The 144,179-nt window shown below is 45.5% G+C and overlaps 1 protein-coding gene across 1 annotated transcript; it reads right to left on the reverse strand.

Moving 5' to 3' along the window:
• Positions 141,017-142,890, reverse strand: LOC110429702 (the record flags this gene model as incomplete). The annotated part of the gene is made up of 3 exons (XM_021446064.1): positions 142,488-142,890; positions 141,978-142,104; positions 141,017-141,842 (listed from the first exon to the last, which is right to left on the reverse strand). Coding segments are annotated over exons 1-3 (1,356 nt in total), but the record flags the coding sequence as incomplete, so codon positions are not given.

A 144,179-nucleotide genomic window follows, 5' to 3' on the forward strand; every position in this document is an offset into this window, starting at 1 on the left:
TTAACTTCCGATGGTTATGCCACTTTGATGACCGATGAATTGGACGATCTAGCAGGGCATCGGTTAAAAGCTTTAATGAGTATAGAAGAGAATAAGAAAAGAGTTGCTAGATGGTATGATAAAAAGGTGAAGGCTAAAGAGTTTGCCGATGGGGATTTGGTATGGAAATTAATTTTACCAGTTGGGACCAAAAGCTCGAAGTTTGGAAAGTGGTCTCCTAATTGGGAGGGTCCTTATCGGATAAGTCGATCGGCTCCTGGTAATGCCTACATTCTAGAAACCCTCGAAGGAATTGAATTTCCCAGAGCATTAAACGGCAAATATTTAAAGAAGTACTACCCCAGTATATGGGTCGATGCATAGAAGTTTAGGTGCCGATAACACTCCTATCGGCTGGATCCAAATGCTTGGGGACAAGACTTGGTGTTTCAAAAGTTTAGGCGCCGATAACAGTCCTATCGGCTAGACTAAAAGCTGAGGAAGCAGGAAAGCGCAGATACAATGCCAATGGAAACTCTATGTGTTAAGCAGCGTCTGGATTGCCGATATAGCGCGTAGCCGAATTTGGTTGGCTGCTTCTATCTCCTTGATGTCATCATCGGCAGAACCTTCTATCGGCTTCAGCTTCTTCTTCAGTTGGAGTGCTTTGCGACCATGAGCATTTCGCTCGCGCTCAAGAAGCCTGATGGTCTCTGGCAATTGGCTCTCTTCCTATTGGGCTTGGGACAGAGCGTTCTCTACTTCCTTAAGCTCCGCCAACAGAGATTCTCTTCTTGCCGATAGATCGGATATCTTCTGCTTCAGCGCATCTCTTGAAGATTTCAGGATACCGATGTTCTTGTGCTTCTCATCGGTCAGGAGTTTCTCTTTCCTCATTTCATCGGAGAGTTGAGTCTGAGCGGCTCTATCGGCAAGACGCCGAGAAGCTCTCTGGTACTGCAGCTGGCGACTCTCCAGATGAGCGGCTTGGAACAGGATTTCTTCGACGTCGACCGGGATTTGGCCTCTGAGAGTTCTGAACAGGGTCTTGGTAGGGTCGGAGTCATCGACCAAGTGCGCTGTATCTTGGTGAAGGAGAACTGACAATTCTTCCAGCCTGGCCCTGATCTCTGTCGATGTAATGCCAACTGTCTGAGAAGAACTTGCTTCTTCGCCTTCTTCTTCAGAGAGATCGATGGCGAAGGAAAACAGGCTATCAGGAGAATCTTGTTCCTGGGACGGAAAGCAAGGTTAGCTCATATTCGGAGAATCGGCAAATAATGCTGGCGGTAAACAGTGACTTACTTGCTTCAAGGCGATCTCTTGCCTTGGACTGGGAGGTGCTGACGGAGCTGCGGACTGACCGGCCAAAGATGCCGATGGAACTACAGATTGATCGGCTAAGGTTGCCGATGGGACGATATCGATTGAAAGAAGACAAGAAAGGTTATGAGACTAAATGAAAATGAGTTCATCGGCAACGGTATTGTTAAAGTATGTTACCTGGAGGGGGAACAACGGTTGTCTGAATCGGGAGAGCCGCCGATGATATAATTGGACCCACCGGACCAGTTGTTTGTTCACCCACAACAACTGATGTACCTTCTGTTTGAGGCTCTTCCTGCTGGGATTCTTCCATCTGTGGTGCATCCTGCATTGGTTGGGGAGATGGCGCTTGCTGTGTCTGGACTTCTGGAGAAGAAGGAGAAGACTCCACTGGGATTGGAGATACCGGAGGAGGAGAGGGAGTTGCCACTTTTTGGCGTTTCGTTTCGGCCCCGGTACTCTTGACACCCTTCCTCTTTGGCTGGCTGGACTGGGTGGCATCGGCACCTTGACGTGTGACCTTTGCCGATGCACTGGTTTGCTGCAATAACGAACAAGGGTTTATAAGTATAAATAAAGCCGATATAAAGATAGTCAGCGTAAAAGATAAAGATTTGACAAATTGCCTTGAAAGCCCGCGCCAGAGTGGGAGCAGCTACTGTTGGTGATGTCTGGGTTCTCCTGGTCGTAACTTTCCTGAGGCGCACACCCCGATGCACGATGGAAGCCAGAGTGGGAGCATTGTGGCCGATTGAGGAAATCGGGCCTGATGGAAACAAGTCGATCGTCTTGCCACTCCTGCTAACCGATGGAGGAATATTGTCAACCTGCAAAAGGAATACAAGGGTAAGCTGCCGATGGAAGTAATAGTGAGAAAATGAAACGTTGGTTTGAGTTACTTACAGTGTCATCGGGAACTTCGTATTCGGGGTCAATCATGCCGCGGTATGAAAGTGCCGATCTGCAGAATAGATGCTCTTTCCATTCTGCCCACCATAACTTGTATGCCTGAGTGATAAAAGCAGCCGGAACCCATCCTGATAGATCTACATCTACATCGGCGTTTGGTGGTAGTTGGGCTACTCGAGTCCACTCAAGAAGGTTGTTGATGGTTTCTCTGGGTTTTATCACATCGGCATAGGGAAGTGCAATCGGCAACTGGCCGAAAGCTAATTGGCGAGCTAATGCCGATGGATTGTAAAATTCGTAAGTCTGGGGAGAAGTTTTTGTGCTACCGAAGAAATTCACTGGAATGGCTCTGGGAGTCACAATTGCCATCATCGCCTCATTATCCCTGTCGAGAGCTTCATCAAATGGATTGAGGGTCAGAGGGAGCATGCTATCTGGGTCATCATAAGCCAACCATGGTCGTTTATCTCTGGCCAAACCCTCATACAGAGTCTCGAAGAATCGGCCGATCTGATCCGGATTACTCCCTGAACTAGGTAGGACTATGACGGCTTCGCCAAAGTTCAAGGGGGCACGCGTTGCCGATTCCTCTTCACCCAACACATGATTTTCGGCTATGTCTCTTGGGAAGTGCTGTGAGAACAAGTTGAAATCAAGGCGCTTATGCAGGTGCAGATTGAGCCACATATTAGTAAACCACCAGGGGCCTCCCAAGTTGCCGATGGATTGGCCAAGCAGGAGTTTCTGGGCTACCTGATGGAGAAGGTGGTAAACAGCGCCAAGCAGGTATCGGCCGAGAGGAAATTGGCCACCGTTAGCTAGTCTCTCTGCTGCCGATAGATAGACGGAAGTCGGTCCTACCGATCGACCACAGAATACAAACTTGTCCAGCCACATGTTCAGAAAGGTGGTTTGCTCCTTTATGGTGACAGGCCCTCTCCCGCGGTACTTCTGAATGTACCCTGACCAACCGCCGATAGCGCGAGTCTCCACTTTGGCACTGGGGGCAGTATCAAAAAAGTGGGTGCTATCGGCAGAAGATATATCTAGCCCAGTGAGCATGGCTACATCGGCAAGGGTAGGAGAAGCAGGGCCGTGGCCAAAAACAAAAGCATTGAGGGTGTCTGACCAAAAGTAGGACGCAGCTATCAGCAGTGACTCATTCCTGTGCATATCGGCAATGGATAGCCTAATGCATTGGGCTAGCTTCCTTTCACCCCACTGGACTTCATAAGAATTGTTGACCCTCAAGAACCAGTCTTTCCACCCTACGGTAGGGCTAGGCCAAGAGCGAAAAGTGTCTTTCCACAGATCTAAAGAAAAGTTTTCAGCTCTAAAGGGGATCCTATTGGTTTCTGCGTTAATAAGGTTGGTTGGATCTGAATCCCCTAGAGGGCCGAGACATTGAAGGTCTGGTTGATCAGTGGGGATGACAATTTTATTGGACAACTCCTAGTGATTTTGGGGGAATAAAAATACAAAGAAAAAGGAAAAGGAGAATATTCAGTAAGATGAATCGCGAATGAACAGGAATAAAAAAAATACAGAAGATGAGATGGAGATCTGACCTCAGGGACGACGAAGCCAATGGCCATCTTGTCGTGAAGAGGACGTTGGAGGGCATCGGAGTTGATGAAGAGAAGTGCTTGTCGGAGGTCTAGAAGGTTGTAAATGGCGCCGCTGCTGGAAAAGTAAAGTTGGGTAGTAGAATGGTGTGATGGGGAAGGAGTACCCAAGAAGGAACTATTTATAGGACAAGGTGGGTAAGGGCAAATCCGACTTATCTCTTTGCCGCATCCGAGAAACCCGAGGGTACTCAGGTCGATATGGTAACTGTTCGCACGGTAATCCAGGGATTCTGCAGGTGATTTGATGGGAAGCGGTCATTATCTAAAGATATTTTACTGTGCGAGATCTCCTGGTCGGTCCATCGGCGATATTCTATAACGGTCATCTTGCCGATGGGCGGATAGGGGGGGGAAGTAATCGTTTTTTGCGAATATCCTTGTCAGAGCATCGGCAGATCTTTGTAACGGTATTGTTGCCGATGTACGACTGAGAAAGATGCCCGTTTAGGAAGTTGGAGATTTCGAGGAATCTGCGGAGGATTAGGATCGGAGTTGTCCAGATTGAGGTTGTCGGTTACCAGATTAGGAGCATTAATTGCGGGAGAAGGCATCATTACTGCAGAGAATTTCGGAGCATTAATAGTTTTATACTCCGAAACTGGGGGGCATGTGTTGACACCGTTTTTGGGCACGTGTCTAGGATGGCAGGATAAGGTGGCAGTACGATGCGGGTTGCCGATGAGGATGGTTGCCGATGAGGGAGAAGTTGAATGTGACAGGCAGTAATATGGTGCCGATGGCTAGATAAGAAAATCTGCCGATGACTATGGCAAAGGATCTGCCGATGATGCAAAGGAGGAGTCTGGAAGCTGCCGGTTGTTATGTGGAGGAGTTTTGGTTTGTCACGAGGGATAGTTTTGTTATTTCCTTAATTATTTGCATCGTTTTGTATACGGATTCCGTATAATTTGGAATTCGAATTCTAATCGTGTCTGGTTGTAGCTCTTTGAGCAGCGTATAAATATAAACCCTAGGGCCTTGTAATAAAAAAAATCAAGAAATCAATCAAATACACGTTTTTACTCATATTCCAGCATCTACTTTTCGACGACTTCGTCATATTTTTTTTCTTTTTATTACGAGTTCTTAGGAATTCGTCGACTTAAGCTCGGCGTGTTCTCAAGTTCCGCGTGAGTACCTCTTAGCCGTGACATCCGGGCCCATCGCTGTTGTCAGGACTAAAGTATTCGAGTTATCACCTTTGCCGATAGTGTAACACCCTAGGTGTTAAGCATGCACTTAGTCTCACCAAAGCCCTGCATAAGCATTCCATCAAGCATAAGCATCATGAGCATGACACTCTTGAGCAAATTATGATTTTATGTGCTTCATTTCATGTGTTTTAAATATGTTAAAAATATGATACTTGCTCCTAAAATTGTGAAAAATTCAAATTAGGTTGATTTATGTGTGAGAAGCATTTAGAATATTTTTGTGCAATTTTTGGAGCTATGGAATTTGAGAAATGGAATTTATACAAAAATATCCAAAAAGAATTTAATTAAAACCTAGAACTGAGTTTTAACTTGTAATTCAAATTCTGTTTGGAATTTGGTTTTGCTTGTTAAAGCAAAGTGGTAGAGTTTTTGTTTTGGAACAACTTTGCTTTTGGGTGAAAATGGTGAAAATGATTTGAAAATAGTCAAAATGCTTTTGGAAGAGGATTTGAGAAAAGAAATTTTAAAAAAAAAATGGAAAAGGGAAAAGGGGGCGCTAGCAGGCCGCGGCCTCGCTTCTGGCCCACTGGCCGAAGCCGGCTCGGCCCGCCCGCGCTCTCCCCTCCCCCTTCCCCGCGCTCGCGCCCGCGTCCGCACGCGGACGGCCTCGCCGCGACGCCGTGGCGCGCCGGCAGGACTCGGCCGCCGCGTGGCGGGCATGCGGCAGCGAGGACGCGCCCCGGTCGGCCACCAAAGCGCCCCGGTCGCGCTCGCCTCCGCCCCCGCTCCCATTTGCGCCCCTCAGCTCTCTCTCTCTCTCGCTCTCTCGCCCTCGCCCCGCACGCGCGGAGCGCCGCCGTCGCCATTGGAGCCCGAGCTCCGCCTCGGCTGTTCCTCCTCCGTGTGTGCGCCATTCTTCAATTAGTTCTTCCCCGAGCTTCGCTTTCGCTCCGCCGTTGCGAAACGCTCATCGGAGCGCTCGGTAAGGCACGGTGAGCCCTGCTCGCCCTCGCTTTCTTCTCCGGCGAGAGCTCCGCCGCCGCACGCGTGATCCGCGCGTCTCCATGCCTTCCGGTGCTGCGTAGTTGGCGCATCGTGTTCGCCTTGGCACCGCGATGCTCGCAAGCCCCTCCAGCCACGCTCTACCGAGCCGGCGTCCCGTACCGACGACGAGCAGCGCCGCCGCTCCGCCATGGCTGGTGGCGAGCCTGCTCCGGTCCGTTTTAGGCCGCGCAAATGAGTGCCCTAGGTCCGCCGTGATCCGTAGAACGTGTAGAGCCGCTTGATTCGCCGAAAGGGGTCGCCGACGGTGAGCTCCGGCTCGCCGGAGCTCCTCCCGCCTCTGCGCTCTGACCAGCGGGCCCTGCTGGCAGGCGGGTCCGCTCGTCAGCGGCCGCGGGTGCACTGCACCGGGTGCACCTAGCGGGTCGCGGGGTGGAATCGTTTTGTTTTCAGAAAAAAATAATTTCCAGGAAATGATTTAAATGTTCAAAAATCCATATCTTGATGAATATAGCTCCAAAAATGGTGAAATAAATTTTGGTGTGTTCCTTATTTCCAGATCTATATCCTAGTATGATTGCATGTCATGTTTGAGTAACTTTTCTGTGTAAGAATAATTAATCCATGTTTTTGTTAAACTTGGAAAATGCATAGTAAATGAAATATGGCTCAGAAAAATGTGAAACTTGTTTTGCTGGCTCTGCATGTGTGTTTACTCACTGAGAAAATATTGTTACATATTATTTGGTGTATAAATGAATTTATGGTAATTTAAATGCTTGCATGGCAGTACTTTATGATTTTTAATAATTAATTGAGTCATGCAATAAATCTGGAAAATTTTGTGGATGTTTCTTATGATATTAGACAAATTGTAAAAATATGAAATCTGTTGTTTGACACTCATATCACAGTAGGGTGATTATACTTGCCTTATCCATTAATCTTGTGATTTTTGTGGCTCAAAATAAGTAACCAAAAATTATGAAAAATTTACAGTAGACTTTATGATTAGCTAGTAGTCTCCTGTAATTTTTCTAGAATTTATTGATGAACAGAATTGCATGTGATTATTAATGGGCTTAGAAATGAATAAAGAAAACTTTGAATGGTTGTGTATATGGGTTGAATGGACTAAGTTGGGTTTGGTGTATCTTTGAAGCATCATGTAGGTTGCTGATGTCATTTGAAAAATAATTATAGAAGAGAATGTAATAGATGTTTGATTCAATTGTTTATTCTTGGATGATGCTGACTACCTTGTAATAAGCATGACCAAGTGCATTACCTATGCATCATGACATGACTCCTTTGGTACTCTCTCATATAAGCATCCACTCGGGCATCCCGCACTCCACTCATGAGCATATATGCATCATACAGGCTCGCAGGAGAACGAGGTGGGAACCGAGGAACCCGAGGAGCTTCAGGAGCAGGAACCTCCGGAAGCACAAGAGCCCGGAGAGGAACTGCAAGAGTGCCCGGATCACCGACCCAGCACGTTTGAGAAAGGCAAGCCCCGGAGCATTCTAAGTCTCCCTATTCTCGCTAACTTATATAAAGTGCTATACTTATTCTACTATATTGCATATTACGTGATAGGAGTTGCCTGATACCGTTGCTGCATATGTACTCCTTGTTATCCCTACTCGTTATCTACCTTGTCCTATGTAGATAGGCGCGGAGTCTATGCTTAGCTTGCTTAGTCCGGTAGAAGTCGGGTGATGTCCTGTCACCTGCGAGATATAGGTGGATACCTGCTTGATTAAGCAGTGGTGGCTGGGGAAAGAAATAACCAAGTGTGGAAAGTAATTGGAGACCGGGCAGGGTCTTATGGTGGGTTGCCCATAGTGCCCCTGCCTGTGTCGATTAAGGACCGATCGTTGACGGCCCTCTTGTCATGTTGAACGCATGCCCCACACTTAGCTGGAAGGATAAGTCGTTCCGACCGCGAAGCCTGAACACTATCCGGGCCGGGAATCGAGCCGCCATGCGCTGTATTGGTGGTGGTTGAGGAGAACGACGAGGGCGCGGCGCGCAACCTTGGTATACCTTGGATACCTCGGTCGCCGGAACGGTCCTCGGGTACTGGCGGTGCCTGCCGAACCCACGAATTGGTCCTGGATAGTGTAATACGGTGATCTGTAGCTCACTTGATCAGTGAGTGTGGTTTGTGTGGGGAATACCTCGCCAGCTGGTTAGAAATCGATTCGAATCGCCATCGCTCCTGGATAGTGAGCACTTGACATGAGCCCTGTCCTCGTAGTAAGGACTATGGAACACTTGGGTTATAATGAAACGAATTTATGACTGCTGTGATGAGGTACTATCATAGTCTCATACTTGCTTGTAATAGCACAGGAGCAAACCTAGATAATAGATAATGATACTTTCAACTTGAGCAGATTTAAAGAAGAAAAGATTTATGTAGGTTCGGGTAATAAAACCTTGCGGTCTTTGCAAAATGGTTGTCAGCTACCCCACTAAATAGCCTTCATGATCCTTGATGAGTCTTTATTTTAAGTTTATGACGGGTAAGTCTAGCTGAGTACCTTCTTGTACTCAGGGTTCTATTCCCATGTTGTTTTGCAGATGGTCAAATGTATTATGGTTATTGCATCCTCTGTCTGTACCCAGCTATGGGGGATGACTAGACCAAGGGCAATGGTCACTCCGTCTCTTCTTTTGCTTTTGTGGGAATGACCGAACTATGGCACTGTATCAGACTTATCGTGTGTGTTGTAATTTCAAACTATGAAACTTCCGCTACTTGAAGAACTTGGTTTGTAATAACTTTAAGCACTCCGATGAATTTTATGAATGTTGTAATCTGGATGTGCTTGTGGATGGCGACCGCTAAACTTATTACGATCTTGGCTGTATATGCGATGTGTGGTTTGAAATCCTTCGAGATTTCACGGACTACCGGGATTATATGGGCTTAAGCGTGATAGTTCGACTATGCAAATGGTCACTATTAGGCTTAATCTCTTATAATTTGGTCGGTTCTGTTACAGATAGTAAGGTCAAATCGGCTGGCACGCCTTAACGTTTGAATCGGGTATTAGCCCTTTGTGTTTGCAGATCAGTTTTGCATCAACAAAGGCGGCTTAGGCCACAATACTGTTCAAAGTTAGCTACTAATGTATTACATTGGGTCTAAGTACCTAGATTAGGCTCACAGGCCTTGGTCATCATTTCCACCATCTCTACCCTCGTCTTCTGCATCTGCGCCAGCCTTTGGCGGAAGCACCTCTGGCTCGAACAGCTTCACCAGCATCTCGCCGGGACCCTCCGCTTCGTCGATCAAGGCGTGGAGCCTCTCCTCGTTCTCCACATCAGTCTTAGAGATGTCGGTAGCGAAGCCGTGGGACACTATCTCCATATCATAGGAGAAGCCGAAGCATACGACCACCATAGCCTGCTTCACCCTAGTATGGAGTGTGTCCCGCACTCGGTACCTCACAGGAGCGCCCAAGTAGTACAACTGGTCAACCAGATCGTCGCCTCGAGCTGCCTTCCCTGCCTCATTTGCAGGCTCGAGCTCCCAAGAGGTCAAGAGGTCGTTGATTGCTGTCCTCAGCCAACCGGTCAACGCAACTTCCCCCTTGAGTTGTTCCTTAAGAGGCTGGGAATCAGCCTGGGCTACCAGCAGATCGTCTTTAAGCCCTGCAGAGATCGAGATAAGGAATCAAACGATAGAAAACAAGCACCGCAAAAAACAAAGTGAACGTAAGGGCATAGAAAACTCACCCTGGATCTTCACCTCGAGAGTCGTGTTCTCATCGACCAAGTCGGTGCTAGCTCTCTCGATCTTCTTATAGGAGTGGGCCAGCTTTGTTTTCTCGACCCATAAATCCACGATCAACTTACCCGATTGTAGAATGGCGTCTTCTTTCTCTCGTAGTGCTTTCTGCAAACGATCGACGTCGTCAGAAAGATCGCAAGAGTGGGCTCGTTCTGTCTCGAGGTCCTCATGGGCCTTCTTCTTGTCCTCTTCCGCGGTGCCTCGAGTGATCAAGCTCTTCAAGAGCTCCTCATTTAGCCTGGCATAATTGCCTCGGGCGACAGTAAGGTCCGACTCTACGAGCCTCTTCTCCTTGTCTAGCTCAATGGCCTCGCCCTTGTACCGCGCTGCTTCTTCTCAAGCCTTAGGGGCCGCTTCCTTAGCCGAGGCAGCCCGCTCCCTTGACTGAGTGGCCTCCTCTTGGGTTTTCTCCGTGGCCTCCTTGGCAATGCGGGCATCCTCCTCCATCTAATAGACCTTTCCATTCAGGCCACACAAGGACTTCTAGGCCTCGGTCAGAGCAGCCTCCTTCTTCTGCTTCTCCTCCTCAGCCATGGTGAGCTCTTTCAACGCCTTGAGAAGCTTCTCCTGCGACTCGAGGAGTTTGTCCTGCAGAATGGGAACATGCTCCTAGCCGCCTTTAGTTGCATGAATGAAGCCGGACATCATCCGGGAGGTCTCTTTCAAATCCTGCAAAAAAGCATGAGACAGTAAATACACCAGCAGAGCAAAAGACTCAAAACAACATGGAATAGAAATATCCTTACAAATAAAGCCTAGCCCAGGCCATTGTTGACAATGTCTGACATCAGCCCTAGGACAAGCTTCATCCAGAGGTAGAGCTCCTCAAGGTGTTCCCACTTCTCAGCCTCCATGCTGCCATCAATCATGATGTTCGGCTCCTCCGGTGACGTGGAACACCGAAGGCGAACCTTCCCGAGGCCCCAGTGGTCGAGCTCTTCCTTCGTGCATTCCTTTATCCCTCATATGAGCTCTTTCACTAGGGCTTCGAGGACCTAACATCGAGGACCACTCAAAGCTGACAAGACATTGTACGACATCATTCTATTGAGCAGCTAGTTCTACTAGATTGATTACATTGAGCAATGCACATAGCTTTACGGTGGTCAGACGTACATGTGAAGGTAGAATTCCTCTTAATGCAACTGGAAGCAATTACGTCATAAGCACATGGCAGTCATGCGACTTTAAGTTTAGAAATTTCTTCTCAGGCACATTAATTATACCTTTTATATTAGAGGAGAATCCAGATGGGACCTTGATGCTACTTAAGCATTCAAACATGATTTCTTTCTTGTCATTGCTAAAAGTGTAGCTAGCAGGTCTTAACTATTGGCGTCCATCATCTGTCTTCTCTGGATGCAGGTTGTCTCATTCTTCCATGCGCTGCAAGTCTTGTCATGCTTCAAGTGAATCCTTAGGCTTCCCATACACACCCATAAATCCTAGAAGGTTCACACAAAGATTCTTTGTCAGGTGCATGAAGTTGATCGCATTTCGATCCTCTAGGACTTGCCAATAGGGTAGCTCCCAAAATATTGACTTCTTCCACATGGGTGCATGACCCAATGCATCATTTGGAACTGGTTGGGTGCCCTGTCCCTTACCAAAAACTACTTTCACATCCTTAACCATCTCAAATACATCTTCTCCAGTTCTGTTGTGAGGCTTGCATCGGTGGTCTGCCTTACCTTTAAAATGCTTGCCTTTCTTTCTAACTTGGTGATTCATAGAAAGAAATCGACGATACCCAAGGTACACGACATTTCTGCATTTTTTCAAATATATACTATCAAGGTCATCAAAATAGTGTGTGCATGCATTATATCCTTTGTTTGTCTGCCCTAAAATATTACTTAGAGCAGGTCAATCATTGATTGTCACAAACAACAGTGCTCACAGGTCGAAGTGTTCCTGTTTGTACTCATTCCACACACGAACACCTGCTTCGCTCTATAAAAGTAGGAGTTCTTCAATTAATGGTGTTGATGCAAAAGTGGATCTAAAAACACAAAGGGCTAATATATGATCTGATATCCTAGACGTGTTAGTCGATTTGACCTGTTAATCAACAAGGATGATAACTCAAGTACTTTGGTCCCGACAATAGCGATGCACCCAGAAGTCACAGCCAAGAGGTACTCACGCGGATGTTGAGGATCATCAAGATTTGCACTAGAACAATGCAACTTGCCAAACTGATGAGAAATCATAAAAAGAAAATATGTGAATTGACAAAGTCGTCGAAAAGTAAGTAGATGCAAAAAAGTAGAAGTAAACTTGGATTTGATATTGATTGATTGTCTCATTACATTTCCCTCTGGTCTATATTTATTCCCTATCCTAAAGAGTTACAACCAAACAAGACTAGGATCTGACTTTAAGATAAAACATGATTCTTATATAAGGTATTGTCGGTGTTTTCCCCACGGGGGTCACACCGATGAGTAAAACTTGTATGCATGTTCCATTTCCCAGATGGTGATGCAAGAAAGACACAAAGATTTATCCTGGTTCGGGCAAAAGAAGGCCCTACGTCCAGCGGGGGGGGAGATGTCGCTATAATCTTGCACCTAAGTGCTTGTACAGGGGTGAATACAAGTTGGTATCATGGATGGACGGAGATGAAGTATGATCGCTCTTCTACGTATGTCTTGTCCCGTGTCCCCTATCCTTTCCTGGGCTTCCCCTTTTATAGTTCCAAAGGGAGACCTAGGTTACATGCGTAGGGGATAGAGTAGGGGTCGATAGGGGCGTGGCACGCTGACTTACTCGAGGCTTCCAAACCGGCGTGGCCTCGAACCGTCTCGTCTCGGTACCTTGATGATGATTGCGCGTGCCTCTAAATCCTGCTCCCGTGCGCCGTCCTGGATTGGTTCAACTGTGGGCACACCTGTACGTCATGGCTACAGTCGCGTCTGAGTGGTTGGAGTGCTGTCTTTCGCCGCCTGACCCTTCTTAGGGGAGGGACGTACTTCCTCGAGGGTCTGACGCCGCATGAAGCCCCGATGGTTGGAGCGCTGACTTTGGGCGTCTCGAGGGGGTCGTGACGAGATGTCCTGTCCACCTCGCTACGCTCTATCATGCTCAGGCTCATCCGGTGGACAAGGCTGCAAAAAGGGGCGATTGGATGGGTGCTTGTTCCCTATCACGCTTTCCAAGACTGTCAGGTTAGGTGGGAACACGGTAGGTGCATTAAATGCCCTGGTTCCCATACCCGCATCAGGTGGCGGGCAGCGTCCTTGTGCTCGAGGCCTGTCGATTCGTACAAGCCAGTTTCCGTACTCGACGGTCGCCGTTCGGTCGAGCCCAGTCGATTCGCACGACGCTCTTCCCATGTTCGAGGCTATGGTCGACATCGTACTTTGGCAGTCACTCGTGAGAACGGGAGGCGTCGAGTCAGAGGTCTCGATTTATGTATGGCCATTTTGTTATGTACGTTGGTTTGGGTACCCCTTATCGACACCCTCGACAATAGCCCCCGAGTCTCTGCTCGAGCGCTTGCGCTCGAGTAGAGGCTCTTTTCGCTGGCCGATTTTACGTGGTGTCGCGCGAGCGACCCCAGCGGGGGTAGCCCCCGAGCCCTTGGAGGAGTCTTTGACTCCTTTTCTGGTGGAGATGCTCTCGACTCCCTTCCCTTTCGACGGTGGTCTATTGTGGAAGGGGGGCTCTGGGCCCTTTTTTGGCAGGTTCCGCATAGGGGTCGTGACATACTCCCGGTGGAGCGAGCGTCACCTACCCCAGGTTGAGCTCCTATCGGGTGGTCCAAGTGAGAACCTATGCCCCGTTCGAGGGGGTCAGCTGCAGCCTGGAGGCGTTCTCATAAAGCGAGGTCGACGTGATCGGGGATACTAGTCTCGTTCGATAGAGTCCAGCGGCTCGCTGCCTCCCTCCGTGGGGATTCCTCTCGACCTTCCCGTCCTCGCCTTGGACATCCCCACCGAGTCCTCAAGGCAGGCCTCGTTTTCGTACACTCGATGGGCATCCCTAACTCTGGTACTCGAGATCGACTGTCGAACCAGTTCAGTGGGCCAGTCCGCGACCTCTTGAGATTTTCGTCATGTCAGGTGCGTACCTTTTCTTGCAAGGGAAGGAAAGGGTCATGGCGGTTCACCTTTTCGCCCGTTGGGCGTGCCATTTTAGGCGGGAGCCTTTGCGGCACTGTACCGTCGTGGAATCCGTAGCACCTTGTTAGTGAGGGAAACAAAGACCGTTAGGCGGCGCATTTACTAGGGAAGTTACCGCATCTGCCGGATCCATCTATTGGTGGTTTGCCGTCTATAAATATCCTTGGGTCTCCCTGCTGTTGCTCCTTCCGCCTTCCGCTCTTGTTCTTGCCTCTGCCTCCTTGCCATCTCACGCGCGCGCACCCTCGAGCAGTAGCAGAGTTGTTCTCCTTCCTCCTCAGGATGTTGGTGAGACTCATCGCCGCCGACGACTGGCGCCCGTTGTCGATGATGAAGCGCTAGCTGTTGCAGCTCGAGTGGGAGGGGCTCCTGTGCCCCCGCATTTCCTCGTCGCGGCCGGAGTGGATTGCGTTGGTGGCGGATCACTGGGAACCAAGACCGCCCAAGGGCTACGTGGTCTCCTTCGCCAAGTTCCACCGCCACGGCCTGGGCTCCCCTTCGAGCCATTTTATGTGGGCGCTCTACCACTATTACGGTGTGGAGATCCAGCATTTTTCGTCGAACGCCATCACCGCCATGGCGGTTTTCGCAGCGGTGTGTGAGGGCTACCTCGGGGTGATACCGCACTAGAATCTATGGCTCCACCTGTACCGGGGCGAGCTCTTCAACGCCCCCAGTGGAACCGCAGGGGTGAGGAAGCCGATGCGTGCCGGCTGCCTCAATCTGGTGTTGAAGACTGGCAAGGCGGAGGAACCTCAGGAGTGCATCCTGGTGGGACTGACGTCGAATCATGCTGGTTGGGACTCCTAGTGGTTCTATGTGCGGAACGGTGACGACCTCCTCCCCTCCTATATCGGATGCTGGATCTTGGAGCATCTGGACCACTGGAAGTACGGCGTCGTCCGGGCCCACCAGTCACGGCTCTGCCCCATCATCGACGCCCTGAAGAAACTGCGCGAGGAAGGCCTGACAGCTGCACTCGTCCTCTCAGCCGTCCATCATCGACGGGTTCTCTCGTTGATGTCTCGGCCGCTGAGGATGGACGAGATGGGTCCCGGCGTTTCGTCCCGGGATCTCGAGGCGTGCCAGATGTCCACCAAGGCTCCTGCGGATGACAAGGTTGTAGCCAGAGTTAGGGCGGCCGTCGCAGGCGACGTTCCGCCCGAGCATGTCAACGGCTTCCCTGTGAGGCCTGACCAGGGGTCGATTGACCTGGTGAGTCCTTTTCCCTGCTTATTTGATTTTTCCATCTCTTTCTGGGACTTATCTCTGTTTTTCACAGGGCTCGATTGACGCTCGGTCCTCGAGACCTTCGGTAAAAGAGGACGACGCCGATCGTGATAAGAGGTGTGAGTCCGTGGAGAAGCAGAAGTCCACAAAGGACTTAGAGAAGAAAAAGGAAAAGAAGAAGAACCTCGAGCGACAAGCGCTCGAGAAACGCCACGCGAAGTCGAGGCAGATGGGAGAATCTGAGGAGGAATCTCCTGATGAGGATGATGGCAATGACGGGGGCGACGATAGCAACGACTCTGAGGGGATGGTGGCGCGCCTCGACAAAATCCACGAGGGCCCGCCACAGGCCGACGTCGACGTCCCGCGGACGGGAGGCCCTAAGGGGGCATCGGGCGGACCCCGTGAAGTTCAACGGAGGGAGTCTTCGCCGAGCCGCTCTCGCGCCTGTTGACGGTCCTTAAGTATCAAATTTAATTATCAAACAAACAAAGAAAAGGATCCAAATGAAATCAACATCTAGGCTTAGGGTTTTATCTGACAGAATTCCACGAGTTTTGGTGTTTGTCTATTTCTGCAGGGTGTTATCAGGAAATAAGGAAGAAAGACCTACATGTCGGGATTACATAGAGATATCAACCCACCGCGCAATTTTCTACCATCTAGAAGACTCCAGAAGCCACAAGACCGAAGCGGAGGCGAAACGGGGCCAGGCCCAGGGCGCCCGCCCTGAGGACCTGGGCGCCCGCCCACCTCTGGACTCCGTTCCGGACTCTCTTCGCACACGACGTTCCACCGACCTATTGGATCCAGAATAACATAGTACCACCTCGCCTATCGACCCAAAAACGCATAGAAGGGGAGGACTATATAAGGAGACCCCATCTGGCCCCTGGAGGAGACAAGAAATTATCATAGAGATTGAGGGGTGCCCTCGAAGGAAAACCTCTTCTCTAAATAATATTTCTTTTTAGGCTTAGCAACCAATGTAAAGTAGAAATAGATCTTCTAGTTTCTACTAGATTGAGAGAGATAGAGTGGAGGTGTAGATCAGAGGAAGGCCGGCCTGTCGGTGTCTACTCCGAGTTGTACCTACGGGATCAAGTCTCCTAACCCGAGGCTTGCTTCTAAGATTCTTCAGTAATTCGACTTCTAATACTAGTAAGTTCTTGTTTTATTGTTCTTTGGTTTATGAGTTTACTTTAATCCTCTTCCGGTTGAGTATTAGAGTAATCACTTGTTAGCGTAAACGTGGTGTTTAGGCTAGGGTACTCATAGATATCCCCTGACTAGCTGGACCGTGGTAGTAGCGAGGAACGTGACATTTCGGAGTTACCTTTGCAGATCACATCTCGTTAGCAGGACGGGTAGGTTTATAGGTGCGGGTCGAACATCCTTTGTGTTGTCTAGATTCCGTGAGCCTCCCCAATAGAACAGTAGATCATCCTCACCAAGGTTAGAACGAGACTATGGTTGCAGTCTTCTCTATACATCACTCACATCGAGAGACATTCTTTGTAGCCTAAAGGGATAGTAGCAATAGATTTGGTTAGTCAGATGCACCCTTTCTCCCAGTGGTAAAAATATAAATACGATAACTCTGGATAACCTCCCGGGTGAAATGCTCACCGATATCCGTGCGCTTGCGGATCATTTTCTAATTGCGTTACCAAATATCAACAAGCATTTCTGGCGCCGTTGCCGGGGAGAAAGACGGTTTGCTGAGATAACTTTGAGTCTTGCTATTATCTTGTATTATACTTTTATACTTTTATTCTTTTATCTATTTATTTTTATCTTTATGGATAACTCAAATTCCATACCTATTATTGAATTCTTTGCACCTTCGGAGACCAGCCATAGACCATGGGAGTCAACACGTCCTGCCCCTATTTATGATCTGTGTCCGGAGTTGATTGCAATAGGTCAAAACCAACCCTTTTCTATAGCCGAGGTCCTATCTTTTAATCAAAAAGATAATGCACTTTTAGCTACACCTAGGGAATCTATTAATCTTTCTATAAATTCTGGTTTAGACCTAGCCCTACAAGACCATGTTTTTCCTAAATATTTTCACATTGGTCTTAATCATATAACCTTTGGTAGAGTCCTTCTTTCTTTATCTATTAGTAAAGGAAGGTATGTCTTCATTTGTGGACATCCTTCTTGTACTAGTCTTCATAGAAAAATCTTAGAGATAGAGAAGGAATCATCTCCCATACAAGGAGAGGAAGTTTCAATAGCCGATTTCCAAACATTCCAATCCCATGATTCGGCTATCCAACCCATCCTTGAGCTTAATAATTTCTACTATGCTCTTTCTCTTAAACCTCCCGATAATCCTATGAATTTCTCTAGACATCCCATGCATAAGGAGGATCGAGAAGAGCAACATCAATGGCTAGAGGGCATTAAAAATCCATGTGCTATCACCATTGAATGGATAGATAAAACGAACTTGAGAGACAATCCTAGAGGAATTTTTAGCATTCATGAAGAATCATCCTTGGAGTTTGAGAATGAGAGAAACAACAGTGAGCATGGAAGTTATTTCATAAATACCTTACCCAGTCCTTGCTCATATAAAACATCTCTCCAATCAATTAGTCTCTCCATCCTTATCACATTTGAGATCTCCAACCCTCTCTTCTTTTCTATTTATAAAAACTTTAAAAGAGCGGTTGTCGATGCATATGTCTATAATAAATATCGCAGATCTCGTTGAGTTAATTGATGGTTTCCCAAGGATAAGCTTAGCGTCCTTAAACAAGCACTTATCAGATCGTAACATGAACTTCTAATTATTTGCAACATTGCCTTGTGTATTGAGCATATTGAGATAATTATAGAAATATTCCTTTGGGTATTCTTGCCACTAACCTTTCCAGGATTGGAGCAAGAAGATCGGATGAATGATAAGCACAAGGTATGTCCAACCAACCATCACACAACATTGAATTAAATTCATCCAAACTTGAATTTTGCAAAATTCAAGCTTGGGGGAGTACTTTACATAAAAACATCCTTTGCCATGTTGCTACGTTGGTTGTCCCTACCTTTGAGAGATGCTCAATTTGTTAAGTACTAATTACACTACTTCACCTCCACTTGAGTAGATCGGTATAAATGCTCTCATGCTACCTTTATTTGCTTTAGTATATGTCTAGGTTTGGAGTAGTTTCATTTATCTCTTAAAACAAGCATGGTTCTTAGTTTAGGAATGATGATCTTACTTCCAAAGGATTTTTAAATTAAGCATGGTGCTTAGGTTAAAATGCCCTCCTAAATCAAATTAGACATGGTGTCTAGGTTGATTTTTGAGCCGATAGTATGCTATAGTAGATTTGGGATATTTTGTTGGACTAACCCCTGCAGGAAAACTTTCAATATCAACCTGGGAAGTCCTGAGATACAAACTCATTGGAGATAAAGGAGACACATGAAGTTTAACAATTTGCACAAGAAGGACATAGCTCATTTATCATAAAGAGATGATCCATGGAGGGTGCCACAAACACGATGCACAACCGCTAAGAAAGGAAAGCTTCCACAAGGTGATACTGTACCGTCACTCTTCAAGTAAGGTAACATTTTAAGGTACTTGACTATCACTTTTATAAGCTTCTCCTTGGTTCTAGCATTCACATAAAATAAAGAGACAAACATGTATGATTTATAGCTCCAAATTAATCAACCCAATTAATTCAACATGTTTAGTCCTTTAATCTTTGTTCTTAGTACTACCTTCGTGATCCCAAACTCCTAATCATATAAGCTAAAGTATTGCACATTCAATCTTTGGAAGATATAAACAAAACAAAAATATAGATAGATTATCTTTCCCTTAGGTTGAGCCATATGATCTAACAAATGTTTTAAATGCTACACTTATGATCCATCAACTTTGTCTTGCTCACTATGCTTAAGGTTAGAGAAGAACAAATACACTTTTGGTTCTGTTGGTGTTTTCCACCAACAGGGCCCATGCACTTGATCTCTGCCTTGTCTCTATGAGCAGGACACATTTTGAGAAACGTGAAGGCGTTTTACAACTCCCAGATTCCATCAAGTGAAGAACCGGGATCTACGAGCACAAACACAATGGAGATCAGACACTTAGTTTCCCAAAGGAAATATTGAAGAACCTCTGTGTCCGAGTTGGTACCTTGTACACTCCAGCAAACTTCGTGGTGATAGAGACTGGTACTGTGGAGAGGGGACCCATCATCTTAGGGAGGCCATTCCTAAACACCAGAAGTGTCATCTACGCTAATGCTGCCAAGATCAGTTTCTACATCAAGGGGGAGAAGGAGACTTTCCTTCAAGAACAAGACTACACAAATTTCAGAGCAATCTTGACATGAACCAAGGAAGAGGACCAACAGGAGGAACAGGAACAAGAAAATGTGGACCGAGTCAACTAAGATGGTCACTGTAGCTCAAGGAGGTCAAGATCGTCAACTCAAGTCACCTTTCTTGATCAAGAAGGACGACCCAGGTGTTCCAAGAATCGAATGCACAAACAATGGATAATCTTTTCAGAAGACACTCTACGACACCGGATCTAACGACAACATAATGGCCGCAGTCACTTATCAGCTCCTGCATGGAACCATGCTCCTACAACCAAGGTACATTCAGTTTCAAACAATTTTCAGGTCAGGACAAGAAGAAGACAACGCAACCGCAACCAGAGGAGGCAAATCATCAAGGACGGACGGGTAGACTACGAAGGAGAAGTGATAGGACTGAAGACATACAACTTGAACAGAACTATCCTGAGGAGACCGTATCACCGAGTCAGGTGTGGAAAGAGAAGATAGTTATACACGAAGAGGAGGCGCCGCCGGAACCACCGACTACGCCACCCAGCAAATCCCAGGACGACTGAAAACGGAGAGTCCCGTTCGGAGGACTTAAAAATACCGAACGCCTTGCCAAGAGGTAAACTTGATAGTTATCCTTTTCCTTTCAATTATTCAATTATAGTTTGCTTAGTTAATCAGGTTCATGCTATCTTGAAAAGAAAATAAAAATGCTAAAAATAGTAAGCCCCATGTGAGTATGCTCATGGCATAAGACCCATAGGTACATTGACTGTGGTGGCATCAAAATAAAATAAATATTTTTCTGCTTTATAAAAACAAAAAAAATATAAAAACAGGGAGTAATATTTATTAAGGAGTCTCAACATGATAAAGGCTAGATATTTATGCTAAACACTTAATTAGTTCCACAAGCTTTGTTGTCTATTTGAGCTCCACAGAATTTAAGAGTCAAGAAGACTAGCAGACGGAGGACATTCTAATCGCTGTCAAAATACTGCTGACTTTCAAACACACCTCTGCCACCTGCTAGCTACATCAAGAGAAATTACGTCAAAATTCAGCTTGGGGGAGAGCACCCCCATTTATCTCGATAAGTATTTCTATCTATCTTTATACTTATACTATATTAGAATATAAATATACATAACTATGAAAAAACAAATAAAGATTTTATGCTTATATATATTTTGCTTAGTGTGTTTAATAAATAAATAAAGTGGCTATGCTAATCTGTATCTAATAAAACTTAAGCATGGATATCTTGAATAGTTGCTCTGCCTAATTTGCAAATTTGAAGTTCTCTCTCAAGTTTAGATATAACTGTTATAATTTAAGGCTTGCTCTAGACCTAAACTTGTGGGATGAAAACTTGATCTGAAGTCTAAGTTGTTAACGGATACGATATGGGAAGGTTGAGCTACTGTTTATCTGTTCCTAGAGATGCTAGAATTCTGGAGAATTTTATCTTTGAAAATCTTTAAAATATTGCATGATGAGTTCCTGTATGATGAGAGTTTAAATTCCTACCACAGCCATATATACATGCTTATTAGACCTTGAGCCACACATTTATTATTTACTGCTTATGAGCATTCAGTGTGGTCAAGCTGTGTAGACCCTTAGGAGCTTGTCATGTGGTTAAATCAAGATTTCACTTGCACGTCCACTCATATATGCTACTTCTATTCCGGAAGTACCATCCACATATATCCATCCATTTCTATCTCCAGAACCATTCAAAAATATTCTACTCCTAATCCGGGAGAGAATAACCAAAAATATTTCTGTCTTTCCCTTGTGAAATAAATGCTCAAGTTATCTTGTTACTACCACTTGCTATATTATCTCAAGAGATGAGTGCTCTTAAAAAAAAAGAGAGAGAAGAAAAAAAAAGAAGAAAAAATATACGAGGAAATAAAAAGGGGCAAGTGCCCGGAACCTCGAAGAAAAGAAAAAGTGAGACGAGAGGTAAAAATGGACAAGTGTTCGACAGTAGAATTAGGGGTACAAGATACCCACCTGAGAGAAAAGAAAAATAAGAGCATCTCATTCTCCTCATAAAGTTTCAAAAGCAAGGAAGGTATGTATCCCCTCAAAGAGCAAAGTAGAATTAGACTTCCACCATTGTTATCACTATCATCACCATACATCATTCATTCGCCACACATGCACATCTTGATTTGGCTTATTGATTTGTTTCTTTGGATCCATGGTTTGACTATGCAATAAATGTCTTGTAAGTATGTATATCTCCCACCTATGAGCTCCAGATATTAAAGCCTTATTAGAGTAGGGTGAGAGAGAAGACAATGTCACTATGCTTCATACCACAAATACTACATATCTTGAGAGAAGGCATATACCATCACTGCCTTGGTAAGGATCCAAAAATACCACAAAAGAGAGATCTGAGAGAATCATACAAGGAATCTCTGAGTTTTATTTGAAAATCTACAAAAACTCTAGAGCTATAGCTGATCAAGAATAAGAGACATGGCACTTGGCTAGACTGTTCTATCTTTTAACCACTCAAGACAGAAGTGACAGTTATAAGTCCCATGGTGAAGGTAAAGTAAGTAAGTTTTAAGTCTTGACAGTTTACTCTAACTCAGAGATGAGATCTTATTTAAAAAAAACATGTGTACATCAATTTTTTAAAAAAATATTGCAACAATTTATGATCCATAGCTGAGTCTATCCTTGCTCAGGGACGAGCAAGAGGTAAGCTTGGGGGAGTTTGTTGACGGTCCTTAAGTATCAAATTTAATTATCAAATAAACAAAGAAAAGGATCCAAATGAAATCAACATCTAGGCTTAGGGTTTTATCTGACAGAATTCCACGAGTTTTGGTGTTTGTCTATTTCTGCTGGGGGTTATCAGGAAATAAGGAAGAAAGGCCCACATGTCGGGATTACATAGAGATATCAACCCACCGCGCAATTTTCTACCATCTAGAAGACTCCAGAAGCCACGAGACCGAAGCGGAGGCGAAACGGGGCCAGGCCCAGGGCGCCCGCCCTGAGGACCTGGGCGCCCGCCCACCTCTGGACTCCGTTCCGGACTCTCTTCGCATACGACGTTCCACCGACCTATTGGATCCAGAATAACATAGTACCACCTCACCTATCGACCCAAAAACACATAGAAGGGGAGGACTATATAAGGAGACCCCCTCTGGCCCCTGGAGGAGACAAGAAATTATCATAGAGATTGAGGGGTGCCCTCGAAGGAAAACCTCTTCTCTAAATAATATTTCTTTTTAGGCTTAGCAACCAATGTAAAGTAGAAATAGATCTTCTAGTTTCTACTAGATTGACAGAGATAGAGTGGAGGTGTAGATCAGAGGAAGGCCGGCCTGTCGGTGTCTACTCCGAGTTGTACCTACGGGATCAAGTCTCCTAACCCGAGGCTTGCTTCTAAGATTCTTCAGTAATTCGACTTCTAATACTAGTAAGTTCTTGTTTTATTGTTCTTTGGTTTATGAGTTTACTTTAATCCTCTTCCGGTTGAGTATTAGAGTAATCACTTGTTAGCGTAAACGTGGTGTTTAGGCTAGGGTACTCATAGATATCCCCTGACTAGCTGGACCGTGGTAGTAGCGAGGAACGTGACATTTCCGAGTTACCTTTGCAGATCACATCTCGTTAGCAGGACGGGTAGGTTTATAGGTGCGGGTCGAACATCCTTTGTGTTGTCTAGATTCCGTGAGCCTCCCCAATAGAACAGTAGATCATCCTCACCAAGGTTAGAACGAGACTACGGTTGCAGTCTTCTCTATACATCACTCACATCGAGAGACATTCTTTGTAGCCTAAAGGGATAGTAGCAATAGATTTGGTTAGTCAGATGCACCCTTTCTCCCAGTGGTAAAAATATAAATACGATAACTCTGGATAACCTCCCGGGTGAAATGCTCACCGATATCCGTGCGCTTGCGGATCATTTTCTAATTGCGTTACCAAATATCAACAGCGCCAACACTCCCCCTTTGCCTGCGCAGGGTCGGGCCGTCTCCCGCCCGCAACCTCCTCCCGCGTCTAGGGCGGGCCATCGAGTTAAGACCATGGCGATGGGGCCACTGACTCGCGGTCGTGCCGCCGTGACGGCCTCGAGCCAGGGGGAGATAGGTCGCGAGAGTTCAAGCTCTGGCGCCCGCTACACGGGAGACGTCGAGCCTAAGCCTGCGCCCGTCCGCGAGAGGCCCGAGGTCTCGACGCGGGGCAGCTCGAAGTTAGCTGGTCGGGGTGCTGGCAGGCGGGTCACTCTTCCTGTGGGGTAAGATCTTAACGTCGTGATTCTTGTCTTCCGATGTCTTTGCTTTTTTACGGCTTCACTTACGTTATTCCCCTTTCCTCAGGTTGAAGCGGCCGCTCGAACAGGCTCAACCTTCGAAGGCCAAAAAGCTGAAGGTGGAGGCGGCTCCCAAAGACTCGGGTGAGTGGTTGATTCTCCTTTCAGTAGAGTTGGAGTTGTGTGATCCTTACGTCGAGCTTCTTAGCGACTGATGGTTCGTTTTCGAGTGCTCGCAGGCTCCTCCGATCCTCGGCCGCCGACAGGTGTCGAGAGTACCCCGCCTCATCCATTAGTGGGAGAGACCGCCCCGCTGTCACCGAGGTGGGTCGAGGCGCCTCACCCTCAGGAGCAGGAGGCAGCCCCCGAGCCTCCCCAGTCTGGGGGCGTGGGGGATCCTATCACTATTAGTGACGGGTCCAGCGGCGATCGGCTCTTGAAGGATGTCCGCACCGTGGGTGAGGAGGTCGAGGCTCCCCCTGTCGTGGAGTGGACGCCTTGGCCCATCAGGCTCCACTCCGTCGAGGAGAGGAGGAAGAAAGAAGAGGAAGAGCGCGAGCGGGAGTCGCAGCAACAGCTGTAGTGGGAAGGAGAAGAAGGAGAGGAGGGGCGGCGGCAACGAGGACGGCTTGAGGAGCTGTTGGAACAACACCGGCAGCAAGAGCTACTGGAACTCCAGAAGCAGCAGCAACAAGAGAGTCAGCAGTTAGAAGAGCTGCTCGAACCGCCGCCACGAAGCCCGCCCCAACCGGTGCCGCCGTCGCCGTAGAGGCCTGAGACCGGAGAGGAGGGTCTGCCAGTCTACATTCCACCGACCCCTGCGTGGCTCCGTCTGCGGGGGCTAGCTTCCATCCCGGTCGAGCCTGGGCGGGAGGACGGCGTCGTGGCTATTGCGTGCGCAATGCGCACGCCTGCGGATCCTCAATCGGAGATCAAGGGCTCTCTCTACGGCATGGACAGGCTTGCGCCGGGCTTCCTCCGAGACCGGCGGCCATGGGAGGAACCCATCGCAGAGGAAGGGGATGAAGCTGGCACTTCCGGTGGTGGTGATGCCGATGAGACCGGGACATGGGGTTCGGTTGATGACGATGGGCGGTTCCCTTCTCTCGTCGACCTATTTTTGCGCCACGAAGGTTTGCTCGAGAACGTTCAAGAGCTAATCTGAGGCGTCAAGGCGCGTACAGAGGAGGAGATGGAGAATTGGGGCCCCGGTCGGATTCGTCTTCGGGCCTCTACCGATCCATCGGAGCCCAACATTTTCATGGACGATCGGAAAGAAGCCGAGAAGTGGGAACATCTTGAGGAGCTCCGGCTTTGGATGAAGCATGTGGTGGGCCTGATGTCAGACATCGTCAACAACGAGCATGGTCAAGCTTATTTTGTAAGTATCTCTGGACCCTAGCTGTTTGGGAATTTGGTCTTGTATTCTTACTATTCATCTACCGGTTCGTAGGATCTGAAAGACACCTCCTGCTTGAAGTCGGGTTTTATCCATGCGACGAGGGGCGGCTGGGAGCAGCTCCCTCTTCTCAAGGACCAACTCCTGGAGTCACAGGAGAAGCTCCTCAAGGCTTACAAAGAGCTTCTGGTGCTCGAGGAGGAAAAAAAGAAGAGGGAGGCCGCCCTGGACGAAGCTCGGGAAGCCTCGAGGAAGGCGGTAGAAGAGGCCATGCAGCTGAGGGAGTGGACCATGACCGTTGAGGAGGCCGTGTCCAAGGCCCGGGAAGAGGCCGTATTTTACAAGGACGCGGCCGCCGATCTTGACAAGGAGAAGACCCTCATCAAGGCTGACCTTGCCTCTGCCCGAGAGGCCTATCGGGAGAGGAAGGGAGAGTGCGTGAAGAGCGAGATCACTTGAAGCGCCGTAGAGGAGGCCAAGAAGAAAGCCCAAGGGGATCTCAAAGCTGAGCGAACTCACTCTCGCAGGCTCTCTGACGAGGTGGATCGTCTGAAGAGGGCGTTGTTGGAGAAAGAGGGAGCTATCGCGCAGGCGGGCAAGGCGATCGAGGACTTGCGGGTCGCCAACACTGACCTAGCTCGCTCTCACAGGGAGGTTGAGAGGGCCAACACTGATTTGGTTGGTCAAAATACCGCTCTGGAGGAGAGGATTCGTGGTAAGCTTCCTGATACTTTCGCGCTTCCTTTGGTGGGGTGCTTTGGTGTTATCTAACTTCCCCGTACCGGTCTTTGCAGTGCTTAACGACGAGCTTCTGGCTGCCCAGGTCAAGGCCAACTCCGCCAAGGCTCAGCTCTAGGGGAGGTCGCTTTGAATGGTCGACTAAGGACAGTGATAAACGACCTCTCGGCCTCTTGGGTGCTCGAGCCTATGGACGAGTCTAGGGAGGAGGCCCGAGGCGACGCGCTGGTCGATCAGCTGTGCTACCTAGGCGCCACGCTGAGGGATCGAGTGCGAGACGCCCTTCATACTGGGGTGAAGCGAGCGATGGCGGTCGTCTGCTCGAGCTTTTCCTACGACATGAGGTGGTGTCTCACGGCTTCATCACTGATATTTCTAAGACCGACGCCGAGAACGAGGAGAGGCTCCACGCCTTGATCGATGACGCGGAGGTCCCTGGGGAAAGGCTGGTGAAGCTGTTCGAACCAAAAGTGCTTCCTCTCGAGACTAGTCCGGGCGCGAACGATGGTGGTGAGGGTCGGGATGCGCACTAAGGCCTACGAGCCTATGCTGGGTGTCAATACCCATTGTAAAGTACTTGTCTTAACTAAACGTTGTGTCTTTAAATGGTTTATGAACATTTGCTTATCTTTTTGCTCGAGATTCCTTTGTTTCCTTTTCTGCCTACGTCTGTATTCCTCGTTTGGTCTTTTGTTAAGGCAACCTTGATTACCTCGAGGGTGAGGGAGCGAGTAGAGTTACCATAGCCCGGGGGCGTAGGGGTTCTCAGGCTCGTCGTCTCTCGACCTTTGAGGGGCTCGAGGTGCCTCTACTACTCGGCCGTGCGAGGCTTACTTATAGGAAAGAAAAAGAAATCGTTTAGTTTTTAGGAACTTGGGGGGTGGGGTCCCCTCTGCCAGCCCCCGAGGGAGCATCGACAATGATGGGTCATAGTTGGTACTCCCTTCTAACGTCAAGACCTTGACCGACGAAAAAGTAAACTATTCGAGGAAAGGATCTCATTTATTCATGCATTCATTCGTAGGATCTTGGTACAGGATGTACATGGGAACATAAAACTTCGAAGCTCTAGAATCGACGTAGTTGTTTGATGTTCCATGCATTGGTGAAGACCGCCCCTTTTTCGTCCGCGAGCTTGTACGTCCCTGGCTTCAGGAACTTGGCATCCACCTTCCCATGGTGGAGTCAGCTTGTGGCGTCCTTGGTTGCTTTGTCGCCGCCGTAGGACGAGGTCATCCATGTTCAGATCCCTTTTGCGCACATGCTTATCGTGATAGCGTCGAAGCTTCTGCTGGTACCTGGCGGAGTTGAGGAGGGCCATGTCTCCATCTCTATGGAGGTTCTTCGAGCTGGTCGACCGCGTTCTCTCGAGTCTCCTTGTTCGTCTGCTCATTGTAGGCCTTGAGTCGAGGTGACCCATACTCAAGATCTGTTGGAAGCACGGTCTCGGAGCCGTAGACCATGAATAATGGGGTATATTTCGTGGCCCTGCTAGGCGTCGTCCTTAAACTCCATATGACCGAAGAGAGCTCTTCAACCCATTTCTTGCCAAATTTCTTCAACCGGTTGTAGATTCTTTGCTTGAGCCCCTGCAATATCATGCCATTGGCACGCTCGACCTGGACGTTAGTTCGAGTGTGAGCCACTGCAGACCAGTTCACACGGATGTGATGCAGGTCACAGAAGTCTAGGAACTTTCTTCGACGGTGAACTGGGTGTCGTTGTCGGTGATGATGACGTTGGGTATCCCAAACCGGTGGATGATGTTGGTGAAGAAAAGGACGGCCTGCTCAGAGTGGATGTTCGTGATAGGCCGAGCCTCGATCCATTTGGAGAATTTGTCGACGGCCACCAGCAAATGGGTGTACCCCCTACCGCTTTTTGTAGAGGGCCTACGAGGTCGAGACCCCATACCGCAAATGGCCACGTGATGGGGATCATCTGGAGAGCATGAGCAGGAAGATGGGTTTGCTTGGCATAGAATTGACACCCATGGCATGAGCATACGAGCTCTATGGCGTCAGCTACGGCCGTTGGCTAGTAGAAGCCTTGTCAGAAAGTGTTTCCTACGAGGGTCCGAGGAGCAGCGTGGTGGCCGCAAGCCCCCGAGTGTAGATCCTCGAGGAGCTTTTGGCCTTCTTCTATGGTGATGCAGCGCTGCAAGATCCCGGTCCGGTTTCGTCGATATAGTTCGTCGCTTTCGCCGTAGATCACGTACGATTTAGCCCGTTGAGCGATACGGCGAGCCTCGGATCGGTCTTCCGGTAGCTAATATTGAATCAGGCAATCAAGAAGCGGCATGCGCCAGTCGAACGGTCGACCGGGATGTTGTTCCACTTCCATTACTTCTGCTGCCTCTAGCAGGGCTTTGATAGCGTCGGATGGGGGGCGATGGTCTTGACGTCAGCCCTCGAGCTCAGGTCGATAGATGGCTCGTGCAGATCTCTCGAGAATTCGTCGGGTGGGACCATGCCTCGAGTCGACGTGATCTTAGCGAGCTCGTCGGCTGCCTCGTTGTAGCGTCGGGCGATGTGGACGAGCTCGAGGCCGTGGAATTTGTCCTCGAGTCGTCGTACCTCCTTGTAGTATGCCTCCATTTTTGGATCGTGGCAGCTCGAGGCCTTCATTACTTGGTCGATGACAAGCTGAGAGTCGCCTCGAATGTCGAGGCGCCTAACCCCTAGCTCGATGGCGATCTTCTGCCCGTTGACATGGGCCTCGTACTCCGCGATGTTGTTAGATGTGGTGAAATGTATTCTAATGACATACCTCGTATGGACACCGAGGGGTGAGATGAACAGCAGACCTGCCCCAGCTACCATCTTCATGAGAGATCCATCGAAGTACATCGTCCACAACTCCGCCTGATCTTGAGCCGGGGGGAGCTGAGAGTCCGTCCACTCCGCAACAAAGTCCGCCAAAGCTTGAGATTTGATGGATTTTCGGGGCGCATAAGTGAGGGTCTCACTCATGAGCTCGACCGACCATTTGGCGATTCTCCCTGTGGCCTCCTGACTTCGGATGATCTCTCCCAAGGGGAAGGACGAGACCACCGTGATAGGTTGACCAAGGAAGTAGTGTTGCAGCTTGCGTCGAGCGAAGATCACTGCATAGATTAGTTTTTGGATCTGTGGGTACCGCACCTTGGTCTCTGATAGTACCTCGTTGATGAAGTAGATCAGCCTCTAGACTGGCAGCGCATGTCCTTCTTCCTATCTTTCGACCACCACTGCCGCGCTGACCACCTGGGTCGTTGGAGCAACATATAGAAGCAGAGGTTCTGCGGGCTGAGGTGGAACTAGGACCGGGGCGGAGGTCAATGTCTTCTTCAGGCTATCGAGGGCCTCCTCGGCTTCAGGGTCCACGAGAAATGTTACCCTTTTTCAAGAGCCGATATAGCGGTGATGCCTTTTCCCCCCACCTCGAGATGAAACGGCTTAGCGCCGCCAAACACCCCGTGACCTTTTGTACTCCCTTGATGTCTCGAATCGGCCCCATTCTCGCAATGGCCGAGACCTTCTCGGGGTTTGCCTCGACGCCACGTTGGGAGACTATGTACCCCAAGAGCATGCCTCGAGGGATGCCAAAGACGCACTTCTCGGGGTTGAGCTTGATTTTGTTGGCACGTAGACAACCGAAAGCGATCTCGAGGTCCTGAATCAGGTCGCCTCGTTTCTTTGATTTGATGATGATGTCGTCGACGTATGCCTCGACCGTCGACCCTATATGCTCGCCAAACACGTGGAGCATGCATCGCTGGTATGTTGCCCCAGCCTTTCGGAGCCCGAACGGCATGGTCACATAACAGTATATCCCAAAAGGCGTAATGAAAGATGTCGCGAGCTGGTCAGATTCTTTCATTTTTATTTGATGGTAACCAGAGTATGAATCAAGGAAACAAAGGGTTTCACATCCCGCGGTAGAGTCAACAATTTGATCGATGCATGGTAAAGGGAAAGGAACTTTTGGACATGCTTTATTTAAACTCGTGTAATCGACACACATCCTCATCTTCCCATTCCTTTTCTTAACTAGTATAGGGTTTGCTAACCAGTCGGGATGGTGAACCTCCTTGATGAATCCGGCCGTCAAAAGCTTGTGGATCTCCTCGCCAATGATCTTGCGTTTCTCCTCGTCGAAGCGACGCACCCTGTAACACCCTAGGTGTTAAGCATGCACTTAGTCTCATAAACCATCCATAAGCATTCTCATTAAGCATGGCATCATATGAGCATGTCATTCATTCAAGTGTGATTTTATGTGCTTTATTTTATATGAATTAAATAGGGTAAAAATATTATGCTTACTTCTAAATTTCTTGAAATGCCCAAATTAGGTTGAAATATGTGTTATAAAAATTAAGAGTAATTTTGTGAAATTTTTGGAGCTATAGAAATTAAGAAATGGAATTTATACAAAAATCCCTAAAATGAATTTATTAAAAACCTAGAACTAGTTTTAATTTGTGATTCAAATTCTATTTGGAACATGGCTTTACTTATTAAAACAAAGTTGTAGGGATTTTTATGGGGAGCAATTCTTCTTTTTGCTTCAACCCCTAAAATGATTTTTAAAAGCTTCAAAAGTCTCATTTAAGCTTTTGGGAAAATAATTTCAAAAAAAAAAGAAAAAGGGGGCAGGCGTTGCTGGGCCGACCCGCCTCCCCTCTCTCCCGCGCGCGGACGCCCGCCTTCGTCCACCTGACGCCGGCCACGTGGCGGTCATACGTCGGCGTCATGGACGCGGTCGCCCGGCCGACCGGCTTATCCCAGTCTGTACGCCGCCCCGCGGCCCCAGGCACCCCCATTCTGTCCCCTCCCCGCTCTCTTCTCCTCCTCCGTTCGCGAGAGCAGCAGCAGCTGCCGCCGCGGCGCCATTGCTGGCCGAGCTCCGCCGTCGCCGCCGGCCACGCTAGTGCCCCATTATCTGCGCCACGACCACCACCGCACTCGTCTTCGCCGCGGTAAGCCTCTACGCATGCTCTACCGAGGTGAGAGACCGCCGCAAGACCTGAATCGCTCGCCGGAGTTTCCCCGACCTCGTCGGAGAGCTCCGCCGCGTCGAAACTTGCTCGTTTCTACATCATTTCACTTGCTTTTGAGCGTGTTAGGTCTGTAGCATGACGAGGAAGCCTCGACGGAACCCCATGCGCGCTCTACCGCACCGGAGCGGCCTGGCCATGGTGAGCAGTGCCGCCGTGCCACCATGTGTTGACACCGTTTTTGGACACGTACCCAGGGATCGATAAAATATAGATCGGCAGATGGGGCAACAGTAACTGGTCTGCAGGGGAGTTGCCGATGAGAGTGGTTGCCGATGAAGAGACAGCTGAATGTGACTAAGTCCAGAAGTGGTGACGCGTTCGTGCCAATGTTCAGCGTTAATCTTTGCCGATGAATCAGAAGGAGAACGTGAAGGTTGCCGATTGATCTATGGTGGTATCCTGGTTTGTCACGGGAAGATAGTTTTATGTTTTCCATAGATATTTAAATTCGTTTTGTATACAGATTCCATTTAATTTGGGATTAGATTCCTAGTCGTGTCTGATTGTAGCTCTTTGAGCAGGGTATAAATGTAGACCCTAGGGCCTTGTAATGAAACATATATCAATCAATCAAACACAAGTTTTTACTCATATTCTAGCAATCTAATTTTTCGTTGACTTTGTCATATTTTCTATTTTTACTACGAGTTCTTAAGGATTCGTCGACTCAAGCTCGGTGTGTTCTCAAGTTCCGCGTGATCACCTCTTGGCCGTGACATCCGGGCGCATCGCTGTTGTCGGGACCAAAGTGGTCGAGTTATCACCTTTGCCAATAGTAAGGTCAAATCAGCTGGCACGCCTTAACGTTTGAATCGGGTATTAGCCCTTTGTGTTTGCAGATCAACTTTTGCACCAACACATCTTTTGGCACACCCGATGGGACCATCTCAAGATCAAGATCAATATGTCGACTACCGAGTTTGTGGCAGAACCTCCTAAGTGTTTGGGCCCACCGACACCTGTCATTGTCCTATGGACCTCTGACGGTGATGCCGGGGATCCTCCCACTTTAGAAGTTCGATGAGCATCCCAGGACGCCCATTCCACCGCTAACTGTGGCGTAACAAACAAGCTCGTCCTGACCACTAGCGATGGTCAATTAATGAGAATTTCTTCTTCTCGCCTTTACAGGATAGCAAGTGGCCACATTAACACCAGGATAGCTAGGAAATTTTCCCACCAGGCTCCCACAGCTCCCCGAAGCTATTGCGCTGCGAATAGGGGCTTTTGAGTTTCCGAACATCAGATCAGGCTGAACTTTTGCTCCATTTTCCGGAGCCAATCGTCAGCCTCTAAAGGCTCATCAGCCTTGGTGAACACTGGGGGCCTTGTCTCGGTAAAATCCACATACTGAGTTTCTCCCTCCCCATTGTGCTGTGCTCTGAAGTTTGGGGCGGGGTGAGGTTGGCGCTGTGCTAACTCACGCAACAAGCGAGCATTGTCGATAGTGGCACTCAAAAGAACAGCAATGGCAACTGCTAGGGAAGGTGGAGCAGGTGGAGGGTTAGGTATGTCCTCCCCTCCCTGAGAAGACCCGGCTCCATCAGATCCACGTGTGCGCATCGGCATCTGCTACAAGAATCATATGTACTCGTTACCACTTGGAATCCATAACTTAAAACATATCTTACATACTTCAATTTATTTATCAAACATCAGTTTGGCACACTGGATACAAACGAGTACAACTTCTTGAACTTAAAATAAAACACTATACTGCAGACCCAACCCCACTACGGAACCTTATAATGACGTCCCTCGCAAATTCACCGAACTAGTCGGTGTGGTGAGAGCCGTAGCCCGGGTCGTCGTTGTTATCGCCATGGTCACCCCCAGGGTTGTCGTCGCCGGAGTCGGATTCCTCTTCGTCACTGGGTTCTTGGTCAGGCTCTCCATCATCGGCCAACTCTCCGTCAGTGTCCATCTCCCCTTCACCTGGAGGTGGATGAAGCTGATGGTATAAGTCGAATGCAATATCACCGTACTGCATCGCCATGTCGTTGACGGTGTCTAGATGATGCGCCAGCTCGAGTTTCTCCAGCTGCAGCTGATCCTCCCGCTGCCATGCGACGTCCCGCTGTGGAGTGACAGTGGCCGCCATCTTCACGTATAGATCTTTAGTGTACTTGATTTTGGTCAGCTTGGCCTTCATTCTGGTCAGCTCGTGCATATGTGCGCTCTTGGCCTCCTCTTCCCGAGCAATAGCTGCATTCCTTTCTTCCACCATGCGGCATAGCATTGCCTCGCAATTCTTGGTGGCTTGTTTTTGTTTTGTTAATTGAGCTTTAAGTTCACCAATCTCCATGACATTATACATCCTTTCCCTCGTTACTTCGGTCAGCTCTGCTGACAACCTTTCCATCTCCTGCTGAGATGGGGAACGGCTACTGCTAGCTTGATCGCTTCGTGGGGCCAACTGGTGTCGAGGCACCCCTTTAGGACTAGTTCTCTTCCGAGGGGTTTGCTTCCAGCGACCCATCCAGTAGAGGATAAGTTTGCATTAGTAAGGGAGACCTTAAAGGTTAGCAAGAATGGGATTGATTCTATACAACCCAACCCGAATAAGGAGGAAGGAATTTACCCAAGTGACATATCATGATGCATGCATGTACTTACGATTCGTACTAGAAATTCATAACGATATTACTTAAAACTTTTACAACATAGGGCAATACTTTATGTTGCTCCTCCACATGACCTCAAAAATTCTAGCAAAGCCTACAAACAAGGGTAAGGTAGGACTAAAGCATTTGGACTCAAAATAGGCAAGTTTATAGTATTGGATCCAAATAGATTTGAAGTTTTTCAAAGGATACCACAGCCATCTTAGCAACGAAAGCTCTGATACCAGCTGTGGCAGAACCACCTAAGTGTTTGGGCCCACCGACACCTGTCATTGTCCTATGGACCTCTGACGGTGATGCCGGGGATCCTCCCACTTTAGAAGTTCGTTGAGCATCCCAGGACGCCCATTCCATCGCTACCTGTGGTGTAACAAACAAGCTCGTCCTGACCACTAGCGATGGTCAACTAATGAGAATTTCTTCTTCTCGCCTTTACAGGATAGCAAGTGGCCACATTAACACCAGGATCATTCGTTGCGAAGACATTGCAGTATCACAGACGACATATGACCCAAAATAATATTTCAGAGTAAAACAGCGGAAGCATTACATAACTTAATTTACAAAAGTAGTTCTTCCAAGTAGTAAAGTGTTATTACAAGCCAGGTCCAGCGGAGCAACTGAAACTTTAGTACACAGATTACAAATTTACAGAGCCTGCCCATGGGTCACGCTCACTCTTCCTCGTCGTCAACCTCGACGACGGTCACACAACAGGGTCCGAAACATGTCGGCTCCTGAGCTTCACCTGCAACAGGGGTTATAAAACCCTGAGTACGGGAGTACTCAACAAGACTTACCCGGTAAAAAAAAGAGGAGAAATTAGGAATGCAGGCTTCGGGTAGACAAGGAGTGGCTGAGCAAGGAGCCAAATTGTTTTGCCAAAAAGCTTACTAATAGTGCATCCTTACTTTCAAGTTTTACCGACGAATTCCTCTCCTTAAGTGGTCAAAGAGTTCGAGGACAGTCTATCTAGTTGCTTCTCACAGACAAGTCTGTAAGTTCCTAGTCCTTAACCAAAGTATTATCTATCCAACGGGCATAGCTTCATGTCACTCTGAGTCCGAGAATTGGGATCCGAACCTCATGAGACATTTCCCCCTTTCTCATTTTATCACTTAGTTGCATATTTAACTATGATGAGGGTCAAAGGAATTGAGTCTCCCAATCAGTGAGCAACAACGATTCGAATCGCTTAGCAATCCAGCTGGAGTTCCTAACCACCCGACATATGTAGAACCAAATCTTGCATATGTCAACCCAAATCGAGCTCTCCCTAAATTTGACCAGGTTCGCGGCACCCGAGAGCACAGTACCCCGCCATCCAGCCCATTTGCCAGGAGGGTACACGCTACTCTCGCCATCGCTCCACCCCTAGTGCGCGAGTAGCTGTTCGCGTCGAGGGATTACAAGACCGGGCTTACCGAGGACAAGTGGCAAGTACTATAAATTATCAACCCAGCAGGCCATCAACCTAACGGTCTTCAGAGAAGTCCATGCTGACGCTGTTGAAGTCTTCGGAGATTCTATGCTGGTTATAAATCAATTGGCTGGAAGCTATGAATGTCGAAGCGAAGTCTTGATAACTTACTATGAAAAAAGCATGCGACTATTAAAGGAATTCAAAGATTTCCGATTAGAGCATGTTCCTCGGTTACAAAATGAGGAGGCTAATCGGTTGGCTCAACATGCTTTAGGATATCAGCCTATGGTTAACACGTTATCGATCGTTGCCGATGATTGGAGGAAAGAGATCGTTGATTATTTAAAGGATCCATCCAAGAAAGTTGAAAGGTGTGTTCGGTTTCAAGCCACTAAGTATGTGCTCCTCGAGGTTGAATTATATTATCGAACAATCGATGAAATTCTTCTCAAATGCTTGGGTGAGGATGAAGCTAAAAGTTTAATGGGAGAAATCCATGAAGGGGTATGTGGAGCACATCAGTCCGCATTTAAGATGAAGTGGATGATTAGGAGAAACATGTATTATTGGCCGACCATACTCGAGGATTGTTTTAAGTATTTCAAAGGGTGTTAAGGATGTCAAAATTTTGGCAATGTTCAAAGAGTGCCCGCTGTTGACGGTCCTTAAGTATCAAATTTAATTATCAAATAAATAAAGAAAAGGATCCAAATGAAATCAACATCTAGACTTAGGGTTTTATCTGACAGAATTCCACGAGTTTTGGTGTTTGTCTATTTCTATAGGGGGTTATCAGGAAATACGGAAGAAAGGCCCACATGTCGGGATTACATAGAGATATTAACGTGCCGCGCAATTATCTTACATCTAGAAGACTCCAGAAGCCACGAGACCGAAGCGGAGGCGAAACGGGGCCAGAGGCAGGGTGCCCGCCCTCCTGCCCTAGGCGCCCGCCCCCTCTGAGAGTCCAATCAGGACTCTGCTTCGTGGGAGATCTCCACCGACCTAAAGGATCAAGGATAACCATTCAATCTAAGTCGGTTTGATCGAACGACCCATATTCACTTCAAGGGACTATAAAACCAGACCCCCTGGCCCCGGGAGGAGCGAGCCTCTCAACCCTAATTCATTATTCTTCAAGGGAGAAGAAGCCCCTGATCAAGATTAGAGCCACCACATCAATTAGACATCTAGATTAGCATAGCTACATAGGATTAGAACTAGAAGGAGTCAATCTTCTATTGGTTTCTGGATCTGTCAAGAGGATTCTTGGTAATTCTCTAATTGTGCTTCTAATTGTTCTTCTAATCATCTTTGTTCTTCAATATTATGAATATGACTTTGTTCTACTTCAATATATTGCTTATGACTTTGCTCTACTTGTTTATATTCAAGATTATATTGTTCTTAGTTTATCATAGTTATGTACTTGGCTTAGTTAGATTGGATCTACATACATGCTTAGAATCGTATAGCGTTTATCCATCGGATCCATGGGTAAATGACAGATATTGTGTAGGCATGGTGCTTATACCGTATTTATCTGCGATTGTACCCAATATGCCAGATCGTGGGGTAGTTCGTGATAGTGACAGCTTCATTGATTCTTATATAGTCCCCCTCTCGTGTATTGGGCTGGCAGAGCAACATTATTACACGGGAGTGATTGCTATGTTTCTCATTTACCTTGCTATATCACTATGCATGGGCGTAGTCTTGTCTCACAATGATTGCTAAGTATGCTTGCACTAACTATGATAATGCTAGACTATATAGTTGAGAATAACTTAGGAAATATTCTTGTGGTTCGTTCTAATACCATGCTAATGACTTTCTAGAGTATCTAATTGAGGTGCTTATCATATTTATTATGTGGCTAGTTATGATCAGATTAATTATCTTTGTCACTATTCATTATTTCATATATCTTTTATGTGACACTTATCCCTGTATGAAAGAGTTAGATAATTGTTCTCAATTATACATGCAATGATAGATACTCAATCTCATATTCTATTCTGTAATCAATATTGATGATTGCTAATCCCTTCCCAGTGGTAAAAATATAAATAACGATACCTGGAATACTTCCCGGTTAAAATGCTACATCGGTATTAATCTGTGCGCTTGCAGATCCCATTCATTATTTATTTAGAAGAGCAATTGCATATTTCAATACTGCGTGTCTCATGTCATGCTGGGGATGACAACTTGGCTTAAGTGGTATGAGGGATAGGTTTGGCATTTTTGGCACCGTTACTAGATTTAGAGAACTTAGTCTACTTTTGGTAATGATGTTAAGAATACCCAACACCCGCATCGGCCATGAATCCTATTATTAAACCCTGGCCGTTCCGGGGATGGGCTATTGATTTAATCGGTCAAATTTATCCATCATCAAGCAAAGGACATAAGTTCGTCTTGGTTGCCACCGATTATTTCACCAAGTGGGTTGAAGCTATTCCTTTGAAAAAGGTCACATCGGCCAACATGATTGATTTTGTGAAAGAGCATATTATCTACCGATTTGGTATTCCTCAAACAATTACTACCGATCAGGGTACTATGTTTACGTCAGGGGAATTTGATGAGTTTGCAATCGGTATGGGAATTAAGGTGTTAAATTCTTCTCCTTATTACGCTCAAGTTAATGGGCAGGCCGAAGCATCTAACAAAGGAATTATCAAGCTTATTAAATGATAGATTGAAGAGAATCCTAGGAGGTGGCATACATTGTTGAGTGAAGCTTTATGGTCATATCGGATGGCTTGTCATGGGTCGACAAAAGTTTCACCCTATCAGTTGGTGTATGGACATGATGCAGTGTTACCTTGGGAAATTAAAACTGGGTCTAGGCGACTATCTTTTCAAGATCAATTGACTGCCGATGATTATGCTACTTTGATCATGGACGAGTTGGATGATTTAGAAGGGCATCGGCTAAGGGCTTTGATAAGTATAGAAGAGAATAAGAAGAGAGTTGCCAGGTGGTATGATAAGAAGGTAAAGGCTAATGAGTTTGCCGATGGAGACTTAGTATGGAAACTAATCTTACTGGTCGGGACTAAAAGTTCAAAATTTTGGAAGTAGTCTCCCAATTGGGAGGGTCCTTATCGGATAAATCGATCTGCTCCTGGTAACGCTTATATTTTAGAGACTCTCGAAGGAGTTGAATTTCCCAGGGCATTGAACGGCAAGTATCTAAAGAAATATTTTCCTAGCATATGGGTTGATGCGTAAAAGTTTAGAGTGCCGATAACATTCCTATCGGCTGGATCAAAGTATATCTGGGGCCGAACTCAATGTTTAAAAAGGTGCCGATAACAGTCCTATCGGCTAGACCAAAAATATCAGGAGTGTTTGTAAGAAATGAGTAAGTATATCATCGATGAAGAATTCACATGTTTAACAAAGTCTGGATCGTCGATATGGCGTGCAGACGGATCTGGTTGGCCTCTTCTATCTCCTTCATGTCATCATCGGCAGAGCCCTCCACTGGTTTCAGCATCTTCTTCATCTGCAGTGCTTTGCGGGCTTGGACATTTCGCTCTTGTTCAAGAAGCTCGATCGCCTTAGGCAGCTGGCTTTCTTCTTGTTGAGCTTGGGACAAAGCTTCTTCTACCTGTTTGAGTCCTGCCAACAGGGCTTCTCTCTTTGCCGATAGATCAGAGATCTTGTGCTTCAGTGCATCTCCTGAGGACTTCAGGATGCCGACGCTCTTGTGCTTTTCATCGGCAAGGAGCTTCACTTTTATCATCTCTTCTGAGAGCTGGGTGTAATTAGCTCTATCGGCAAGGTGTTGAGCGGCCTTTTGATATTGAAGTTGCCGACTTTCTAAGTGAGCAGCCTTGAAGAGAATCTCCTCGGCATCGGCAGGAATTTGGCCTCTGAGGGTCTTGAACAAGGCCTTGGACGGATCGGAGTTGTCGACCAATTGGGCCGTGTCTTGATGAAGGAGGGCCGATAATTCTTCTAACATTGCTCTGATTTCTGCCGATGAGATTCCAATAGCTTGAGAAGAACTTGCCTCCTCACCCTCATCCTTAGAGATCTCGATGGCGAAGGAGAACAAACTGTTGGGAGAATCGTGTTCCTGAGGAAGAAAACAAAATAAGTTATCCTATGATCAAGTACTAATGACAATGAAAGTAGAGATTAGATAACTCACTTGTTTCAAGGCTATTTCTCACCTCTGACTAGATGACGTCGATGGGGCCACAGGCTGATCGGCTGGAATTGCCGATGGAACTATGTCAGCTGAAAGATTGATAGAAGTAATTAATAAAGTAAAAAAATAGGTTTATCAGCAATAAAAGGAAAGTGTGCTACCTTGAGGGGGTGCAGTACTTGTCTGAATTGAGGAGACTACCGATGATATAATTAGGCTTGCTGGATCGGCGGTCTGCTCGTGTACATCAGCCGATGTTTCTTCTGGCTTTGGTTCCTCTGGCTGGAGTTCTTCTGCTTGGGGTTCTTCCTGTGGCTGAGTAGGAGATGGCATCTGCTATGTCTGGATTTCTAGAGAAGAAGGGGATGATTCTACCGGGATCAGAGATATTGGGGGAGGAGAAGGCGTTACTGTTTTCTGGCGCTTTGCTTGTAATCTGGTACTTTTGGAGCCTTTTCTCTTTAGATGACTGGACTGGGGGGCATCCGCAGTCGTACTTTTGGTCTTTGCCGATGTACCGGTGTGCTGATACAACAGTGAGGAGTTTATGAGTATAAGTGTAATGAGTATAAGAATGGGGTCGGTATGAGTAAAAGAATTCGAAAATTTACCTTGAAGGCTTGTGCTAAGGTAGAGGTAGCTACCGATGGGGATATCTTTGCCCGCCTTGTGGTAACTTTCTTGAGACGCACACCTCGATGCATTATAGCAGCCAGGGTTGGAGCGTTGTTGCTGATCAAAGAGATCGGGCCCAATGGAAGAAGCTCAATCGGCTTACCACTCATGCTGACCGATTGGGGTATGTCATCAACCTACACGTAACAAGGAAAGTAGGATACCAATGAAAAGTGAAAGTGAAAGGATTGAAGTATTGGTTTAGAGTACTTACAGTGTTATCAGGGACTTTGTACTGGGGGTCGATCATGCCACGGTATGTGAGAGCCGATCTGCAGAACATGTGTTCTTTCCATTCTTCCCACCACTATTTGTATGTCTAAGTGTTGAAGAGAGCTGGAACCCAAGCCGATAGATCAACATCTGTATCGGCATTTGGTGGGAGTTGGGCTACACTGATCCACTCAAGATGGTTGGTGATAGTTTCCCTTGGCTTTATCACATAGGCATAGCGGAGTGCAATCGGTAGTTGGTCGAAAGCTAGTTGGCGAGCTAGTGTCGATGGGTTGTAGAACTCATAAGTCACATTAGAAGCTTTCCCAGTGCCAAAGAAGTTCATTGGTATAGCTCTTGGACTAATAATTGCCATCATAACTTCATAATCTTTATTGAGAGCGTCGTTAAAAGGGTGGAAAGTCAGGGGGAATCTGGTGTCTGGATCTTCATAAGGTATCCATGCCCGCTGTTCTCTGGTCAGACCCTCATACAGAGTTTGAAAGAATCAGATAAACCGGTCTGCGTTACCACCTGTGCTAGGCAAAACTATAGCGGCTTCGCCAAAGTTCAGAGGGGAACGAGTTGCCGATTCCTCTTCATCTAGTTCATAGTCCTTGGCTATATCCCTAGGGAAGCGCTGTGCAAAGAGGTCAAACTCAAGGCGCTTGTGCATGTGGAGACTAAGCCACATATTGATGAACCACCAAGGACCCCCTAAGTTGCCGATGGGTTGACCAAGCAGTAATTTCTGGGCTACCTGATGGAGGAGGTGATAAGCAGAGCCGAGCAGGTATCGGCCAAGGAGAAATCGGCCACCATTAGGTAATCTTTCTGCTGCCGATAGATAGACAGAAGTTGGTCCTGCCGATCGACCACAGAATACAAACTTATCTAGCCACATATTCAGGAAAGTGGTCTACTCCTTTATACTGATAGGTCCTGTTCTACGATACTTCTGAATATACCCTGACCAACCGCCGATAGAACGAGTTTCCACCCTCGCACTAGGTTTGGTGTCAAACAGGTGGGTGGTATTGGCAGTGGATATATCTAAGCCAATGAGCATGAGCACATCGCCAAGTGTAGGAGAAGCAGGGCCATGGCCAAACACAAAAGCATTAAGTGTGTCTGACCAGAAATATGATGCAGCAATCAACAACGACTCATTCCTATCCATATCGGCAAGAGACAGCCTAATGCACTGATCCAGTTTTCGCTCGCCCCATTGAACTTCATTTGAAAGACTGACTCTCAAGAACCAATCCTTCCATCCCTTGGTTGGACTGGGCCAGGAACGGAAGGCATCTTTCCACAGATCTAGAGAAAAGTTTTCGGCTCTAAACGGAATTCTATTTGTCTCTGCGTTTATCAGATCGGTGGGATCTGGATTTCCTAGTGGGTCGAGACATTGGAGGTGTGGTTGATCGGTAGGGATGATAATCTTATTGGACAAATCCTAGAAGTTTTTAAGGATAAAAAGAAGAACAAAAGAAAAAGGAGAGGAATGTTCAGTAAGATGAATTGCGGATGAACAAGGATATGGTAAAAGTAAAGGAGATGGGATGGTGAACTGACCTCAGGAACAGCGAAGTTGATGGCCATCTCCTCGCAAGGAAGACGATCGAAGACTTTTGGGGTTGGTGGAGAAAGGCCGTCGTTAGAGATCTTAGAAACCTTGGGTGGCGCCGCCGCTGGGGAAGTAAGTTTTGGGCTGTAGAATGACAAGGTGGGGAAGGAGTACTCAAGAAGGAAGTATTTATAGGACAAAATGGGCAGGGGCAAATCTGACTTATCTCTTTGCCGCATCCGTGAAATCCGAGGATGTTCAGATGGAAATGGTAACTGCTCGTACGATAGTCAAGGGATTGCACTGGTGATTTGACAACAGGCGGCCATGGTTTTGGAGATATTTCACTGTGCAAGATCTCCTGGTCGGTCCATCGGCAGCTCACTCTAACGGTAATATTGCCGATAGGCGAGTAAAGTGGAGATGTCCACTTTGGGAGGTTGAGGAATTCGAGGAATCTGCAGAAGAATCGGGCCAGGGTTGTTCGACTTCAACGGTCGGTTACCAAATTGAGAGAATTAATTGCAGAAAGACATCATTACTGCAGAGAATTTCAGAGCATTAATGAGTTTATACTCCAAAATTGGGGGGCATGTGTTGACACCATTTTTGGACACGTACCCAGGGATCGGTAAAATATAGATTGACAGATGGGGCAACAGTAACTGGTCTGCAGATGAGTTGCCGATGAAGAGACAGCTGAATGTGACTAAGTCCAGAAGTGGTGAAGCGTTCGTGCCGATGTTCAGCGTTAATCTTTGCCGATGAATCGGAAGGAGAACGTGAAGGTTGCCGATTGATCTATGGTGGTATCCCGGTTTGTCACGGGAAGATAGTTTTAGGTTTTCCATAGATATTTAAATTCGTTTTGTATACGGATTCTGTTTAATTTGGGATTCGAGTCCTAGTCGTGTCTGATTGTAGCTCTTTGAGCAGGGTATAAATGTAGACCCTAGGGCCTTGTAATGAAACAACTATCAATCAATCAAACACAAGTTTTTACTCATATTCCAGCAATCTACTTTTTCGACGACTTCGTCATATTTTCTCTTTTTACTATGAGTTCTCAAGGATTCATTGACTCAAGCTCGGCGTGTTCTCAAGTTCCGCGTGATCACCTCTTGGCCGTGACATCCGGGCGCATCGTTGTTGTCGGGACCAAAGTGGTCGAGTTATCACCTTTGCCGATAGTAAGGTCAAATCGGCTGGCACGCCTTAATGTTTGAATCGAGTATTAGCCCTTTGTGTTTGCAGATCAACTTTTGCACCAACACCATGCATGCCCGCGAGGGTGCTCCGGTCATCTTCCGGCCGATCCAAGGGCACCTTTGGGTGCGCCTCGCTGCAGGGAGCACGTTGGTGCTCACCCCGTGGCCGGAGACCTCACTGCCGACGAGATCCGCTCGTCGGAGGTGCTCTCCCTCTCGGTCACGCTGACCAGTGGGGTCGGGGGCCCACTGTCAGTCGCAGGAGGACCGAGACGGGTAGAGATCCGGGTGTCTTTAGTGTTTTTCATCCCGATTTCAAATTGGTTTTCAGAAAATAATTTCCAGAAAATAGTTTAAATGATATAAAATCCATATCTTGAAATGTATGGCTCCAAAATGGATGAAATAAATTTTGATGTGTTCTATAATCTCAGATCTATAGTTTGGTATGGTTGCATGTCATGTTTGAACACCTTTTCTGTACAAATATATTTAATCCTTGTTTTTGCTGAAAAATGGAAAATGCATAGTAATTAAAATATAACTCAGAGAAATATGAAACTTGTTTTGTTGGCTCTGCATGGGTGATTAGTCTCTGAGAAAATATGTTACACACTATTTGTTGTATGAATTATTTTATGATGATTTAAATGCTTGCATGACAGTGGTTTATGATTTTTAATAAATAATTGGATCATGCAATTAATCTGGAAATTTTTGTGGGTGTTTCTTATGTTAATAAGTAAATTATAAAAATATGAAATCTGTTGTTTGACACTTGGTCAACAATAAGGTATTTATACTTGATTATGTTGAATAATCTTGTAATTTTTGTAGCCTAAAATAAGTGTCCAAATATTATGAGAAATTTATGGTAGACTTTATGGTTGACTAGTGACCTGCTATAATTTTTGTGGAATTTATTGATAAACAGAAACATATTCTATTTTTGTAGGCATAAAAGTGGATAAATAAATTATGAATTGTTATACATAGATTAAATAAAGTAAACGGGTGTTTGGTGTATCTTTGAAACATCTTGTGAGCTTTTTGGTTAACCATGAAGACAACTTGTAGAAGAGAATGTAATAGATGCTTAGTTTGATTACATGTTCTTGGATGATGTTGACTACCTTGTAGAAATGACCACCTATAGCATCTATGCACCATGTCATAGTCATTTGTTACCCACTTGCATAAGCATTGCATCCCAGGCATCTCGCACTCCACTCATGAGCACACATGCATCATACAGGCTCGCAGGAGAACGAGGTGGGACTCGAGGAGCAGGAACCTCTAGGAGGACCGGAGCCCGGAGAAGAGCTGCAGGAGTGCCCGGATCACAAGCCGAGCACGTTTGAGAAAGGCAAGCCCCGGAGCATTCTAAGTCTCCCTATTCTCACTAACTTAAATGATATATTATGCTTGTTCTACTATGTTGCATTAAGTGATAGGAATTGCTTGATACCGTTGATGCATATGTACTCCTTGATATCATCACTTGTTTATCTACCTTGACCTATGTAGATAGGCACGGAGTCCATGTCTAGTTTGCTTAGTCCGGTAGAAGTCGGGTGATTTCCTGTCACCTGCGAGATATAGGTGGACACCTGATTGATTAGCTGTGATTGCTATGGGGAAGAATAACCAAGTGTGGAAAGGAATTTGAGACCGGGCAGGATCTTATGGTGGGTTGACCATAGTGCCCCTGCCTGTGTCGATTAACGACCGATCCTTCATGGCCCTCTTGTCATGTTGAACGCATGCCCCACACTTAGCTGGAAGGATAAGTCGTTCCGACCGCGAAGCCTGAGCACTATCCGGGCCGAGAATCGTCCCTATGTACGCTCTGTATTGGTGATGGTTGAGGAGAACGAAGAGGGCGCGGCGCGCAACCTTGGTATACCTTGGATACCTCGGTCGCCGGAACGGTCCTCAGGTACGGGCGGTGCCAGTCGAACCCGCGAATTAGTCCTGGATAGTGCAACACGGTGATCTGTAGCTCACTTGATCAATGATTGTGGTTTGTGTGGGGAATAAACTCGCCAGCTGGTCAGAAATCGATTCGAATCGCCATCGCTCCTGGATAGTGAGCACTTGACATGAGCCCTGTCCTCGTAGTAAGGACCATGGAACACTTGGGTTATGATGATTAATGATTTATGAATGCTATGATGAGGTACCATCTTATTACTACACTTGTTTGCAATAGTACAGGTGCAAACCTAGATAATAGGTAATGATAATATCGAACTTGAGCTAATTAAAAGAAGAATGCTTTTAGGTTATGTCTTAGTGGAACAATGCTTTTATGCAAAAAGTCTCGGCTACCCCACCATACAACCTTCATGATCCTTGAAGAGTCTTTATTTTTGGTTTATGATGGGTAAGTCTAGCTGAGTACATTCTCGTACTCAGGGTTCTATTCCCATGTTGTTTTGCAGATGGTCAAATGTATTATGGTTATTGCATCCTCTGCTTGTACCCAGCGATGGGCGATGACTAGACCAAGGGCGATGGTCACTCCACCTTATCTTTTGCTTTTGTGGGAATGACCGAACTATGGTACTTTATCAGACTAAATGTGTGTGTGTTATTTTCGAACTATTAAGCTTCCGCTACTTGAGAACATGGTTTGTAATAATTTTAAGTACTCCGATGTATTTGATGAATGTTGTGATCTGGATGTAAATGTGAATGGTGACCGCTAAACTTATTCGATATGTGGTTTGAAATCCTTCAAGATTTCACGGACTACCGGGATTATATGGTCTTAAGCAAGATGGTTGACTGTGCAAATGGTCACTATTAGGCTTGATCTCTTATAATTTGGGCGGTTCTGTTACACAGCCGCTGTTTCACTAGCTTGGAGTCGGCTCGAATTTCCAAGGAGTGCTCCGCGACTTCCCTCGGCATGCCTGGCATGTCCGAGGGACTCCACGCAAACATGTCGGCGTTTGCATGGAGAAAGTCGACGAGCATGGCTTCCTATTTGGCGTCGAGGTCGGCGCTGATCATCAGCACCTTGCCGTCGGAGCCGTTGGGGTCGAGCGGGATCTTGTTCGTGCCTTTTGCCGGCTCAAAGCTGCCCGCGTGACGCTTGGGTTCTGGCGCTTCTGCAGCAAGGGCCTCGAGCTTCGAAGCTAGCTCAGTGGAGTTCTCGACGGCTTCTCCATACTCGACGCACTCGATGTCGCACTCGTACACATGCTCGTAGGAGGAGCTGACGGTGATGACCTCCTTGGGCCCAGGCATCTTCAGCTTCAGGTAGGTGTAGTTGGGGATAGCCATGAACTTAGCATAGCCCGGGCGCCCGATGATGGCATGGTACGTGCCTCGAAATCCCACCACCTCAAAGGTGAGAACCTCCTTTCTGAAATTGGCCGCCGTGCCAAAACAGACCGGCAGGTCGATTCGACCTACTAGCTACGCCTTCTTTCTAGGTACGACACCATGGAATCCACCAGCGCTTGGCTGGAGCTGTGTCCTTTCGATACTGAGGAGGTCGAGGGTCTCGAGGTAGATGATGTTCAGGCTGCTGCCGCCATCCATCAGCACCTTTGAGAGTCTGGTGTTGATGATGATGGGGTCGACAACGAGTGGGTAGACGCCAGGGGCGACTACCTTGTCGGGATAGTCATCTCAATTGAAGGTGATGGGGTGTTCGACCAGTTGAGGTACTAGGGCACCGCCATCCTTGTTGCAAAGACATCACGACACTCCTTCTTACGCTGCCTTGCAGTTAGCTGCGTCGAGGGTCCACCGTAAATCATGTAGCAGTCATGGACTGCTAGGAAACCCTCGTCTTCTTTGTCGTCTCCCTTGTCGCCGTTCTTTTCTTTCTTCTGGTCGTCCTTCTTAAACCCCAGGCCGTCGAAGTGTCTTTTCAGCATGCCGCAGTCTTCAAGTTTGTGGTTTGCCCCTCCCTTATGGCAAGGGCAGGGCTCATTTAGCATCTTGTCGAAGATAGCTCCCTCCGGGGGTCCTCGAGATTTTTTAGGCTCCATGGCGGCGACGAGATCGTCGTCGAGGGCCTCCCATTGGCACGACCGTGCTTTCTTCTTCTTATTGCTCTTCTTGGGTCCTCGACTAGGACCCTCATCGTCATTGGCTGGTGTCTTACCTTTGCCTCCTTCGCGGCTGAAGAAAGCACCGACCGCTTCCTCCCCTGCGTCATAGTTTGCCACCACATCCATTAGCTCGTCGACGGTCTGTGGGCAGTTCCGACCTAACTCCCGCACCAGATCTCGGCAGGTGGTGCCCGAGACAAAGGCCAGGATGACGTCATGGTCTGGGATGTGTGGCAGCTCGGTGCGCTGCTTCAAGAAGCATCGAGCATACTCTCGGAGAGTTTCTCCAAATTTATGCTTGCACTTGCTGAGGTCGCACGAGTTGCCGGGCCGTATGTAGGTCCGTTTGAAGTTGCCCTCAAATATTCTGACCAAATCGGTCCAATCATGGATCTGGTTCGCTGGGAGCTCCTTGAGCCATCTGCGGGCGGTGTCAGAGAGGAAAAGTGGTAACTGTCGGATGATGGCTCAATCGTCCCCTCGAGCGCCTTCCAACTGACAGGCTAGCAGGAAGTCCGCCAACAACAGTTCTGGCTTGGTTTCGCCGTTGTATTTAGCAATGCTAGTCGGGGGTCGAAACGGGCTGGGTAGTGGAGTGCTGCGGATCGCTCTATTGAACACGCGAGGGCCCAGAGGTTTCGAGGCCATCCGGTCCCCGTCGCTGTCATATCGCCGACCGCGGTGGGCGCTGTAACCGCGCTCCTCTGCATCCCCATGTCGACGGCGACGATACTCGTTGATGTCGTGTCGCGTGTCGTGTCGTGTCGCCGTTGATTATCGATGGGGTGGTTTTGGATAGGCTCTATCCTCTTTCCTCGAGGGAGTGGCTGCTGATGGACCAAAACTTCCTTTTCGTTTCGGACAGGCTCGTCATGCCTCTCCGTGCCTATTGAACAGCCACTACTTGAAGCAGAGTCTGCACCTTGTCTCAAATTTGTTGTGCTTGTGAGTTCGAGGGTTTGGGTATGTTGCATAGCAGCATCGTCGCCGCCACGACGTTCTGGCCCGCTCGGAGGAAGCGGTTGACGGGCTCTTCGGGTTGCCCATCCCGGACAATCTGTCGATGTACTTCTCGAGCCCATCTGCGGGCACTTCCGCCAGGCGGGTATGGTAGGTCCTGCTCAATGATTTGCTCGAGCTGGACAAGGCGCTCGCGATCTTCATTGAGCTTTGCTTTGAGCTCTTGTAACAGCGCAAGTTGCGTGGCTTTGTCTTCTTGCGGAGGGGGGTCGACCTGACCATCGTTCCCTGGCGTCCTGGGGTCCTCCCTTGCGACGGGGGCTCGACCACTGGCGACGATGTCTTGTGTTTCGTCGGTGGTCTCTACCTCCCCGTCGATGTTGAAGCATTCCCTAGTAGGGTTGTAGCTGTCGGATTCAGAGTCAGGATCCGGCTCTGCGGCGATAAAATCCTTGTTTGTGTTTTGCGTCACCATCGAGTTTGTATCTTGCGCAGCTATCTGCTGATAAACTACTACCATGGGTATACCCTAAGGTAGACTGTCGACTAGCTTTCATCGACAGTGGCACACCAGGTAGGGGGTGTGTGCACAGCTCTCCAGACAAACAAGATGGTCATCATCCCCGCTTCCGCTACCGTGGCCGAAGGCCTCACGTTTACCGTCGGCCAAATCACTCGGACGACTCGCACCGGCGGCCTGACGTCCATGACTTTGGAAGAGAACTAGGTCCAATCTGAAGCGGCAGAAGTGACTCCATTTACGCGGACCACCACCACCTCTGCTCCAACAATGTTGTCGGCTACACTGACAACCCGCCCTCCGCTACCCCATTACAAGGGGAAACAAATCAACAACTCTGGCCTGCTCAAAGCCATCGATCGCGTCCACCACAGACTTTCTGAGGTCTCTAATCTGGTGAATTCAATCTCAGACCAGACTTCCCAAGTGATGGCACTAGGTTTTTTGACTCTCCTCGACCAACTCGTGCCACCACGCATGAATGGCTGGGGACGTCCTTGGCAATAAGAGCCACTCCCGAAGGATGAACTATTCAGTTCAAGACAACCCCTCTGAATGGGAGTTTGCCTCATGGCCTGAGTAATGCAGCCGACTAGGTATCACGCTATACTCGGTGTCCCTTTACGGGGATGGATCTGTCACCACGACAACCCATGCTTTCTATCCATACTCTGCCAGAGGACAACACCGCCAGCACAAATTCAAGCACAGGCTCTGTCCCCACCGAGGTCCTACACCTCGAGGACGATGATTATGACTTGGATCTTCTGCCACACCCCTAGGTTTCCCCCACTTTCCAGTTTTTCCACCTCGATGAGGAGATTTGGTCTTCAATGTCAGCAACGACGAACCAGTCCTCGACGGAGAAACAGATGAGCAAAGGCAGCAGAGCGAACAGCGCAATGCTGATCACGCTCGGTGATGGGCAGATGAAGAACAGCGGCACCTGGTCCCAAACAACCTCGACGATGGTTTCGACATGGTGGGGTACCAGCAAGTGTTCAAGACCTCGAGCGCTAACATAGCTGTTGCTATGCCAAACCTCGATCGATTCCCAGACACCCCAGAATACCAGGGTGTTCGAACCAACATACGGGCACACCTAATCGCTGCCATGGGACACACAATAGACCTCCTCAGAAGGGTCCAAGCCATCTCCTACAAGGAGGTCACTTCTGACCAGACCCATCGCAGTCGGGCTTCACCACGACCCGGTGCGCATCGCCGCAGCCGCTCGCCCATCGACGACCGTAGGAAGGAAGCTCATCGTGAAGGTCGTGGTCGGGACGCTGGCCGCAACCATGAGCAAAGGCGCGGATACGACCAGGAGGTAGACTAGGGAAGGAACCATGATCTACGGTAGAACCTCTCTCACAAGGACACCCGTGAGCGCATCAACAGACGCATCAACGATAGAGCGGCACACGAAAATGTGCGTCGTATTGAGTACGATGCAACACACGGTCCTCCTGGCCTGAAACAGTTCTCCTCGCATCTCTGACAAGTCGTCTGGCCACGCAATTTCAAGCTCGGCAAGCTCAAAAAATACAACGGCAAGGAGAACCCTGAAAACTAGATTACCCTTTACGAGATCACAGTCTGATCAGCAACAGGGGACGAGCATGTGATGGCAAATTATTTTCCGGTCGTCCTCGACCAAGTTGGTCACCAGTGGCTCCTCGGCTTACTTGAAAATTCATTCGACTCATGGGAGGAATTGCGGCAGGCGTTCATCGACAATTTCATCGCCACATGTGAGTAGCCGGGAAACAAGTACGATCTCGAGAGGATACAGGACCGAAAAAATGAACGCTTGTGTGATTACATCCGATGCTTCTCGGATATGCACCTCAAGATACTAAAGATTTCCCAGGACGAGGTTATTTTGGCTTTCATAAAAGGTCTTCATTTTCACAAAGCCTTGAGAAGTAAGCTACAATGCAAGAGGCCGAGCATGGTCGCCGAACTCCTTGCCATGGCTAAGAATTATGCCGACGCCAATGACGCAGAAAAGCTCATCAAAGAAGACGTTTGAGGAACCCAACAAAACGAGCAGCTTCCCCGATGGGATGATAACCGTGGACGTTTCGACAGCCGAAGCCTTCGTCGCAATGACAACAGTGACCACCGAGAAGGATGAGACAGGCGCCGCAACCACCGTGACGATTTCACAGGCAAACAACCTTGCGACAACAACCACGAGGTTAACACAGTCAAGCGTTTCACTGGTCGACGAGATTATCAAGAAGATTACAACAAAACCTTGAAACGACCGTGCCAACTTCATCCCAAGTCTAACCACACGATGGAGGAACGTTGTGTCCTCAAGAGCATCTACACGCAGCAGGCCTCTCAAGGTGACACCGCTAAAACTGTGGGGAAACGCGACAGACGCAACCAAGAGGATGACGACGAAGACCAGGACAGGGACCCGCGTCATCAATACATCAATCCAACCGACGTAGTCCACTCCATCTTTGGAGGGAAGGTTTCTGTTGATGCAAAAATAGATCTGCAAACACAAAGGGCTAATACCTGATTCAAACGTTGAGGTATGCGAGCCGATTTGACCTAACAATCGACAAAGGTGATAACTTGAATACTTTGATCTCGACAACAGCGATGTGCCCAAATGTCATGGCCAAGAGGTACTCACACGGAACTCGAGAACTCGTCAAGTATGACTCGATGAATCCTTAAGAACTCGTAAAAGAATGAAAATATGCGAGTTAGCGAAGTCGTCAAAAAGTAGATGTAAAAGTAGATGCAGAACTTGTGTATGATATTGATTGGTTGTTTCTTACATTGCTACTAGCCCTATATTTATACTCTGATCTAAGAGTTACAACCGTTTACGACTATGATCCAATTATAAATAAAACAGAACTCTTACATAAGGCAAACTCTAACAGATATGGAAAACAACCACCTGTCAATCCTAGTATTTATTTTGATCATGATAAGACTTTTCATCGGCTCTGCTTCATCGGCATATCATTGTTGCTTTCCACGTCTTCCTTCATCTGCATCAGCATACTCCCTGTATCCTCTTTGGCTGCTTCCACACCTCTCATCATCAGTATCATCAATCATCAGTATTGGCAATCAATCAGTAATGATCAGTAACTACCGTCACATCGGCAACTTCCTTCACCCATCACCCTGCCATCGGCACCATCGATCATCGGTAATCTTCTTATCAACTCAACAGCGTATCGTCCTGTCTGCCGATTAGTTTACTTTGACTTATGTCAAAAAACGGTGTCAACACATGCCCCCCAATTTCAGAATATAAAATCATTAATGCTCTAAAATTCTTTCTAGATAATGACGCCCTTTTCACAATTACTCCCCGTCTAGTAAGAATTTATTACCAAATCCAAACAACTTTAATTCCGACTTCCATATCTCACTAAAATCTCACATCTCTTAACCATCCGAACTGAATCTCGTAGAAATACGCTCATCGGCAAATTTTCTGTTAGGATTGACTGCCGAGGGACCAACCAAAAGATTGTGTACAGTGGAATATCTCCTAAAATCATGATTACTTGCTGTCAAATCACCTGTACAATCCCTTAATTATCGTGCGAACAGTTACCATATCCATCTAAACAACCTCGAATTTCACGAATATGGCAAAGAGATAAGTCAAAAATACCCCTGCTCATTTCAACCTATAAATACTTCCTTCTCTGGTACTCATTATTTGCCCTGCCATTCTCCATTCCCAAGTTCATCTTCCCGGCGGCGACATTGACGAAGAGCTCAAGAACTTTGGCAGCGAAAAAGCTCTCCTACGGCAAAGCTCTCCTAGAATCTTCAAATCTTTGGTTCTTTCTTCTCTTCAGAAGGAAATGGCTATCAACTTCATTGTCCCTGAGGTCAATCCATTCCCATCTTCTCTTCCTTTACTGTAATCCTTTACTTTTTGCAAGTTTATTTACTTAGCATTTTCTCCCCATTTTTTCATGTTCTTTTGATCTCCAAACTCTAGGATTTGAGTGAGAAAATTGTTATTCCTACTGAACAACCCCACCTCAAATGTCTCAATCCAATGGGTAATCCAGATCCCACCGATCTGATCAACACAGAAACCAATAGGATTCCCTTTAGAGCCGATAACTTCTCCTTAGATCTATGGAAGGACACTTTCTGATCCTGGCCAAACCCAACTAAAGGATGGAAAGATTGGTTTCTGAGAGTTAGTAAAATAAATGAAACGTACTGGGGGAACGCAAATTAGACCAATGCATTAGACTCTCCATTGCTGATATGGAGAAGAATGAGTCAATGATGATAGCAGTTTCATATTTTTGGTCAGACACCTTCAATGCTTTTATCTTTGGTCACGGCCCAGCTTCCCCGACACTTGCCGATGTTGTCATGCTTAGTGGTTTGGACATTGCAACTACCGATGATGGCGGTATTTTCAACCGCAAAACCGAATATAAAGCAGAAACCCACAACATCAGCAAACTAGATCGGTCGGCTAGAGAGAGCACGCCATCTTTCTGAATATGTGGTTAGACAAGTTCATCTTCTATGGCCGATCAGTAGGGCCGACCACTGTTTACTTATCTCCTAGGTTCTGTCTATCACCTCCTCCACTAAGTAGCCGAGAAACTCCTACTATGTGAACCCATCGGCAACCTGGAAGGTCCTTGGTGGTTTATCAATACGTGGCTCAACGACCATATGCATAAACGCCTCCAATGGGATTTCTTTGCACAGCAGTTTGCACGGGATATCGCTGAGGATTACAAACTGGCAGAGGATGAATCGGCAGCACGCTCGCCCCTCAATTATGGCAAAGCTATCATAGTCCTCCCTGGAACTGACGCCAACAAAAACCAAATCGGCCGATTCTTTCAAACACTTTACAACAGCCTTTCCAAGGACCATCAATCCTAGATGCCCTATGAGGATAGAGAGTCCAGATTTCCACTCACTTTCCATCCTACCGATGACACACTCAACAAGGACAATGATCTGATGATGGCAATCAACACCCCAAGAGCAATCTCAGTAAACAACATAGGCAGCGGGAAGAACACCAACACAACCTACAAGTTCTATAACACATCGGCATTATCTCACTAGCTGGCTTTTGGTCAATTGCCCATTAAACTCTGCTATGCCGATGTAGTTAAGCCAAGGGAGATAATAACCAATGGACCTGAGTGGATCAGAATAGCTACACTCCAGCCAGATGCCGATATAATAGATATTGATCTATTAGCTTGCGTTCCAGCCCTCTTCGTCACCCAGTCATATAAGTCATGGTGGGAAGAATGGAAGGAGCACCTATTCAAGGTATCAGCTCATATGTACCGCAACAAGATCAATCCCGAGCATGAAGTCCCCGATGATGTCGTAAGTCTCTTTCCGATACTTTAGTCCATTCACTAACTTTAACTTTATTGGTAACTCACCCCCTTATTTCAATAGATTGATGACCCAACGCCAACAGTGAGCAGAAGTGGGAGGCTCATCAACCTTCTCCTGGTGTCCCTAGTTTCTCTGATCGGCCACAACGCCTCGAGCTTAGCAGTCCTGATGCACTGAAACATCCGCTTCAAGAAGACCACCAAACGGTAAAAAACTTCCCCGTCGGTAGCTGTCGCCACGCTAGCACAGGCTTTTAAGGTAAGATCCTCAAATTTCCTTTTTTATGCCAATTTCATCCCATATTCACATTATTCTTTTACGGTGCATCGGCTACGACTGGAACGTCATCGGTAACTTTGTTTTGTACCAAGCATTCTATTCTTTCAAATTCCGACAATATTTATCTGCTTTGATATCTAACCCATAGAACTTTGATTTTTGTGACAGCAGACCAGCGCATCGGCAAAGACCAAAAGCGCTCAATCATCGGGTGCTGATGCCCCCCCCAGTCTAGTCAAGCTCCACCTAAGAGGAAAGCCCCAAAAAGCACCAAGACCCAGCCAAAGCGGCAGAAAATAGCACCATCTCCCCCGCCTCATCCAGCACCCTAGGCGCAAGCAGACCTGGCTGATGTGTTTGAGCAGGTTACTGATCTAGTTGACCTGGGCACATCATCGGCCCCTTGAACAGACAATCATTATCCCCCCTCAAGGTAATGTACCTGTTGACACCGTTTTTGGGTACGTGCACGGGGATCAATAGAGTTCAGATCGGCAGAAGGAACAATGGTAACTAGTCTATAGGGAAGTTGCCGATAAGGGTGATTGCCGATGAAGAGACGGCTGAATGTGACTAAGTCCAGAAGTGGTGACGCGTTTGTGCCGATGGTCAGCGTTAGTCTTTGCCGATGGCTATGATAAGAAGTCTGCCGATGAATCAAAAGGAAAACGTGAAGGCTGCCGATTGACCTATGGTGGTGCCCCGGTCTGTTACGGTAGTATAGTTTTATGTTTTCGTTAGTTATTTAAATTCGTTTTGTATGCGGATTCTGTTTAATTTGGAATTCGAGACCTAGTCATGTCTGATTGTAGCTCTTTGAGCAGGGTATAAATGTAGACCCTAGGGCCTTGTAATGAGGAATCGATCAATCAATCAAACACAAAGTTTTTACTGATATTCCAGCATTTACTTTTTCGACGACTTCGTCATATTTTCCTTTTTTCACTACGAGTTCTTAGGAGTTCGTCAACTTAAGCTTGGCGTATTCTCGAGTTCCGCATGAATACCTCTTGGCCGTGACATCCAGGCACATCGCTGTTGTCAGGACCAAAGTATTCAGTTATCACCTTTGCCGATAGTAAGGTCAAATCGGCTGGCACGCCTTAACGTTTAAATCGGGTATTAGCCCTTTGTGTTTGCAGATCAGCTTTTGCACCAACACATCTTTTGGCATGCCCGGTGGGACCTTCTCAACATCAAGATCAACATGTCGACTACCGAGTTCGACTTGGAGAATGTCATCCCCGTGACAGAAGCCAATCTCAGAGATGAGCAGAAGCAAGCTATTGCAAAAGCCATGGAGGACTACAAGCAGCAATGTTTGAAGTCTTTCAGCATCAACAGGAGTGGCGAGGTGATCCAGAAGGAAGCACTGCCGGCACCTCTGTAGGTCACTTTTGAAGCCAACCCTGGTAAACTTCAAGACATGGTTGATAGTGCTGTTATCCGTGCCTTGATCAATCAAGCTGGTGTGCTGTCCAATACGGTTTTCAATGCCGTGGTTAGAACTTTCAAAGAAGGACAATTGCCACCAAATTATGTGGGCCCTTCTCATCATCAGCCAGGATCACCGATGGTCACAGTTCCATCGGCTGCAGCAGCCGCTGCGGGCACAGGAACTACTGTTCCTCCAAGCACGTTAGGAGTCACTAACGCGTAATCTACGCCGATGAAGACCAATCCATCGACTTCAGATGAGCAGATCAAGCTTGCTACAGATCTACTGGCATCAGCGATGTCGGGATCGGTCCCTCCTCCTAACTGGTGGGGTTATGGTATGCCCCCAGAGTTGACGTTGAAGACGCCTGGCACATCTCAAACAGCTGATGTGAGAGGCAAGGCTCCTATGGCATCGGCACCTCCAAATATGCCGATGAATCAGAGCCCTAGTATACTACAACTACTACTGCAAGACCTTACACTGGGAATTCTCAAGCTCCAATGTTCCAGATACCTAATGCATCGGCAGATTCGATGCCGACCCAACAGAGGTTTATGACTCAGCCAGGGTATGTCAATTCAATGATGATGCCCACTTACCAATCATCAGCAGGACCTATGCCGATGAATGCTAATAGTGGATGGCCTGGGCAGCAAGTCTTTCCACAAATGCCCCAACAGAATCATCAGGCTGCAGGGTTTCAACAAGGCCAGATCTACCCCGGGTTCCAGAATCAAGGGTTGCCCAACCAGCTGGTGAATCTTGGTCAACAGTTTGGTGGTCACACAATCGACCCCATGTTCCATGCAGATCGTGCGCCTCAGTGACACGAGGAAGTGTATCAGCAGGCGCCAGATCCACAACCACCCCATCGGCAAGATGCCGACGCTTATTGGGCCGATAAGATTGCTAAAGTAATGAGAGACCAATTTGGGATAAAACCCAAAGTCAACACTTACTCTTATCGGACACCGTATCCTCCTACATATGACTTGATTCCACTTCCAAGTCGGTACAAGGTACCGGATTTCACTAAGTTTTCTAGACAGGATGATACATCAACCATGGAACATGTCAACAGGTTCATCATCCAATGTGGAGAAGCTGCTAACAGGGACGAGTTAAGGGTTCACTTGTTCTCGTCATCATTGTCTGGATCGGCGTTTACTTGGTTTATATCATTACCTCCCAACTCAGTGATTACTTGGGCCGATCTAGAGAAGCAATTCCACAAATACTTCTATTCTGGAGTCCATGAGAAGAAGATCACTGATTTAGTCAAATTGAAGCAACATAATGATGAATCGGTTGAAAGCTTTGTGCAGAGACTGCGGGAGGTCAAGAACAAATGCTATAGTCTGGTTTTGGATGATTGGCAGCTGGCAGATTTAGCTTTCCAAGGTTTGTTGCCGCATGTCAGGGACAAGTATGCCTCTCAAGAGTTCGAAAGCTTAAGTCATTTGGTGTAGAGAATTTCTGATCAGGATATCTAGCCTTTTGAGCCCAAGAGAGCATGGAACAAAAAGGTGTCATTTGTTGACGAAGCAACAAGCTCAGACTCCGATGAGGAGCCAGTCATGGTCTTGGCAGAATGGGTAAAGAATTAGAAGCCGATGTCTTGCCCTTTTGGGCATAAAGAACCAGAGAAGTTCGCATTTGATATTACTAAAGCCGTTAGGATATTTGACTTTCTACTTTAGGAAGGGCAAATCAAGTTGTCACCCAATCATGTGATCCCATCGGCTGAAGAGTTGAAGAAGATGAAATATTGCAAGTGGCACAATGCAACTTCTCACAGCACCAATGAGTGCAAAGTTTTTAGACAACAGCTGCAATCGGCTATAGAATCTGGGAGAATCAAATTTGATAGTTCCAAAGGCCAGAAGCCGATGAAGATCGATCAACATCCTTTCCCAACAAATATGCTGGATGCTAAGGGAAAAACCAAGGTCTTGACATCGAAGGCAGCTGAGAGGAGTGCATCGGTAGATCCCCAGCATCAAATTACTGCTGCCGATGCCAAAGGAAAAGGCTTAATCCAAGAGGGAACTAACTCAGGAAGGCCTCCCCGATCCGGTATTGTGGTAACTCATAGAAGGCCTCGGGAAACTTGGCAGCAGCGTGAGGATCGGTATCGGCGCCAGCAAGAGGACTATCGTCGGGAAGAAGAAAGACGCCATCAAGAGTAGAATCGGCACAAGGATCACTGGAACTGCCCGTTCTCTATCCATTGCTGGGAGCAGAACATCAAGTTTCCTACTATTAGAGATTGCCCAGAATGCAATGGCTATGATCGGTATGACACATCTGATCGGCGCTATCACGATGATGATCGGTGATTTATGGGACGATTAGGGGGAAAGCGTCCGTTCATGATCGGCTGGGAGGTAGACTCAGTGTTCATGATAGGCTTGGAGATCGTGTTGAGTATTTTCCCAGGAATCGGGAAGAGCTTGAGGAGGTGGCTAATGCACAAGTTCCCGACGAGTTCATATTTTGTAGGGACGCTAATACTTATTGGATGGAGTCAAGGGAACGGCGTCATCCATCGGCAAGGCAGTTACCACTTCCCCCGTGGTGTCCAGAGGGGTTGACTAAGACACAAAAAAGGAGACTGCAGCGCGAAAGACGAGAGGAGCTAAGCAAGGGCGAAAACTCTGGACAGTCTGATCAGCAACAACCAGATTCTAATGGGAAAGGGCCATCAGCAGATGTTAACATGGTATTTATGTTGCCGATGGAATTCCTTGCGCCATCCAGTGATGATGAGGAGTTGGAGTTTTCCGACCAAATAGCTCAGTTGGCTCTGGATCCGATGACAGCTATCTTTGAAAAGCCTGCCGACAATGAAAGGCAGCATCTTAAAGCTCTGTTTGTCAAAGGAAGAGTTGATGGCCAGCCGATGACCAAGATATTAATTGATGGTGGAGCTGGTATCAATATCATGACATATGCAGTCTATCGGAAGCTTGGAAAAGGAGATCAAGATCTGACCAAGACCGATATGATGCTAAAAGTCTTTGAGGGAAATCTATCTCCAGTTAAGGGAGCAATCTGTGTTGAGTTGACCATCGGTAGCAAAACCTTGACGACAACTTTCTTTGTGATCAGTGGAAAAGGTGCTTATAATCTGCTGCTAGGGAGAGACTGGATTCATGCCAATTGTTGCATTCCGTGAACAATGCACCAATGCTTAGTCCAGTGGGTAGGTGACAAGATTGAGATTGTCCCGAGAGATTCTTCCTATGTTATTGCATCGGAAGAGGCGGACACTTATGAAAGAACTAGGTGCATCTCGGGAGATATTTGGGAGAAGGATTTCCTCTAAGTTGCCGATTATGAAATTCCACCGATCCAAGCAGTCGGTTCTGATGAGGAATTTTAATGGATAGGTTCACCGATGATGGAAAATTAGGCCAGGGATTCACATCGGCCAATGATTTAGTAGAAGTAGATATAGGTAGTGGTGATAAACCTAGACCTACTTTTATTAGTGCTAAGTTGAATTCTAAGTGTAAGCAGCAGTTAACTGATTTGTTAAAGGAATATAAAGATTGCTTTGCTTGGTATTATACTGAGATGCCTGGTTTAGACCGATCAATTGTTGAACATCGGTTACCCATCAAGTATGGATTTCGGCCACATCAGCAGCTAGCTCACCGATGTAATCCTAATATCCTTCCTGTTATCAAAGCCGAAATAACCAAACTTATCGAAGCTAAATTTATTCGGCAATGTCGGTATGCCGAGTGCATTTCCAATGTTGTTCCAGATTACAAGAAGAATGGGAAGCTTCGGGTTTGCATTGACTTCAGGAATCTTAATAAAGCTACGCCGATGGATGGTTACCCAATGTCGATTGCCGATCTACTAGTTGATGCTGCGGCTAGGCATCAGATTATCAGCTTTATGGATGGCAATGCAGGATACAATCAAATATTCATGGCTGAAGAAGATATTCCAAAGACAGCATTTAGATGTCCTGGTCATGTTGGGTTGTTTGAATGGATAGTCACAACCTTTGGCTTGAAAAATGCCGGTGCTACTTATCAGAGGGCCATGAATTTTATCTTTCATGAGTTCATCGGCAAGCTGGTGGAAATTTATATTGATGATGTGGTGGTTAAGTCTGGAGATTTCACAAAACATCTTGCCAATTTGCGAAAGGTGTTGGAATGCACAAGGAAGCATGGTTTGAAGATGAACCCTAACAAGTGTGCATTTGGTGTATCGTCAGGACAATTTCTTGGTTTCATGGTGCATCAAAGGGGGATTGAAATTAGTAGGAGATCCATCGATGCTATTAACAAGATAGTTGCTCCTACCAATAAAACTGAGCTCCAGTCCTTGATCGGCAAGGTAAATTTTATCAGGAGGTTTCTATGCAACTTGTCTGGTAAAATTCATGCTTTCAGTCCTTTACTTAAGTTGAAAGCCGATGAAGGATTTATATGGGGAAAAGAGCAACAGTTGGCTTTAGATGAAATCAAGAATTACTTGATAAATCCTCCAGTTCTAATTCCACCTCAGCAAGGAAAGCCCTTCAGATTATATTTATCTACCGATGGGATGGTCATCGGTTTGGCTTTGATTCAAGAATTTGAAGGGAAGGAGCGTGTGATTTACTATTTAAGCAAGAGATTAGTTGATGCTGAAACCAGGTATTTGGCTATTGAAAAGTTGTGTTTATGCCTATATTTCTCATGTATTAAATTGAGGCACTATTTACTATCAGCCGAATGCACTGTTATATGCAAAGACGATGAGGTCCGGTATATGCTATCTATGCCGATCATGAGTGGCAGGATCGATAAATGGATTTTGGCACTGTCGGAATTCGATCTACGTTATGAATCGGCTAAAGCGGTTAAAAGACAGATTATGGCCGATTTTGTAACTCAACATTGCAGTGCAGTGGAGACTTTGGAAATTGTGCCTTGGACGCTCTTCTTTGATGGATCCACGTGTGACCGGGGGGCAGGAATCGGCATAGTGTTAATTTCCCCTCGAGGGAGAAGATATGAGTTCTCCTTGCCAATTGTTGCCACGTCAACGAATAATCAAGCTGAGTATCAAGCTTTGATAAAGGGGTTAGAATTATTAAAGGAGGTTCATGCTGATGCTGTTGAAATCTTTGGGGATTCTATGCTGGTTATAATTCAATTGGCTAGAAGCTATGAATGCCGAAGTGAAGTCTTGATTGCTTACTATGAAAGAAGCATGCAACTGTTAAGGGAATTTAAGGCTTTCCGATTAGAACATATTCCTCGATTGCATAATGAAGAGGCCAATCGGTTGGCTCAACATGCCTTGGGATACCAACCCATATTAAACATAATATCGGCAATTAGTGCCGATGATTGGAGAAAGGAAATCGTTGATTATTTAAAGGATCCATCTAAGAAAGTTGAGAGACGTGTTCGGTTTCAAGCCACCAAGTATGTGCTTCTCGAAGATGAATTATATTACCAAACAATTCATGGGATTCTTCTCAAATGCTTAGGTGATGGTGAAGCTAAAAGTTTAATGGGAGAAATCCATGATGGAGTGTGTGGAGCACATCAATCAGCTTTTAAGATGAAATGGATGATTAGAAGAAATGGGTATTATTGGCCGACTATACTTGAGGATTGTTTTAAGTATTTCAAAGGGTGTCAAGGATGTCAGAAGTTTGGCAATATTCAAAGGGCACCCGCATCGGCCATGAATCCCATTATTAAACCTTGGCCGTTCCGGGGATGGGCTATTGATCTAATCGGCCAAATTTACCCACCATCAAGTAAAGGACATTAGTTCATCTTGGTCGCCACCGATTATTTCACTAAGTGGGTTGAAGCTATTCCTTTGAAGAAAGTCACATCGGCCAATATGATTGATTTCGTGAAAGAGCATATTATTTACCGATTTGGAATTTCTCAAACAATTACTACCGATCAGGGTACTATGTTTACATCAGAGGAGTTCGATGAGTTTGCAATCGGTATGAGAATTAAAGTATTAAATTCTTCTCCTTATTATGCTCAAGCTAATGGGCAGGCTGAGGCATCTAACAAAGGAATTATCAAGCTTATTAAATGAAAGATTGAAGAAAATCCTAGGAGGTGGCATACGTTGTTGAATGAGGCTTTATGGTCATATCGGATGGCTTGTCATGGGTCGACCAAAGTTTCACCTTATCAGTTGGTGTATGGACATGATGTAGTGTTACCTTGAGAAATTAAGATTGGGTCTAGGCGGCTATCTTTTCAAGATCAATTGGCAGCCGATGATTATGCTACTTTGTTGACAGACGAGTTGGATGATCTAGCAGGGCATCGGCTAAGGGCTTTGATGAGTATAGAAGAGAATAAGAAGAGAGTTGCCAGATGGTATGATAAGAAGGTAAAAGCTAAGGAGTTTGCCGATGGAGATTTAGTATGGAAGCTAGTTTTACCGATCGGGACTAAAAGTTCAAAATTTGGGAAGTGGTCTCCCAATTGGGAGGGTCCCTATCGGATAAATCGATCTGCTCCTGGCAACGCCTTTATCTTAGAAACTCTCGAAGGAGTTGAATTTCCTAGGGCATTAAATGGCAAATATCTAATGAAATATTACCCGAGCATATGGGTCGATGCGTGAAAGTTTATGTGCCGATAACATTCCTATCGGCTGGATTAAACTGTATCTGGGGTCGGACTTAATGTTTAAAAAGTGCCGATAACAGTCCTATCGGCTAGACCGAAATATTGGGAGTGTTTGAAAAAAAGAGTAAGTATGTTGCCGATGAAGAGTTCACATGTTCAACAGCACCTAGATCGTCGATATGGCACGCAGACGGATCTGGTTGGGCTCCTTTTATTTCCTTCACGTCGTCATCGGCAGAACCTTCCACTAGTTTCAGCTTTTTCTTCATCTGCAGTGCTTTGCGGGCTTGGACATTTCGCTCTTGTTCAAAAAGCTTGATCATTTCAGGTAGCTGGCTTTCTTCTTGTTGGGCTTGGGACAAGGCTTCTTCTACCTATTTGAGTTCTGCCAACAAGGCTTCCCTTCTCACCGATAGATCAGAAATCTTTTGCTTCAATACATCTCCTGAGGATGTCAGAATGCCGATGCTCTTGTGCTTCTCATCGGCAAGGAGCTTTACTTTCATCATCTCCTCAGAGAGCTGAGCATAAGCAGCTCTATCGGCAAGACGCTGGGCAACCATTTGATACTACAGCTAACGGCTCTCTAGGTGTGCAACTTGAAAAAGGATTTCTTCAGCATCGACGGGAATTTGGCCTCTGAGGGTCTTGAACAAGGCCTTGGCCGGATCGGAGTCATCGACCAATTGGGCTGTGTCTTGATGAAGGAGGGCCAATAATTCTTCTAACTTTGCCCTAAATTCTGCCGATGTGATCCCAACTGCTCAAGAAGAACTTGCCTCCTCGCCTTCATCCTCAGAGTTGTCGATGGCAAAGGAGAACAAGCTGTCAGGAGAGTCTTGTTCCTAAAAAAGAGAATAAAATAAGTTATTCTATGATTAAGCACTGGTAAACAATACAGATAGAGAACAGGTAACTTACTTGTTTCAGAGCTATCTCTCGCCTCTGACTGGTTGAAGCCAAGGGAATCACGGGCTGATCGGCTAGAGTTGCCGATGAGATTATGTCAGCTGAAAGATGAACAGAGGTAATTATAAGACGGAAAAGTAGGTTCTTCGGCAATGATTTCATAGAGAGTATGTTACCTTGAGGGGGAGCAGTGCTTGTTTGGATTGAGGAAACTACCGATGCTATGATTGAACTTGTTGGATCGGCAGTTTGCTCGTGCACGTCAGCTGATGTGTCTTCTGGCTGAGGTTCCTCTTGCTGGGGTTTTTCTACGTAAGGTTCTTCTTGTGGCTAAGGAGAAGGTATCTGCTGTGTCTGAGCTTCTGGAGAAGAAGGGGATGATTCTACTGGGATCAGAGATACTGGAGGAAGAGGCGTTGTTGTTTTCTGGCGCTTTGCTTGTGATCTGGTACTCTTGGAGCCTTTCCTCTTCGGTTGACTGGACTGGGGGGCATCGGCAGTCGAACTTCGGGTCTTTGCCGATGTACTGGTATGCTGGTACGACAATAAGAAGTTTGTGAGTACAAGTATGATAAGTATAAGAATGAAATTGGTGTGAATAAAAGAATTCAAAAGTTTACCTTGAAGGCTTGTGCCAAAGTAGAGGTAGCTACCGATGGGGATGTTTTCGTCCGCTTGGTGGTAACTTTCTTGAGGCGCACACCTCAATGCATTATAGCAGCCAAGGTGGGACCAAGAGTGGAGGGTTCGCCAAATAATTCTTAATTTCATCCAAGGCTAATTGTTGTTCTTTTCCCCACACAAACTCTTGATCGGCTTTTAATTTAAGCAAAGGGCTAAAAGCTCGGATCTTACTCGACAAATTGGATATAAATCATCTGATAAAATTAATCTTGTCGATCAATGACTGAAGTTCAGTTTTATTGGTAGGAGGAACTACTTTGCCGATTGCATCAATGGACCTCCTGCTAATTTAAATCCCCCTCTGATGCACCATGAAACCTAGAAACTGACATGCCAATAAACCAAATGCACATTTATTAGGATTCATCTTCAAACCGTGTTTCCTTGTGCACTCTAGTACTTTTCGCAAATCGGCTAGATGTTTTTTGAAATCTCCAGACTTAACCACCACATCATCGATATAGATTTCTACCAACTTGTCGACGAACTCACGGAAAATAAATTTCATGGCCCTTTGATAAGTAGCACCAGCATTTTTCAAGCCAAAAGTCATGACTATCCACTCAAACAACCCAACGTGTCCAGAACATCTAAATGCAGTCTTAGGAATATCTTCCTCAGTCATGAATATTTGATTGTACCCTGCATTGCCATCCATGAAACTAATAATTCAATGTCCCACTGCAACATCATCCAACAAATCGGCAACTGGCATTGGATAACCATCCATTGGCGTAGCTTTGTTGAGATTCCTAAAATCGATGCACACACGAAGCTTTCCGTTCTTTTTGTAGACAGGAACAACATTGGAAATCCATTCAGCATACCGACACTGCCGAATAAACTTAGTTTCAATAAGCTTGGCTATTTTGGCTTTAATATCAGGAAGAACATTAGGGTTACACCGGCGCGCTGGCTATTGATGTGGCAAAAATCCAGACTTAATAGGGAACTGATGTTCAACGATTGATCGGTCTAGTCCAGGCATCTCAGTATAATCCCAAGCAAAGCAATCTTTATATTCCTTTAACAAATCAGTTAATTGTCTTCCACACTGGTTGATAGTGATCTTCCTCTGCATGATGAATATTTAAATCTCTGCAAAATATAAATTATTCGGGAACCCGTGCATTTGCCATTTCTTCAAGTTCCTCTTGATTCCTTGGTTCTTCATCAGAATCAGAACTTATTGCCTCATCAACAAATGATACTTTCTTATTCTAGGTTTCCTTGTCTCAAAAGCTATGATATCTTGATCAAAAATCCTCTACACCAAATGACTCAAACTTTCAAACTCTTGAGAAGCATATTTATCTTTGATATGCGGCAAGAGCCCTTGAAAAGCCAAATCGGCTAACTACCGATCGTCCAGAACGAGGTTGTAACACTTGTTTTTTACGTCTCTCAGCCTCTACACAAAGCTTTCTACCGATTCATCAGTACGCTGTCTCATTCTTACTAAATCGGTAATCTTTTTTTCATGAACTCTAGAAAAGAAATACTTATGAAACTGCTTTTCTAGATTGGCCAATGTAATGACAGAGTTTGGAGGCAATGAAATAAACCAGGTGAATGCCGATCCTGATAAATACGATGAAAATAAACGAACTCTTAGCTCATACTCTGTTGGCAGCTTCTCCACACTGGATGATGAACCGATTAACACGTACCATGGTTGATGTGTCATCTTGTCCAGAGAATTTAGTGAAATCTAGTACCTTGTACCAATTTGGAAGCGGAATCAAATCATATGCAGGAGGATACGGTGTCCGATAAGAATAAGTGTTAACCTTAGGTTTTATTCCAAATTGGTCTCTCATAACTTCTGCTATCTTACCGGCCCAATAGGCATCGGCATCCTGCTGATGTGTGGGTTGAATTTCTAGCACCTATTGATAGGCTTCCACGTGTCTCTAGGTACGCGGTCTCCAAGAAACATTACATTGGCATAGCTTGTTGACCACCAATCTGTTGAGCGAGATTCATCGGCTGATTTACTGGTCCTTGATTCTGAAAATGAAGCTGACCTTGTTGGAATCCCACAGTCTAATGATTCAACTGTATCGCATGTTGAAAAATAGCTGCTCTGTTCAACCATTATTAGCGTTCATCGACACAGGTCCTACTGATGGATGATAATTAGTCGTCATTGCTGGGTTGGCATAACCTATTTGAGCCATAAACCTCTGTTGAGTTGGCAACAGATTTGCCGATGAATTTGCATAAGGCATGTGGAACGTCGACATTTGAAAGTTCTCTGTAAGAGGTCTTGTAGTAGTAGTTGTGGAATACTGAGGAATTTGAGTCATCGGCGAAACAAGAAGCACCAATGTCATAGGACCTTTTCCTGCTAAGTCAGTTACCTAAGAAGTTCTAGGACTATTTGCAAAAAACTCTGGAGGCATACCATATCCCCACCAATTGGGAGGAACTTGACAATTCTAAAACACAGATCCCGACATTGCCGATGTCGATACATCTGTGTTGAGCTGAACCCATCCCCCTGATGTCATTGGATTAGATCTCATCAGTGTACATTGCTCATTAGTCAACCCTAATATGCTTAGAGGAGAAGTAGCTTCTGTACCCGCAACGGCCGAAGGAGCCGATGGAGGTGTAACCGATGACAATCTTGGTTGGTGATATGCCAGGCTAGCATATAGTGGTGGTGTCTGTCCTTCTTTAAAAGTTCTAGCCACAGTGTCACAGAACAGACCAAATTATAAGAGTTTAAGTGCAGAAACGATCGCCAGGCAATCAAGTTTCCAAACTTGAGCCCATATAATTCCGGAAGTCAATTGAAATCACGAAGGACTTCAAACCAACTCGCAACAAACAAAGATCGTAATACTTCAACATAAACACAACGAATGTTACGTAGTCATACATTGCCGTCGAAGCGGCACCACATCGGAGTATTAAGTTATTACAACACTTGTTCGAATTAGAGGAAGCAAAATAGTTACACACACTTTCCAAAGTTCAGTTCATAAGTTTGAGTTACTGCCAGAGTCTATGCCATCCTTCCAAAAGCAATAGGTACGAAGTTGTTAGAGAACCGTGCCCAACGGTTAGTCCTCATCCCCAGCGGGATGGAGACAGGTCTTGCAGAAGCCGTCATAGAAGATGTCATCTGCAACAGGTGGGAATAAACCCTGAGTACGAGAATGTACTCAGCTAGACTTACCCGTCTAGTAAAACATAAAAGACACCAAGGATCATGCAAGGCTAAATATCAAGTGGAGCTGGTTGACTCACCTTTTGCCAAAAGCTTAACTTACGACTAAGTTATTTTGAGAGCATCATATTTATTTATCATCAGCCTACCACTAGATTAGCACCTGTACTACAACACATCACTTGATTATTACAAACAATAATAACCATATCAAATTTATCATGTGTTCTTCTTGCTATCATCATTATCATGAACCAAGTTCATTAGTGACGGCTACGTTTGCCGCTGCTCTGCCAAGTTCTCAATAACCGGGAGAGACGGCGATTCGAATCGAATTCCTATCCAGCTGGAGGGTTATTCCTAGCACTCACCCAAGCATCCCCTGCGATACAGCCAACGGGTTACCTTTGGTACAACTCAGGAATCGCGGCTCCGATCAGCGCCGCACTCCCAGGGCTACCACTCTGCCAGGGAGGTCAGAAATTTTAACTCACCTGCCTATGGACTTACACCAATGGTCCCCCGCACACCGCACTTCCTCCGGTAGTGCGCACTTTATACTTGCCGGTCTTCCGGCCTGAGTCATACTACTCGGCTTCACGTTCGGAACGAGTTATTCGGCCAACTAAGTGTCAGGCATGCGTTCAACATGACAAGAGGACGTACAACGATCGATCCTTTGCTGCCACAGACGGAGTTACTACAAACTTGCAAAACTCCGCCCGGCTTAAGTCAATTTAATCAGGTTCCATCCACGATAGCACATATAGACCATCGTGATCCGACATAACCCTATATCGCGCAGGTGACAGGATATCACCCGACTTCTACCGATTAAAGCATGGCTAAGCGGCTACTCGATCCTAACTCTACAACCAGGGTGTGGTGAGTTATCTGGACAAGGATAGAGTAGAATGCAGCAAAAGTTTCATCACAACTCCTATACGTAATGCATCAATAGATATAACATATTAAGTAAACTTTTGAAAATAAAGGGAGACTTATAATGCTCCGGGGCTTGCCTTTCACGAACGACGCCGGCTCGTGATTCGGGCACTCAACTTCTTCTTCGGGCTCCTTGAGTTTGGCTTGCTGGACCTCCACCTCTTGGCTGCCCTCCTGACCTTCGGGATTCGCCTGCAGCTCGTAGGAGGCTGTCGCGTCCGATGCACCTATTGCATGCCCGAACAATAAGAAGATGCACATGCTAAAGATGAATACTTGATAGCACAAGTAGCTCACTGGACACTGAATTACGGAGCAAAAGTTATAACAAGCTCACACAAGTTAATAAGTTAGCTTAGCCCAAAACCTATCATGATACTAAATCAGCAAGCAACACAAAACAGGAGTGACTTGGTAAATAAATCATAACTAAAGATAGACAGGTCCAACAAACATGAGTGAAGATATTCTGGAAAGCTTATGAAATTATCTACAAATCATCTTTAAATATCACAGCAAGATTCCTACATTAAACCAGTCATTTAAACAAGGTTCCAGGTTCTGTTCCAGAAAAACAGAGAGCACCTATTTCTGGAACCTAACTTGGAACAGCCATAACTTTTAAATTACTGGACCAATTCATTCCAAATTTAAACCACAGCTAGTTCAATAAGTTTACTACAACTTTGATTTAGACAAGTTGCCCAGAAAACCGAATTATCATCAAGCAAAAGTTAAATTGCTCCCTTGCTGTCCAGAACAGCCTTTAACCCTATAATTAATTATTTAATGACACGACCAAAACACAAACCATGCCAACCACATGGCTTATGAGCACAAGCACATTACAAGGTTGCCAGAACATCAGATGACAACCCTCAACATTTACTTAACAAGGCATTTATTAATTAATTCTAGATAAGAGCATAATTATAAGATACCAGTCAAAGTGCTCAGAAAAATCTACAAAATTACAGAAGCACAAGTATAGCATCCGGGCATCACCATAAAAAATTCAGAGCAATTGCACATACTAAATTAAAGATATGTATTTAATATGTGCCAAGGCTCTTATTTCATAAATTCAGAAACATGACTTATATGGTACCAAACAACAGATTTCAGATTACTTATATATGGGAAATACCATGAACATGTTTACTACCAAAGTAGAGCACCAGCATAAGCACCAATTATTTTATATGATTTAATTAGAGAAACAAGCCACACTTCAATCATAAATTGCATATCAAAGCTGCAGCACACCAAAAATCATGAAATATTTACCAAAGCACTCTAATACCATACAGAGACTACCATAAAATTTTCAGAGTAAACTAAGCAGTATCACAAGAGATATGCATTTATCCAAGAATAACAAGATTAAATCCTTAATAAATATTTTCCCAGAAAACATGGTTCATTTTATATTTTTATTAAAAACTAGCCATCTCAAGGAATACCACAAAATTTGTTTCACAATTTTTGGATCTGAGAAACAGGAGATATGATTTTTGCAAGAAAGCCAAAAATCCAGATTTTGAATAAAAGAAAATGAGGGAAGGAGGTGACACTGACAGTGGACCCCATCTGTTAGGTCCTTCTTCCTCACGGCCGAGGCGACTTTTGCCAGCGATTTCTCCGCGACGGCGAGGTCTCTGGCCAAACCAAGGGCATCAGCGTGATCCCCAAACCCTAACGACTCGATTGACCCTCTTTTCCCCACGGCGGAGCCACCGGAAAGGGCCTGCCGTCGACGATGGCGTCTCGGCGGAGGTGCTCGGCGTTACACCGGAGCCCTCAGGCCGGTAGAGCGCAACCTAAGGCCTTCTACAGCACCAACGGACTACGGCGAAGCTTCCTAGGTACACAGCTTGGCCTGGATCCTCGTGGAACACGCTGGCCACGAGAGCACCCATCTCCGGCGGAAACACGGCGGCGCTGCGCACCGTGTCCGGCGACGGAGAGCTTGGTAGAGTGTCCGCCAAGTGGTGCAAAAGCTCGCTACGGACCTAAGCTACCTCTAGGACCTAACAAGAGACGACGAGAGGCTTCACAGGGCTCGGCATTGAGTTCGCCGGAGAAGAAGGTCACGGCGACCCGAGTTGGGGGAAGAAGGAAATGTCGGCTCACCGTGGATTTCTCGGCGAGTTAGAGGGTGGAGATTGGAGAGCGGTTCACGGCGGAGCTTTGGGTGAAGTTTGGTGGGCAATGGCGCAGCAGGGAACGCGCGCGAGCTCGCCGGAGTAAGCTCGCGGAGGAGAGCTCCCGGCGGCCGCGTTTCTGGCGAGCAGGGCGAGGGAGAGCGAAGTGGACGCGTCCACTCTGCGCGGGCGACGCCGTGGAGGTCATGCACGCGACGGGACTGACAGGCGGGGCCAGAAACGGCGTACAGACGACAAATGTCGCCGTTGTGCTGCCGCCGGTCGGCCACGTCGGCGAGCTTCAAACCGATTCAGACAAAACGATGGCCGACTGACAGAGCTACTTTGGCAACGATTTACTCCCAAACCAGTGCGAATTAGAGGATGGTGCAGTTGACAAAGTTGGAGTTCCAACTGAGTTCTCACTAACCGGGAGAGACGGCGATTCGAATCGAATTCCTATCCAGCTGGAGGGTTATTCCTAGCACTCACCCAAGCATCCCCTGCCGTAGAGCCAACGGGTTACCTTTGGTACAACTCAGGAATCGCGGCTCCGATCAGCGCCGCACTCCCAGGGCTACCACTCTGCCAGGGAGGTCAGGAATTTTAACTCACCTGCCTATGGACTTACGCCAATGGTCCCCCGCACACCGCACTTCCTCCGGTAGTGCGCACTTTATACTTGCCGGTCTTCCGGCCTAAGTCATACTACTCGGCTTCGCGGTCGGAACGAGTTATCCGGCCAACTAAGTGTCAGGCATGCGTTCAACATGACAAGAGGACGTACAACAATCGGTCCTTAGCTGCCACAGACGGAGTTACTACAAACTTGCAAAACTCCGCCCGGCTTAAGTCAATTTAATCAGGTTCCATCCACGATAGCACATATAGACCATCGTGATCCGACATAACCCTATATCGCGCAGGTGACAGGATATCACCCGACTTCTACCGATTAAAGCATGGCTAAGCGGCTACTCGATCCTAACTCTACAACCAGGGTGTGGTGAGTTATCTGGACAAGGATAGAGTAGAATGCAGCAAAAGTTTCATCACAACTCCTATACGTAATGCATCAATAGATATAACACATTAAGTAAACTTTCAAAAATAAAGGGAGACTTATAATGCTCCGGGGCTTGCCTTTCACGAACGACGCCGGCTCGTGATTCGGGCACTCAACTTCTTCTTCGGGCTCCTCGAGTCCGGCTTGCTGGACCTCCACCTCTTGGCTGCCCTCCTGACCTTCGCGATTCGCCTGCAGCTCGTAGGAGGCTGTCGCATCCGATGCACCTATTGCATGCCCGAACAATAAGAAGATGCACATGCTAAAGATGAATGCTTGATAGCACAATTAGCTCACTAGACACTCAATTACGTAGGAAAAGTAATAACAAGCTCACACAAGTTAATAAGTTAGCTTAGCCCAAAACCTATCATGATACTAAATCAGCAAGCAACACAAAACAGGAGTGACTTGGTAAATCATAACTAAAGATAGACAGGTCCAACAAACATGGGTGAAGACATTCTGGAAAGCTTATGAAATTGTCTACAAAACAACTTTAAACATCACAGCAAGATTCCTACATTAAACCAGTCATTTAAACAAGGTTCCAGGTTCTGTTCCAGAAAAACAGAGAGCACCTATTTCTGGAACCTAACTTGGAACAGTCATAACTTTTAAATTACTGGACCAATTCATTCCAAATTTAAACCACAGCTAGTTCAATAAGTTTACTACAACTTTGATTTAGACAAGTTGCCCAGAAAACCAAATTATCATCAAGCAAAAGTTAAATTGCTCCGTTGCTGTCCAGAACAGCCTTTAACCCTATAATTAATTATTTAATGACATGACCAAAACACAAACCATGCCAACCACATGGCTTATGAGCACAAGCACATTACAAGGTTGCTAGAACATCAGATGACAACCCTCAACATTTACTTAACAAGGCATTTATTAATTAATTCTAGATAAGAGCATAATTATAAGATACCAGTTAAAGTGCTCAGAAAAATCTACAAAAATTACAGAAGTACAAGTATAGCATCAGGGCATCACCATAAAAATTTCAGAGCAATTGCAGATACTAAATTAAAGATATGTATTTAACATGTGCCAAGGCTCTTATTTCATAAATTCAGAAACATGACTTATATGGTACCAAACAACAGATTTCAGATTACTTATATATGAGAAATACCATGAACATGTTTACTACTAAAGTAGAGCACCAGCATAAGCACCAATTATTTTATATGATTTAATTAAAGAAACAAGCCACACTTCAATCATAAATTGCATATCAAAGCTGTAGCACACCAAAAATCATGAAATATTTACCAAAGCACTCTAATACCATATAGAGACTACCATAAAATTTTTAGAGTAAACTAAGCAGTATCACAAGAAATATGCATTTATCCAAGAATAACAAGATTAAATCCTTAATAAATATTTTCCCAGAAAACATGGTTCATTTTATATTTTTATTAAAAACTAGCCATCTCAAGGAATACCACAAAATTTGTTTCACCATTTTTGGATCTCAGAAACAGGAGATATGATTTTTGCAAGAAAGCCAAAAATCCAGATTTTGAATAAAAGAAAAGGAGGGAAGGAGGTGACCCCATCTGTCAGGTCCTTCTTCCTCACGGCCGAGGCGACTTTTGCCGGCGATTTCTCCGCGACGGCGAGGTCTCCGGCCAAACCAAGGGCATCAGCGTGATCCCCAAACCCTAACGACTCGATTGACCCCCTTTTCCCCACGGCGGAGCCACCGGAAAGGGCCTGCCGTCGACGATGGCGGCTCGGCGGAGGTGCTCGGCGTTACGCCGGAGCCCTCAGGCCGGTAGAGCGCAACCTAAGGCCTTCTACAGCACCAGCGGACTACGGCGAAGCTTCCTAGGTACACAGCTTGGCCTGGATCCTCGTGGAACACGCTGGCCACGAGAGCACCCATCTCCGGCGGAAACATGGCGGCGCTGCGCACCGTGTCCAGCGACGGAGAGCTTCATAGAGCGTCCGCCAAGTGGCGCAAAAGCTCGCTACGGACCTAAGCTACCTCTAGGACCTAACCAGAGATGACGAGAGGCTTCACAGGGCTCGGCATTGAGTTCGCCGGAGAAGAAGGTCACGGCGACCCGAGTTGGGGGAAGAAGGAAATGTCGGCTCACCGTGGATTTCTCGGCGAGTTAGAGGGTGGAGATTGGAGAGCGGTTCACGGCGGAGCTTTGGGTGAAGTTTGGTGGGCAACGGCGCAGCAGGGAACGCGCGCGAGCTCGCTGGAGTAAGCTCGCGGAGGAGAGCTCCCGGCGGCCGCGTTTCTGGCGAGCAGGGCGAGGGAGAGCGAAGTGGACGCGTCCACTCTGCGCGGGCGACGCCGTGGAGGTCATGCACGCGACGGGAGCTGACAGGCGGGGCCAGAAACGGCGTACGGATGACAAATGTCGCCGTTGTGCTGCCGCCGGTCGGCCACGTCGGCGAGCTTCAAACCGATTCAGACAAAACGATGGCCGACTGACAGAGCTACTTTGGCAACGATTTACTCCCAAACCAGTGCGAATTAGAGGATGGTGCAGTTGACAAAGTTGGAGTTCCAACTAAGTTCTTAAACTTTGTCAATTGGAGCAAAAGCCAATTCGACCTGAATTGAAAGATATAGAGTTTTCAAAATTGATCAAGCAAACTGGTTTCGTTCCAGGACTTAGAAAATTTTCTAAGTGTTGGAAACAGCCCCAAATCTGCCTTGTGGATCACTTTTGAGCTATTTGTGATCATTTTCATGAGATGGCCATAAAACAACTTTTGTTCCTTATAAAATTTGCTACAACTTTGCTGTAGAAAGTTTTGACATGCAAACATTCTATGAAACACTTTTTAAAAGCCTAAGCAAAAGAGGTTTCTAGGGCCTATTTTCATAAGTGTGACCTAAAGGCATATTTTGGAGAAGTGACCAACATGAACATTGTTCCCAAAGTCAAGTTAAACATAGATAAACTAATTACCAAGGTATTGAGCACAAACACAAGCATGGTTCACTCAATTATAAGCATAGGAAGCCTATTTAAGCAAGTTAAAACACATTTTTGCATAGAATGACATGGCTCCTGGTATATGATGATCATGATATGCTTTGAGTAGATGATGATGCTTATGCTATGCACAAGATCAATGCAACCATAACACTGGGGTGTTACACACAGCATTGTAAACATTATTGGACAACACATTAGAGTGATTAATCAAGCCATGATTAATAGCACTGTCAACCATGTCTTGCAATTTACTAGGATTGGGATCAAAAGTAACCTGCCGAGGCATCGGTAGTTCTTGCTTCTGGATAACTTCCCCGCTCCTGTTCACGCTGAAGGATTTCAGTCAAAACTATATGTATTCCTCCATAGCCCTCTCCATGGCTTGCTTCTGTTCATCGCTGAGATCAGCTTCTGTCATAGCAATGACGTTGTCTGCGTCGAGCTCAGTAGTAGCCATGTTGATCTTGTTGATAGTGGTCCCACCGAGCATGCCAAAAGATGTGTTGATGCAAAAATACATCTGCAAACACAAAGGGCTAATACCCGATTCAAACGTTGAGCCGTGCCAGCCGATTTGACCTAACAATCGACAAAGGTGATAACTTGAATACTTTGGTCCCGACAACAGCGATGCGCCCAGATGTCCCGGCCAAGAGGTACTCACGTGGAAATCGAGAACTCGTCAAGTATGACTCAATGAATCCTTAAGATCTTGTAAAAGAAAGAAAATATGTGAGTTGACAGAGTCATCGAAAAGTAGATGTAAAAGTAGATGTAGAACTTGTGTATGGTATTGATTGGTTGTTTCTTACATTGCTACTAGGCCTATATTTATACTCTGATCTAAGAGTTACAACTGTTTACAACCAGGATCCAATTCTAAATAAAACAGGACTCTTACATAAGGCAAACTCTAACAAATATGGAAAACAACCACCTATCTATCCTAGCATTTATTTTGATCATGATAAGACACGTCTTCCTTCATCGGCATCAGCATACTCCCTGTATCCTCTTCGGCTGCTTCCACACCTCTCATCATCGGCAGTGGCAATCATCAGTATCGGCAATCGATTGGTACTGATCAGTAACTACCGTCAGGTCGGCAACTTCCTTCACCCATCACACTACCATCGGCACCATCGATCATCAGTAATCTTCTTATTGACTCAACAGCGTATCTTCCTGTCTGCCGATTAGTTTACTTTGACTTATGTCAAAAAACGGTGTTAATAATTTCGATTGAATCAAAGCGGGAGAGGAAACTTCTCAAGAGACCCTGCCTAAACGTGGATAGCTCTGATGGTCTGATCGCTGACCCAAAGTTTCCTCCCTGGTCTCACCGAGAGATATCCTTCAACATACAGGATCAATGGGCTACCATCTTCGAGCCAGGACATTTTCCACTGATCCTGGACCCATGCATTAACAGTGTCAGATTCGAGCGCGTGCTCATAGATGGTGGCAGCTCCATTGACATCCTGTTCTGCAATAGACTGCCTACTCTCAAGTTAACCACAGCTCAGCTGAAACCATACGAAGCCCAGTTCTGGGGCATTCTACCGGGCTAAAGCTCAATTCCGCTCACGCACATAATGCTGCCCATGCAGTTTAGAATGCCAGACCACTTTCGCACAGAGTTTGTAAACTTTGTGGTCACCGATTTCGATGGAACTTGCCACGCCACTCGATCCTAACACGTATGCAAAGTTAGATTGCTCAAGTGGCACTAGATGACCGATATGCAAACAAGTTTGCCCCTCTTGATAGTACGGCCATCTATCCTAAATCCGGTGATAAACTTCTCTACACACCTATGACCGGTGAAATGGAAAAGCCCTAGGTTATACCTTTGCCTTGCGCTTTCCATTCCATCTCCTCCAATGTTGATGCAACACATGCACCAACCAATCAACAAATGATATGATCCACTTCATATCATCACGTGACCGTATTGGTTCATCGATCTTGACCTCACTTGCTCTTCACCGTTGCCTCGGTCCATCGGCGCCAAGTCTTGCTCAAGCTTCACCGTCACACGCGGTCCCTCGCTTCAAAGCCTCCGACTTGCCCTTCACTCTTGCAACCAGTCCATCAAGCCAAGACTCATCTTGATCTTCTCCACCTTGGTCACATGACTCCATGTCATGTCTCATATGCAATGAGATCCTTCATCACATCTTCACCTGTGGACTAATCTCCTGTGTATCTCACATAAACACTATTAGTCCACCTAAGTTGTCACTAAATTACCAAAACCAAACAAGGACCTTTCAATCTCCCCCTTTTTGGTAATTGATGACAACTCTACAAAGATATGGAAATTAAAGCTTTTTCAAGCTAGCACTTCACACAAGTGTAAAATGTTAACTTCATTTGCATTTTATGCTACTTATCCAACATTTAAGCTCTATGTCAAGATTTGGATAAACACCACAAAACCCTACTAAGTGCTAAGGTGTATAGAATAAACCTCTGTAGTTCGATACCAAATTCGATATAATTTGAAGCATTCAATGTACACCATCCTTAGCACCATGAGTAGCTAGACAACAAAAACACAAGAAACCCCGTGAGATCAACATTGTAAGCAAGGGTCTAGTTTTTACTTGAAGAGCATTAGTCTAGCTACCAACCTGTGCATGCTAGTTATCATATCATCAATCAAGTTCTATAACTAGCATACACCACACAAGCATGCATATTGAATTAAAAACTTATGCAATGCAAGCAAGCACATGAGTATGCACATATCAAATGCAAACAATCAATGTTCATGAGCTTGCTCCCCCTACTTGTGTGCTTCTCATGTTCAAGAAGTTTGATCCTTCTTGATCCATCTTAATGTTGCTCCCTCTTTATCCATGTCGATCTTTGATCACTCCCCCGTGAAACATATCTTTTGTTGTCCAACTTATCCCATGATCATAGCTTTGTTCCAACTTCTCCCCCTCATCAATTTCCATAAAAGGTATGTGATACCAATTAAATCACTTGACACCAATTGAAAGAGTGTGAATCTCATTGTGACAAAGGATTGCATTGGGATAGATGGTTGAGGCTTGAATCTTGCATTTTTATGGACATCACCATATGTTGGAATGACATTACTTGAATTTTTCTTGAGATACCACATAGGATCGTTGACCTTGATACCATTTGGTGGGGCACTCCCCCTATGTCATAGCATGAGTCATTCACTTGTCAATCTTGTTGGTGAGGAACTGGCTTCGTTTGATGATCACTTAAAGTTGAGGATCACTTGTGGAACCACCTTCTTGTATGACAGATACCATATGTATAAATGTGATATCACTTGAAATATTTTGCCCGAAACCATATGGGATTCTTCTACCAATTAAGGTCTTCTAGTATGGAACCACTTGTTTGCTATCTTGAACATTTGCTATCGACATGAGTTCCATTTATTGGATACCAATTGAAGAAACATTTGAATTTAGATATCCATTTGCATTATTGTCTTGTTCTTGTACTCTAATCTTCATGAGCTTCTAATTGTTGACTTGAACTAGGTTGATTTGCCTAAGCTTCCAAGTCCGGTTGGAACCAATGACAAGCTTTTTCACACCTCATATTAAGGGTTATCTTGTCAATGTTGTACTTGTCATTTGTTAGCAGTCCAAAATAGATCAAGTTCTTGGGTTCACTAGCTCATGAATAAACTCATATACATACCACTGGATCAACTAATCATTCAAGCAATAGTGGTAGGCTATGAATTTAAAACTTTTCATTTGTCATGCATGATCCTATTAAGCATGTACTATATTCACTAAACGCATACTAGTAAGGGATGAAATGAACATGCACATTACAATGATACCTTTGCTATCTTGGAGTAGAGGATAGTCAATAAGATTCCAATTTAGCTCCAAATAGCAATGTGAAGTCCAACTATAAGCTTGGTGAAGACCAATTATAAATGCCAATTGATAGATCAAATCTTCACCCATGTGAAATGAAAACCACTTCATGATCAAGTGCACTATCTTGTTGTGGTTGACTTGCTTCTTCTTTTGACCATTGCTTGCATGAGAGAACTATTAAGAATATTACTTGAAATAGCATGACTAGCTCTCTTTTGGGTTGTTGCTTGCTTTCTTGACCAATCCTTTTGATTGCTTCAACTAAGCATCTCAAATGTCCTTTAGATCACCATTTCCATGTTAGCCTTCCAAGCACCACACTTGGTTTACCCACTCCTCGGGCGGCACGCCCCTTATAGGGAGAAGTGACCTCTCTCTAAAGAACTATTTTTGATACTTACTTGAATTGCTTTGATTGTTTGATTCAAGTGATGGACTTAATATGATGAGTATCCATGAATCCTTCTTTAAGTCCTTTTCTTTCTACTTGTTTAAGTCCTTTTCTTTCTACCAAATGATCTCCAATAGTCACTAGAACTTAAACTTCATCTTCATCTTGAGTTTGATCTTGATCTTCAATTTGAGTACTAAATGTGTAGACCAAGTACATTCCACAATCAAATGACCTTGTACACATTACTTGTCATGCTTCTAGATCAATTCAAAAACCAAACTTAGGTGCCTCAAACACTTATAATCATATTTCCAACTTGAGGACCTTTCAATTTAAGTGACTCTAGATCAATCCGATAATTGTCACTTTTCTGGAAGATTCTGTACCCTTTAAGGAAATATCCATATCTCACAATGTACAGATACAAATAGCACAAAATTTGGCGGAGATGTGCTTCACTAAGTCATCCAGCAGATGTAAGAATTTGAGCTTCATTTGACTTCTAGATTGCTACCAGATTTCAATTCTTCCACCACTGCTATATGCTGAAATCTGCTGCACTATAGCTGATAAGATCCACTCCAAAACCGAAGTATCCCTTATCCAATTCTCATGAAATTTCTACAGAATCTTCTATAATAATTGTAAAGCATGCATACAAAATTTCAAGCCATTCCAAATAGATTTGGTTACTCAAACTCAGACTTGATCACTGCTAGCTCAGTTTTTCAAAAATGGACAGATTTCAAGCAGTTGAGCTATGCTTCTTCAAATCGAATCAAACTTGAAATAGACACGTTTGAATACTTTCACAAGACATGAATCCATTCAATCCACTTACTAAATGTTATCTTATGAACTTATCCAACCCAAATCTGTAACACCCTAGGTGTTAAGCATGCACTTAGTCTCATCAAAGTCATGCATAAGCATTCCCATCAAGCATAAGCATCATGAGCATGACACTCTTCTCAAATTATGATTTGATGTGCTTCACTTCATGAGTTTAAATATGCTAAAATATGATGCTTGCTTCTAAAATTGTGAAATATTCAAATTAGGTTGCTTTATCTGTAAGAAGAATTTAGAATATTTTTGTGCAATTTTTGGAGCTATGGAAATTGAGAAATGGAATTTATACAAAAATATCCAAAAAGAATTTATTTAAAACCTAGAATAACTTGTAATTCAAATTCTGTTTGGAATTTGGTCTTGCTTGTTAAAGCAAAGTTGTAGAGTTTTTGTTTTGGAACAACTTTGTTTTTGGGAGCAAGAGGTGAAAATGATTTTAAATTGGTCCAAATGAATTTAGAAAGAATTTGAGAAAAGAATTTCAAAAAAAAGGAGAAAGGGGGCAGGCGCTGCTGGGCCGACCCGCCTCCCTTCTGGCCCAGCTGGGCAGCGCGGCCCGCTCCCCCTCCCCTCTCTCCCGCGTGCGCGGCGCCCGCCTTGCCCCACCCGGCGCCGGCCACGTGGCGGCCGTACGCCAGCGTTGGACGCGCCGCGGCCGGCCTCCAACCCCCCTGGTCGTGACGCCGGCGCAGGCTCCCAGGCCACTCCCTCCATCCTGTCTCCCCCGCGCCCTCCTTCTCCTTCCTCCTCCGCTCGCACCGCGCAGCAGCAGCCGCTCCTCCGCGCGCCATTGCCGGAGAGAGCTCCGCCGCTCGTCGCCGGCCGCACCAGAGCCTCAAGCTCGACGCCGAGAGCACCAGGGCACTCGCCGTCGCTAGGGTAAGCTCGTGCGAACGTTCTACCGAGGTGAGAGTCCGTCGAGCGCCGTGAATCGCTCGCCGGAGTTACCCCGAGCTCGCCGGAGTACTCCGCCGCGACGGATCTAGCGTTTCCCTGCCTCTTTTCGCTCGTTCTCTGTTGCGCTAGGTCGGTAGGAAGGTGAGGAAGCTCGGAGAGGCGTTTGCGCACGCTCTACCGCGCCGGAGCAGCCTGGCCACGGCGAGCCGCGCCGCCGTGCCGCCATGCATGCTCGCCGGAGGTGTTCCGGCCGTCCTCTGGTCGATCCAAGGGTACCGCTGGGTGCGTCTTGCTGCGGGGAGCACGTTGGTGCTCACCCCGTGGCCGGAGACCTCACCGCCGGCGAAATCCGCTTGTCAGAGGTGAGCTCCCTCTCGGTCTCGCTGACTGGCGGGGTCGGGGACCCACTGTCAGTCGCAGGGGTACCCCGGTGGGTGTAGATCTGGGTGTGCGTAGCCTTTTTCGTCGGTTTTCTTGAAAAAGTGTTTTCTAGAAATTGATTTAAAGTTTGTAAAATCTATATCTTGAGTTCTACAGCTCCAAATTGAATGAAATAAATTTTGGTGTGCTCTATATTTCCAGATCTACAGTTTGATGTAATTGCATGTCATGTTCGAGTAACTTTTCTGTGTGAATATATTTTATCCATGATTTTGTTAAACTTGGAAAATGCATAGTAAATAAAATATGGCTCAGAAAAATGTGAAACTTGATTTGTTGGCTTTGCATGTGTGTTTGCTCACTGGGAAAATGTGGGTACATATTATTTGATGAATAAATGAATTTATGGTAATTTAAATGCTTGCATGGCAGTGCTTTATGATTTTTAATAATTAAATGGGTCATGCAATAAATCTGGAAAATTTTGTGGGTGTTTCTTATGATGTTAGACAAATTGTAAAAATATGAAATCTGTTGTTTGACACTTATATCATAGTAGAGTGATTTTACTTACCTTATCAATTAATCTTGTGATTTTTGTGGCTCAAAATAAGTAACCAAAAAATTATGAAAAATTTACAGTAGACTTTATGATTAGCTAGTAGTCTCCTGTAATTTTTCTGGAATTTATTGATGAACAGAATTGCATGTGATTTTAATGAGCCTAGAAATGAATAAAGAAAATTATGAATGGTTGCATATCCTGTGGGTTACTGATTGCAATTGAAAAATAATTGTAAAAGAGAATGCAATAGATGTTTAATCCAAGTGCCTGTTCTTGGATGATGTTGCATACCTTGTGATGAGCATGACCAAGTGTATCATCCATGCATCATGACATGGTCCTTTGGTACCTTCTCATACAAGCATCCATTCGGGCATCTCACACTCCACTCATGAGCACACATGCATCATACAGGCTCGCAGGAGAACGAGGTGGGACCCGAGGAGCCAGAGGAGACTCAGGAGCAGGAACCTCCGGAAGCACCGGAACCCGGAGAGGAACTGCAGGAGTGTCCGAATCACCGACCCAGCACGTTTGAGAAAGGCAAGCCCCGGAGCATTCTGAGTCTCCCTATTCTCGCTAACTTATGTGATGCACTATACTTGTTCTACTACTGCATTTAAGTGGTAGGAGTTGCCTGATACCGTTGCTGCATATGTACTCCTTGTTATTCCTACTCGTTTATCTACCTTGTCCTATGTAGATAGGCGCGGAGTCTATGCTTAGCTTGCTTAGTCCGGTAGAAGTCGGGTGATTTCCTGTCACCTGCGAGATATAGGTGGATACCTGCTTGATTAAGCATTGGTTGCTTGGGAAAAGGATGACCAATTGTGGAATGAATTTGGAGACCGGGCAGGGTCTTATGGTGGGTTGACCATAGTGCCCCTGCCTGTGTCGATTAAGGACCGATCGTTGACGGCCATCTTGTCATGTTGAACGCATGACCCACACTTAGCTGGAAGGATAAGTCGTTCCGACCGCGAAGCCTGAGCACTATCCGGGCCGGGAATCGGCCTGATGTACGCGCTGTATTGGTGATGGTTGAGGAGAACGACGAGGGCGCGGCGCGCAACCTTGGTATACCTTGGATACCTCGGTCGCCGGAACGGTCCTCGGGTACGGGCGGTGCCTGTCGAACCCGCGAATTGGTCCTGGATAGTGCAACACGGTGACCTGTAGCTCACTTGATCAGTGAGTGTGGTTTGTGTGGGGAATAAATTCGCCAGCTGGTTAGAAATCGATTCGAATCGCCATCGCTCCTGGATAGTGAGCACTTGACATGAGCTTCGTCCTCGTAGTAAGGACTATGGAATACTTGGGTTATAATGATGAATGGTTTAAGAAATGCTATGATGAGGTACTATCATAGTCTCATACTTGCTTGTAATAGCACAGGAGCAAACATAGATAATAGGTAATGATACTTTCAACTTGAGCAGATTAAAAGAAGAAAAGATTTATGTAGGTTAGGGTAATAAAACCTTGCGGTCTTTGCACAATGGTTGTCAGCTACCCCACTAAATAGCCTTCATGATCCTTGATGAGTCTTTATTTTAAGTTTATGATGGGTAAGTCTAGCTGAGTACCTTCTCGTACTCAGGGTTCTATTCCCATGTTGTTTTGCAGATGGTCAAATGTACTATGGTTATTGCATCCTCTGTCTGTACCCAGCTATGGGTGATGACTAGACCAAGGGCGATGGTCACTCCGTCTTTCCTTTGCTTTTGTGGGAATGACCGAACTATGGCACTGTATCAGACTTATCGTGTGTGTTGTAATTTCGAACTATGAAGCTTCCGGTACTTGAAGAACTTGGTTTGTAATAACTTAAGTACTCCGATGTGTTTCATGAATGTTGTAATCTGGATGTACTTGTGGATGGCGGCCGCTAAACTTATTATGATCTTGGCTGTATGCGATGTGTGGTTTGAAATCCTTCGAGATTTCACGGACTACCGGGATTATATGGGCTTAAGCGTGATGGTTCGACTATGCAAATGGTCACTATTAGGCTTAATCTCTTATAATTTGGTCGGTTCTGTTACAGCTGGCATCGGAGCAAGGTTTAGCGAGTTACTATTCATAAGTACGTTTTAAACAAAAAAATCTAAACCGGTTTAGTAAAAGATTTATTAATTAATTAATAATGATCAAGGTGTTAAACTAAGTTTTGGGAAAATTATCTAGTGTGCCATGGTCATATCCTTTATGCCCAGTTAAGGACTCTAAGGTGGCTAGGAAGTACTGACTTGGGGGTGAATGCATCATATTTCTATTTTCGTCGCTCATACGGCGTGCAATAGTATGAGTGCCATTCATTTGAGTGGTAATGTATGGATCCCTTTTTCCTCTACGCCACGGTAAGTGGGAGCTGTGAGAGCATGATGGGATACACTGCCGGTCTAGGGGAGTGTTGCTAGGTACTGTGTCATGCACACATGTTTGGTGTGTCTCGGGAACAGTACCGCATGCTGGGAATTCCGTCCTGAGAGGCGATGCCGTCATTAGGGCGATGATGTGGGTAGTGACACGTCACATGCATGGACGGGTGTCTGCGTATGTGAAGTGCATAGTTTTAAATTTTGTTCTGCACGATCATACTTTGGGTGGGCTGAAATGAGTTTTCTGCAGGTACCCTAACCACGTTCCCGCTTAGAACGCTAGTTACGTTATGAGAGAACGTTGTATGCCACCGCATATACCGCTTAGTGTTAACCCTTGTTTCTAGGTTTGTGAGATCGTAAGTTCGTGCATACATCATGTTCATTCCATATCATTGCTTACTTTCCCCCTTAATTTAATCTGTCCCAATTCTAAATAAAATAATTAAAGGTAATCCTCACTCTTACCCACAGTATTCCATTTGCAGCAGATGGCACGCACTAGGCTCACCGCTCGCAAGTCCACTGGTGGGTGGGCCCCTCGCCATCCGTTGGCAGCTAGGAGCTCGCGACATAAGAGCAAGTTCCTGGAGGAGTTTGGGATGCCCACTTTGCTTTGGAGGGTGCTCAGTTCGATGGGGTATCCCGAAGGAAGGGAGCCTCGCTACTATTGGGATAAGGAGCCGCTTGGTGACGAGACCCTGGTGGGGATTGAGGCAGTTGTCCCTACCAGTGGAGGAGACCCTGCTTGGGGCGGTTGGGTGTACGAGTCCCGAGGTGTCACGCCTTTCCACGGTGCCAGCAGGGCAGCTTTCGCAGTTTTGAGGGACCTCATGCAGAGGTTTCCACAGGAGCTGGCCCACGCCTTCGCTGGGGTGTTTCCCCGGGGTGACCCTTACACTTCGGTGTGGGATCAGTCCGAGGTGAATGCTCTAGAGAGGAGTGCGGATGAGGACCAGCACAGTGACAGTGCAGCTATGAGTGCCATGTACGCGTTGTTGAAGACCTATGGAGGCCTGGAGCGTTGTTTGGGTCGCTTGTCCGGGTCTCTTCTCACCGTCCAGGATGAGAAGCGTCAGTTGCAGCGTGAGTTTGACTCTGAGGTTGAGAGGCTACAGGCAGAGTTGGCCCGTGTGACCAGAGAGAGAGACCAGGCGGTCCAGAAGAACAGTGAGCTGAGTCAGGACCTGCTTGCAGTGCGGGAGCAGAAGGACAGGGTGACTACTGCTCACAGGAACTGCGAGCGCATGCTAGTCCATGTGCTTGGACAGAGGAATGAAGCTTGGCACGAGGAGGACACTTTGAGGGCCCGACAGCTAGAGCTAGAGCAGCAGCTAGCTAATGCTGAGGAGTACAATGAGAACTTGCATGAGGAGATCCACCAGCTGCATAACCAGCTCCACCCTCACCACCTGCCTGGAGCAGCTGAGCTAGACTCTGAGGACGAGATGGACGCGGATCCCGAGATAGGAGCAGCTGCTAGTGGTGATGAAGATGAGGATGGTTCCGGCATGGACAGTGACCATAGCGAGTAGATGCTAGGGCTCTAGAGCTAGTCCTTCCTCTTTTGTGATGTATGTTGCATGGCATGTCGTGTACTTTTGGATCTGGGCTGTGTAAGACTTTATGAGTTAATGCTGAAAGTCCAGTGTATGTATGCTGGCAAGTTGGATGTATGCAAACCTTGCTACGTGAATGTTAAGTAATCTGTTAGTGATGTTGTGCGTGGATGATGAGTTGTTGTGCCTTTGTTTATTGTGTGAATTTATTCCCTCAGTAAATTCAGTATGGCATGATTTTACACATTTTCTACCGTTGATGGCAACTCCTAATGATTGCTTATCATTGGCATATGCAGATGGTGCAAACACGTGGTGGGGGTAACAACAACCCGAGCCTTGGAGCAGGTACATCCGGAGGTGGGGCTCAACGGAATGAGGACAGAGCACCAACACCGCCCCCACCACCGCCTCCCCCGTACACTGCGGATGTGTTTTTCGCGCAGTTTCTGGGGAGCCAACACAACATGGAACAGATGCAGCGCAACATGGAAGAAGCTTTGCGCAACATAGCTGACAACACCCGTCGTGGGGATAATCAGGGTGGCCGGGAGGTCAACCAGTACAGTTCGTTCAAGGACTTCATGGATACCAAGCCACCAATCTTTAAGGAGGCCTTGGAACCGCTCGAAGCAGATGAGTGGATCAACACCATGGAGCAGAAGTTTCGTCTTCTCCGAATGACAGAAGAACTCAAGGCTGAGTATGCGGCACATCAGTTGCAAGGACCTGCTGGGATTTGGTGGTCCCATCACCGTACCACCTACCCAGAGGGGACACCAATCACCTGGAACCGCTTCACCACCGCTTTCCGGGGAAATTACATTCCTCCTGGTGTGGTTGAAATGAAGGTTGGGGAGTTCATGAGGTTGTCCCAAGGGACGAAGTCTGTGAAGGAGTATCTACACGCTTTCAACAATCTCGCTCGCTATGCCCCTGAGTTTGTGAACACGGAGGCTAAGAAGATTGCTAGTTTCCAGAGAGGCTTGAATCCAAAGATGCTGAAGACCATGGGTACAGGGGCCAGGGCTACTTTCAAAGCCTATATCAGTGACTGTCTGACCCAAGAGAACAATAACAACAACTACAGTGCATCCAAGTCACGTAAAAGGGCTTTTGAAGCAGGATCATCTCAGTCCAGGGCACCAGTGACAGGGCGACAGCAGTATCGTCCTCCTGCCCCAGGTGCTAGGTTCCGACCGCCGCACAGAAGGAACACCGGGCATCCAACCCAGCAGAAGCCGTACAAGGTGGCGATAGCTCCTGCCAAGCCAAAGGCAATTCAAGCTGCAGCACCTGCCGTCAACAATGCGCCCAAGGGTCCGTGCTATAACTGCCACAAGATGGGGCACTTTGCTAAGGAATGTCCCTACCCCAAGAGGCAGCAGCCAATCTATCCAGCTCGTGTGCACCATACCTCGATTGAGGAGATCCCGGAAGGAGAACCGGTGACAGCTGGTATGTTTCCTATCAACCAACATCTCGCAGTTGTTTTGTTTGATTCTGGATCATCGCATTCATTCATGAGCCAAGCATTTGCACAAAAGCATGATCAGCCAGTTACTGAGTTAGGTTATGGCTATCGCATCAGCTCAGCCGGAGCCGATGTGTTGACTAATAAAACGGTAACAGGAGTTACTTTGGATATCAGTGGCCGGAGGTTTCGTGTAAACCTTGTGGTCATGCCAGGACTGGTTTTGGATGTCATCATTGGAATGAACAAGATGACTAACTGGGGCACGGTTATAGATGTTGGGAATAGAACCCTTTCCCTTAGAGAGCCGCAAGGCAAGGGTGTGTTTCAGGTCAAGTTACCCCGGCGTTTGGACTTCGCCAGTCTTTCGTGTGCAGTACAGGTAGTTCCCCTAGAACACATACCCGTAGTATGTGAGTTCCCTGATGTGTTTCCCGAGGAGTTACCAGGACTTCCCCCAGATAGGGAGGTAGAGTTTGCAATCAATTTGATACCAGGTACAGCACCAATATCTAGAAGGCCATACCGGATGCCACCAAACGAACTCGCAGAGTTGAAGAAGCAACTGAAGGAGTTACTAGAAAAAGGGTTCATCCGGCCAAGCTCGTCGGAATGGGGTTGTCCAGCGTTGTTTGTGAAAAAGAAGGATCAGTCGTTGCGCATGTGCGTGGACTATCGTCCACTCAATGCAGTGACGATCAAGAATAAGTATCCCCTGCCAAGGATTGATATCCTGTTTGATCAGTTATCCAAGGCTAGAGTGTTTTCTATGATAGATTTGAGATCTGGGTATCACCAAATCAAGATTCGTCCGCAAGATATCCCGAAGACTGCTTTTTCCACCAGATATGGGTTGTATGAGTATCTTTCATGTCCTTTGGGTTGACAAATGCTCCTGCATACTTTATGTATCTGATGAATTCAGTCTTTATGCCAGAATTGGATAAGTTTGTTGTGGTGTTTATCGATGATATCCTAGTGTATTCAGAAAATGAGCAAGATCACGCCGAACATCTGAGAATCGTGCTGACACGATTACGAGAGCACCAGTTATATGCCAAGTTCAGCAAGTGTGAGTTCTGGTTGAAGAAAGTTCCTTTCCTAGGGCACATTCTATCTGAAGAAGGAATTGCTGTGGATCCATCAAAAGTGCAGGAAGTCATGGACTGGAAGGCACCAACTTCTGTCTCGGAAGTTAGAAGTTTTCTTGGTCTGGCCGGGTATTATCGTCGCTTCATACCTGACTTCTCCAAGATTGCTAAGCCAATGACAAGTTTGCTACAAAAGGATCATAAGTTTGTCTGGACGGAAGGGTGTGAGTTAGCCTTCCGCACCTTGCGAAAGTTGCTAACCACTGCCCCCGTTCTGGCGCAACCCAATATAGAGAAGCCTTTTGATGTGTTTTGTGACGCATCGAAGAGTGGCCTGGGATGTGTGTTGATGCAAGATGGCAGGGTGATAGCTTATGCTTCCCGACAGCTGAGAAAGCATGAAGTCAATTACCCAACGCACGACCTCGAGTTAGCAGCAGTGGTGCATGCCTTGAAGATTTGGAGACATTATCTGCTAGGAAATAAGTGTCACATCTACACCGATCACAAGAGTTTGAAGTACATCTTCACTCAGTCTGAGCTGAATATGAGGCAACGACGGTGGTTAGAGTTAATCAAGGACTATGATCTGGAGGTTCACTATCATCCAGGCAAGGCTAATGTGGTAGCAGATGCGTTGAGTCGTAAACCGCACTATCAAGTGGTGCAACCATTGTTTGAAGATGGATTCAATCTTATGCATCCTGAGGTTTTATGTCATATACAACTCAGTTGTTCACTCGAGAGTCAAGTCATTGAAGGTCAGAAAACAGACAAGGGTATTTTCCACATCAAAGAGAAGATCAAAGATGACCCAAAGACTCAGTTTCGGGTTGATGAGAAGGGGGTACTGTGGTTTCAACAGCGGTTAGTGGTCCCGAAAGATCGGGAGTTGAAGAATCGCATCATGGATGAAGCCCATCTCTCTAAGCTTTCTATTCATCCTGGCAGCAGCAAAATGTATCAAGATCTAAGGCCCCACTTTTGGTGGACCAAGATGAAGAAAGAAATAGCCGCTTATGTGGCCCGTCGTGACACATGTTGCAGAGTTAAGGCCATCCATGTGAAACCTGCAGGTCTGTTACAACCGTTATCAGTTCCGGAGTGGAAATGGGAAGAGGTCAGTATGGACTTTATCACTGGCTTACCGACAACCAGGAAGGGGAATGACTCGATTTGGGTAATCTTAGATCGATTAACCAAGTCGGCTCATTTCATTCCAGTCAAGAACACATACAGACCTCCCGAGTATGCTGATATATATATGGCTGAGATCGTCAAGTTGCATGGTATCCCCAAAACCATCATATCGGATAGAGGACCGCAGTTCACTGCTCACTTCTGGGAGCGCATGCATAAGAGTTTGGGGACCAGTCTGATAAGAAGCACAGCGTATCATCCCCAGACTTCAGGCCAAACAGAGAGGCTAAACCAAGTGTTAGAAGATATGCTGAGGGCCTGTGTGCTATCATCCAAGGGATCATGGGAATCATGGTTACCTTTGGCTGAGTTCTCATACAATAATAGTTATCAAGAGAGCATCAAGATGGCCCCGTTCGAAGCTTTGTGTGGGCGGAGATGTCGAACTCCGTTAAACTGGGTGGAACCTGGTGAAAGAAGATACTATGGTATCGACTTTGTGAATGATGCCGAGAAAAAGGTGCAGATTATACAGCAACATATGCAAGCAGCGCAATCACGACAGAAGAGTTATGCTGACAAGAGGAGAAGGCCGCTTGAGTTCAAAGTAGGCGACTATGTGTATCTCAAGATTACGCCAATGAAGAAAATTCAACGTTTCCGAGTTCGAAGCAAGCTTGCACCCAGATATGTGGGACCATACCAAGTGCTAGAAAGGAAAGGCCCAGTGGCCTACAAGATTCAGTTACCTGAAGAGATGAGCTCGATCTTTCCGGTCTTCCATGTGTCTCAACTGCGGAAATGTCTAAAAGTACCGGAGCAAAGAATTGAACCTTGAGGAATCAAGATAAAAGCAGACCTAGAGTACAAAGAGCAGCCACTGGGGATTGTGGATACCAAGGAGCGAGTAACCCGAAACAGAGTTGTTCGAACATACAAGGTGGTGTGGAGTCATCATGACGATAGGGATGCCACTTGGGAAATAGAGGATTACTTAAAACAGTTTATCCAAAATTTCATAAGAAATGGTTAGTAACCCCAAAAATCTCGGGACGAGATTTCCCTAAGGGGGAAGGGCTATAACACCCTAGGTGTTAAGCATGCACTTAGTCTCATCAAAGTCATGCATAAGCATTCCCATCAAGCATAAGCATCATGAGCATGACACTCTTCTCAAATTATGATTTGATGTGCTTCACTTCATGAGTTTAAATATGCTAAAAATATGATGCTTGCTTCTAAAATTGTGAAATATTCAAATTAGGTTGCTTTATGTGTAAGAAGAATTTAGAATATTTTTGTGCAATTTTTGGAGCTATGGAAATTGAGAAATGGAATTTATACATAAATATCCAAAAAGAATTTATTTAAAACCTAGAACTGAGTTTTAACTTGTAATTCAAATTCTGTTTCGAATTTGGTCTTGCTTGTTAAAGCAAAGTTGTAGAGTTTTTGTTTTGGAACAACTTTGTTTTTGGGAAAATTATTTTAAATTGGTCCAAATGAATTTAGAAAGAATTTGAGAAAAGAATTTCAAAAAAAAAGGACAAAGGGGGCAGGCGCTGCTGGGCCGACCCGCCTCCCTTCTGGCCCAGCTGGGCAGCGCGGCCCGCTCCCCCTCCCCTCTCTCCCGTGCGCGCGGCGCCCGCCTTGCCCCACCCGGCGCCGGCCACGTGGCGGCCGTACGCCGGCGTTGGACGCGCCGCGGCCGGCCTCCAACCCCCCTGGTCGGGACGCCGGCGCAGGCTCCCAGGCCACTCCCTCCATCCTGTCTCCCCCGCGCCCTCCTTCTCCTTCCTCCTCCGCTCGCACCGCGCAACAGCAGCCGTTCCTCCGCGCGCCATTGCCGGAGAGAGCTCCGCCGCTCGTCGCCGGCCGCACCAGAGCCTCAAGCTCGACGCCGAGAGCACCAGGGCACTCGCCGTCGCTAGGGTAAGCTCGTGCGAACGTTCTACCGAGGTGAGAGTCCGTCGAGCGCCGTGAATCGCTCGCCGGAGTTACCCCGAGCTCGCCGGAGTACTCCGCCGCGACGGATCTAGCGTTTCCCTGCCTCTTTTCGCTCGTTCTCTGTATCGCTAGGTCGGTAGGAAGGTGAGGAAGCTCGGAGAGGCGTTTGCGCACGCTCTACCGCGCCGGAGCAGCCTAGCCACGGCGAGCAGCGCCGCCGTGCCGCCATGCATGCTCGCCGGAGGTGTTCCGGCCGTCCTCTGGTCGATCCAAGGGTACCGCTGGGTGCGTCTTGCTGCGGGGAGCATGTTGGTGCTCACCCCGTGGCCGGAGACCTCACCGCCGGCGAAATCCGCTCGTCGGAGGTGAGCTCCCTCTCGGTCTCGCTGACTGGTGGGGTCGGGGACCCACTGTCAGTCGCAGGGGTACGCCGGTGGGTGTAGATCTGGGTGTGCGTAGCCTTTTTCGTCGGTTTTCTTGAAAAAGTGTTTTCCAGAAATTGATTTAAAGTTTGTAAAATCTATATCTTGAGTTCTACAGCTCCAAATTTAATGAAATAAATTTTGGTGTGCTCTATATTTCCAGATCTACAGTTTGATGTAATTGCATGTCATGTTGGAGTAACTTTTCTGTGTGAATATATTTTATCCATGATTTTGTTAAATTTGGAAAATGCATAGTAAATAAAATATGGCTCAGAAAAATGTGAAACTTGATTTGTTGGCTTTGCATGTGTGTTTGCTCACTGGGAAAATGTGGGTACATATTATTTGATGAATAAATGAATTTATGGTAATTTAAATGCTTGCATGGCAGTGCTTTATGATTTTTAATAATTAAATGGGTCATGCAATAAATCTGGAAAATTTTGTGGGTGTTTCTTATGATGTTAGACAAATTGTAAAAATATGAAATCTGTTGTTTGACACTTATATCACAGTAGAGTGATTTTACTTAGCTTATCAATTAATCTTGTGATTTTTGTGGCTCAAAATAAGTAACCAAAAAATTATGAAAAATTTACAGTAGACTTTATGATTAGCTAGTAGTCTCCTGTAATGTTTCTAGAATTTATTGATGAACAGAATTGCATGTGATTTTAATGAGCCTAGAAATGAATAAAGAAAATTATGAATGGTTGCATATCTAGGTTGAATGGAATAAGTTGGGTTTGGTGTACCTTTGAAGCATCCTGTGGGTTACTGATTGCATTTGAAAAATAATTGTAAAAGAGAATGCAATAGATGTTTAATCCAAGTGCCTGTTCTTGGATGATGTTGCATACCTTGTGATGAGCATGACCAAGTGTATCATCCATGCATCATGACATGGTCCTTTGGTACCTTCTCATACAAGCATCCATTCGGGCATCTCACACTCCACTCATGAGCACACATGCATCATACAGGCTCGCAGGAGAACGAGGTGGGACCCGAGGAGCCAGAGGAGACTCAGGAGCAGGAACCTCCGGAAGCACCGGAACCCGGAGAGGAACTGCAGGAGTGTCCGGATCACCGACCCAGCACGTTTGAGAAAGGCAAGCCCCGGAGCATTCTAAGTCTCCCTATTCTCGCTAACTTATGTGATGCACTATACTTGTTCTACTACTGCATTTAAGTGGTAGGAGTTGCCTGATACCGTTGCTGCATATGTACTCCTTGTTATTCCTACTCGTTTATCTACCTTGTCCTATGTAGATAGGCGCGGAGTCTATGCTTAGCTTGCTTAGTCCGGTAGAAGTCGGGTGATTTCCTGTCACCTGCGAGATATAGGTGGATACCTGCTTGATTAAGCATTGGTTGCTTGGGAAAAGGATGACCAATTGTGGAATGAATTTGGAGACCGGGCAGGGTTTTATGGTGGGTTGACCATAGTGCCCCTGCCTATGTCGATTAAGGACCGATCGTTGACGGCCCTCTTGTCATGTTGAACGCATGCCCCACACTTAGCTGAAAGGATAAGTCATTCCGACCGTGAAGCCTGAGCACTATCCGGGCCGGGAATCGGCCTGATGTACGCGCTATATTGGTGATGGTTGAGGAGAACGACGAGGGCGCGGCACCCAACCTTGGTATACCTTGGATACCTCGGTCGCCGGAACGGTCCTCGGGTACGGGCGGTGCCTGTCGAACCCGCGAATTGGTCCTGGATAGTGCAACACGGTGACCTATAGCTCACTTGATCAGTGAGTGTGGTTTGTGTGGGGAATAAATTCGCCAGCTGGTTAGAAATCGATTCGAATCGCCATCGCTCCTGGATAGTGAGCACTTGACATGAGCTTCGTCCTCGTAGTAAGGACTATGGAACACTTGGGTTATAATGATGAATGGTTTAAGAAATGCTATGATGAGGCACTATCATAGTCTCATACTTGCTTGTAATAGCACAGGAGCAAACCTAGATAATAGGTAATGATACTTTCAACTTGAGCAGATTAAAATAAGAAAAGATTTATGTAGGTTAGGGTAATAAAACCTTGCGGTCTTTGCAAAATGGTTGTCAGCTACCCCACTAAATAGCCTTCATGATCCTTGATGAGTCTTTATTTTAAATTTATGACGGGTAAGTCTAGCTGAGTACCTTCTCGTACTCAGGGTTCTATTCCCATGTTGTTTTGCAGATGGTCAAATGTAGTATGGTTATTGCATCCTCTGTCTGTACCCAGCTATGGGTGATGACTAGACCAAGGGCGATGGTCACTCCGTCTCTTCCTTTGCTTTTGTGGGAATGACCGAACTATGGCACTGTATCAGACTTATCGTGTGTGTTGTAATTTCGAACTATGAAGCTTCCGCTACTTGAAGAACTTGGTTTGTAATAACTTAAGTACTCCGATGTGTTTCATGAATGTTGTAATCTGGATGTACTTGTGGATGGCGGCCGCTAAACTTATTACGATCTTGGCTGTATGCGATGTGTGGTTTGAAATCCTTCGAGATTTCATGGACTACCGGGATTATATGGGCTTAAGCGTGATGGTTCGACTATGCAAATGGTCACTATTAGGCTTAATCTCTTATAATTTGGTCGGTTCTGTTACAAAATCAATCCAAACTTGATTACTAATCATTTAATCCATTCAATCATCTTATAGCAAGCAACATTGCATATATATCCAATTCAATCAACTCATATGCACCCAAATGAATGTGATCAACAAAGATATACCTTGGTTAGCTCATGATCATCTAAGTTGCAAGCTTCAACTCATGTATTTGCAAGCCATCAAATAATCCAATAAGTTACCACAACTTGAATATTTGCACTTGTATATTGTAGCCTTTGGACTTCACTATCTTGTCATGGCATTGGGTTTGGATGTGCACTAAGCTTCAATACTTGACTCAATCATATGATGAACAATATAGACTCAATTGAATCAAGTCTCCAATGCCGATGGTACCTACATACATTCATCCACTTTTTGATGGTACCCAAACTAGTTTGGGTCCTCTCAAGTTAGGTGCAACATACTTAGGCAATGCCTTAGTATGAGTAGCGGGATGTTTTGCAATAGCAACCATAGAGGTACCATTACCATCCTTTCTAAGCATAGTAAAATCATCAATTGAAATAGGCTTAGAATTATTACCTAGGGGACATGAATAAGCCATGTGTCCCCTTTCCCAGCATAAGTAGCAACTTCTTTTCGATTGAGCCTTTTCTTCCTTGCTCATGTGTTGCTTCTCATTGCCTTGCCTCTTGAGAGTTGCTTGAGCCTTCTTCTCAAGCTTGGTAGGACACTTTGAGGCAAAGTGTCCACCATTCTTGCACTCAAGACACATGATGTGAGCATAAGCTTTCTTCTTGTCATGATTCTTGCTCATCATGTTGGCATCTTGGATTTGCATAGGATGCCTTGCTCTTCCACCCATTCTTGTCTTCTTCTTCTTCATAATCAAGTCATCACCATCATGGTAGATCTTGACTTGAGCTTGGGGTGTCTTTTCTTGCTCAACTTGTGGCTTTGGTTGAGGATTTACTTGTTTCTTCACCAATTGCTTGGTTGAGCACATTGAGGTGAGATGACCCCAAGTGTGACACTTGAAGCACTTGACATGCTTGAGCCTCTCTTCTTATTTTATTTTCTTGAGCTTCTCTTTGTTTGGGCAACCATTAGCAAGATGTCCCACTTCATGGCACCGATAGCACATGAAATGAGAAAGCTTCCTCTTTTCTTGCTTTCTTTTGCCCTTTGTAATCTTCTTCTTGAAGCCAAGGCCACACTTGTCACCATAGTTTCTTTGAGTCTTCAATATATGCTCAAAGGTGACTTTTGAGTAGTAACACCTATCTAACTTGTTGCTCAAATTCTTCACTTCATTTTTGAGCTCATTGTTCTCCTTCAAAAGGTTAGTCTCACAAGACATAGAAGTAGAACAAATGTCTAATTGTGAAGAACATGGCATAGATTATAAATCATGACAAGAGGTGGATACTTGCTTCTTGCATACATCACAAGGGTTAGTAACGATATGTGATTGATCATTTGATCCAAGTGATGAGCTCTCACTAGTTTTAATTTCTTCATTAGAAAGCTTTTTAGTGAGAAAAGCATGATCTTTTACCAAGTTATCATGAGCAACACAAAGTTCCTCATGAACCAATTTTAGCTCCTCATGTGAACAAGTAGTAACATGAAGTAGATGCTTTTGTTGTTCACATGTGGTCTTTAGAAATGAGTTTTCATTTTTTCAATTTACTTGTTTTTGCTAGCTCATTTCTTAATGCTTTTGAGAGTTTGCATACAAGCTCAAAATTTGGACCATCACAATCAATAATCACATCACCAATAGATACCTTAGTGTCACCATGTGACATGAAGCAATGTGGTGATGTAGTAGATGAGCTTGTGGAAGCATCACTCTTATAGCCATCATCTTCATCATCAATTGTGCATGAGGTAGCATCACTGGTTGCATCACTTGTGGCATCATCATTGTCCTTGTCAAGTGATCTTGTGGTAGGATCATCATCACAATCACTTCACCATGAGGTGGAGCAATCCACCACAATCACTATGTTGTGGTCATGCTCAACATCCTCATTTGCATCCACCTTTGGCATATCCTCACTGAGAAATACCCAAATCTCATGGGCGGACTTCATTTCCATGATCTGACCAAATATATTATCTTTCATAGATGAGTAGAAGATGTTAGTAGCTTGGCAATCGAGATGTAGGCATTTCTTTTGCGCTTGAGTTGCAACCTTTTTATCAATTGCACAAGAAAAGCCCACATCTACAATCCACCACATTTGAGGAGAAATAAACTTAAAATTGCATTACATCCAATTTCTCCACCGTGCAAAGTGTGTGCCATCAAAACTGTGTAGACACTCAACATCTAGCCCATAAGCCGCCATCCTCTCGGCTCGGTGAAGAACACAAATGAGAGACCTAGCTCTGATACCACTTGAAGGGTCGAGATGGCGGACTAGAGGGGGGTGAATAGTCCTTTCTAAAACTTATCACGTCGGCCAACCGAAACAAATGCAGAATTAAAACTATCGGTCTAGCCAAGACTACACCCTCTACCTAAGTTCTCTAGCACCTTGAAAAGATCCTAAAGAAGCAAGCAAGGTGCTACCTTAGCAAGAGCTCACCTAATCAATTCTAGGAGCAAGGTCACACAAACCTATGCAACTAGTACTTTGCAAACCGAGAGAGGTCCTACACAAACTAGTGAGGCAAAGCGCACAAAGCCTAAGCTCACTAGCAAGCTCAATAACAAGGCAACTAATGCCAAATTAGAGAGCGCAACTTACTTAGCTACACAAACTAAGCAATGTGACTAACAAGGTTACACAAACCAAATTAGCCACGCAAGGGGAACTACTTCTAGCTACACAAGCTAACCAATTACAAGAGCAACTACACAAGCACAAGTATATGAAAGTAAGAACAAGCTTGTGTTAGGCACTTGCAAACCAATGGGAAGAACAATGTTGACACGATGATTTTCTCTCGAGGTTCACTTGGTTGCCACCAAGCTACGTCCCCGTTGTGTTACACGAACCTCATCCCCACTAGGACACCACAAGAAGCTACCCACAAGTGAGGTAGCTCAATGACACGCATGATCCAATAGAGTTGCTCTTCGCGATCACCGCGGGGTGAGCACCGTACCCCTCACAATCTCTTATCCGGAGCACCGCACAATCTCCTTGCGTGCTTCGACGGAGTCACAAGCCACCAAGTCATCTAGGAGGTGGCAACCTCCAAGAGTAACAAGCACCACCGGCTTGCAACACGAACACCTAGTGCCACTCGATGCAATCTCTCAATGCAACGCACTAGAATCGCTCACTCACACAATCGTATGATCACTATCAAGCATATGTGAGTTAGAGGCTTTACTAGCACTCCCCAAGCATGGACACTATGTCCCAAGGGTGCTCAGCACCAGCCAAGGCTAGCCACCACTTCTATTTATAGCCCCAAGGGCTAAACTAGTCGTTGCCCCTTCACTGGGCAAAACACGAGGGCACCGGACACTCATAGGGAGCCACCGGAAGCTCAACTCCAAGAGTCTGGTGCTCAGGCGACAGCCACATGTCACTAGCCGTTTGAACTCGACCATTACCGCAAACGACTAGCACACGCACGTGCCTAACACAACACCACCAGACGCTCTACTGCGTCACACCGAACACATTCGGTGCACACCGGACCCGTGCGCAGAGAGCTCCGCAAACTTGCAGGGTCACCGAACGCAAGCCACTGGACGCACCCTAAGCGTCCGGTGCTCTTTAGTCAGAAACACCTCACACGCATTCGCTGACGTCACACACCACCGGACGCTCGAATAGTAACCGCCCAGCGTCCGGTGCCAGCGTCTGGTGCGCTCTGCACACCTGAGCCACACACTGACACCACACCGGACGCTCTGGACCAGCGTCCGGTGCTGCCAACACCAGCGTCCGGTGAGTGTATTTTAGCAAGAAACACTCCCGTGACTTCTCCAAATTTCCCACTGGCGCAATAGAAAATATGCACTTAATTTTCTCAGAAGCGCCGAATCCACACCCCTCTCATCCCTAGGAACTCCACCTCCTTTGAAAATGTGCCAACACCACCAAGTGTACACCACCATGTGCATGTGTGTTAGCATTTCACAAACAATTTCCTAAAGGAGTTAGCCTCTCAACTTGCCACTGTTGGGTATTTTAAACGCAAACAGAAAAATCCGCAAGCGCACGGATACCGATGTAGCCTTCACCCAGGAATATTCCAGAGTATCGATTTTCCACAGAGAACGTGAGTGTACTAATTAAGATCCAAGATCGCCCAAGGATAACTATATAATTATTTTTGGTGGGAAGAGAGGAAGTTTCCTGAGAGTTCTCTAGTTGATCTAAGAATCAAGAATTACTTCAAGATTATCTATATCGGGACATCAGAGCACTAACCACAGAAAGAGATGAGAAGGGGGCTAGGAAGGTCTGACTACGATCCTACAAACACCGATCCGAACGTGGTGGAATACGTCGACCGTTAGGGCTGTCACTACCCTAGGGCTACCACAACAATCCGCAGGATTGGGTGCAATTCCAGGTAATTGCAAGACTAAACACCACGTCTAATCTATTAATTACTACTCTAATGTTTCAAAGATTAGAGCACTAGATGCAAGCGGGAATCCAATAAATAACTTGAATGTAAATAAAAGTAATTAGAGAACTCGGGAGTTATGAATTGAAGAACCTGGAGAACGATGAAGAACGAACCAGATGCTGCAAAAGTACAATGTTGAGGAAGATCCAACAGATCCGGCTCCTCCTCCGCTCTCCTCTTCTCTCTCCCTATTTTCTAGATTACAACTAGAACTAACTAGAACTAGAACTAGAGGAACTAGAACTAGAACTAGATGAACTAGAACTAGATCTAGATGAACTAGAGGTAGAACTAGAAGAACTAGAGGGATCCTCTCTACTTGGATGAAGAATTGAAACCCTAACTTTGATTCTGTAGAAGAGGTATGATCTCCAGGGGCCAGGGGGGTCTGGTTTTATAGTCCCTTCAAGTGAATCTGGGCCGTCGGATCAAACCGACATTGATCGTGTGGTTTTCCTTGAAGTATTAGGTCGGTGGAGCATTGTCCCGAAAGAGAGTCCTGATTGGACTCTGGCTGAGGGCGGGCGCCCAAGAGACTAGGGCGGGCGCCCTGTGCCTGAGCCCTCTCAGCCTCTGCTTCGGTCCCGTGGCTTCTGGAGTCTTCTAGATGATAGAAAATTGCGCGGCACGTTAATATCTCTATGTAAACCCGACGTGTGGGCCTTTCTTCCATATTTCCTGATAACCCCCTGCAGAAATAGACAAACACCAAAACTCGTGGAATTCTGTCAGATAAAACCCTAAGTCTAGGTGTTGGTTGCATTTGGATCCTTTTCTATGATTAGTTGATGGTTAAATGTGAGCATTAAGGACCGTCAACAAGCTTCCCCAAGCTTAACCTTTGCTCGTCCCTGAGCAAAGATGAACTCAAGAGTTTCTACAGTGGTTTCATGCCTTAAAGATACACATGCGTTTAAACAAGATCTCATCTCTGGTTAGAGTAAACTATTAAGACTTAAAACTTACTCATTTACCTTTCACCATGGGACTTGTAACCGTCACTTCTGTCTTGAGTAGTTAAAAGATAGAACAGTCTAGTCAAGCACCATGTCTCTTGTTATTCGATTAACTATAGCTCTGGAGTTTTTGCAGATTTTCAAATAAAACTCAGAGATTCCTTGTATGACTCTCTCTAGTCTCTCTTTTGTGGTATTTCTGGATCCTTACCAAGGCAGTAATGGTATATGCCTTCTCTCAAAGTATGTAGTATTTTTGGTATGGGGCATAGTGGCATTGCCTTCTCTCTCACTCTACTCTAATAAGGTTTTGATATCTGGAGCTCATAGGTGGGAGACAGCTAATACATACTTACAAGACATTTATTGCATAGTCAAACCATGGATCCAGAAGAACAAGTCAATAAGTCAAATCAAGATGTGCATGTGTGGCGTATGAATGATGTATGGTGATGATGGTGATAACAATGGTGGAAGTCTAATTCTACTTATGCTCTTTTGAGAGGATACATACCTTTCTTGCTCTTTTGAAACTTTTTGAGAAGAATGAGATGCTCTATATTTTCTTTTTCTTTTCTCTCAGGTGGGTATCTTGTACCCCTAATTCTACTGTCGGACACTTGTCCATTTTTACCTCTCGTCACACTTTTTTTTTCTCTTTTTTTTTCGAGGTTCCGGGCACTTGCCCCTTTTTATTTCCTCGTATCTTTTTTTTCTCTTTTTTTTTTCTTTTTTTTTAGAGAGCACTCATCTCTTGAAATAATATAGCAAGTGGTAGTAACAAGATAACTTGAGCATTTATTTCACAGGGGAAAAACAAAAATATTTTTGGCTATTCTCTCCCGGATTAGGAGTAGAATATTTTTGGGTGGTTCTGGAGATGGAAATGGATGGATATATGTGGATGCGTACTTCCGGAGTAGAAGCAGCATGTATGAGTGAACGTGCAAGTGAATCTTGATTTAACCACATGACAAGCTCCTAAGGGTCTACACAGCTTGACCACACTCAATGCTCATAAGTAGTAAATAATAAATGTGTGGCTCAAAGTCTAGCAAGCATGTATATATGGCTGTGGTAGGAATTTAAACTCTCATCATATAGGAACTCATCATGCAACGTTTTAAAGATTTTCAAAGATAAAATTCTCCAGAATTCTAGCATCTCTAGGAACAGATAAACAGCAGCACAACCTTCCCATATCGTATCCGTTAACGACTTAGACTTTAGATCAAGTACTCTCCCCACAAGTTCAGGTTTAGAGCAAATGAAATTAATAACAGTCATGCCTAAACTTGAGAGAGATTTCAATTTTGAGAACTAGTCATGGCAGAGCAACTATTCATGATTTCCATGTGAGAGCTTATCATGAGGGTTCATAGCAAACTTTATTTATTTATTTATTTAGCAAACTAAGCAAAGATATATATAAGCACAAAATTTTTATTTGGGTTTTCATGATTATGCATCTTTTTATTATTTGAGTAAAGTATAAATGCGAGTAGAAACACTTAGCAGGATAAATGGGGGTGCTCTCCCCCAAGCTGGATTTTGACATAATTTCTTTTGATGTAGCTAGCAGGTGGCGGAGGTGTATTTGAATGTCGGCAGCACTCTGACAGCGATTAGGATATCCTCCGTCTGCTAGACTTCTTTGATCCTTGAATTCTGTGGAGCTCAAATAGACAACAAAGCTTTGTGGAACTAGTTAAGTGTTAGCATGAATATTTAGCCTTTATCATGTTGAGTCTCCTCAATAAATGTTACTCTCTTTAGTAGGATCATAAATTTATTTTTATAATTTTATTTTTATAGGACAGGAATATATTTATTTTATTTTTGTGCCACCACAGTGAATGTACTTATGGGTTTTATGCCATGAGCATACTCACATGGGGCTTACTATTTCTAACATTTTTATTTTCTTTTTAAGATGATGTGAACCTAATTAACTAAGCAAACTATTTTAAATAATTGAAAGGAAAAAGATAACTACCAAGTTTACCTCTTGGCAAGGCGTTCGGTGTTTTTAAGTCCTCCGAACGGGACTCTCCGTTTTCTCAGTTGTCCTGGGATTCGCTAGATGGCGTAGTCGGTGGTTTCGGCGGCGCGTACTCTTCATGTATAACTATCTTCTCTCTCCACACCTGACTCGGTGCTACGGTCTTCTCAGAATAGTTCTGTTCAAGCTGTATGTCTTCAGACCTTACGACTTCTTCTTCATAGTCTGCCCATCCGTCCTTGATGATTTGCCTCCTCTGGTTGCGGTTGCGTCGTCGTCTTCTTGTCCTGACCTACTTAGAGTCTTCAACTATATAGTTAGGGTCAGTAAAATAGCGGCGTACCTTCTCAGAGGGGAAGTTCATGTGGATTTCTCCGGTTCCAATGTAGATGATTGCTTTGACGGTGCTGAGGAAAGGTCTTCTAAGGATGATGAGTGGATCGAATTCGTCTTCTCCCATGACAATAACCTTTCAGAATGTCTGATCTGCCATCTGAAGCTGAATGTATGTCGGTTGTAGGGGCATGGTTCCACGCAGGAGGTGATAAGTGACTGCGGCCAATATATTAACGTTAGATCCGGTGTTGTAGAGTGTCTTCTGAAAAGAATATCCGTTGATTGTGCACTCGATGCTTGGAACACCAGGGTCGTCCTTCTTGATAAAGAAAGGTGACTTGAGTTGACGATCTTGACCTCCTTGAGCTGCAGTGACCATCTTAGCTGACTCGGTCCACATTTGCTTGTTCCTGTTCCTCCTGTTGGTCCTCTTCCTTGTTTCATGTCAGGATCGCTCTGAGATTTGTGTAGTCTTGTTCTTGAAGGAAAACGTCTCCGTCCTTCCCTTGATGTAGAAACTGATCTTGACAGCACTAGCATAGATGACAGCTCCCGAGGTATTCAGGAATGGCCTCCCTAGGATGATGGGTGCCCTCTCATCAGTATCAGTCTCTATCACCACGAAGTCTGCTGGAGCGTATAAGGTACCAACTCGGACGTAGAGGTTCTTCAATATTCCCCTTGGGAAACTTAGTGTCTGATCTGCAAGCTGCAAACACATGGTTGTTTCTAGGAAAGGATGTGTAAAGAATTTATCATAGAGTACCCTGAGAATAATGTTAACGCTGGAGCCAAAGTCGCAGAGTGCTTCTAGGAAGTCCACCATGCCCATGGAAATCGGGATGACGGGACGTCCTGGATTGTATCTCTTGACCGGCAGAAGGTCAGTAATTATTTCCACAACGCAGTGATTGCCTGAGTGTCCAGTATCTCCAGTGTGTTTGTGCTTGTAGATCTAGGTTCTTCACTTAGTGGAGTCTGGGAGTTATAAGAGTCCATCATATTTTGCTCGAAGTGTACCTGCTCATAGAGACAAGGCAGAGATCAAGTGCATGGGCCCTGTTGGTGGAAAACACCAACAGAACCAAAAGTGTATTTATTCTTCTCTAACCTTAAGCATAGTGAGCAAGACAAAGTTAATGGATAATAAGATCATGATTGTAGCATTTAAAACATTTGTCAGATCAGATGGCTCAACCTAATGGAAAGATAATCTATCTATACTTATGTTTTTTTTATCATATATATCTTCCATATATTGAGTGTGCAACATTTTAGCTCATATGATTAGGAGTGTGGGATCACAAAGGTGGAAGGACTAAACATATTGAATCGATTGGGTTGGTTAATCTAGAGTTGTAAATCATACATGTTTGTCTCTTTTATTCATGTGAATGCCAGAACCAAGGTGAAGCTTATAAAAGTGATAGTCAAGTACCTTAAGATGTTACCTTACTTGAAGAGTGATGATACAGTATCACCTTGTGGAAGCTTTCCTTTCTTAGCAGTTGTGAATCGTGTTTGTGGCACCCTCCATGGATCATCTCTTGTGAGCTATGCCTTCCTTGTGTAAATTGTTAAACTTCATGTGTCTCTCTCTTTGTCTCCAATGTGAGTTTGTCTCAAGACTTCCCAGATTGATATTGAAAGTTTTCCTGCAGGGGTTAGTCCAACAAAAATATCCAATATCTACTATAGCATACTATCGGCTCAAAAATCAACCTAGACACCATGTCTAATTTGATTCAGGAGGGCTTTTTTAACCTAAGCACCATGCTTAATTTAAAACCCCTTGGAAGTAAGATCATCATTCCTAAACTAAGCACCAAGCTCAATTAAGAGATAAATGAAACTACTCCAAACCTAGACATATACTAAAGCAAATAAAGGTAGCATGAGAGCATTTATAGAGATCTACTCAAGTGGAGATGAAGTAGTGTGATTAGTATTTAACAAATTGAGCATGTTTCAAAGGTAAGGACAACCAACATAGCAACATGGCAAAGGATGTTTTTATGTAAAGTACTCCCCCAAGCTTGAATTTTGCAAAATTCAAGTTTGGATGAATTTAATTCAATGTTGTATGATGATTGGTTGGACATACCTTGTGCTTGTCATTCATCCGATCTTCTTGCTCCAATCCTAGAAAGGTTAGTGACAAGAATACCCGAAGGAATATTTTTAAAATTATCCATATATGCTCAATTCACAAGGTAATGTTGTAAATAATTCAAAGCTCATGTTACAATCTGATTAGTGCTTGTTTTAGGACACTAAGCTTGTCCTTGGGAAACCATTAATTTATGTCAGCGAAGTGGTTTCCCCTCCAATGCTGACCTATATCAAGATCAACTCAACGAGATCTGCAATATTTAATATAGACATATGCATCGACAACCACCCTTTTAAAGTTTTTATAAATAGAAAGGAAGAGGGGGTTGGAGATCTCGAATGTGGTGATGTTGGAGAGACCAATGGATTGTGAAGATGTTGCAAATGAGCATGGAGTAAATGAAGTGGCTATGAAATAAATTCCATGCTCATTAATGCTTAGAGTGAAATCCATGTGGTATGGTGAAAATGGTAAGGTGAGTGTGGTAAAAAAGGAAAAGAAAAAGGATACGCGGACGACTTGGTTCGAAACTAGCACAGCTACCGTTCCCCGTCAACGGCGCCAGAAAGCTTGTTGGGTATTTTAAACGCAAACAGAAAAATCCGCAAGCGCACGGATACCGATGTAGCCTTCACCCGGGAATATTCCAGAGTATCGATTTTCCACAGAGAACGTGAGTGTACTAATTAAGATCCAAGATCGCCCAAGGATAACTATATAATTATTTTTGGTGGGAAGAGAGGAAGTTTCCTGAGAGTTCTCTAGTTGATCTAAGAATCAAGAATTACTTCAAGATTATCTATATCGGGACATCAGAGCACTAACCACAGAAAGAGATGAGAAGGGGGCTAGGAAGGTCTGACTACGGTCCTACAAACACCGATCCGAACGTGGTGGAATACGTCGACCGTTAGGGCTGTCACTACCCTAGGGCTACCACAACAATCCGCAGGATTGGGTGCAATTCCAGGTAATTGCAAGACTAAACACCACGTCTAATCTATTAATTACTACTCTAATGTTTCAAAGATTAGAGCACTAGATGCAAGCGGGAATCCAATAAATAACTTGAATGTAAATAAAAGTAATTAGAGAACTCAGGAGTTATGAATTGAAGAACCTGGAGAACGATAAAGAACGAACCAGATGCTGCAAAAGTACAATGTTGAGGAAGATCCGACAGATCCGGCTCCTCCTCCGCTCTCCTCTTCTCTCTCCCTATTTTCTAGATTACAACTAGAACTAACTAGAACTAGAACTAGAGGAACTAGAACTAGAACTAGATGAACTAGAACTAGATCTAGATGAACTAGAGGTAGAACTAGAAGAACTAGAGGGATCCACTCTACTTGGATGAAGAATTGAAACCCTAACTTTGATTCTGTAGAAGAGGTATGATCTCCAGGGGCCAGGGGGGTCTGGTTTTATAGTCCCTTCAAGTGAATCTGGGCCGTCGGATCAAACCGACATTGATCATGTGGTTTTCCTTGAAGTATTAGGTCGGTGGAGCATTGTCCCGAAAGAGAGTCCTGATTGGACTCTGGCTGAGGGCGGGCGCCCAAGAGACTAGGGCGGGCGCCCTGTGCCTGAGCCCTCTCAGCCTCTGCTTCGGTCCCGTGGCTTCTGGAGTCTTCTAGATGATAGAAAATTGCGCGGCACGTTAATATCTCTATGTAAACCCGACGTGTGGGCCTTTCTTCCATATTTCCTGATAACCCCCTGCAGAAATAGACAAACACCAAAACTCGTGGAATTCTGTCAGATAAAACCCTAAGTCTAGGTGTTGGTTGCATTTGGATCCTTTTCTATGATTAGTTGATGGTTAAATGTGAGCATTAAGGACCGTCAACAACCATGCCACTTGATCCTAACACGTATGCAAGGTTAGATTGCTCAAGTGGCACTAGATGACCGATATGCAAATAAGTTTGCCCCTCTTGATAGTACGGCCACCTATCCTAAATCCGGTCATAAACTTGTCTACACACCTATGACTGGTGAAATGGAAAAGCCCTAGGTTATACCTTTGCCTTGCGTTTTCCATTCCATCTCATCCAATGTTGATGCAACACATGCACCAACCAATCACCAAATGATATGATCCACTTCATATCATCACATGACCATATTGGTTCATCGATCTTGACCTCACTTGCTCTTCAACGTTGCATTGGTCCACCGGCACCAAGTCTTCCTCAAGCTTCACCATCACACGCGGTCCCTCGCTTCAAAGCCTCCGACATGCCCATCACTCTTGCAACCGGTCCATCAAGCCAAGCCTCATATTGATCTTCTCCACCTTGGTCACATGACTCCATGTCATGTCTCATATGCAATGAGCTCCTTCATCACATCATCACCTGTGGATTAATTTCCTGTGTATCTCACATAAACACTATTAGTCCACCTAAGTTGTCACTCAATTACCAAAACCAAACATGGACCTTTCAGAGTGCTTACCACAAGCTCTAGCACTTGACCCGGCCAGACGAATTGTCGCTCTTCACGCCTCACTCAACTAGAGTTGCTCTTCTTGATCCCCATGGGGTGAGCACCGTACCCCTCACAATCTCTTCTCTGGAGCACCGCACAATCTCCTTGCATGCTTTGATGGAGTTACAAGCCACCAAGCCGTCTAGGAGGTGGCAACCTGCAAGAGTAACAAGCACCACCAGCTTGCAACTTAAACACTGTGGGGGTATAAACCCCTATACACGAACACTGTAGTCATATCGCGAGGTAGTTTAAGGCTTGATCCAACAGCTTGGAGTTTCGCGCAAGGAAGCAGGACGTGGAGATCAAGCAGGATTCTAGTCGGTTAGAATAGGAATTGATATCACATTATCTATGGCAATTGTAACCGACTAGGATTAGTTTCTGGATCTGTAACCTTGCCCTCTGGACTATATAAAGAGAAGGAAGGGACCCCCCTTAGACAACTCAACATAATCTGATACATCACAGATCAATACAATCAGATGTAGGACGTAGGTATTACGCCCACACGGTGGCCGAACCTAGATAAAATCCTTGTTTGTGTCTTGCGTCACCATCGAGTTTGTAGCTTGCGCACCTATCTGCTGATAAACTACTACCATGGGTGTACCCTAAGGTAGACTACCGACTAGCTTTCATCGACAGTGGCGCACCAGGTAGGGGGTGTGTGCACAGCTCTCCAGACAAACAAGATGGTCATCATCCCCGCTTCCGCTACCGTGGCCGAAGGCATCACGTTTACCGTCGGCCAAATCACTTGGACGACTCGCACCGGCGGCCTGACGTCCATGACTTTGGAAGAGAACCAGATCCAATCTGAAGCGGTAGAAATGGTGACTCCATTTACGCCGACCACCACCACCTCTGCTCCAACAACGTTGTCAGCTACACTGACGACCCGCCCTTCGCTACCCCATTACAAGGGGAAACGAATCAACAACTCTGACCTGCTCAAAGCCATCGATCGCGTCGACCACAGACTTTCTCAGGTCTCTAATTTGGTGAATTCAATCTCAGACCAGACTGCCCAAGCAATGGCACTAGGTTTTCTTTACTCTCCTCGACCAACTCGTGCCACCATGCACGAATGGCTAGGAACGTCCTTGGCAATAATAGCCACTCCCAAAGGACGAACTATTCAGTTCAAGACAACCCCTCTGAACGGGAGTTTGCCTCATGGCCTAAGTAATGCAGCCGACTAGGTCTCACGCTATACTCGGTGTCCATTTACGAGGATGGATCTGTCACCACGACAACCCATGCTTTCTATCCAACATCTGCCAGAGGACAACACCACCAGCACAAATTCAAGCACAGGCTCCACCCCCACCGAGGTCCTATACCTCGAGGACGACGATTATGACATGGATCTTCTGCCACACCCCCCAGGTTTCCCCCACTTTCCAGTTTTTCCACCTCGATGAGGAGATTTGGTCTTCATGTTAGCAACGACGAACCAGTCCTTGATGGAGAAATAGATGAGCAAAGGCAGCAGAGCGAACAGTGCAATGCTGATCACGCTCGGTGATGGGCAGATGAAGAACAGCAGCAACTGGTCCCAAACAACTTCGACGGTGCTTTCGACATGGTGGGGGACCAGCAAGTGTTCAAGACCTCGAGCGCTAACATAGCTGTTGCTATGGCAAACCTCGATCGATTCCCAGACACCCCAGAATACCAGGGTGTTCGAACCAACATACGGGCACACCTAATCGCTGCCATGGGACACACAACAGACCTCCTCAGAAGGGTCCACGCCATCTCCTACATGGAGGTCACTTCCGACAAGACCCATCGCAGTGGGGCTTCTCCACAACCCGGTGCGCATCGCCGTAGTCGCTCGCCCATCGTCGACCGCAGGAAGGAAGCTCATCGTGACGGTCGTGGTCGCAAAGGACCATGAGCAAAGGCGCGGATACGACCAAGAGGTAGACTAGAGAAGGAACCATGATCTACGGCAGAACCTCTCTCACAAGAACACCCATGAGCGCATCAACAGACGCATGAACGATAGAGCGGCACAGGAAAATGTGCGCCGTATTGAGTACGATGCAGCACACGGTCCTCCTGGCCTGAAATAGTTCTCCTCGCATCTCTGACAAGTCGTCTGGCCACGCAATTTCAAGCTCAGGAAGCTCAAAAAATACAACGGCAAGGAGAACCCTGAAAACTAGATTACCCTTTACGAGATCACAGTCTGATCAGCAACAGGGGACGAGCATGTGATGGCAAATTATTTTCCGGTCGTCCTCGACCAAGTTGGTCACCAGTGGCTCCTCGGCTTACCTAAAAGTTCATTCGACTCATGGGAGGAACTGCGGCAGGCGTTCATCGACAATTTCATCGCCACATGTGAGTAGCCTGGAAACAAGTACGATCTCGAGAGGATACAAGACCGAAAAAATGAACCCTTGTGTGATTACATCCGATGCTTCTCGGATATGCACCTCAAGATCCCAAAGATTTCCCACGACGAGGTTATTTTGGATTTCATCAAAGGTCTTCATTTTCACAAAGCCTTGAGAAGTAAGCTACAACGCAAGAGGCCGAGCACGGTCGCCGAACTCCTTGCCATGGCTAAGGATTATGCCGACGCCGATGACGCTGAAAAGCTCATTAGAGAAGACGTCTGAGGAACCCAACAAAACGAGCAGCTTCCTCGACGGGATGATAACCGTGGAAGTTTCGACAGTCGAAGCCTTCGTTGCAATGACAACCGTGACCACCGAGAAGGATGAGACAGGCGCCGCAACCACTGTGACAATTTTAGAGGCAAACAACCTTGCGACAACAACCACGAGGTCAACACAGTCAAGCGTTTCACTGGTTGATGAGATTATCAAGAAGATTACAACAAAACCTTGAAACGGTCGTGCCAACTTCGTCCCAAGTCTAACCACACGATGGAGGAATGTCGTGTCCTCAAGAGCATCTACATGCAGCAGGCCACTCAAGGTGACACCGCTACAACTGTGGGGAAACACGACAGACGCAACCAAGAGGATGAGGTGTGCATCAATACATCAATCCAACCGACGTTGTCCACTCCATATTTGGAGGGAAGGTTTCTGTTGATGCAAAAATAGATGTGCAAACATAAAGGGCTAATACCCGATTCAAACGTTGAGGTGTGCCAGCCGATTTGACCTAACAATCGATAAAGGTGATAACTTGAATACTTTGGTCCCGACAACAGCGATGTGCCCAGATGTCATGGCCAAGAGGTACTCACACGGAACTCGAGAACCCGTCGAGTATGACTCGATGAATCCCTAAGAACTCGTAAAAGAATGAAAATATGCAAGTTAACGAAGTCGTCAAAAAGTAGATGTAAAAGTAGATGCAGAACTTGTGTATGATATTGATTGGTTGTTTCTTACATTGCTACTAGGCTTATATTTATACTCTGATCTAAGAGTTACAACCATTTACGACTAGGATCCATTTATAAATAAAACAGAACTCTTACATAAGGCAGACTCTAACAAATATGGAAAACAACCACCTATCTATCCTAGTATTTATTTTGATCATGATAAGACTTTTCATCGGCTCTGCTTCATCGACATATCATTGTTGCTTTCCACGTCTTCCTTCATCTGCATCAGCATACTACCTGTATCCTCTTCGGCTGCTTCCACACCTCTCATCATCAGTATCGGCAATCATCAGTATCGGCAATCAATTAGTAATGATCTGTAACTACCGTCACATCGGCAACTTCCTTCACCCATCACCCTGCCATCGGCACCATCGATCATCGGTAATCTCATAGAAATACGCTCATCGGCAAATTTTCTGTTAGGATTGACTGCTGACGAACCAACCAAAAGATTGTGTACAGTGGAATATCTCCTAAAATCATGATTACTTGCTGTCAAATCACCTGTACAATCCCTTGATTATCGCGCGAACAGTTACCATATCCATCTGAACAACCTCAAATTTCACGGATATGGCAAAGAGATAAGTCAAAAATACCGCTGCTCATTTCAACCTATAAATACTTCCTTCTCTGGTACTCATTCCACTACTAACTTCTGACCCTTATACCACGCTTTTATGTTGCAACGGCAAGGTTTCATTGCAACAAGGATTGTTATCACAATAATTTTCACTTTGGGTTGCGATAGATTGGTTTTTTGCCATGAAGATTGTTTTGTGGCCATAAGTATGAAATTCGTTGTAAAAAGTTAGTGTTATCGCAACAAATTATTTAACGGTCGCAATAAGTGATTAATGTTGCCACGATTTTGATTTGCGTTGCTGGCAAGTTTATTTTCGTTGCAATACTAAGGTAATATCGCAACTATTTATTGGATTGTTGCAATGGCCCATCTATATCGCCACAAATATATTTCGTTGTATATAATAGTCGCTTGCGTTGCAAAAATTGGTACATATAGCAATGAAAAAAATAGTTCGTCGCAATCAATAAGGTTGCAACTATTATTTGTTTTGTTGTATGCAGCAGTTTCATTCATTGCAAAAAGTTTATAATATAGCAACCAAAAAAAATACATCGTTGCAATACCTAAGCCTTTTCACTTTCATGGTTGCATAATTTTTTTTCAAAAATAAGACAACAATAAAAAAATACATCGTCGCAATACCTAAGCCTTTTCACTTTCATGGTTGCATAATTTTTTTTCAAAAATAAGACAACAATATGGACTTTGAACCTGAGACCTCTCGCACGTGGAAGCAAGCTCCTTCCACTAGGCCGGGTCTGCGTTTGTTTTGAAAATAGCGAAAGTATTGCATATAAATTAACATTTATAAGTTATATTGGAAAAAGATTCAATCTAATCTCACAGCTCACGTGGATGTTGCGGCCTGTAACTCCTGCCGTGGCTCCTTCTCTCCCGTGGCCTTCTTCCCCCCGGCGTTGTCTCTTTGTGAAGAACATGGTGGAGGCCCCCTGATCCCTACAGCTAGCACTAGCAGCCAGCATGGTCACGGCATCCGAAGCCTCAATCGTCGCGGCGCCCCTTCCTTACGGCAGTAATCGTCATAGCATTTGAATTCCCTGCAGCGACTACAACATATTGGTGCCCTAGATCCTTCCTGATCATCGACAAGATAAGGAGAGGGAGCACCGGCCAGTCCTTCATCGGCGTGCAAGAGGGGACGTTGCGTTGAACCAATTTCTCGCACCCTTCATCGTCCACAAGAGAGACGATCAGCAGACGGCTAGGGATCATCGACGTGAACAAGAGAATCACGTATGCTTGAATTATTGCTCAGTTTTTTTGTCTACATATTACTGTTAATTTTGGTACTTGACTAGATCAAATTACTCACTATTATTGATAATCCATACAAATTATTGCAAAGTGTTATTCAGATGCATTGGCTAATCCACATATTTTTTTAAATTTGTCTGGTTCAGTGCAAAACCATTATATTCTTAGCCAATTGTACTCTGTTTATGCTGAGGTCTAGCTGTTTTATTTTTGGCTTGGTCTAGCAGGAAATGATTAGTTATTATGACATAATTTGTAATACTCCAATCTGAGTTTTGGTTCATCACATTTATTTTAAGGAGGTAATAATCATTTGTTTCCATTAAGTATCGTTCTAAGCATGGATGGAGAAAACAGCAAAACACGCTAGGTAGCTGTTATCACAATGGACTGTGCCAAGCTTCTGAACATTGCTCTAGATATACTAGTATATAAAGTTTGATAAAAATACCTTCCGGATGCATTAATGTTATTAAATTATAGTAAAATTAAAGGCAAATTGATAGATTTTTTATTTTCTTTCTTTGATACATAAAGGTTATAACAATGTTATGATCCCTTTAATTTAACATGCTACAGGAAATCCTTGTGATATTTCAAAGATACAGTAAATGGCACATGATGTTGATCACAGCTGGATGTTGTTGCCTCGGTCATCAGATGAGTGGCAAGCAGGTCTCGACAAATTTATTGATACTATTTTTGAAGGCACCTATGCATCAGAAACTGCACCATGTCCATGTTCACGGTGTCGTGGAGTCGTGTACAGAAGGAAATCTGAGGTTCAGATGGACTTGCTAACTAAAGGGTTTGATGAGAACTTTGTCAAAGAGAAAGGCAACGCTGGTATATTTGTTAATGATGATAGGGATCTCAATATAGGCCCACCAGATGATGCATCATCAACAAACAATATGTTGTCCGTATTAATTAGGGGTGCAACCAGTGGTAATATCAATGAAGAGCCTTGTGAGAGTGCAAAGAAATTTTTTGAATTATTGAAAGATGCGCAACAAGAGTTGTGGCCAGGCTCAAAGCTTACCAAGGTATCGTTCTTGGTCAAGCTCTTTCAGCTTAAGTGCATGGGTGGATGGAGTAAGGAGAACACAGAGCAAACACTTAGTCTATGGAGAGATACACTCCCCCCAGGACATTGTATCCCAGACACTATCAATAAAGCACAAAAGATTATCCGCGATCTTGGTCTCACGTACATTAAGATCGATGCTTGTGTGAATGACTGCGTGTTATTTCGTGGGTTGCTAGCTGATATGGACATGTGTCCAACATGTGGTGAGAGTAGGTGGAAGAAGGACGACACAAATTCTAATGAGATTGGTGAGTCTAGCGAAAGTGGTGGAGCAAGGAAGCGCACTCCTTGCAAAGTTCTAAGGTATTTCCCAAGGACAGTGAGAAGGCTCGACTTAATATGCAGCATTTGGGTATAAGGCCAGATCAGCATCCAGTGCTTGAAAAGGGTAAGTACACTTTGCCACCAGCATTGTACTCTCTAGGTAAGGATGATAAGCAAATTCTATGCAAGTTTTTACATGGCGTCAAGTTCCCTGATGGTTATGCCGCAAATATTCGGAGATGTGTGGACATCAATGGTGCAAGCTTTCTGGACTTAAAACTCATGACCTACACATAATCTTGCAAAAACTTTTGCCTTTAGTGGTGCGCAACATATTGCCTGAAGATGTGGTGACCCCACTGATGGAGCTAAGTAGGTTCTTTAACTCACTGTGTTCAAAGGAGTTGGAGTTTTCAGAAATTGAAAAATTGACCACTTCGATTAGGGAGACCCTTTGTCGGCTAGAGATGATTTTTCCACCATCTTTTTTTGATATTATGATGCACTTACCAGTTCATCTTGCTGATGAAGCTAGACTTGGGGGGCCGGTTTGTTATAGATGGATGTATCCAGTTGAGAGGTACCTTCGTACTCTTAAAGGATATGTGAAGAACAAAGCGCACCCTGAAGGTTCAATTGCAGAGGGGTATATATCGGAGGAGTGCCTCACATTTTGCTCTCGTTTTTTTGAAAATATTAGTACCAAGCTGAACCGTCCAGAGCGTCATGAAAGCGCCGCTGCTAGTGAACCACCATATGGGCTAAGTGTATTTGGGAGTCTTGACTACAGTAGGAAAGGAAGTACTCTCGAGAAAGTTTCTCATATTGAAATGCATAGGATGAGGCATTACATATTAACCAATTGTGACGAGGTCACTCCATGGATAAAGTAAGTTGTATTTATTTTTTTATGGTGGTCATGAATGTTTAAAATTTATACGTAACTAATGAATGTATTTTTAATTGTTGTGGATAGAGAGCATATGGATGAGCTGAAGAAAATTAGCTCAAGGCATGTTTATAAAAGACACAAGGAGGAGTTTGTATCATGGTTTGAGCGTAAAGTGAGTGGTCTATAATATATTTATCCATATTTTATTTATTTCTATAGTTTTCACATGCTTGTTGTAAATTTATTAGTCTATAATAATATATTTATTAATATTTTAATTGTTCAATTTACAAAGATGATCGACTTTGTTGATTTATTAGTCCCTAATATATTTTAAATTGACTAAATGCAGATCAGCACATTGCGTGCACAGGGGAAAATAGATGACATGATTTATTATCTATCTCGCGGTCCAGACCCTCTGGCTCGTGTTTTTAATAGGTGTTTGATAAATGGCTTCCTTTTTCGGGTCTCTTCCATAGAAAACTGTTTAACTACTCAAAATAGTGGTGTATTTGTGAAGGGCGATGCAAATACAGGAAACATGGGCTGGTATGGCGTGTTGAAGAAAATCATTTGCCTTGATTTTCATGGTGACAGGGAAGTCATGTTGTTCCAGTGTGTATGGTTTGATGTCCCAGCAGCAAGTAGTAGCAGATCGAGAGGGTATAATAAGGATAAATATGGGGTCATCGATATTGATATCACTCAGTTTAGTTATTCAGATGAACCTTACATACTGAGCACACAAGCAGAGCAAGTCTTTTATGCAAGAAACATGAAGAAACCAGGTTGGTGCACTGTCCTTAGAGTGCAGCCTAGAAATCTCTTTGCCATGCCTGAAGCAGAAGACACTGACAATATGGGCGAGCTTGATCTAGACTCAGTTGTTGTAGGAGTGGAAGATATGAATGTTCAACAACAAAATGAAGATGTCACAACTTGGAGTAGGTCTGGCCTTGATGGGGCTACTGTTGATGCTTCTGTTATTGAGCATGCTGTTGCAACAGCCATGCCTGAACCTGAGCACGATGATCTATTTGATGAAGACGAAGACCCAGACGACACTTACATTAATGACGGAGTCCTCCCTGCATTTAGTACTCTGGGAGAAGATTCTGATGATGATTTTTTTGTCTAAATTTTCTCATGTAAGAAGTGAGGCAATTGTGAACTTGTGCACATTTATTTCACATTTTTGAAGACATGTTTCCAGAATATAACACTTATGCAGACATGTATTGCTGCAAAACTACGCTATATGCTTCAGGATTTTTTATTACAATATAAATATGCTGTGAAATAATATTTGTTTGCGCCAAATGGCTTGGCCAATTAGCATTTATAATACTCCATAAAACAAACAACCACAGCAACAAACTACAGATCTTGAGACAAAACCAGGTAATATATTAAATACTTTACTAAATAATAAATTATTTTGTACATCTGTACATAGACGAGATAGGAATTTCAGTGCAATTGTGTACAATGGTTGGCTAATTATAAAGTTCACTAAAAATAAAATACATACACACTATTTATAAAAAAATTGGTCTCAGGAGAAAACTATTGTTCTTGGTCCTTCAATCATCCGGACCCAGCTATCTATCAAAACATATTATGTACTTGTCCACCAAGACCCAGCTATCTCGAGGAGCACTCTTATCAGGTTTTCTTCACGCCATGAAGCACATCAACTGCTGTAGATGCCATCACTCAGGTCGAAGTCCAAGCGTTCCATCAGGTCACCCCACTCCTCCTCGGGATCCTTTCTTGTCATGCCACCATTAGCTCCAATTGGGACAATCCAACCTGCAGTTTATATAGAATTTTACCATTTGTTATCATGAGGCAGAATTCTAATCTTTATGCCATAATTAGCAGACAGTAGGTTGAACTGGTCATTTCCCTTTTGCTATCATCAGAGTGAAAAATCTAATTTTTATGCCATATAACGACCACACAGCAAGTTAAATTGGCTCAGATTAGATAACAGCAAGTTGAATGTACAACATTGCCATTCTGCACCATTATAACCAAAAGCAAAGTCAATTCTTCTAGCAACAACTTTAACATCTTATTCTGTGATTCTTCCACTATCATTTATCAGCACTCTCGACGCACCAAATGAACAACTGAATTCCATATAAGCATCGTATTATTATTTTCAATCTAACTCTTCAAAATGGCAAATAGTCAATTTTCTCAAAATAGTAAACTTCCCAAGTGGGTGGTAATTGAGACAAGTACTATCTGGAGCTGGACGGTGATTATCTAACTGCATCACCCTTGTCTATGCAATCAGCCTTTTATTTTCACCTTGCAGTCTTCAGCTACAAAACACCTTGAAATTATGCCACACAAAATCATACCATGTGTGAAAGAGACAAAACTGCATCTCATGGTCAAGTTTCACCCTGAAAAAAGCATTTTCTTAGTACCATCTCACCAGCATCTATCTAACTGAACCAGTAAAGGCAAATAAAACCCACCCAATAAGAACTCACAACTTTTCTTAGTACCATCTCACCTGCATCTCATGGTCCTTCAGTTATTTTTTATACTGAACATCTCAAATCCAAAGTGATCATACATCTTCAGTGTTGCTCCATGTAGCATTCACCACAAACTTGTCTTTGTTGTTCGGTCTGCAGAGATCACACATGTAAGATCAGACACTCAAGGGGATCGGGTGTGTACCGTAATGTCGACACATATATAGTATAGCTTCTAAAATTTTATTTTGACTAAATTGGAAATAGTTGAGTAATTCAACATCAAAAGGGCTTAAAGACTATCAACAAGTCGCTCAATGTCAACTAGATCAGGAAAGCATCATGCCTTCATCGTCAGACTTGTAACATCTAGACATATATGAAAAGGATGCAAATATAGTGTACAAATTTCTCAAATTAGAAGAGATAATACAACTACTTGGCTGGCAAGAGACGCAATTCATCAAACATATGAAAAGCAAAAACTATGATGGCACAGACATACTATGCATGGGACCTGGCATCACCAATCACCATAACTATAGCAATAGCAATCGATTAGGTGCTGATCCATGGGTAGCAGACTGGCATCACTTTATGCTATGTTAACATAATCAATAATTAATCGACACAATTGCCAAAGCATGCAAATATATATTTATCACACACCAGATTAGAACTTGGATGGAGCGGTGATACTTGCCTGTCCAGTCCAGTCCCGTCGCTGTGACATTTGAGCATTATTTGCGGCAGGATGGAGCCATTATAGCCAGGTTTTTCGACCAATCAAAGCACGGAAAATCTTGCTGCTAGAGCAACAATCGCCAAATTCCTAATCAGATCAGGACCAAATGAATACTTGATCAGGGATATGAAAACCTAATCTGAGTCCGGCCATCCTAGAAAACCAACTCACCAGATTCCTTTTCTCGGGGAAGTAATCCATCTCGGGCTTCAGCTTGGGCGCCGCCTTGACGTGCTTTCCCCACCACCGAGTTGCAAGCTTCGTCGTCGCTGCCTTCGGCTTGGTCGAAGCACTGGCGGCGCCCTCCGTCGGTTGCCTGCTCGCGAGTAATGAATTTAGGTTTTGGGCAGGCCCGTTAACAAAGTGTGTTGCTTGTTCCACTTCTGTTGCCAAACGTTGGTTCGTTTAGCACCACCTCGCCAATTTGGAGAGGTGAAACTCAGCTTAAAAGCTGAAGCTGCCAAACCGCATTGAACTTCTCATCTTATTTGTGACTCTAAATTCGTTACACTTCTTGGTCTTGCTTAGGCTGGCGGCTCTTCTGGACTCCCCGTTGGGTTGAGCCCTGGATTAGCCACGCCGGTCCTTAGCTTTGCCCACTGAAGTGCCAACTTTTTTTGTTTTCTAATTTTATGCTAAATGTTACAAATTTATTTTAAAAAAAAACATATTTCAACCATGTCCAACGAGTGCCAACTTTTTTGTTTTCTAATTTTATGCTAATTGTTACAAGTGTAAATTATTTTTTAAAAAACATATTTCAATCATGTCCAACGAGTAACTAAATATCATATTCCAAATTTTTTCTAGTTCCATTCTAATCATTGATACTGACTTTATTTTTTTTAAAAAAAAACACATCTCAATCATCTCAAACTAGTAAATAATTATCAAATTCCTTTCATTTTCTAATTCTATGCTAATCATTCCAACTGAAATTATTTGATTAGCCGCGCCGGTTCTTAGCTTTGCCCACTGAAGTGCCAACTTTTTTTGTTTTCTAATTTTATGCTAATTGTTACAAATTTATTTTAAAAAAACATATTTCAACCATGTCCAACGAGTGCCAACTTTTTTGTTTTCTAATTTTATGCTAATTGTTACAAGTGTAAATTATTTTTTTAAAAACATATTTCAATCATGTCCAACGAGTAACTAAATATCATATTCCAAAATTTTTCTAGTTCCATTCTAATCATTCATACTGACTTTATTTTTTTTAAAAAAAACCACATCTCAATCATCTCAAACTAGTAAATAAGTATCAAATTCCTTTCATTTTCTAATTCTATGCTAATCATTCCAACTGAAATTATTTTTTAAAACATATTTGTATCCTATCCAACTAGTAACTACGAATTAGGCCCCATTCGGTTTGGCGTGGCTGTCCGTCACATCAAATGTTTGGACACATGCATGGAGCACTAAATATAGACTATTTACAAAACTAAAAACATGGTTAGAGAGTAATTTGTGAGACCAATCTTTTGAGGCTAATTAGTCCATGATTGGACACTAATTGCCTAATAAGACAAAAATATTATAGTACCTTTAAACTTTACCACTCAAACCAAACACCCCCTTATATTATATTTAGTGGCATATCGTTTTGCATATCTTCCTATGTCAATGATGTTGTACCGAGCGTGCCACGTCATGTAGATATGTGATCCGCTCCTTCCGAGTGTTATTTCTTATGCCATTGAGTTAGGGCTGGATATCAAGCCAACTCGGCTCGTTAGTAGCTCGGCTCCTTATAGCTTGGCTCGTTATGGCTCGACTCGTTATAGCTTGTTATACAAATGAGCTGGCTTGAGCTAGCTCATGATAAAACGAGCTAGCTCATTATAAAACAAGCTGGCTCATTATAAAACGAGTCGAGTTCGAGACGAGCTATTAACGAGCAAGTTGAGCGAGCTAGCGAGTTACGAGTTTTTTATCCAGCCTTACATTGAGTGCCTAGCTCATCGTCTCTAACTCAGTAGGCCATGTCGATTAGTTATTGACAAACTTATTTCTAAATTAAATTAGTTCTTTATATTTTTTCACCTGGAACCCTCCATTTTTTCCTATTATTGACTAACTCAATTCTGAATTAGATTAGATCACGCAGACGGAGACACTTGAAGTACGTAACAAATTAACTCGTACTCTTACGTGGGCGGGCTTTGGCCTTTGGCGGGTGGGGGCGCAGATTTTTTTTGCCGTAAAATTTTTCTGAGCGGAGGCGGGACGGCAGACGCCAAAACCATGTTCCAAACCGCACCAGGCAACATCGCCAAATTGACCGTGCGTATTCTCTCCCACTCCCCTAATCAGATCGCGATCCATCTCCCAGGACCGCGTGAGGGCCATGGGGTCCATGGCGCCGCCACCGACGCCACCTTCGTCCAGGATGCCCCCAGCATCTTCTCCGTCGAGGACGCCACCGGCAACACCTTCAGGCTGGACGACGCTTCGTCGACAGGACATCAGTGCCAGCACCGACTCCACCGCCTTGGGTAGCCATCGCCATCGATATACTGAGGCCACCCTCGAAGTAGAAGATGATCTTGGGTTCTCTTCTCCATATGTCCCCAGGTACATTGATTATTTAGTTTAGGTTTTTTATTCATGTTTTCTGATATTGAATGGATCTGGAACTTTCTGGTTCATAGTTTTCATCAGATTGCAATATGTTTTTCTTGTGCTGTTGTCAAATTGCTCAAATTGATCAACATGCTAGAAAAGGAAATTTTTACTTGGAGACACGTCTCTAGAAACCTGAACCAAAACCTGGTCACAGATGAGATTCCTTTAAAATATTGCCTTCAAATTGAGAGCAAACAGAGCCAGGATTGGCAACAAAACGTCACTGAAAAAAGAAACATGCTGCTCTAAGATACTGAATATTACAGGAGAAGTTCTCATCTGAGGTCCCAAGATTTAGTTGTAAACAAATCAGAACTTGAGTGATATTGTACTATATAAAATTGTATCCAAACATGTATGATGCTAATGGCATAATTTCGCAAGTTCAGTTAGTCAAACCAAATGTATTGATAGATTATATATTATTTCTTCTGTGGAGGCTTTGATTTGTATCTATGGTGTTATTACACAAGCAGTCATTGATTCTCGCAGATGGTAGTTCCTAGCTTGTCTATAGCATTGCTTCGGCTTTGATTTTTTATTTTCCTATCGTAATTTTCCCCTTTGATTTGTTTATTTCCACAACAAGTTTATGTGTGCTGATAGGAAACCCTTTGTCTTAGGCTCTTCAATAAGCAGCAACATGTGACTGCTCAACTATATGCCTCTGCTGTACAGTTAACATACTCTGTTGCGGTAGTATTAGCACTTTAGTATTATCCATTACCAATCTTTTGACCAATTTCAGCATGACTATTGACACATTTTTTAAAAGACATCATGATATTTACAAGAAAAAAAGAAAGAAAAGATAAATCAGGATCACAAACTACTGTAAAGACTATAACCAGTTACTACTTACTAGGAAGTAGCTATTCTTTTGCTTACGCATTGCAAATTAAGACTTCGACTTTATCATCACTGCATCTACAGTTAAGTCAAATTCAATGAAGATCTAGCTATTCAATCATCCAATGTGTTAGAACATAGGTTTAATATTTTTTTCATAAAACAAATTTCTGATTTACTGGTTCTATCTCAACTGGATGGTCTACTATGACATTATTATTATTATTATTATTATTATCTATTACTACTACTGCCTCGAGTAAAAAAGTTCAAGGCATTTACATGCTCGCTATTTGTTTTGCTTGTCTGAAATTACAGAAAGTAAACCCATCTGTTTGATTTAGGAATACAAAGTTTGAGATCATTTTCTATGCATAAATATCAATGTTTAACTACAGAAAAATGTATGGATGTAATTAACCTTTTTCTACATCACACATTCAATTTCTCATGTTGCATGTGCCTGCTCTATAATGGGATTACGGAAACCATCTAAAATAGAATCGAGAATTCAATGATTTTAGTTCAATTACTTATGTATATGTAATACTTTGCCTTTTTATTCTTGTTTATTTACCAACCATTATCCTATTGATGCAGTGGCACGGGCGAATTATGGACTCTTTATGTTCAATGCAAGAATGGACTTCCAGATCAGGATTATGTAATGTTCAAAATGGAAAAGCCTCATATAAAATTGTCAACCTTGACATCTCTCAAGGACCAGCTTGGGTATAATGCCCGTGACTTCTTGTACTACAAGAAGCGTTGTGGAAGAGATGTTGCAAGTCTTCAGCCTGTCGATTTTGTCAGACAAGCAGATATTATGCTACAAGACAATGAGAGTGAGAAGGAAATCAGATTAGTACTGATCCTTTTGATGCATACAAGGACTGGCTAAAGAAGCTACGACCAGAACAATCCAACAGTATATCACCTATGTTTTCCTATATGTTTTTGTATTGAGCAGAACCTTAGCAGTTTTGTATAAACTACACCTCATCTTACATTTTTTGTTACTAACAGATTTGAAGGATGACACTAGGGAACAAGCAGTCAACACATACAAGGAATATTTAAGGATGAAAGGGGACATTCCACAAATTAGTAATTTTTCTTCTTCAACCAATGTTGTTTAGTACTATTTTTTTTTAAAAAAAACTAAACCTTTTAACCTTGTGTGCAGTGGCATTTGTCGAGCAATGTGACACTGATGCAATCGTAGATGAAGACGATGAAAGCAACGGAAGCAATGCAACACCACCCTCAAATAGGCCGAGCCATGCAAGGAAGGCAAGGGACGAGGGAAATGGTTTGTGATAATGCATGTACTTTAAATTTGGATTTACATATCTTAATTGAGAACCACTATAGCTCAAGACTGTTATTGTCTGTTCTGCAAGGACATAGCTCCAATGAACACAAGAAAAGAGGTCGTGGCACTGTTAAAGGATTAACAGTAGGCAACAAGAGAGTTAAGGAACGCATTCGCAGGCTCCCAATCGAATTTTCAGAAAGTCGTGGAGGACCCATTGGACCAAATACTCGTGCATTTGTTGATGAGGTCGTTATATATACAAGACAATGGGCCCCACTAATTGGAGTAAATAGTTGGAAGGATATAAAGGAAGAAGTCAAACTAGAAATTGCAGAAGAGATACTGGTATGATGCGTACTATTTTTTATTAAGGAACATTGATGTTGCTCTTTTACTGTTTGAGTAAGAACTGATAATAGCTTTAGTGGGGTTCCTTTATTGAATCAGTGAGGTTATTATGACTAAATCAATATAGTTGCACATGATAGCATATCATGACTAAATTGTAGAAATGTGTGTGCCTCTGTTATGTCCAAAAAATTGTGATGTTGACACGGACATGAATTTTTTAAGTACAAACCATTATAACGTTAGCACGGGCATTGTACTAGTTCTGTTAAAACATTTCATTGCTTTCTAATTGTAAACAGCTTAGGTGGAACTTCGTCAACATTGATGAGGTGGATAAAAGAATAGAGAAAATATGGAAAATTGCCAAGGAACGGTATAGAGGATGGAGATCTGATCTGAGTGCCACATACAGGGCTTATAATAGTTATGGTGAGAGGATAGGAAATAAACCCGAAGAAATACACCTTTTTGAGTGGCACTACTTGCAGTTGTATTTTGGATCTGAAAAATTCAAGGTCAGTTCTTGTAAAATCTACTTTGTCAAACAAAATTGATGGGCCAAAGTTACATTGTTACATACCACTTGCTCTCATTCTTCAGAAACTTAGCAGCCAGAACTCCTCCAACCGTCAGCAGCAAAGAACCAAGCATGTGATGGGTTCAAAGAACTTCTCACAATGTAGCTTTGAGTTGGTAATCATTAGATACACTAATCTAGTCCTCCCCTTGTATGATGCAATACTTGTGTGCTAAACTTTTTGGCATACTAGAGAGACCAAGAAACTGGAGAAGAGCCAAGTGATCTTCTACTTTGGAGGACCACTCACACAAAACATGGCGCATGGTCAAATCCTGTATCAGCTTCAGTATACGTAAGTAAATGTTATGTCAACCTTTTTTATAGCTGCTGGTGTCAATAAACTCTTTATAGGTTCTATTATTTATTTTAGGAAAATGCAACCATGAAAATTGGTGAGATTGGATTAGAACCTGATAGACCAGCGCTTACAACTATTGAAGAGAACATGATTTTTCAGTCATGCTACAAAGAAACAACACAAATCAAATCATCCAAATTACATGGGCATGGATATTTGGCTACATATCGAACTCGCAAAGAACTTATGAAAGAGAACTTTGAAGTACATGCACGTGCTCAAGCTGCAGCTAGGGAGAAGAGCATTGCTTTAGAAGCGGAGGTTGACAAGCTCAAAGAACAGATTGCACAAGAAGCTGCAGAAAGGGAAAGGGAGAAAGAAGAAAATAGGAGGAGGATGCAAGAGGAGCTTGAAAATGCGAAGATAAACTTAAGAGAAGAAATGAAGCAAGAATTTCTTAATATGCTAGCGCAGCACAAAAAAGGAGCTATGGTTATGGTATTAGAATAATTTTTATCATTTGTACTGTTGATAGTCTTATATATGATTGTGATACCTAATATTTCACTCCCAATATTTGTATGTGTAGAGTACCCCACAAAACAATGCTAGTATGCAAGTTGCACCAACCATACAAGAGGAAGATGAGACCGGTGGACATGAAAATGAAAATGAAGATGGGTTACAGGAGGTAATGACATTATTTCACTATGTTCCATATATCTTGAGCTATGTACCATGAGCTATAGGTAAAATAGATCAAACAACTTGATGTTTGTAGACTCAGCCTGGAAGCGTTGTCACCATACAAAAAGGAACACCAACACCTGCTCGCTCCACAAGAAGTGCTGCACCTCCAAACAAAGCTCTTTTCAGCGAAAACACTACAAATGTGACTGCATCGAAGACATATATCACTTCACAGCAACTGATGAATAGAACAAGAAATAATCCCAAAAGGAGAAAGGTAACAACCAGCTAATTGAGACCTAAATTCTTGCATGATATAATGAAGTGTGGCCTTCCTTGTTGAACTAGGAAATGCAGAAAATACACTAAACATGCTTGCTGAAAACTGCAGCTTGTGCAGGTTTGATTGGGTGAACTGTTCCAAGTAGTAATCTACCTTTTCTGTGATACTTGATGATACAAAAGTTGTACAGGGTTTAGAGATGTTTGTCATAATGAAAGGTCATGTTTTTAGAACCAGAGAATTCAGAGTTATGAATTTTGAAAGAAGCCGGTCAGGTTTTGACCTTGGTCTGGACAGCAGGTCATGCTTGTGTTTTTTTATCATGATAACTACAGAATCTTATTTAACAAATAATTACAAAGATGTAGAGAATTTCATGGGCTTTCTATATTGTCAAAGAATATAATTTTCCGTTGTCCACAACTCAAGTTATGATTTTTCTAATCAACTAAACTGCTGCTGCCTTAAAAATTCAGAGAAGGCAGCTGCTACTGTAACAATTGCATCCTTTAAAAATTGCCTTTATGTACTAAGGATTAGAACCGTTTTATATCATATCTTTACATTTGTGTAAGAATTATTAAACTTAATATTATTCTAATATCTGAATTATATTTTTTGGCAGTAGATGGACAAGGTTTCAGTGGGAGACTCATAATCAAGCAAGGATGTAGCCGAGGAGATGATATGTTGGGTTGCTAGGAATTTCTCAAGTGTTGCATAGATGTTAGGAAGTTTGTAAAAAGTTGTCAAATAATAAGTTCATTGTACACTGGTTTATGATTTTAGCTACTATTTCATGGGTTTGGCAACATATGGAATAATTAATTATAATTAATGTATGCGAGTGCAGTTGCTTTTGATATGGTTTATTGATTTGCGGTGATGATTTATTAAACCAAAATTAAATGTTACTAGCATTGTAATAAAAGGTATACCTACGACCCATGATGTGTGACAATATGTTGTATGGCAACAGACTTATTTACGTTGCAAATAATACTAATGCCATGATATGGCTATTGTTGCAATAACAATTAATCTTCCACAACGAATAAAATTGTGTGGCAAATTCTACTGTTGCAACGGCACCAAGGTCGTGGTAATAATGAACGATATATCACAATGATTAAAATAGCGTGGCAAGTGATACTGTTGCAACGGTAACATGGTCATGGCAATAATGAATGGTATCTTGCAACGGATACATTTGTGTGGCAAATGATACTATTGCCATGCAAAGATAAGTGTGGCAACAAGTATACTCTCTCACAATGATTACATTTGCGTGGCAAATGCTTTACTTGCCACGACAGAATGGTCGTGGCAACAACACCTTAGACAACAAAAATCTAACGTGGCAACAAAAATCTATTGCCACACTCTGCTCGTTGTATTTAACACCTCTCACTACAAAGACAAATGTGGCAAGTGCTCATGTTGCTACGCCAATGAATGTTGTGATAATGTCTTGTTGCAATGCTTGGCAATGTTGCAAGAAAAACTAACTCTTGCAATGCCAAACTAGCAATGGTTGCAAGTTCTTTTTGCAACGTGACTTGTTGCAACCATTGCCAACGAATGTCATTTCATGGTATGAACTACCTTTTGCAACAAAATTGGGCCTATTGCAATGTTTTCTCATCGTTGTGCAAGGGTTAGAAGTTTGTAGTGTTCTTTACCTTGCCATTCTCCATTCCCAAGTTCATCTTCCCGGCGGCGACACTGACGAAGAGCTCAAGAACTTCGGTAGCGAAAAAGCTCTCCTAGAATCTTCAAATTTTGGTTCTTTCTTCTCCTCAGAAGGAAATGGCTATCAACTTCATTGTCCCTGAGGTCAATCCATTCCCATCTTCTCTTCCTTTACTGTAATCCTTTATTTTTTGCAAGTTTATTTACTTAGCATTTTCTCCCCATTTTTTCATGTTCTTTTGATCTCCGAACTCTAGGATTTGAGTGAGAAAATTGTTATTCCTACTGAACAACCCCACCTCAAATGTCTCGATCCAATGGGTAATCTAGATCCCACCGATCTGATCAACATAGAAACCAATAGGATTCCCTTTAGAGCCGAGAATTTCTCCTTAGATCTATGGAAGGACACTTTCCGTTCCTGGCCAAACCCAACTAAAGGATGGAAAGATTGGTTTCTGAGAGTTAGTAAAACAAATGAAACGTACTGGGGGGAACGCAAATTAGACCAGTGCATTAGACTCTCCATTGCCGATATGGAGAAGAATGAGTCGATGATGATAGCAGCTTCATATTTTTGGTCAGACACCTTCAATGCTTTTATCTTTGGTCACGGCCCAGCTTCCCCGACACTTGTCGATGTTGTCATACTTACTGGTTTGGACATTGCAACTACCGATGATGACGGTATTTTCAACCGCAAAACCGAATATAAAGTAGAAACCCACAACATCAGCAAACTAGATCAGTCGGCCAGAGAGAGCACGCCATCTTTCTGAATATGTGGTTAGACAAGTTCATCTTCTGTGACCGATCAGTAGGGCCAACCTCTGTTTACTTATCTCCTAGGTTCTGTCTATCACCTCCTCCATCAAGTAGCCGAGAAACTCCTACTATGTGAACCCATCGGCAACCTGGGAGGTCCTTGGTGGTTTATTAATATGTGGCTCAACGACAATATGCATAAACGCCTCTAGTGGGATTTCTTTGCATAGCAGTTTCCACGGGATATCGCTGAGGATTACGAACTGGCAGAGGATGAATCGGCAACACGCTCGCCCCTCAATTATGGCAAAGCTATCATAGTCCTCCCTGGAACTGACGCCAACGAAAACCTAATCGGCCGATTCTTTCAAACACTTTACAACGGCCTTTCCAAGGACCATCAAGCCTGGATGCCCTATGAGGATAGAGAGTCCAGATTTCCACTCACTTTCCATCCTGCCGATGACGCACTCAACAAGGACAATGATCTGATGATGGCAATCATCACCCCAAGAGCAATCCCAGTAAACAACTTAGGCAGCGGGAAGAACACCAACACAACCTACAAGTTCTATAACCCATCGGCATTATCTCGCTAGCTGGCTTTTGGTCAATTGCCCATTAAGCTCTACTATGCCGATGTAGTTAAGCCAAGTGTCAAGGGTATTAATAAGGGGTATCCTAAATGATACATATGATGAGATTACCCGTACGTAGGTCGAGGCCCTCAACTCGACGCTCTAGCCAGTCATACGTATAGTCATCGACAATCGCAGCCTCAAAGACGGAAAAGGCGTCGAGCGAATCGATCAGGGCTCGAGCGCCGCTGCCGTCGAATACGGAAGTAGGCTCGAGCGAACCAGGAGGCGTCGAGCGCAAGGACGCCGTCCGCCGCCTGACGCGCGCATGGGAACCAGGGCATTTAATGCGCCTGTCGCATTCTCACCTAACACGCCAGTCACGGGAAGCGTGATAGGGAACAGGCATCCGTCCCGTCATTCTTTTTGCAGCCTTCCCCACCAAACGACCCAGAGCATGTCAGGACACAGGAAGCAGGGATGGAACATCTAGTCGGGACCCCCTCGACACATCCAGGGTCAACGCTCTGGACAGCGAAGCGCTACACGGCGGTCGACCCTCGACCAGACCCGTTTCCTTCCAGGGGAAGGGTTGGGCGTCGAATGGCAACAAAGCAACCACTCCGACTGATCCGCCACTGTATTGTACCGGCGTGCCACCAATGAACCAGTCCAAGACGGCGCGTAGAGTAGGATTCCAGGGCACGCGTAATCATCATCAAGCTACCAGGACAGGACGGCTCGAGACCACGCCAGTACGGAGGCCTCGAGTAGGTCAGCGCGCCATGCCTCTATCGACCCCTAATCTGACACCTATACTTGTACCTTGGGCTTCTCCTTGGAACTATAAAAGGGGAAGCCCGGGAGCGGACTCAACAAGACAGCAATCAGGCAACAACACACTCATACACAGTAGAACTTCCATACTCCATACCACACTTGTATTCACCCCTGTACAAGCACTTAGGTGCAAAATAATACAAACTCTCTCCCCCCCACTGGACGTAGGGCCTTCTCTTGCCCGAACCAGGATAAATCCTTGTGTCTTTTTGCATCACCATCAGGGAAAGGGAAGCACGCATACAAATTCACTCGTTGGTGTGACCCCCGTGGGGAAAACACCGACAGTTGGCGCACCAGGTAGGGGTCCTGTGTGTTTTTTGATCGATTTCCCATTCTTTCCTGGATGGCCACTCTTTCTTCACCGATTCCGCGCTCCACGGTGATTTGGTTTTGGAGTCTCGAGTTCATGTCTACTGGCTCCGGCTATGACATGATCTTGGTCTTGATCATAGGGCCGGGAGGAGCCCGCGTTGCGCCAACCCGGATGAGGGCCCCAAGACGTCCTCACCACCACGCCTCCCCGCCCAAGAAGAGGCGTGGACAACACCATCATCGCCCTTCTGCCTCGCCACGACCGGCAGTCTGTGCCAGGCAGGAGGCGGCACGAGAGCCGATAGCCACGTGCACCACGGGCACGACGGCTCAGCGCCATGAGAATCACACGACGACGGGAGGTGACGCACCCCGCGCACTCTCCCCCACTGCCAGGCTACTTCCACATGGGCTGTTCGCCTCAAGAGGAGCCTTGCCGTTCGGCTTGGACAATGCCGCAGCGTCACTCGCTAGGGCGATATGCCCAAACGCCCAGACGTACGTGGAGAGACCAATGGTCCTCCCACACAACCCTGAAGCACAGCAACCGACATCCGAGCTACCGGATTTCTCCCAGGTACGAGGCCTCCGCCGCCTGGGCCCTGGACGCTACACGATTACCTCCCTTAGACAGCGGCTGCTGGAGGCAGGATGCGGATGTTTCTACGCCGCCGATCCGGACTCTGGCTCGGAATCCGGCAGCCACGACCCTACTAGGGAGTGCTTCCATATCGACGGTGCGGTGGAAACCACCGACGAGACACAAGACGCCGTTGCAGGACGCCTGGGAATGACGGTCAAGTCGACCCCCCTCCGCAAGAAGACAGAGCCGCGCAAATTGCGCAGCTACGAGAACTCAAGGCAAAGCTTGACGAGAACCGCGAGCGCCTTGTCCTGCTTGAGCAGATCCTCGAGCAGGACCTGCCTTACCTGCCTGGTGGGAGTGTCCGCAGACGAGCTTGAGAGGTACACCGACAGATCGTTGGAGACGCAGAGCCAGAACAGCCCGTCAGCCGTTTCCCTCGAGCAGGCCAGAACGTCGTCGCAGCAACAATGCTACTGCAAAACATGCCGGAGCCGTCGAACTCCCAAGCTCGACGCATTCGAGACGAGGTGCAGACAATACTCCAGGTGGCGGCAGTTCAACAGACCGAAAGCTCGGCTTCTCGACGTCGAGGAGCTACCAGTAAAAAGCGCGATGAGCCAGCCCAAAACGAAAGGGAGGTGTCAGTCCATCAGCAGCCACCTCCTCGAGGGAAAAAGACCACGCTCGTTCTCCCTGTCGACAATCAGCGTCGACACGACGCGCGACGTGACATTGAAGAAAATCGACGCCGTCAGTACGGTGACGCAGAAGAGCGCGGTTACAGCGCCCATCGCGGTGGGAGGTACGACAGTGATGAAGATCGGATGGCCCCAGAGCCACCGGGCCCACAAGTGTTCAGCGGGGCAATCCGCAGCACGCCGCTGCCCAGCCCGTTCCGACCCCCGACCAGCATTGCAAAGTACAACGGTGAGACCAAACCAGAACTGTGGCTGGCAGACTTCCGGCTGGCCTATCAGCTGGGAGGTGCTCGAGGAGACGATCAGGCCATCATCAGACAACTACTGCTCTTCCTCTCCGACACCGCACGCAGGTGGCTCGAAGAGCTTCCAGGCGATCAGATCCATGACTGGGTCGATCTGGTTAGAGTTTTCGAGGGTAATTTCAAAGGAACTTACATACGGCCTGGGAATTCGTGGGACCTCAGCAAGTGCAAGCAGAAGTCAGGAGAAACTCTTCGAGAGTACGCTCGACGCTTCTCAAAGCAACACACCGAGCTGCCGCACATCTCCGATCACGACGTCATCCTGGCCTTTGTCTCCGGTACCACCAGCCGAGACTTGGTGCGGGAGTTAGGCCGAAATTGACCTCAGACCGTCGACGAGCTAATGGATGCAGTGGCTAACTATGCCGCAGGAGAAGAAGTGGTCGGCGCTTTCTTCAGCTGCGAAGGGAGGAAGGGCAAGCTGCCCGCCGACGATGACGAGGGCCCCAGCCAAGGGCCCAAGAAGAACAAGAAGAAGAAGAAGACGTGACCATTCCAACGAGAAGACCTCGACGGCGGTCTCGTCGCCACCATGGAACGCAAAAGGCCTCGAGGTCCCCCCCGAGGTGGGCATCTTCGATAAGATGCTAGAGGAGTCGTGCCCTTACAATAAGGGAGGAGCCAACCACAAGCTCAAAGACTGTCGTATGCTGAAAAAGCATTTCGACGGTCTAGGGTTCAAGAAGGACGCGCGCGACGACCCGAAGAAAGAGAAGGGCGGTGATAAGGAGGACAACAAGGCCGACGACTGTTTCCCTACCGTCCACGACTGCTACATGATCTACGGTGGGCCCTCGACGCAGTTGACCGCAAGACAGCGCAAGAGAGATCGTCGTGAGGTTTTCGCGGCAAGGATGGCGGTGCCCCAGTACCTCAGCTAGTCAAGCACCCCCATCACCTTCGATCGAGAGGAACACCCCGACAAGGTAGTTGACCCTGGTGTCTACCCGCTTGTTGTCGACCCCATCATCATCAACACCCGGCTCTCAAAAGTGCTGATGGATGGCGGAAGCAGCCTCAACATCATCTACCTCGAGACCCTCGACCTCCTAGGCATCGACAGGGGGCGGCTCAAACCAAGCGCGGGCAGCTTCCATGGTGTCGTACCAGGAAAGAAGGCGCTACCGGTTGGTCGAATCGACCTACCGGTCTGTTTTGGCACGGCGGCCAACTTCAGAAAGAGACCCTCACCTTCGAGGTGGTGGGGTTCCGCAGCACGTACCACGCCATCATCGGGCGCCCGGGCTACGCCAAATTCATGGCTATCGCCAACTACACCTACTTGAAGCTGAGGATGCCCGGTCCCAAGGGCGTCATCACTGTCTGCTCCTCCTTCGAGCACGCGTACGAATGCGATGTCGAATGCGTCGAGTACGGGGAGGCAATCGAGAGTTCCACCGAAGTCGCCTCAAAGCTCGAGGCCCTGGCCGCCGAGGCTCCAGAGCCCAAGTGCCACGCGGGCAGCTTCGAGCCGGCGGAAGGAACCAAGAAGATCCCGCTGGACCCCAACGACTCCGACGGCAAGGTGCTGACGATCAGCGCCGACCTCGATCCTAAATAGGAAGCCGTGCTCATCGACTTTCTCCGTGCAAACGCCGATATATTTGCATGGAGTCCCTCGGACATGCCTGGCATACCGAGGGAGGTCGCCGTGCACTCCTTGGAAATTCGAGCCGGTTCCAAGCCAGTGAAGCAGCGGTTGCGCCGATTCGACGAGGAGAAGCGCAAGATCATTGGAGAAGAGATCCAAAAGCTTTTGACGGCTGGATTCATCAAGGAGGTTCACCATCCCGACTGGTTAGCAAATCCTGTACTAGTTAAGAAAAAGATTGGGAAAATGAGGATGTGTGTCGATTATACAAGTTTAAATAAAGCATGTCCGAAAGTTCCTTTTCCATTACATCGTATCGATCAAATTGTCGATTCAACTGCGGGATGTGAAACCATTTCTTTCCTTGATGCATATTCTGGTTACCATCAAATAAAAATGAAAGAGTCCGACCAGCTTGCGACATCTTTCATTACACCTTTTGGGATGTATTGTTATGTTGCCATGCCGTTTGGGCTTCGAAACGCGGGAGCCACATATCAGCGCTGCTTGCTCCACGTGTTTGGCAAGCACATAGGGTCGACAGTCAAGGCCTATGTCGATAACATCGTCGTCAAGTCAAAGCGGCAGGGAGACCTGATCCAGGACCTCGAAATCGCTTTCAGCTATTTACGCGCCAACCAGATCAAGCTCAACCCCGAGAAGTGCGTTTGTTGGCGTACCTCGAGGCATGCTCTTGGGTTACATCGTTTCCCAGCGCGGCATCAAGGCCAACCCCGAGAAAGTCTCGGCCATCACAAGAATGGGGCCGATCCGAGACATCAAGGGCGTACAAAGGGTAACGGGATGCCTAGCGGCGCTGAGTCGTTTTATCTCAAGGTTGGGAGAAAAGGTGTTGCCCCTGTACCGACTTCTGAAGAGAGTCGAGCGCTTCTCTTGGACCCCCGAGGCTAAGGAATCCCTCGAAAACCTGAAGAAAACGTTGACCTCAGCACCAGTCCTGGTCCCACCTCAACCTGCAGAACCGCTGCTCCTTTATGTTGCCTCGACGACCCAGGTCATCAGTGCAGCTGTGGTGGTCGAGAGGAAGGAGGAGGGGCATGCATTGCCTGTCCAGAGGCCAGTCTATTTCATCAGCGAGGTACTCTCGGAGACCAAAGCACGTTACCCACAGATCCAGAAGCTGATCTACGCCGTAATCCTCGCCCGACGCAAGCTGCAGCACTACTTCCTCGGCCATCCTATCACAGTGGTCTCATCCTTCCCCTTGGGAGAGATCATCCAATGTCGAGAAGCCACGGGAAGAATCGCCAAATGGTCGGTCGAGCTCATGAGTGAGACTCTCACTTATGCGCCCCGTAAGGCTATCAAGTCGCAAGCCCTTGTGGATTTCGTCGCGGAATGGACAGACTCCCAGCTCCCCCCGGCCCAAGATCAGGCGGAGCTGTGGACGATGTACTTCGACGGGTCTCTCATGAAGACAGGAGCTGCGGCGGGCCTGCTATTCATTTCACCACTGGGCGTCCATATGAGGTACGTCGTCAGGATACACTTTGTTGCATCCAACAATGTTGCAGAGTACGAGGCCCTTGTCAATGGTCTGAAGATCGCCATCGAGCTGGGAGTCCGACGCCTCGATGTTCGAGGCGACTCCCAACTCGTCATCGACCAAGTAATGAAAGCCTCGAACTATCACGACCCAAAAATGGAAGCATACTGCAACGAGGTCCGTCGACTCGAGGACAAGTTCCATGACCTCGAGCTCGTCCACATCGCCCGACGCTACAACGAGGCAGCCGACGAACTCGCCAGGATCGTGTCGACCCGAGGCACGGTCCCTCCTGACGCGTTTTCAAGAGATCTACACGAGCCATCCGTCGACCTAGGCTCGGGGGCTGACATCGAGACAGCTCCTGCCCAGCAAAACAACGCCGTCGAGGCACTACTAATGGTGGCTGAGGTAATGGAAGTGCGGCCCGGTCGACCGTTCGATTGGCGCACGCCGTTCCTCGACTGCCTGATCCGCTGCGAGCTGCCAGAAGATCGATCTGAGGCCCGCCGTATTGCTCGGCGGGCCAAGTCATATGTAATCTATGGCGATGATAAGGAGCTATATCGACGAAGCCCGACAGGGGTCTTGCAGCGTTGCGTCACCATAGAGGAAGGCCGGAAACTCCTCGAGGATCTACACTCGGGGGCTTGTGGGCACCATGCTGCTCCACCGACCCTCGTAGGGAACGCCTTCCGACAAGGCTTCTACTGGCCAACGGCCGTAGCTGACGCCATCGAGCTCGTACGCTCATGCCATGGATGCCAATTCTACGCCAAGCAGACGCACCTGCCTGCCCACGCTCTCCAAATGATCCTGATCACATGGCCGTTCGCGATATGGGGGCTCGACTTAGTAGGGCCTCTACAAAAGGCAAAAGGGGGGTACACTCACTTGCTGGTGGCCATCGACAAGTTCTCCAAATGGATTGAGGCTCGACCCATCACAAACATCCGTTCTGAGCAAGCTGTCCTTTTCTTCACCGACATCATCCACCGGTTTGGGATTCCCAACGTCATCATCACCGACAACGGCACTCAGTTCACTGGCAAAAAGTTCCTGGCCTTCTGCGATAAGCATCACATCAGTGTGAACTGGTCTGCAGTTGCCCACCCTCGAACTAACGGCCAGGTCGAGCATGCCAACGGCATGATTTTGCAGGGGTTCAAACCGAGAATTTATAATCGCTTGAAGAAATTCGGCAAGAAATGGGTTGAGGAGCTTTCCTCAGTCCTATGGAGCTTAAGGACTACGCCAAGCAGGGCCACAAAATACACCCCATTTTTCATGGTCTATGGCTCTGAGGCCGTGCTCCCGACGGATCTCGAGTATGGGTCCACTCGACTCAAAGCATACAACGAGCAATCAAATAAGGAGACTCAAGAGAATGCGGTCGACCAGCTCGAGAAAGCTCGAGACATGGCCCTCCTCAACTCCGCCAGGTACAGCAGAAGCTTCGACGCTACCACAACAAGCACGTGCGCAAGAGGGACCTGAACGTGGGCGACCTCGTCCTACGACGGCGGCAAAGCAATCAAGGACGCCACAAGTTGACTCCACCTTGGGAAGGCCCATACGTGGTGGCCGAGGTCTTGAAACTGGGAACATACAAGCTCACAGACGAAAAGGGAGCGATCTTCACCAACGCGTGGAACATCGAACAGCTACGTCAATTCTACCCCTAGAATTTCAAAACTTTATGTTCCCACGTACATTCTGTACCGAGGTTTTGTAAATGAATGCATGAATAAATAAAGTCTTCCCTCGAGGTTTTGTAAATGAATGCATGAATAAATAAATCTCGATGATTAGAAGGGGGTACCGACTATGATCTATCATAGTCGATACCCCCTCGGGGGCTAGCAGGAGGGAGACCCCCCAGGTGTCGAAAAAACCAAGTAACCCTTTCATTCCCATCAGTAATCTCGTGTGGTTGAGTAGTAAAGGTACCTCGAGCCCCTTAAGGGTCGAGAAACGAGGAGCCTGAGATCTCCTGCGCCCCTGGGCTACAGAAACTCTACTCGCCTCCTCACCCTTAAATCAATCGAGACCGCCTTAAACAAAAGACCGAGCGGGAAAAAACAAACATAGGCGCAAGAAGAAGTAAAGGAGCCTCGAGTGGAAAGACAGATAAACATAGGACAACCACTTAAAAGATGTCATACTACTTAAAGATAGAGTAGCAAAGTACTGTACAAAGGGGCCTAGGCACCCAGAGCAGGCTCACAGGTCCTCACCGCCCTCGGCTGCGCCCGAGCTAGACTCAGGAGGCAGTACCTCTGGCTCAAACAGCCTAGCCAACCTCTCTCTAGGAACCTCTGCGTCATCGATCAAGGCGTGGAGCCTCTCTTCGTTCTCAGCATTGGTCTTGGAGATGTCGGTGATGAAGCCGTGGGACACCACCTCCATGTCGTAGGAGAAGCCTGAACAGACAACGGCCATTGCCCGCTTCACCCCGATGTGGAGAGCGTCCCGCACCTGATCCCTCAGCGTCGCGCCTAAGTAGCACAGCTGATCGACCAGCGCGTCGCCTCGAGCTTCCTCCTTCGACTCGTCCACGGGCTCGACCTCCCAAGAGGTCGAGAGATCACTTATCGCCGTCCGTAGTCGACGGTTCAAAGCAACCTCCCCCTCGAGCTGGGCTTTGGCATTGCGAGCCTCGACTTGGGCGGCCAAGAGCTTGTCTTTAAGCCCTGTGAATGCCAACGCAAAAAGCTTTAGATAAAACCAAGCACATCTCAAAAAGAAAACCCGACAATAGAAACATACCGCGGACACTCTCCTCCAGAGCTGTGTTCTCGCCAACTAATTTGGTGTTGGCCCTCTCGATCTCTCTGTTAGAGCATGCCAGCTCAGTGTTGGCAACACGTAGATCTTCGATCGCCTTGCTAGCCTGAGCAATGGCTCCATTCTTCTCCAGCAGCTCTCCCTTCAGACGATCGATGTCGTCGGAGAGGCTGCGGGATCGAGTCCGCTCCGCCTCGAGGTCTTCGAAGGCCTTCTTCTTGGCTTCTTCCGCGGCGCTCCTGGCAATCTCGCCGTTCACATGCTCCACCTTCAACCTCTGGAAGGATTCTCGAAGGGAGTCCAAATCAGTCTTGAGGAGGCCCTTCTCCTTGTCCAGATCAGCAACGACGTTCTTGTAGGATAGGGCCTCCTCCTGGGCTTTGGACGCAGCCTCCTCGACCGTCAGAGCCCGCTCCCTCAGCAGCACGGCCTCTTCCACAGCCTTCTTTGAGGCCTCCCGAGCCTCGGCCAGGGTAGCCTCCCTCTCCTTCTTCTCCTCCTCGAGCGCCAAGAGATCTTTATAAGCTTTGAGGAGTTTCTCCTGCGACTCCAGGAGTTGGTCTTTGAGGAGGGGGAGCTGCTCCCAGCCGCCTCTCGTGGCATGAATGAAGCTTGACTTAATATGGGTGGTCCCTTTCAGGTCCTGCGAGCCGGTGATCGAGCAGTTAGAACCCAAAACCAACAAGTTCCCTAAAGATTAAAAGACTAGGAGACTCACAAAGTAGGCTGGCCCGAGCCCGTTGTTTACAACATCCGACAGAAGCCCCACCACGTGCTTCATCCAAAGGCGGAGCTCCTCGACGTGCTCCCACTTCTCAGCCTCCTTCCGATCGTCTAGGAAGATGTTGGGCTCAGACGGATCAGTGGAAGCCCGGATGCGGATCCGATCGGGGCACCAGTTCTCCATCTCCTGGTCAGCCCGCGCCTTGATGCCGCGAATGAGGTCCTCGACGGTCTCGAGGGACCCCCCATGGCGCAGGAACAAGTCGACGAGGGAGGGAAACCACCTGTCGTCATCCACCGTATTCCAGGTGCCCGTTTCGCTGCTTCCGCCTCCGCCCGACGTGCCAGCCCCGTCCTCCTCGGTGTGAATACGATCCTCCCACGCCCGATGCTCCCGGAGGAATCCCGGGGCGATTCCGTCCATGCCGTAGATCGTCCTCTTGATCTCATAATCAGGGTCGACAGGGGTGCGCATCATGCAGGCAAGCGCTACCACACCGTCTGCCCGCCCCGACTCTGCTGGGATTGCAGCGGGCGCCCCTAGACGGAGCCACGCTGGGGTTGGAGGGCCAAAAACCGGCAGACCCTCTTCCTGGTCCCTAGGCTCTTGCGGCGCCGGTGGTACTGGTTGGGGCAGACTGTGAGGAGGAGGCTCGAGCGGTTCCTCCAACGGCTGGCCCCCTTGCTGCTGCTGCTGCTCCTCGAGCTCCTGCGACTCTTGTTGGCGGTCCTGCTCCTGCAGCTACCGCTGCGTCTCCTGCTCGCGCTCCTCCTCTTCTTTCTTCTTCTGCTCCTCGATGGAGCGAAGCCCGGCAGGCCAGGGCATCCGCCTCACAACAAGAGAGGTCTGGGCCTCTTCGTCCACAGGACGGGCATCCCTCGAAGTCCTGTCACCGCCAGACCCGTCACTTATAGTAATGGGATCCCCCTCGACCACCGATCGGGGAGGCTCGGGGGCTCCCTCCTGCCCCTGGAGCCGAGGTGCCTCGGCTCGTTTTGGCGACGACGGGGCAGGCTCACCCGCCAGGGGACGGGGCGAGGCGCTTGTTGATATTTGGGAACGCAATAAGGAATTGATCCGCAAGTGCACGGATATCGGTGAGCACTTCACCCGGGAAATTATCCAGAGTATCGTATTTATTTTTTACCACTAGGATAAAGAGTGCATCTGACTAACCGGTCTATTACTACTAACCTTTAGGCACAAAGAATGTCTTACGATGTGAGTGATAAATAGAGAAGACTGCAACCGTAGTCTCCTTCTAACCTTGGTAAGGATGATCTACTGTTCTAATGGGGAGGCTAACGGAATCTAGACACCACAGAGGACGTTCAACCCGCACCTATAAACCCTACCCTTCCGGCTAACGAGATGTGATCTACAAAGGTAGCTCGGAATTGTCACGTTCCTCACTACTACCACGGTCCAGCTAGTCAGGGAATATTTATGAGTACCCCAGCCTAAACACCACGTTTACGCCAGGAATGATTACTCTAAACTCTACGCGAAGAGATTAAAGTAAACTCATAAACCATAAGAACAATAAAACAAGAACTTACTAGAATTTAGAAGTCGAATTACTGAAGAATCCTAGGAGCAAGCTTTGGGTTAGGAGAACTTGATCCCGCAGGTACAAGCTTGGAGTAGACACCGACAGGCCGGGCTTCCTCCACTCTACACCTCCACTCTATCTCTCTCAATCTAGTAGAAACTAGAAGATCTATTTCTACCTTACATTGATTGCTAAGCCTAAAAAGAAATATTAATTAGAGAAGAGGTTTTCCTTCGAGGGCACCCCTCAGTCTCTATGATAATTTCTTCATGTCTTCTCCAGGGGCCAGGGGGGCCTTGCTTATATAGTCCTCCTCTTCTATGCGTTTTTGGGTCGATAGCCAAGGTGGTACTATGTTTTTCTTGATCCAATAGGTCGGTGGAATATCCCGAATGAAAGAGTCCTGATTTGGCTCCAGCAGGGGGCGGGCGCCCAGCCTACCAGGGTGGGCGCCCTGGGCCTGGCCCAGTTTCGCCTCCGCTTCGGTCTCGTGGCTTCTGGAGTCTTCTAGATGATGTAAAATTGCACGGTGCGTTGATATCTCTATGTAATCCCGACATGTGGGCCTTTCTTCCTTATTTCCTGATAACCCCCTGCAGAAACAGATAAACAACAAAACTCGTGGAATTCTGTCAGATCAAACCCTAATTCTAGGTGTTGTTTGCATATTGGTCCTTTCTCTTGTTTATTTGATAATTAAAATTGATACTTAAGAACCGTCAACAAATACCCCCATACTTAGGCTTTTACTCGTCCTCGAGAAAAGGATGGTTAAGAAAAATATCTGGGGTAAAACATTTAAAACATTCTCTTTATATAATTGCAGGGTGTTAAAATTCCACTGTGTACCATAGTCAGGGATGTTTATGGTTAAGAGTAAAGATCCTTTCTTCTCAATCCTGTCACTTGGAGTTTTTGTTATATTTATGAAAGAAAGTTAGCATACCTTTTTATCCTTATAGGTTCTCTCAGATCACTCATTATCTTTTATATACATCTCACTGAGGTTGTTTTATTTTGCAAAAATTCTTAAACATTCTTACTTTGCATTTATTGCCTGATCAAAACGGGATCCGAGGAGGGGAATGTCATACTCTTAGATCAAAGACTTTGGAAATTAAAAACTTTGTCATCTCTTGCTAGCATATTGCTTATTAGAGGGACCATGGGCTATCATTTTCATTTCTTTTTTTTAAGTGGATACCGAGGTACCCCTAATTCTACTGCCGGACACTTGTCCATTTTTTCTGCGAGGTTGTCGAGCACTTGCTCCTTTTTATTTCCTCGAAATATCTCTATTTTTGCATAGCCCATGCCTCTAATGCAATAATACTTCGGAAGAGTGAATCTTACTGAAATAGTGTCTTGATCTTGGGAGCATGATAAATCTCTCAACAAGGATCTAACTCATTTTGAACAAACTCAATACAGAGTAGATAGCTTTATAATCATCATTAATATTTTTATTTTTATCAGGCATATAAAACACTGAGGATGGTAGCTAGAATTTTGAATATTTTGAAATAAATTCTCCAAGCAACAATGATATCAAGAATAAGAAACTCATACTCTACCATCACATATTCCATATTGACTTAAGTAACACAGGGTTTTAAAATGATTTTATAATAATTGCAAGTTTTCAGGAAATATCACAGATTGAGATTAATCATGATTAGAAATATTTTAATCTTTTTACTTTATCATGTCGGAAACAGTAATCTGCATAATCCAAAATAAATGTATGTATGAAGTAAAGTGTGCAGAGTGTGTACCTGAATCGTGGAGTGGTGTAGTCGGAGTGTGTTTGGCATGTTGAGGGATCTCCCCCATACTTGTTTTCTGCTTTCTTGCACAAAAATAAAGTAGAGACACACAAGACATAATAATAGTAATACTCTTTATTGATCTTGAGGCATTTATTACAAAAGACTAGTAGCAAACTGATGATAATAGTAAACTGATGATAATAGTAAACCTAAACCGAATTTAAAGATAAATGACTAAGATGTATTGCCTCAAGGTCTAATCTAGATAACTTAGCGGCGCTCTAATTCCTTGATCTTCTTGTTGGCACTGGCAAGATCCTGCCTAAGGCCTAGTATAATGGTGTTGTGGTTAGAGAGCTGCCTAGTGAGGGAATTAATTGAGGACTGGAGGTCTATGATAACTCTATCTAGCCTGCGAACTTCCTCATCAATATCCATTATAGTCTTGCGACGCTTGGGAGGTGTCTCAAAAGCATTGAGAGCGTGCTTCGGGGCTGCCTTTGGAGGGATGAAACGGACTTTGGATGCTCTAATCCCTTCAAAGTAAGGCCTTTCCTCCTCCGTAGTGTAGTGAACGCTGCTGATCTCGCCGCTCCGGTTGGTCTTGACTCCAACGACCCTCTCATTGGGTCTAGGTGGAAGGATCCTTGTGCCGATTGGCACCTTGATAGTGGTCTTTGTCTTGGATGATGATCCTTTGAGGAGTAGGGGTTGTGGCGGTGCGGTGAGAACTGGTTGAGCATGGTAGGATTGGGCGGAGCAGCGTTGATGTAATGGCATGGCTTCTAGTTGTCGCTCTGTGTTGGCCGGGACGAGAGCACGGGCATCGGGGTCTTCCACTGGCTCTATGTTGAGGTTGAAGGGGACGACTTCCCAATCGTCGTGGTACTTGTCGGCCATTAGAGCAACAAGGAACTAATAAAATTTTAATTGAAGTAGAGCTAATTAAGCTCTAATTGAAGGAGAGAAAGCTTGGTGGCTTGGTGTTTAAAAACTGAGGTCAGGGGTCTGTTTATATAGGGGTCAAAAGGATGCCTCTATGGGTTGTTCGGGTTGCTCCCGTCGATGTGCGTGCGAAACTTTCCATCTGAGGGATTATTCGGATCACCCTAAGTGCATTTTCCATAACAGAGAAAGTCGGGACCGAGGGGGAACAGGGGCTGGGCGCCCGCCCTCTCTCTGGCCCCTCTGTGGGCCCACTTCTCCGAGCGCGTTTCTAGATGCGGAATTATTTAGAAAAATATATATATGACCCAAAACCATCAGACCAAAAGTATCGGGCTCTAATTCTCCATGGGAAGGTAAAAATGGACTACGTCTATTTCTTCAAATTCCTCATTGGGCTGTAAAAATAATTTAAGACGTTGACCATTTACCTTGAATAACGTACCTTCGCTATTTTGAAGTGTGATAGCTCCGTGGGATGATGAATTGATTACCTTGAATGGCCCTTCCCATTTGCTCCAGAGTTTTCCATGCCCGAAAAGCTTCACCCTGGAATTAAAAAGTAATACCTTATCTCCGGGTGTGAACTCCTTCTTCTTGATTCTCTTGTCATGCCACCTCTTGACTCTTTCTTTGTAGATCTTTGAATTGTGATATGCCTTCTCTCGCCATTCTTCCAATTCTGATAGTTGCATTCTTCTATAATCTCCAGCAACATCTAGGTCCATATTCCATCTCTTTATGGCCCAGTGTGCTTTGAACTCTAGTTCAACAGGTAGATGGCAAGTCTTCCCGTACACCAATTGGTATGGAGACATTCGAATTGGGGTCTTGTATGCTGTCCGGTATGCCCAGAGTGCATCGGGTAACTTGTCTTTCCACGCCGTTCCCATTTCATTTACTGTCTTCTGAAGAATATTCTTGATTTGTTTGTTGGAAGTCTCTACTTGGCCACTTGTCTGAGGATGATAGGGAGTAGCGACGTTGTGACGGATTCCATGTCTTGATAGATATTGCTTGAAGCGTTTGTCGATGAAGTGTGCTCCTCCATCACTTATCACTACTCTGGGGACTCCAAATCTTGGAAATATAATTTCTTCAAACATCCTCTTTGAACTGACGTTGTCGGCATGCTTGCAAGGTAATGCCTCTACCCACTTGGAGACATAGTCAACCGCCACCAAGATGTACTCGCACTTCTTTGATGGAGGAAATGGACCCATGTAGTCTATTCCCCAGACATCAAAGAGCTCAATCTGAAGGTTGTTGGTGAGTGGCATTGCATCTCTTGTATTTATGTTTCCATGTCTTTGACATGGCCCACATCTTCTGATATATTGCTTCGTGTCTTCATACATTGTAGGCCAGTAGAATCCACACTGCCAGATCTTTGAATGTGTACGGAATGCTCCATAGTGACCTCCATATGGTGATGAATGACATCTGTCGATGATCTTCCATCCTTCCTCAGTGGTCACACATCTCCTGAGTAAGCCGTCAGAGCATACTCGGAAGAGGTATGGCTCATCCCATATATGTGAACGACTTTCTTGAATAAGCTTCTTCTTGTTTGCTCCTCGTGGTACATACCCTGAAACCATAAAATTAACAATATCTGCATACCAGGGTCAGACCTGTTAATCTCGTAGAGCATGTCGTCCCGGAGTGAATCATTGATTGGGGTTTCCTGTGGACTCTTAAAATACATTCTAGACAGGTGATCAGCAACAAAATTTTCTACTCCCTTTTTATCTTTTATTTCTATGTCAAATTCTTGGAGTAATAAAATCCATCTAATCAGGCGAGGTTTAGCATCTTTTTTAGTGAGCAAATATTTTAGTGCAGCATGATCAGTGTAAACAATTATTTTAGCTCCAACTAAATAAGATCTAAATTTATCAATGGCAAAGACAACAGCCAGAAGCTCTTTTTCAGTGGTTGCATAATTGAGTTGAGCTCCTGTCAAAGTTTTACTGGCATAAGCAATTGCATGATGCTTCTTATCTTTAGTTTGTCCCAATACTGCCCCCACAGCATAATCACTAGCATCACACATAATTTCAAAAGGCAACGACCAATCAGGGGGTTGAATGATTGGTGCAGAGATGAGTGCTTTCTTTAATAAATTGAAAGATGTTAGACATGCATCATCAAATTTGAAAGGAGCATCCTTGGCTAGCAAAAGAGTAAGTGGTCTAGCAATGAATGAAAAATCCTTTATGAATCTACGATAAAAACCAGCATGGCCAAGAAAGCTTCGAATTCCTTTTATATTCACAGGTGGAGGTAGTTGTTCAATTACTTCAATTTTAGCTTTGTCTACCTCAATTCCTCTTTCAGACACTAAGTGTCCCAGCACTATTCCTTCTCTAACCATAAAATGACATTTTTCCCAATTAAGGATTAAGTGCTTTTCTTCACATCTTTGCAAAACCTTATCTAAGTTTTCAAGACAACTATCAAAAGTTTTTCCATAAACAGAGAAATCATCCATGAAAACTTCCATAATCTCTTCAATCATATCAGAAAATATAGACATCATGCATCTTTGAAAAGAAGCTGGTGCATTACATAACCCAAAAGACATTCTACGGTAAGGATAAGTTCCATAAGGGCATGTAAAAGTGGTTTTGCTTTGATCATCAGGATGGATCGAGATTTGATGATACGCTGAATATCCATCTAAGAAACAAAAGAATGAATGGTTTGCTAACCGCTCTAGCATCTCATCTATAAAAGGTAAGGGAAAGTGATCCTTTCTCGTGGCTTTGTTTAGTTTTCTATAGTCTATGCACATCTGCCATCCTGTGACGGTGCGTTGCGGAATTAGCTCATTCTTTTCATTCATAATAACAGTCATGCCTCCTTTTTTGGGCACAACTTGGACTGGGCTCACCCACTCACTGTGCGGCACAGGATATATAATCCCTGCATGCAGCAACTTAATAAATTCCTTTTTAACTACCTCTCTCATAGTGTTGTTAAGTCTACGTTGGGGTTCTCGAGAGGGTGTAACAGAAGGATCTGTTGGAATACGATGGGTACAAATCATAGGACTGATTCCTGTAAGATCTTGAAGTGAGTAGCCGAATACTGAGTGATGTTTCTCAAGAATGGTCATTAATCGCAGAGTTTGATCCTGAGTGAGTTTATCGCTAATGATCACAGGGAACTCTGGATTATTGCTTAGGAAAGCATAGGTAAGACCGGGTGGTAAAGTTTTAAGTTCTATGGGGGTCTAGGTGTTTCTGCAAACTCATCTAAAGGTTCAGGCTCAGAAGGTTCGTCTTCTTCTTCTGTGAAGAAAGGAGTTTCGTCTTCTAAGTCTGGTTCATCTAAAAGCTCTAGAGATGCAGCCTTTACTTCCTCCATAGGATCAGGCAAAAGATATGACTCGGCCTTATTATTTAAGGAGTGTGAAATTATCATTGGGAATTGAGAAGTTTTTCCAAAAGAAATGTGTAGCTTTCCAGTATGACCTTCATAAAGGAGTCTTCTAAAAGGTTGTCCTATTAACAGGTCAAAGTCCCATGTATCAAAGATATAGAAGTTCAAATGAACCATGGAGCCTTCTACCGTAAGAGGTAGGACATTAATAATTCCAAGACTGGGTCGTCCCGAAGATTCCTTTATGACCTTTGTTGTGGGGATTAAGATAAGATTTTT

Source organism: Sorghum bicolor, chromosome 8, assembly GCF_000003195.3.
Source record: "Sorghum bicolor cultivar BTx623 chromosome 8, Sorghum_bicolor_NCBIv3, whole genome shotgun sequence".
Lineage (NCBI taxonomy): Eukaryota > Viridiplantae > Streptophyta > Magnoliopsida > Poales > Poaceae > Sorghum > Sorghum bicolor.